The 128,138-nt window shown below is 33.8% G+C and overlaps 8 protein-coding genes and 1 long non-coding RNA gene across 20 annotated transcripts; 4 read left to right on the top strand and 5 right to left on the bottom strand.

Annotated features, from left to right (window-relative positions):
* Window positions 1-394: 394 nt before the first annotated feature.
* On the bottom strand, window positions 395-7,100 carry LOC106063542 (sperm flagellar protein 1-like). 2 transcript variants are annotated; one of them, XM_056003904.1, is made up of 7 exons: window positions 6,961-7,063; window positions 6,176-6,374; window positions 5,551-5,730; window positions 4,342-4,453; window positions 3,995-4,188; window positions 3,431-3,582; window positions 395-2,646 (listed from the first exon to the last, which is right to left on the bottom strand). In XM_056003904.1, the coding sequence occupies exons 3-7, from the start codon at window positions 5,666-5,668 to the stop codon at window positions 2,542-2,544; spliced, it is 681 nt and encodes a 226-aa protein (XP_055859879.1). In that variant the 5' UTR covers window positions 5,669-5,730; window positions 6,176-6,374; window positions 6,961-7,063; the 3' UTR covers window positions 395-2,541. The 2 variants fall into 2 exon arrangements, with proteins under 2 accessions (XP_055859879.1, XP_055859874.1); XM_056003899.1 differs by lacking the exon at window positions 6,176-6,374 and having other exon boundaries at window positions 6,961-7,100.
* A 35-nt stretch (window positions 7,101-7,135) lies between these two features.
* Window positions 7,136-18,019, top strand: LOC106063541 (ikaros family zinc finger protein-like). Of its 4 annotated transcripts, none has more exons than XM_013221937.2 (4): window positions 7,136-7,238; window positions 10,049-10,096; window positions 11,474-12,445; window positions 12,682-18,019. In XM_013221937.2, the coding sequence occupies exons 3-4, from the start codon at window positions 11,485-11,487 to the stop codon at window positions 14,070-14,072; spliced, it is 2,352 nt and encodes a 783-aa protein (XP_013077391.2). In that variant the 5' UTR covers window positions 7,136-7,238; window positions 10,049-10,096; window positions 11,474-11,484; the 3' UTR covers window positions 14,073-18,019. The 4 variants fall into 4 exon arrangements, with proteins under 4 accessions (XP_013077391.2, XP_013077389.2, XP_055859859.1 ...); XM_013221935.2 differs by having other exon boundaries at window positions 12,679-18,019; XM_056003877.1 differs by lacking the exon at window positions 7,136-7,238 and adding an exon at window positions 8,531-8,574 and having other exon boundaries at window positions 12,679-18,019.
* Window positions 18,020-20,988: 2,969 nt separating this feature from the next.
* On the top strand, window positions 20,989-34,078 carry LOC129921656 (uncharacterized). Of its 2 annotated transcripts, none has more exons than XM_056003856.1 (3): window positions 20,989-21,321; window positions 21,982-22,767; window positions 33,329-34,078. In XM_056003856.1, exons 2-3 carry the CDS (start codon window positions 22,003-22,005, stop codon window positions 33,581-33,583), a joined length of 1,020 nt encoding a protein of 339 aa, XP_055859831.1. In that variant the 5' UTR covers window positions 20,989-21,321; window positions 21,982-22,002; the 3' UTR covers window positions 33,584-34,078. The 2 variants fall into 2 exon arrangements, with proteins under 2 accessions (XP_055859831.1, XP_055859824.1); XM_056003849.1 differs by having other exon boundaries at window positions 20,989-21,326.
* On the bottom strand, window positions 28,169-32,641 carry LOC129921661 (uncharacterized). Of its 2 annotated transcripts, XR_008773617.1 has the most exons (5): window positions 31,811-32,641; window positions 31,260-31,490; window positions 29,933-30,039; window positions 29,513-29,581; window positions 28,169-29,150 (listed from the first exon to the last, which is right to left on the bottom strand). It is a non-coding gene; the product is annotated as an uncharacterized LOC129921661 (long non-coding RNA). The 2 variants fall into 2 exon arrangements; XR_008773613.1 differs by lacking the exon at window positions 31,811-32,641 and having other exon boundaries at window positions 31,260-31,653.
* A 5,517-nt stretch (window positions 34,079-39,595) lies between the features above and the next one.
* LOC106072128 (uracil-DNA glycosylase-like) lies at window positions 39,596-54,789 on the bottom strand. Of its 3 annotated transcripts, XM_056003828.1 has the most exons (9): window positions 54,568-54,787; window positions 50,307-50,423; window positions 47,250-47,456; window positions 43,489-43,584; window positions 43,296-43,350; window positions 42,633-42,675; window positions 42,151-42,239; window positions 40,665-40,843; window positions 39,598-40,110 (listed from the first exon to the last, which is right to left on the bottom strand). In XM_056003828.1, the coding sequence occupies exons 1-9, from the start codon at window positions 54,577-54,579 to the stop codon at window positions 39,961-39,963; spliced, it is 948 nt and encodes a 315-aa protein (XP_055859803.1). In that variant the 5' UTR covers window positions 54,580-54,787; the 3' UTR covers window positions 39,598-39,960. The 3 variants fall into 3 exon arrangements, with proteins under 3 accessions (XP_055859812.1, XP_055859803.1, XP_055859793.1); XM_056003837.1 differs by lacking the exon at window positions 50,307-50,423 and having other exon boundaries at window positions 39,596-40,110; window positions 54,568-54,789; XM_056003818.1 differs by lacking the exon at window positions 54,568-54,787 and having other exon boundaries at window positions 39,599-40,110; window positions 50,307-50,577.
* A 3,260-nt stretch (window positions 54,790-58,049) lies between these two features.
* LOC106072129 (E3 ubiquitin-protein ligase RNF103-like) lies at window positions 58,050-71,356 on the bottom strand. 2 transcript variants are annotated; one of them, XM_056003800.1, is made up of 5 exons: window positions 71,209-71,356; window positions 65,586-65,878; window positions 65,114-65,208; window positions 64,855-65,009; window positions 58,050-64,676 (listed from the first exon to the last, which is right to left on the bottom strand). In XM_056003800.1, the coding sequence occupies exons 2-5, from the start codon at window positions 65,818-65,820 to the stop codon at window positions 62,894-62,896; spliced, it is 2,268 nt and encodes a 755-aa protein (XP_055859775.1). In that variant the 5' UTR covers window positions 65,821-65,878; window positions 71,209-71,356; the 3' UTR covers window positions 58,050-62,893. The 2 variants fall into 2 exon arrangements, with proteins under 2 accessions (XP_055859775.1, XP_013087873.2); XM_013232419.2 differs by lacking the exon at window positions 71,209-71,356 and adding an exon at window positions 71,048-71,082.
* A 323-nt stretch (window positions 71,357-71,679) lies between these two features.
* LOC106072130 (lysM and putative peptidoglycan-binding domain-containing protein 3-like) lies at window positions 71,680-76,828 on the top strand. Its single transcript, XM_013232420.2, has 2 exons — window positions 71,680-72,194; window positions 75,009-76,828. Exons 1-2 carry the CDS (start codon window positions 71,829-71,831, stop codon window positions 75,585-75,587), a joined length of 945 nt encoding a protein of 314 aa, XP_013087874.2. The 5' UTR covers window positions 71,680-71,828; the 3' UTR covers window positions 75,588-76,828.
* Window positions 76,829-79,618: 2,790 nt separating this feature from the next.
* LOC106072131 (DNA-directed RNA polymerase III subunit RPC7-like) lies at window positions 79,619-89,960 on the bottom strand. The gene is made up of 6 exons (XM_013232421.2): window positions 89,830-89,960; window positions 88,973-89,115; window positions 87,381-87,576; window positions 86,331-86,455; window positions 86,069-86,209; window positions 79,619-79,809 (listed from the first exon to the last, which is right to left on the bottom strand). Exons 2-6 carry the CDS (start codon window positions 89,084-89,086, stop codon window positions 79,723-79,725), a joined length of 663 nt encoding a protein of 220 aa, XP_013087875.2. The 5' UTR covers window positions 89,087-89,115; window positions 89,830-89,960; the 3' UTR covers window positions 79,619-79,722.
* A 3,379-nt stretch (window positions 89,961-93,339) lies between these two features.
* Window positions 93,340-110,674, top strand: LOC106057912 (ATP-dependent Clp protease ATP-binding subunit clpX-like, mitochondrial). 3 transcript variants are annotated; one of them, XM_013215262.2, is made up of 12 exons: window positions 93,340-93,470; window positions 101,996-102,091; window positions 102,626-102,907; window positions 103,140-103,279; window positions 103,650-103,848; window positions 105,310-105,438; window positions 106,472-106,636; window positions 107,175-107,428; window positions 107,655-107,786; window positions 107,935-108,102; window positions 108,442-108,534; window positions 108,759-110,674. In XM_013215262.2, the coding sequence occupies exons 2-12, from the start codon at window positions 102,034-102,036 to the stop codon at window positions 108,948-108,950; spliced, it is 1,812 nt and encodes a 603-aa protein (XP_013070716.1). In that variant the 5' UTR covers window positions 93,340-93,470; window positions 101,996-102,033; the 3' UTR covers window positions 108,951-110,674. The 3 variants fall into 3 exon arrangements, with proteins under 3 accessions (XP_013070716.1, XP_055859733.1, XP_055859741.1); XM_056003758.1 differs by having other exon boundaries at window positions 93,341-93,470; window positions 105,265-105,438; XM_056003766.1 differs by lacking the exon at window positions 93,340-93,470 and adding an exon at window positions 93,624-93,666 and having other exon boundaries at window positions 105,265-105,438.
* The last annotated feature ends 17,464 nt before the right edge of the window (window positions 110,675-128,138 follow it).

The following is a 128,138-nucleotide window of genomic DNA, read 5'->3' as shown; positions in this document are numbered from 1 at the left end:
GTTTGCAAATGTCTTTCTGCAAGTCCCAGGGGGAAAAGTTGGCAAGAGAAAAGCTGTGAAGACGAGATCAAAAGAATTGACGAGCCTGACAATGAGTCTTCAACTAGGGCAGAAAAACAAGCGTCTGGTCCAAGGGGCAGGTGATTGACGTTATCAGTCATTGTAGAATAATTCTTTTTTCACCAACAAAATTCATTCTCTAAGAAATATGTCTAAGAGTTGACAAAATAAATTCATGCCAAACCATTGATATCTGAACAGTAGAAGATTGTCTGAAAAAATTCTTTGTAGTTTACATTTACTGCCTGAATTAGGTAAATAGGGAAAACAACAACAGAAATGAACCTTTATTGCAACAAACAACAACAAAATCACAAACAATTTTTTAAATTAAAAAAAAATATAAATTTTATTTAATTCAAAAATATAAAGTATAAACCAATGATCAGAAAATTTTTCATCACAGTAAAAATGAAGATATAAACATGATTATAAATTGCAAATATAGCTAATATATAATGACTAGCTCTAGATATAGGAGAGGGTATAATAACAGTACAATAACAATTAATAAGATCATTTTTTTTTGCCTGATTGCTTAAAAGTCTTCAAGAATTTTAAAATGGTAAAATAATTAATTAAAAAACAAAACAACTAATTTGCCTGTAGGTAGCTGATCAACACTCCGGTGTTTAAAAGTAAGTCAAAGCAAAACAACATAGAAAATGTCAGCATCCCTGACTAGGACAAATATGCACAATAATACAACTCTAGCAGCTGCTCCAAGCTGATGAAAGTTAATATGATGACAGTAAGACGTAAAAAAACAACAACTTTAAAGCACTTTTAAAAACAAATAAAAAAAAGTAAGTAAAAGCTGTTTAGATTGTCCAGAAAAAATAAAAGCTTATAGTCATGTCAAGAAATTGTTTCTTCATCTCTTTGTACCAAGTGTTAATTTTTTTTTTTTTCAACTTAACAAATTAAATGAAGTTTAGAGACATTTTCAAACAGGACTGGTGATGTAAAGTTTATGAGGCAGATAATGTAAAGTACACAAGACTGGTGATGTAAAGTTTATGAAGCAGATAATATAAAGTACACAAGACTGGTGATGTAAAGTTTATGAGGCAGATAATGTAAAGTACACAAGACTGGTGATGTAAAGTTTATGAAGCAGATAATGTAAAGTACACAAGACTGGTGATGTAAAGTTTATGAGGCAGATAATGTAAAGTACACAAGACTGGTGATGTAAAGTTTATGAAGCAGATAATGTAAAGTACACAAGACTGGTGATGTAAAGTTTATGAGGCAGATAATGTAAAGTACACAAGACTGGTGATGTAAAGTTTATGAGGCAGATAATGTAAAGTACACAAGACTGGTGATGTAAAGTTTATGAAGCAGATAATGTAAAGTACACAAGACTGGTGATGTAAAGTTTATGAAGCAGATAATGTAAAGTACACAAGACTGGTGATGTAAAGTTTATGAGGCAGATAATGTAAAGTACACAAGACTGGTGATGTAAAGTTTATGAAGCAGATAATGTAAAGTACACAAGACTGGTGATGTAAAGTTTATGAAGCAGATAATGTAAAGTACACAAGACTGGTGATGTAAAGTTTAAGAAGCAGATAATGTAAAGTACACAAGACTGGTGATGTAAAGTTTATGAAGCAGATAATGTAAAGTACACAAGACTGGTGATGTAAAGTTTATGAAGCAGATAATGTAAAGTACACAAGACTGGTGATGTAAAGTTTGTGAGGCAGATAATGTAAAGTACACAAGACTGGTGATGTAAAGTTCACCATGTTCACAAAAAGATTACAAATTATTATAATTTTTTTTAAAATAGTATCACAGCTTGAACATTTTGGCAATAACCAAATACTCTTTGCCTTATAAAAAAATCATCAATACTCTACATTAATTTAGAATGTCATTCAACCACAATTTAAACAAAAGTGGCTAATTATAAAGTAAAAGAGAAATGATTGAATTGTGCATTTCCTTCTGCTACAGCATCAAGTGATCTATAAAGTATTATATAAGTGACTATTACCCATGACCATTGCCTGGACAAAGAACATTTACAATATTTCTTCATGACAAAGGTCTAGATGAAGGCCATTTATAATATATAAGGGGATGGGGACGGAATCACATTGTCAAGCCATCATGGATGCCAAGACAAATATTTTTATATGCTATAGTTTTTCAAATGCAAATTATTATTTATAACCAATAATATTTACTTAATTTAACTTAACAATAAATTTCATAAATAAAATAGACTAGTCATTATAAATACAACAAGTATATTACATCAAAGCTTGATAACAATTTTGGCAATGTGATTTAAAACTGATCAACTTACAGTAAAATTACATTAATTTGTTTCATTCATTATATCTTGAGATAGGCTCAATTGGTATTTACAATTATATTGATTAGCTTCAATCTTACTGTACAGATATTTCTAGATGCACACAAAATATTACCCCTGTAATACTTTTTAAAACCCAAAATGCATCAAAACTTAGCATTACTTTCTTCAAGTTGTTTTTCAAGTTGTTGTATTTTTGTATCTTTCAGCTGTAAAAGTTGTTCCATTTTATTTATCTTCAGAGTTAAAATCTGTTGGGACAAAAGGTACTCATAAATTTACATAGAAGTTTTTAGTGCAATTTCAAAAAAAAAATTTATGTTTTAAATGCATCCAATAGGTTGCAATAAACGATTCCAGAGCAAAGACGAGTGCTAATAACACAACTAGCCACTCCAAAAAATAAAATTAAAAAAATCCAGTATGCAAATAAAATAATGTATCTAAAATATTACATTTATTTTTTTTCTTCACATCAACATTTTATACTTCCATATAAAGTGGTGGATAGAGTGGCAAAACAGTTACAGTTACTTTAAGCTCTAGTTTTTGTCACACAAATTAAATTTATTGACATTTTAAAGTTTACTTTTTTATAACCTGAATTTTGAATTAAGAATATTTTTTTTTTATAAATCTTTAGTCACATTCCAGACAAGTCAGCAATGTCGAGTCATGAAAACTACCCCATGGATAAAAAATGTGTTTATAATGTTGTACCTTATGCTTACAACGAGGGTATGATAAAAATGTAAGCTAATGTATAAAAAGGGAACAGTAAGACATATTTCTGAAATGGATATTTCTAGGGGAAGTGGGTGTGTATGCTATGGGATGGAATGATAAATGCCAAGAATAAATTCTGAGACCATGGCAATGAATCATGCCCGTTGGTTTCAGCACTGGCAACACAGCCAGTTGTTTTTTCATCCTTTATTTGGAGGAAAGAACAAAGCAATACTTAATGAAACTCTCTTAGAATTACATCACCACCTAGACCAGCAGCCAGTGAAAGTTGGTATGAAATCTAGCTACCTGCATTGTTTCATCTTTGGCTCTACATTCCATTATTTTCTCATTTAACATTGCCCTTGGCACGTTGTCACTAACTGGTGCATTTACTGGGGAATGCGCAAGAGACTTCTGATTTGTCAATGTATTGGCTTCATCATATCGCAAATCTTGTGCTACAAGTAGAAAGAAATGTTTTAATTTTTTTACAATCCTTTAAATGTATCAAGACACTATTATTATAAATGTAAATAGTACACTACATTAGCCTAGCTTAAGAACAAGGAATAAATTCAAAAGTAATGTAGGTGAGATAATCTTATACCAAAATAGTGTGCTGGAAGGAAATATACAAGAAATTAAATGGGAGACAACAGCAGCAGCATATAAAGTGTTTGGAACTTTTTTACAACCTATTTAGCAAGATTGTGGCCAAACACATTTTCCAGCTAATTGCACCTTTTATTCAGTGTGCAAGATTTATTTATTATATTACATTATTATACAATATTATTTTAATGTGTTTTGTTTACTAAAGAAACTTATAAAACAAAAGTTGATAATATGTGATTTTAACAGAGGTCATACCTGTATTTAAAATAACTTCTATACTTTTGGCTGCATTATTTCTAGCTTTGAACTTGGCTCCATATTTTTCAATATACTTATCTATCTGGTATCGTAAAACTATAAGCACCTTCTCTATGACATTTTGTTTGCAATTAGCCAAAGAACGTATGGTTTCTTCTGAGAGATCTATACCCAGATGTTGCAGTACTTTCCTAAATTTAAACAAATGTAGAGATACGATTAAGCTTAAATATTATTACAAGAATACAAATGTCTTCAAATCTATTTAACATTCAACATAAAAGTTTTTTAAAGATTTGAAAATAAAATAGTTGTAGATATTAATTAGGCCTGTTATTTATTACCTATTTAACAAAAACCAGTTTTCCATTTTATGCTTTGGACCAACAGCAGAATGGTAATTATTCACATCAACCAGGAATGGGAAGTAATGCTTGATTATTTCTGCAACCAATACTAGAAACACAAAGAGATCAAAAAGATTAAAATTAGTTCAGTTTAGAAAGAAAAAAAAAATTTAAAATATATATAATACCTGTGCCACTCTAGGGTTAAAACCTCTAATTTAAAGGTAATTTCAGATGAAAGAATATACCTTAAAAATAATTATATTAAAATATCAATTTAATGTAAAAACACTGCTTGAGGCCCATCGGTTGTAGGCTTCCAGACAGCCTGCCTTATAATGACTAACCCACCACACACAAACAATAGACACACTACTTTTAAAATGAATTGTCTCGTCCCAAAAAAACACTTTGGCCCTTGTATATTCATCGCATATTTTGTTTTGCATCCTCCAATAAAAAAATCTCATTCCCAACCACAAACTTTTAGGCCACCCCACTTTTCTTTTTTTTTTGCATACAAATAAATAGTATGCACTCAATACTATAGTTTATATCCCTTGGGAGTGTAGTCAGTGTATCAGGTAGAACAAATTAAGACATTAGACATGGTATAAATCTAGCGTGTCAGACATTTACAGAACTAAAACAAACCTGGAAACCTCCTCACATCTCTAACAAGACTAAAATAAATATTTTCAACTCTAATGTCAAGTATGTTTCTGAAACATGGAGAACAACTGAAGCAACAACTAAAAAAGTACAGACCTTCATCAACAGATGTTTGAGAAATATCCTAAAAATACACTGGTACGACAAAATAGAAAACACACCAAACTGTGGGAGATGAGTGGACAGAAAAATATAGAGGTGCAGATCTTAGAGAGAAAGTGGAGATTGATTGGTCAAACCCTTAGAAAAGATACCAACAACAAAGCTATGCAGGCCTTAGAGTGGAACCCCCTGGGCACAAGACATAGAGGAAGATAAAAAAGAATGTGGCAACGCATGTGTACTAGATGAAGCCTAGACAACAGGAAAGAGCTGGGAAGCCATTAAAAAACTAGCAAGAGACCGTGGAGAATGGTGTGTTTTGACTGAGGCCCTGTGTTGCATGAGGAACGCAAAAGAAAGGACTCAATACTGTTATTAAATTTATGAATGACATAAATTTAGTATCACATCAATCTTAACTAGAAGATTTACCTGCATCAGAAAAATCTTTCCAAATGTTATTCTTTGGTCTGCTAAGAGGAATGCTATCAACCCATTGATAAAGATTTTCAAGTTCTATAGCATCATAATAATTTTCCATGCTTAACATTTGAACAAGATCAGGCTGATGTTAAAAACTGTTCATTGAATTTCAGATACGATAGAATATACCTTAAAAAAAAATTATATTAAAATATCAATTTATTGGAAAAAAAAATAAAAATAAAACTAATTTAAAATCTATTATTAAAAATATATTAATTTTAAAAATATTAAAATAATATGCCAAATTAAAAATAATTACTATTGCTAAACCTATTCAGATAATTATAAAAATCAATTTGAATATTGATAAAAAATAAATGGTGTACATCTGCTATAATAAACCAGTGTTCAAGTTTATGCAGCCTATTTTGTATAATGAATGATATAGTATTACAAGCTAAATTATATGATATATATCTGTATTATTATGTGTATTTTTTTAAGGGGAAATTTTTTTTTTTTTTTTAATTAGCTTGAAGTCAGACTGTCACTAATTTCTATCATTATATGAGGGTGCTTGTCTTTTGAAAAACTTTTAGAAATGCAGCCAAAGGACCCATTGTTGTTCAACCTGTATTAGGGTCCATTGTTATCATCATGTTATGCTCAACTTGGGTATTATACTGTGCACTCATTGACAAGATGGGTACATGGGTGATCCAGTGTTACTTCTCAGTCTGGAAGCTCGGGATCAGCCACTGTGGGTGATTTAATGTTGCAGGCAACAGTACACAACCCAGTCACAGATACAGAGAGCAGATGTGTCAAATCTAATGGCATATAATAATAATGATATATATATACATAGTTAACATAGATCTAGAATCTAGACATATACTGATATATATAATAGATCTACTATTTTATCTAGATCTTTTCTAGTGACAATCTATCTAGATCTAGTCATAAACGAGACTATTATAATATAGACTCAGAGTAATATTAAATATAGTCTAGATCTACTATCATAGTATCATGATTTAGATTATAATATGATCTAGAATTCTAGATGTGTAGATTTAGATTTTAAGAGTCTATGATGATAATGATAATGTCATATTATATTTAATTATATAAATATGATTCTAGATATCTATCTACTATCTAGAATCTATATCATATATAGTTGTTTAGTACAGTTTAGTTTTTTTTTAGTTTAGTAGTACTATCATTTGTGACTTTGGTTCTGTGATATTTCAATTATTTGTCAGTGATTTATTATTTATAATAATTTATATGATATTTTGGGAATTTTATTTCATTTGTGGTATGGGCACTATCATGTGACTATGGGTAGATCTAGATTATTAATTATTAGACTAATTAGAGTATTAGACTATACATTATTATACATACATGAAAATATATTCTAAAATGTAGATCTAGCTAGTTCAACTTTTAGACCCTTTTCAGAGCCTTTCCTCTGACTGAGCTCGTCTAAGACTCTTAGTCTAAATGGTCTAAGTGCTTCTCTTCTACACTACTTGCTTCCCTTTTACTAATCTTTTGTTCCGGAGACAATACAACGGTATTTGCAAACAAGATGGCGACTTGTACTCAAATATTTCTATTTTGTGTTAATCAATCTTCAATTTTTGACACCTTACATGTGATGGATTTCTAAAATATTCATAGTATGTATATTTTAGTGTATAATTCATTTTATTAACAAAATATGTATAGAATATTATCGGTATATAACCATTTCCACCTATTTTTCAAACCCGCGTAACCCACCGCGTTTCGTCATTAACTCATTTGTCTTGAGTTTTCAAGTTTTGTAGCACAGCAGTTCATTCCCCTCAAAAAAAGAAAAAAAATGTTATAAACTCTTAATTTCAATTCTTCAGAATTTAGACTCTAGATCTATATCTAATTTTTAATTTTAAAAAAAGATTATGAAATTTAGAATCTAGTACGATAAATTAAGATCTAGAATCTTGATCTTGATTTAGAATTTAGATTCTAGTCAAGCTACATTTTTGAATTATTGATTATGTCTATGTATATTACTATATATTATAATTATATATAAATATATATATTATATATATATAGGTCTAGATCTATACTCTATTGTCTAGATATTATTATATATATATATGACTATTTTTTATATGTAGATCTATAAAATATCTTGACAAGTCACTAGTGTAGTACTGTAGTGACTAGTGTGTGTAAAAAGTTAAACCCTTCTCCTCCCCAAATCAATGTCTTAGCGTAACTAAGCTACCAACTACTCTGTACTCTGTCTCAAACTATATTTGGTCTAGATTCTAGATCTGTCTAGATTTACATTCATTTTCTAGATCCTTTTTTTTAAATTGCTTATTTTATTAAATTTAATTATTTTTTAGTTCAGTCACTCAAGCAGTGACATCAGTGTAATTAGACCAGATCTAGAATAATCTAGATAGTAGAATAGACCTACAGTTTTAGATGTAGTTTGTTTTTTGAGTCTGTCAGCTGTGTTGTCTACCCCTTCGATTCTAGACTAGACTGAGTTTTATAAGTTCTTTAAATTAGATATTCATCTTGCGAGTAGTGAAAGTGTAGAACCTTTACTCCTTAGTTTAGTAGCACTTAAGGACTTAAGCTATAATGCTATCTGACTAAAATTGACTAAATGTAAACCTTTGACCATACCATTTAAATTTACATAATTTCTAGTAAGTATTACATTTAAACTAGATCAAGATCAAATCTAGATATATTATTCTAGATATTTTTATTGAAATGTTATATTTTTGTATCTATAGATAGATTTTTTTTTTTTTAATTCTTAATTAAGGGATTTTTTTTATAAATATAGTTCAATAGGGATGTTATTAGACCATACCTATACACACAGTTTTTTTTTTTATTTTCACTTCTATGATAGAACTAGATCTAGTACCTGTTTAATAATTAACTTTTTTTTTCTAGTTGAAATATTGGATACTAAGTGAAGAGTTATTAATAGCACAAATGGTAAATTAAGAATATTTTATCTTTTAGACCTCATATTGCCATTATCATCATCATCATCTTGCCTTTGCTTCCTTATGGAACATAGGGCCCTCAGTAAAAACATGCCAGACAAAAGGTGCACCCCCCTCCCCAGGACATAGGGGTTGTGTGATAGGTTAACAACCTGTCCAAAAAAAAATAAAAATACTGTAACAGAAACCATATAGCATATTGCCATTATAGATGCACTTTTTTTTTTTTTAACTTAATTTTTAGCGACCCCAAAAGGGGAAAAGACGCTATTTAGTTTTGTGTGGAATGTCCGTCCCGTTTAGATCTCAGAAACTAGAAAAGATAGTGAAAAATCCGACATCATAATATTTTAGACCATTCAAAGTTCTGATGCAACGGCTACTTTTTTCTTTTCTGAAAGTGAAAAATCTAATTTTTTAAATCACTTATATTATAAATGCAAGCAGATTTTTCATAAAAATACATCACTTTTACAACTATTCACTATTGATAGTAATAAACATTTGAGTCTCTTTAGTCTAGGGGAGATCACTATTTACCATATTTTTAACTCATTTATGCAAATGGTTTTAGATTTTTTGTCAAGAAATATTTTTTTTTACAACTGTATTGCTAAGTTAAATAAGTTCTGTCATACTAACTACACATTTACACACAAAAAATGTTTCCTTTTTTTTTAAAGAGAGAAAATCTATTTAGTATGCATATAAGTTGGACATAATTTAAAACAACAATTAATAAGTAGTTTTTCATATTACTGCCTGAAGTTCAGTGCGCTCTACTAAATGAATTTTTTTTTGTGTTTTTTTTTTTTACTGAAATATTTTTTTTCTTGAGGATTTGAATAAGAGATTGACCCTTTAAAAAACAATTAGATATTCATTATATATATAAGACATTAGTTAGGCCAGGTTCACATCTAACTTCAAATTCACTTTCACCTATCCTTTGGTCTGATGGACCGCTGGGGCATCACACAAGATCTGTCAGGCTTCTTTCTCCATTCTTCTCTGTCATTTTTAATAGAATTTCATTCTGATGTTCTTTCTGAAAATATTGAAATCTGCCTGGGTGGACCACTTTTGGGGCCGATTTTGAGTTTGTGTTTCCACACAAACTGTCTTTGTAACCTTGTTTTTACATAATTCTTATCTTCTCTTTGATAATAATAATAAGTATTTTGTTTTAAATATAAGTATAAAAGGCCAACAAGTATTTTAAATATATAAATAAAGCTAAATGGATATATATATATAATATATATTATATATATACACATTAATATTAATTAATTAAGTTTTTCATTTCATTACTAGAGGCTACTGCAGCTCCACAGATTGCTTCTCTCTAGTTTCATAGATTGCAAATATTTTAGTAGAAAAAAAAATGAATTTTTAAAACTTTTATTTCAGTTTTAAAAGTGTTTCGAAGCATGTTTGACATGTCAATTTTTTTTCCTCAGCCAAAAATATTAATAACAAGGGAAGACTTGATAATTTATTAGCAAAAAGTAAGAAATATTTTTATTTCTTTTTTTTTACCCCAGATTTACTGCTTTTTTAATTTTTTTTTTTATTTTTAAAGTATAACATTTATTTTAAATTATTGAAAAATATCTGCCATTTGTGTTTTTTTTTATTATTGATACATTTCACAGCTTTTTAATTATTTTTTTTACATGTTTATATTTTTTCAAAATGATGAATATCTCTCTCTATATAATTCTCTTCATGGCTCAAGAGTTTGGACACCACGTAAAGGAAAGATCGCTCTTTTATTTCTACAAGTCATACTAGAGTTATCTTACGGGGAAAAAAAAGAGGGGGGGGGAGAACAAGTTGTATTCACCCATCACAAAATAGCAGGGCTGGACTTAACCATTGTAACCAAGAAGTCATGTAAAGATCACTCTTTTATTTATTTCTACCCCACATATTTTTATCGACGAACAGGGTGGGGGGGAGGGGTAGAAAACAAGTAATCTACTCTGTATTCACCCATCACTAAATAGCAGCGCCGGACTCAACCGTTGTGGGGCCCTATGCCTTAAAAATAAATTCGTCTTTGCATTTTATTCATTCTTTTCTATGTACAGAACTACTTTACGAGCCTTGCATGTAGCTAAGTCATACACAGTATATCATAAAATTTTTATTTCCTACATAGATCACGCTCAATAGCAAGAATTACCAAATGTTTCAATCTATCTACGAGAATTGTTGACCTCAAGTAAATCTTCAATAGTTTGAGGCGCGAGAGGCTTCTTTCACCAGATTACACAATTACGCAATAATTAATGCATAATGCTGTTTTTTTTAAATCGCGCTTAGGATTGGAGTTTTCCATACTGAATGACACCCCAAAATGACCATTTTTGTCTATATATTTCAGGAGATTTATATGTTCTTTCTGGAGATTTCCAGGACTTTTTCGTATATTTTGCAATTCAGTAGATTTCCAGGGGCTCTTGGTAAATCAGGAGGCTGCAGGAAATCTGTTATAAGTTATAAACTGGTTTAATTTAATATTTTATACACCTAGAATCAGCGCGAGTCCTATGAAAGTGTGGGGCCCACTGCGGTCGCATAGGTTGCAGTGGCTTAAAGCCAGCTCTGCAAAATAGCGGCGTATGCTAGGCCGCCGGTCGACTAGTAATATATAAGACCGGTATATGTTCATTTTTGTTTACATAATCAGCTGTCATGTTCTTTTCAGTACATAATATACATGTAAGAGACCAGAGCCAATATCAAAAGAGACGCTTCTCATCATAGAAGAATATTTATTGTATCCATTTTTTTTATTTTTTTTTAGTTTTTTACACTATTTCATAGAATATTGTGAATAAATAAAACCATTAACCATTTATTTGTATTTTTTTTTATAGAAACCTTTTTAATGATGGCAGAGGATTCTCAGTCACCCCAAGAGATATCATCATTGCCAGATTCTATCTCTGACCAAGTTGATGTTGTTGAGTCTGTTGTTAGTACAGCACCAACTTCCACTGAGTTGACTTCAGTGACTGTTGAAGAACTTGTGCCCACCACCCAAGCCACATCAACTAAAGCAGAGTCCTCAGCATATGTAAGACCAAATGGACGACTGTCATTAACGAAAGACGCAGAGAGAAATGCTGTGCCTGCATGCACCATAGCCCCTATTATGTCAAGAGGAAGTGACTTTCTCTTATCAGGGTCATCAGCATCTGCTTTTCGTCCATTTGTTACTCAGACTTCAACACGAGAGATCACCAGCTCATCATCCCATAATCAAAATCCACTGACATCAACACCAGTTTCTAGAAGAGCTGAACGGCTGACATTACCTGGGGCTTCCACCTTTATGTCTTTCAACAGAACCACTCCTACGCCCTCACCTCATCGGCAACTATTATTAGGAGACTCGGCCAATAACAATGAAGAAAATGAAGATGGACGAACTACAGCATCAGCTCCTCCTTGCACACCTGCCCCAGAGCCTCATTTACAGCCGCAGTCACCATTCAGAAACAATCGGCAAATTAAAAAAATTGATCTCTTAGCCATGTCAAGGTCTCGCCAGTCAGACAGGGCAGAAAATGCTAGACGTGATGGGAGACTTGCCCCTAGCCCTAGAAAGAAAGATGAAGTTTTAAGGAACAGTGGATTTACTTTTCCTGCTAGCAGAGTTTATGAAGCACAGTCCAGTCTGCGTTTAAGTATGCAAAACAGCAGGTTAACAGGAGCTGATTCAGGTTTATCACCTGAAAGGCTCACCACAGGAACCTTAAGTACTTCTTCACCAAATATTGATGTTGTGAGTGTTGATGACCAGCCAGATCCCACAAAATGCATGTTTAGCATTCAGTTTAGCCCAGGTAATACAAATACTATTACATTTGTGTGTTCTTCACTTTTAGACTTTATTAAAAAAAATAATTCATTAGCTTTAAAAATATTTATGAGTTTTGTCCCCTTTTTTTAAAAATTAAATTTAACATTATTTTAATATCATTGGTTTTTTTTTGTGTTTTTTTTTAATTATGATATTTAGATTTTTATAATACATTTTTGCTATAGTTAAAAAAAAAATTAAAATATTATCTTTCAGCAGAACAAGTTTTGAAGTGCAGCATTTGTGGCTTTTTTACTAGTAATCAAAGAATTTACAGACGACATAGAAGGCTACACACTCGACAGTATCAGCCAAATCTGATTCATTGCAACCTCTGTGACTTTTCCACAACTCAAATTCGCAAGATGAGAGAACACACAATATCTAGCCATCATTTATCTCACCCTCAGTCTCTGGCCAGCTCAAGTCAGGCTTTCAATCCCCCAGCGATGTTAGAGTCTAATCACAGACCTTCATTACAGAGTCAAATTTTCATGGGCAATGGGAGTATGTTTCATCCAGTCACCAACAGGCCAGTGAATATTGCAATTGGTGCTGCTTCAGCCACCGCTATCTCTAGTGCTTCAACACTCGCCCTCCCTACTTACATTACTCCTTCTCAAGAACCTCAAATACATGTCAATACACAGGCTGGACTGCAGCACCCACCAAGAGGAAGTGCAATGCTAGGGAATTACGCTCCATCCAGTGGACAAGAGATGACTAATTATATGCACTCAGTCATATCCAACCTCATGTCTCCACACACTGACCCAAACAACTCGGTTTCATCATCAGATTTGTACTTAATGGCAGCAAGAAACTTTCCACAAGAATCTCATACAGCCTTACCATCTACTAGTGTTCCAGTTTCGGAGGCGTCTTACAATTTTAGGAGGTTCTGGAATAATAACAGTAACTCTTTTGGAAATAATCAAAATACATCAGCATCTTCTTTTGTTAAGGTCAAGTCAGAACCTAGGGCGGCACCCATCAATCAGATGTCCAGAACAGTACCAGATTTACCATCAAGTACACAGAAAGATAGGCAAGTGAGAAGTCCTCGCAGACAGTCAGACAACATTGATAGTGAATCTGGTATGGACATGAGCAGTGATGATCATGCATGCTCTCCACAGCCAGGAGGTTTTGGATCTCGAAGTGATGCACGAGTCAGTACTGATACACTTCAGACAAGTAGTACTGCCCAGGCTGATGATCCTCCAGTGTCCTCCCAATGTTCTGTTCCTTTTATCAAGATAGAATTCCCTCCACATAGAGAGGCATGCAACTATTTAAATTGCAACACCCGCATGCGAACTGACCGCGAGGTCCAGTGCGAAATCATCTCAGCATCCAATAGTCACTGCAGACCAGGTGGGCGCACTCAATCTGAGACAGTGAGCAGTGCTGGTGGTTCTGCTGTAATGGAGACTAGGTGCTACTTTTGTGGTGTAACATTTGATGACGAGGTACTTTATTCTATTCACATAGGCTGTCACAGCCACACTGACCCCTTTATGTGCAATGTCTGTGGCAAGCAATGTCACAACAAGTATGGCTTCTACTCACACATTATGCGAGGACACCAGTCTAGGCCCAATACCTAATTTGATTTCAAGTATTTCATTGTCTAGGCGCACCCTTGTTAGACTACAGTGTGTGCATGTGTGTGTTTAGTGAATCTTGGACTCATTGTAATCTTTCTATCAGACATGAACAAGTTATCAGGGTAATCTTTTAATGTACATACAAAATATGTCTCCTTCTGTCTCATGTGACACTGGATGCATTAAAACAAAGACCACTTAGCATATTAACATTTGGAACCAGACTCCTTAACTTTATAAACATACATCAATACCAAAAAGTTTTTTTTTTTAGTTAACCATGGAAGATTCTAGCACTGGACTCAAATAAAAAAAGCTCAACATGTATACGAGGGTTGTTGCCAGTGATTTAAATATTAAATTAGGTGTTAATCTTCATTAAAGTAATTATCACTGCTAGCTTTAATTAAGGCAAAAGTCTGATTGCAGCTATAAGCATTGATATTGTTATAGCCACCAAAGGAATTCAGATGTAAAGTAACATTGTTTGCTCATCCTATATTTCACAATATATATTACGCTGCTACTGTATTTGTTTTCTTCCTTAATAATGACTCAAACATATCCCAATCAACTAACACTGAAGCAAGCCATTCATTTTGATGCAGGTGAACTATTAAAAATGTTGCAGTTACTATGTTTTTTTTTTAAACTAATACTACTGTGTAAATTTTAGTATACAGCTATGTTCGAATGTGCCATGTTGACCTGTAGCTATTTGTATATATATATATATATATATAATATTTACATTTCAATACTTTCTGTCTATGAGTTGTTTTGAATAAGCCTTTTTTTTTAAACAATATGTACCGTATGAAATTAAACTTTTACCTTTGTTACTTTTAAATTACAATTTCAATATTGCTCAATAATAAAGATGTAAAAGAATAACAGTTTTTAAAAATAGATATCATTTCTAATAATGAGAACTTCGGATTTTCTTATTCAGCCATAAACACTTAAAATATTAAGTTGTTGAAATTCTCTCCTCCCCCTAATGTAGAGAAAGCAAGGCATTAAATTCAAACATTAATTCAGACCTTTTATGAATTATATTCATGTAAACACTTTTAGACTGTCCTGTATTCAGTTGTGCAAGTATTAGATAGTTAGAACCATGCTTAAATTATAAGAAGATGATGAATTTTCAAACACTTTCTTTGACAGAAGGGAAGTTTTTTTATGGTTTGAAAAAAAAATGTCTTAAATGACTTCAGACTAATTCTCAGTATTCAGACTTTGTTATATAGTATAACATAAATGTCCCAGCTCTGCTAAATGCTTTGAAAATCTTGTCAGCTTTTCATAAAACATTATTATACTCCACTTGATATATTTTTTATGGTGTCACTTCATTCTATGTAAATTATTATTTATTAATAATATACATACATTTGGCTAAAATTTTAAAGAAATTATAATATTCAGTTGTATACAAGATTCTGTGCAAAAGTGACAATTGTCATTTTAAATGTAAATATATATAAATATCTGATTGTTGTTCTTTTTATCTGATATTTGCACTTTTCAAATCTTCAAAATTATTTTATTTTTTTATACATGTACAGATTTTTTAAAAAATGTTTGTTGTATAAATTGCAGTTGAATTGTTGTGCATAATTATTAAATTCAATCCTTTGTTAACTACTTGGTCATTTTTTTCTTTTTAATTTTTAATTGACTGCTGCTTGTTTTTTTTTTTTTTTAGCTATGTTTAGCTTTTTTTAAAGGTGCTAAATCTGTGATCATCAAACTGCATCCCTGACATTTTGTACCAGACCAGTTTTCTTGACCATCATCCTTTTCCCTTTAATCTTTAGAGATTATTTTCTATTAGGCTTCAGACATTTTGTTTTCTAGGTGTTAACATTTTTTTCTAGTCAGGTTCTTGTATGTTCAAAGTTTTTAAAGATCTCATTAACAACAAAATTAAAGTAGGATTGCTTTGAATGTTCAAAGTTTTTGCTAGTCAATAATTTTGAAACGTCTGACTTTGACTACACTATCAAGTTTTCTTTTAAATGTTGCATTTCTTGAACAATCTTCTCTATGTGGTTTATCTAAGTTGTCATGTGTTTTTCTATTCAGCATTATTGAAGTAGAACTGCAAGGTGGGTTATGCTGAACTTTGATTATTTAAGCAATGCTCTGTAATATCTGTGAGTAAAGTGTTATTGCACTTTGATTTTATTGTTGTTTTTTTCTTATAGCAGTAACATAGTCCAATTCTGAAAAAAAATGTTTTTTTTTTTATTATTATTTTTAATTGCAGAACTACAGTTGTAACCTCTTTTTTTTTCTTATGTATGTGTATAAAAACTTGCTTCAAGTTTTTTTTAAAGATCTAAGATATTTATTATTTAATAGCCAGCTTTAAGTAGACTTTTGCTTGTGTTTTGTAGTTAACTGACAAAATTATATATATATATATATACAGTGCTTTTTTTTTTTTTTTGTGACGGTATGGTACGCACTGACACCTTTTTCAAAGTGGGGAAAAAATTATTACTTTTCTTGCATTTTAACGTTTAATTATTAATTTATTAGTAGTTAAAAGTTAGGCATCACTGAGTACCGGCACCTATTTTTTTTTTTTTTTTTTTTTTTTTTTTTTTTTTTTACAAAAAAAGCACTGTTTATATATATATATATATGTTTGTATATGTGAAATAGTGGCAACGATGCTTAACACATTAACAAGTCTTTAATTGACATTATCAATTTGTTAAATTTGTTACATTTCAGAAAAAAATGTTTGGGGTTTTGTGTGTGTGTGTGTAAAGTTGCAGACACCTACATATAATATGTGAATATTTTCTTTGTTTTTATTTAGTACACTTTTTTTTTTTTTAAGTAAATGTTTCATCTAAACTTTAATAATCTTATCAATTTGACTGTGAAACAATTGATAGCTAGATAAAAAGGTTAAAATTGTTTTACTTTACAGAACAATTTTTTTTTTTTTTTAAACTGAATCAAAATCTAAGAGGCTGTCAGCTGAAGAATGAATCTTGCTAATAGTTTGATATTCCTACTCCCTATCTCCTGAATGTCAGTTTTACCTTTGTATTGAACAGCTGTATAGTACTAACCATGACACATGTACTTACAAGTACATCTACATTTTATTATCTAATATATTTTATCTACCAATCCTATACCTCTGTGTATCTTTTTAAACTTATTTCTCTTTGTTGAACTGAACAACTTTTCCTTTAATGTCGATCACGATTGAGAAAAAGGATAAAACTGGAATTGTCTGTGTTCTAAGGGTCTACTATAGATGGGGAGGTAATGTGTGGTTGACCAACATAGTGTTTACAGCTCATTTTCTTATTCTTAAAACTGATAGTATAACATTAAGCTCTTTAAGAACTCCCTGTCCATTCTGCTGCTTACACTGTCTCGTCTCATGCTCACAAATAATAAAAAGATATTGAAGGCTACAACAGTTTTTATTTCAATATTTTTTATTGGGAGCTTTTCCAGACTGAGTACCAGTATGCTGAGAAATTAGCAGAAGTGGCTATCATTTATTGTAGAAGGTTCCACTTTGTACATTTAGATAGTTTTAAGGTGAAATGATTTTTTTTGTATTGCTTCATTCATGACAGAAGTTTTACATTTAATGTTGATAGCTTTCCTCTATTCCAGGTTATTGGTCTCTATGTAAGACTTATACAGACACTCGCTTTAGTATAATGAGTTTAGAGAAACCACTTTAATTAGCTCATACTCTTTATTAGTTGTGTCTGTCTGAACCTTGTTTTTTTTATTTAGTGTACGATACATTTTTTTGTTTCTGTAATGTCAACAGTAAAAACTCAGAAAGTAGTTTGTTAATACAAAGTGTTCATTCTTTTAAGTTGTTCAAAGGGAGGGAAGTGAAATGTTAGCATAATTTATTTTTTTTCTTTGGTAGAATAAACAGTGTAACAAACTTGTTCCAAGAGTTGTTGTTCTTGTGTGTTCTGTTTGTGTACGTTGTAGTCTTCTTTATGAGTTCTTCATGACAGTCCAATTCACGTGTTATTTCATATTGCCATTGTTATCAACTTGCAAATTCTTCAATGGCAAAACCTTAATACGGATGTCTAAAACGGCTCTAACGATATTTCAAAACCTTAGACAGTTTATATATATATATATATCTTAAGGAAAAAATTAATAGCTAATTGGCTACATGGGGAAAGCTCAGTATTGACCGTTACTATTTGATTTGGTCAGGAGGTTCAATCTCTACACACGCAAACGTCATTGGGTATTCTACGATGTTTTCATTAAAGAGTTGACAAATAGCGGTACGTGACGTTTTGGCACGAGATATTCTGACTATAATTTAAGAAAAACCTAGCTTTTATAATATAGTTTATTTCACTAAAGTATATTATTGTATGTAGAGTAGTATGATTTCAACCCCATCCACCTCATTGTTTTTGATAAAGGTTTTGACTATTTCATGAATATATAATAAGTCAGATTCCTACCTGAGACCAGGGTAATGACAAGCTTCCCTTTCCCCCCACCCTAAATTATATCCGAATTCTGAAAATAAATATGTTCCACTTAATAAACATGGACAAGCCAACACAAACATAAATTTAATAAATAATATATCAACACATATAAATAGGTATAATGTGAAATATGAAACTACGGATGGCTGTCTGGTCGTGTGGTATTGTCTCGTGATTTGTGGTCTCGAAAGTCCCGGGTTCAAACCCTTCCCGCCGCAATCCCCCGCCATCCTGTGGGAGGTTTGTTTGGATGTTATAAATTTAAATCTAAAAAGTAGGAAAAGTAAGAGTACTACCATGATATTAATCTGCTTCCTCCAGCCCCATAAGCTGTACGTGAGGTGTGCACAGGATTACATTCGTCAGTTTTCTCTCCCTTTTTTTGTTGAATGTAGGCCTACAAGAAATTAAATAATTTATTTTCGTTTCCACTAAAAAATTGCATCAATTTTTTCTTTCATTGTTTTCTTTTGATTTAGGCAATATTAAAACCCACATTCACGTTATAATGTGGTTTAACAATAATTACAAAGCAAAATTAAAGACCAAAATAATGGATAAAAACTATCTCTTGTTCTATACATAAATAATACTGTTGTAACTCTAGGTTAGGCACTCAACGAATAGGCATGCAACTCAACACAGTGTAACAGGAAATAAATACAGGTGTTTATTCACTAGGACAAACACATAGCATCCTTCAGCTTCCTCAGAGTCTTTCTACTAATTTACCAGTCCTTTAGACAGCAACCCGAATGTGGACCAACGACAGCCTTCCCCGCTTCGCTCCAGGTCCCTTCTACAACCTTCAGGCAGCACCAAAAGCTGGCTTCTTAGTTTCCAAACATTCAGACTCTTCACAATCCCTGATGCAATGTTATTATCTCCGTTCTAGTCTCTTCCTGTTTACGTTCACTAGTGCGCTAGTGCGCACCTCAAGCACTGGTGCAAGGCAGGGTTACAACAATACGTTAGACACAAACACACATGCACAACATAGACACATATCGTTCTTCTGTAAAGGAATAGTACAATTAATATAAGCAATGTGTCCAAAACATTTCGCGCCAAAAACGATCATCGTGCCAAAACGGCTGCGCTAAAACGTCCTGCTTCGGACAATAGACGTTCAGGTTTTTGTCTTCTAAGTCTGGATCACACACGTGTGACATGTTCTCTAGGCTGATGGCCTTTGGATGCGTGCTACGCTCGTTGAATTGTCTTCTTGATTGGTTTACTTGTATACTTTTTATTTATTTATTTATAGTTGCTTCTTCATCCTTAATATACCAACAAAGTAAAAAAAAAAATAATAATGGTGATTAAAAAAAAAAACCTATACAACCTGATTTGAAAAGAACAGAAAACTTTGCCGATGTGAGCCCTTGTCATTTTGGTTCTTTGTTGAGGGCCTCCAAAATATCCAGCTTCTATAAAGGTTGATTTGTGTTCGAAAAAAAAAAGGAGAACATTGTTCTATTAAAATAAACACTTGTGTTTTGCTTGCAAGTAACCCAATATAAACATTTCATACTGGAAATTTTGTTGGTTTGTGATAAAAAAACAACAACTTAATGTTAGAGGCAATATGGAAAAAGAAAACAAACAAAATTTTAAAATACTTTAAAAAACAACCAAGCTTGAAAAAGAAAAAAAAACACTAATAGTTTCTTTTTTTTTTTTTTTTGCCAGCTTTTTTTTTTTTCTTTCGACTCTATCCTAGGAAGGAAAAAAAAAGGTCGGGCCTATTTAATAGTTTTGAGAAGGACAAGGAAGACAAGTGGAAGAACAGACAGACAAAAGAAAATTAAAAGCAGCTTTTTGCTATTAACAAAAAACCAGACATTCAACTTTGTATTTGGGCCTTTCATTCAAGTCTTTTATTTTCTCAATCTTTGCCTCCTACTCGGTAACTGGAGTAGTCGTGAACTTGTGTGTATCCTCTGCCCTAGAGATCGCGAGCTCTGCAAGGGGGACAGTACTTGACTTGAAATGTGCAGGTATGCCGAAGAACAATAAAATGTTTAGATTCAGAAAATTAAGGCCTATAATCGTGCTAATTAAGAATACAAATACTTGCGTGGGGGGGGGGGGGGGGGTGCGAAATACTAAAACGCAATCCATTGAAAGAATCAATACAATGATCGAATCAGGTCTTATTATTTTCTTTATCATCATTATTATTATTCTTTTGGCATATCAAGGGAAAGAAGCTACAAAAAAAAAAAATCATTATACAAGTAGACCAATTAAGAAGACAATTTAACTAGCGTAGCACACATCCAACGACCATCCGACCTAGATAGCAGGCTACACGTGTAAACAAGCAATTCACACACACTTATCACCCAGTGTTCGCCCAAGCAGTTCCACAAAATCAATACGTTTCTCTACTGGCGACCTCTGTGAGTACTTCGACTCGGATAACAGACGACACTCAGATTTGTTTCCCGAGATGATTATTGCACGTCCAATCGTCCATCATTTAATTCAGATAATATCACTGTACATTAAAGTATTGATCCTGAACAGTATTCCCCTTTAAATTTTCTTTTGAGAAATTGCATAGAGCTTAAAAAAAAAAAAAAAACATTTTTATCGATAGTACGGCTGGTTGTAAATTGGAGTATGCATCGTTGGCTAAAGTCGATACCGGTACAGTGTATAGACTAGATCTTGGTCTAGATTTTGACGTCTTGAAATCGGCACTGGAAAAGAAAAGAAACAAAGTAAGGTAAGATTTTAATTAGGTTACTTATTGATACAATGTCCATGGTAGAATAAGATTAAATAGTTTTCATTTCTATGAACATTAATGTGAATGAATTGTGTGAATTCATTAATCTATGAACATTATGAGCCTATTAAGTTTAATTAAAGATTTACTGTGCAGAGGCGTGCATGTCTTCATTAGTATGGCGGGCTTGTGTGTATGAGGCTGGAGAGTTAGCTAGACTTGATCATCTGACATTCAAATAAGATATTTCTTGTTTAGTGCTATTATTAGGCCTATCTATTAGGCCCTATATATAAGCTTAAATATTTTTAAAAACTTTTTTTCCCTTAAGTGTTGATTGTCTAGTAATAAAATAAAAAATTAATCTGTGTGTATGTGGGCGGGGGTACGCAAAAATACCTTTAAAAAAAAGATTTAAAAAATGCCCTAAAACTGAAGAATTTCCACCAAAATAAGAACACAAGACACTCAGAGGAAAAATACCCACATCTCTTACAGAAACTGCATTTTAGCCCAATCTTAAATGTAATATTAAGTGACTTTCGTGCTGCTATTGTAGTTGGCAAACTCTGTAGTGTGTGTTTACTCCTTACCTCCCTTACCATATTCCTTCGCAAATATTTTACGTAGATTATATATCTATATTTCACAGTGACAGAAATTTGGAACACAAATGGCTAGAAGTTCCGCTACTCTTACGATCCAGGATTGTCTCACATGTTTCATCTGTGGGAACATTTTCCGGAAGCCACGGATCCTTCAATGTGGGCACACATTCTGCGGCGAATGTCTAGGCAAACTGAAGAATGACCTTTTGAGAGACGGTACTCTATCTAAATGTGATTTGGTTTCAGACGTATATGCAGACAGTACTGATACAGTCGACGTGTCTTTGAGCAGCTCTTACTATGCAGACACTGCCAGCAATTCTTTAACAAACCAAGATACTGGCTCTAATTGTTATAGACCTCTCTCGTCCAGCAGAAACCAGAGCCGAGCAATGGCCGAAGCTACGAACGGGATTCCCCGAAGCAACACTTTCGTCCGAGAAAAACAGCCAAGCTGTTCAGAGCAGAGCCACTCGAGGAACAGTGCCCCTGCCAACATTGGCTCCGCTTACAATAATGTGTGTTCAAAGTGCGGTACCGCTTCACCAGCGACTCTACCCCGTTCGAGAAAGTCGTCACAAAGTCCGTCCCCAACTCTCAAGCCCAAAGACACCCAAGCATCACCTCGATGGAACACAAGTCCCAAAAGATCGACAGAGTCCGTGTGCTCTTTTGAACAAAAGCACGGAAAGGAAATGGAGTTGTTCGTCTGCCCGATTCCTGAGTGTAACTATGCGCTGAGAGTCATGAATTTGGCCAGATGGTCGCCCAAAAATATCATTGTTGCGGATATTTCTTCAGTCTGGAGAAAGTTACAAGAGAATAGAAAGGTAAAATTTGGGTGAAATTCTTATATTTGTATTAAATATTTATATGAATTAGGCTGTTAAGTCGAGATCTGTGGGCATGTAAGACCTGGCCATGTTTTTTTTTTTACTGGAAACAAAATGTGAATCGCTAAATCAGGTTTTAGTTACTTTTCAAAGCCATGTAGTATATCTACTCTATAAGTATGACGCAGTTAAAAAGTTTCGCATTTTTATTTTAGCGAATAACAGAACGGTTTCATATTAGGCTTAATAGGTCTACAAGGGATCCATCATTCCATCATATTGAATATAATTGATACCGGTTAATCGGATTACATCGGAACCCGCACGTTTTGTTGTTTGTTTGTACAATTTTTTTACGTTTCAAATGTTCCTTCCGAGTTGAAGATAATCTACATCCTAGCCCAAACCTCCCACAAGACGACGGGGGTTGGCAGCGGGAACAGGTTATGATCGCGAGACCATCGAGACAACCGAAATACAGTCCAGCGCGCTAACTGCATGACCAGGCAGTCATCCAGCTGGTTCGATTATAAACATGCCCTATATTGGCCTACAAGACGGGGCGTGCTATAGTTAATGTAACCTATAAAATGTTAATTAATTCCTTATTGTGCGATATATTCTTATGCGTTCTTTTGAAGGATTGCAATCAAACAAAATCACCACAAACATAGGCCTACAGCACAGCCTTTCGATTGCTTTTATTTTACTCCTGCAAGAAAGACATCAACACAGAGGAATCCTCACTTTCCTGGTGTGTGTTTCTCTGCAATTCGAGCAAATATTGCATCTTCTTAATCTTAATATTTCATCGTTGTATTGTAGCTCGGTGTTGATGGACACAATTCTTCGTAATTCCGACTTTTTAAGCTTCCTTTTCTAATTCGCACTTACGTTCTTTTTTTGGTGCGTTAAAAATAAATTTCGGTCCAAATAAGCGAACAACATTAAACCATGGAACTATACTAATGGAACACCAGCTTCGAGTTTTTTACAAAGACAAAGAGAGTCGAAGTGCCGTCGCGCATCTTTTTTCGCGCACCATACCAATTTGAAAAATCGATGAGGATGCCAAAGAAGAAATTTACTCCGAGAGCCACTTGGATTGACCTTCATTGAGAGTAAAACTTCCCCACACTATATTTTATTAGATCTGTAAAAACTTTATCCATTTTCTGACTATCTGATAAAATAGATACAATTTCCCTGAATAAGAGATCGTCACAAAAGTTATTTTTTTCGATCACCCTATAAAATGCCACTTATTTTCCAAAAAATAGAATCTAAATTCCGAAAATACAATCTTTCAGTGTTTCTGTGTTTGGTTTATTTACACTAAATCTGGATGAAGACCTGTCTACCGTTCCGCTAAATGCGTATTTGTTACGATATACTAAATTGCACGAAATAAAAATAGGAGGCCTAATTCAGTTTTGACACTCCAAGCTACGCATTTCTAATCGTTTTTTTTTTAATTATCGAAAGGACTAGGCTATAGGCATACACGTCTCGTGGGAAACAAAGAAAAAGTTAATCTTGATAATATTGTAGCCTAAATAAAATGACAAAAAAAAAAAAAAAAAAAAAAACAACTATAGCCTAATCTAAAATGAAATAGATCTAGAGCTAGATTTTCTTGGACGAATGATATAAAATAAGTATAAATAATAAGTCATATGAATCTGATAGATCTAAAACAAATACTGATAGAGTCATTCATTAATTAATTATTAGAATTACTTGACTACCAACTGGGTATTTTTATTGCCAAAATACAATGTATTTTATGTGCATTTATTAAAAACAACAACCAAAAATTAAGCGTTTGACGCAACTAGATCTAATATTAGTAATATATAGATTCTACTTCTAGATCCAGAAAGCTACTTCTCTAATTCAGTTTTCTAGTTTAATTCTAGTTAGATCTAGATGTCTAGACCACTAGATCTAAATCTAGCCAGGGTTTTGGTAATAGGCGATATTATGCCGCCCACGCCTGATCCGGTTCTTTCTGTGGTCCTACCGTAGACCATAGGCTCATAAACCTACCCTCCAAAGCTGTACCATCGCAAATTAATATTAAGCCGAAAAAAAAAATTTAGTTTTTACGGTTCCTTATTATTGCTGTAATAGAGGCAACGCCATATTGTTATGATGTTCTGGAGAGGAAGTAAATAAAAAAATGTCACTGAACTATATATCGTTTGGAGCCCTATATTATAGTTTAGGATTAGGTTAAGTAGGATCAAAATAAAAGGTTTACTGCTAGGTTTAGGGTTAGTTTAGAATAAGAATTAGGTAATAGAATTAGGGTTAGGTTTAGAATTAGGTTTAGGGTTAGTATTTAGGTTTAGGTTTAGTACTAGGTTTAGGGAATTAAGTTTAGGGTTAGGTTTAGTATTTAGGTTTAGGGATAGGGTTAGTGCTAGGTTTAGGGTTAGGTTTAGTATTTAGGTTTAGGGTTAGTGCTAGGTTTAGGGTTAGGTTTAGTGCTAGGTTTAGGGTTAGATTTAAGGTTAGGGTTAGGCTTCACTAAACGTATTCTAAACCGAACCCTAATCCTAAAACTAACCCTAATTCTAAACCTAACCCAAACCCCTAACCCTAAACCTAGCAGTAAAACTAACCCTAATTCTAAACCTAATCTTAAACCTAGCACTAAACCTAACCCTAAACCTAATTCTAACCCTAACCCTAATTCTAACCCTAACCCTAATTCTAACCCTAATTCTAAACCTAATAATCCTAATCCTAAACCTAACCCTAAACCTAATTCTAACCCTAACCCTAATTCTAAACCTAATCCTAACCCTAAACCTAATTCTAACCCTAATTCTAAACCTAATCCTAAACCTAACCCTAAACCTAATTCCAACCCTAACCCTAAAGCTAGCACTAAATCTAAATTTTGATCATACTAAATTCCATCAAAATAATATATAGTTCAGTGATACTTGATCTTAGTTTATTGTTTTTTAAACTTCTGGGATGGAGAGTTACATCCTCTTAAGAACGTAGTAAACAAAATGGCGTATTTTTCATTACAACAATGATAAAAGAACTTGAAAACTAAATATTTTTTTTTCGGCTTAATATTAATTTGCGATGATACAGCTTTGGAGGGTAGGTTTAGGAGCTTATTGTCTACAGTAAGACCACAGAAAGAACCGGATCAGGCGTGGGCGGCATAATATCGCCTATTACCAGGGTTTTTGTCATGGAATAGATTTATAAAACTTCAGCCACCTACTGATCACGATATGACAGATAGGCCTACTCTCTCTACTACTAGACTCTAGATTTATATAGTACAAGTAGTTGAAGTAGATCACTACATTTAACTAGATGATTACTAGATCACAGTAAAATTCAATGTGTACTTCCGACTTTAGCTCAACAAACAAGTCTACTCCAAAGTATAGATCTACTAGTAAAGTCACAAAGTGTAAAGGATCATTATATATTCACATAAAAAAAATTATAGGCCTAAAATGAATCGAATAATCAGTCACTAATTTGAATAATCAGTAATCTAAATTGTTTTTTGTTTTTTTTTAAATGGCAAATGTTATTGATGACTTCTGACTTGTAAACCAGTTGCAGAGATTCTAGTTTTTATTTTGATGACATGTTACGATATATCAATGATATTTAGATAAACCTAGTGGAACAGACAGAAGGACCATTTAATATAAGGCAAAGAAGTAAGATGTTTATAATCCATCAAACTATGATCAAACTCACAGAGGACTTGTGTCATTTGTGACGGCATTTCATGCATTTACAGAAGCTACAAACTATTCTACAAAAATGATAGGCTTGTCTTTGATTCCGAAGACTTATGAGGAATGCTATGTTTCCAGTGGCTACTCAGCCCCAGCTGTGACCTACATATTATGCCACACTGAGCACAGGCATAACCATTGTCCACCTGTGGTAGAATCAGTTGTTTTTTTTCTTTTTGCCGTCTACCCTCGGCAATTAATTTTCATTGGTGTATACCACACCTTTGTAAGTGACCTCCAGCTGTCTCGCTCTGAAGCTGTATGCAACCAAGTGCTCTCTTATTCTATATCAGTTAAAGCAAGTTGGCGCCTAAGCTTGTCTTTAAAGCATTTCTGTGGTACCTCTTTATGTGCATATGACATGTTAGGCAAATAGGTTTCGGAATATATAGGTGTTTAAAATGAAACTCCAAACATCTGGACTTCCAGTAACCAAGAAAATAAGCTTAGGATTCAAAGAGACGACACTGGCATTTCAGCTAAGACAATCAGTAAAATTAATAGCAACTTTAATTGCAGTCCACCAAACAAGATAAAAAGAAACAAGTGTGGCTTCAATAGCATTGATGATATTTAGTTTACTTTTATCTCATTTACTAGTATTACTATTTCATTGACTAAGGTTTTTTATTGTCAAATATGCATAAGTACATGTACTAGTTCCTGCAATTTGATGAAAAATAATAATTAAATTGTGTGTAGTCTATATAGAAATGTTTATAAGAGATGACAGCTTAGCTTAATTTACTTAATTTCAAAACTATGATTTTGTGTTCTGACTCTACTCTAAATAAATTATATTTTATTTTAAGAATGCAAAGTTGGAAATTCTGTTCTGATGAAAAAAAATTATTAAAATAAAGTAGATGTTTATGGTTTCTTTGTATTTATTTTTAAATTATTTATTCATTAAAAATTAATTGTTCATTAACATTTACTTGAAGTAAAGATCAAAAACACCAATTCATGCAGATCACAGCCCATCACTTAAATGTATTTACTGTCAATTCTACACACTATTCATTTCAAAATGTTGCTTTAAATTGTTATATGACACAATCAAAGTACTGGTACCTCACATTGATGTAGGCCTAAAGCACCTGAAATAATGACAAATTTTCATTCAATAACTTGTACTGTCATTTATTATCAGACGTGTTAAAACTAATGACCTGTATCATCATCATTGGCCTCCTTCAGTCGTAGAAATAGAAAGACTAAGGTTTCATCTCAGAGCACACTTCCTCGTGTGGTTGGGGAGCCCTATTTCGGAGAGACACTCCTGTCCACAGATAGCGCAGGTTAAGGTGGCTTTTGCTTAGGTGGTAGGAAGGAGCTGGCAGTTTTTCGGATTGTACGTTTTTCTTCCTGAGCTGAGACCTATGTACTTTCACTGGCCATAGCTTTCTTGGTCACTGTCTCTCCATCTGTTGCGGTCTAAAGCTATGTCTTCCCAATTGTCAGTATTGATGTTCACTGATTTGAGGTCACGTTTTATTACATCTATGTAATGGAAGTGGGGGCGACCAGTTTTTCTTGTGTCAGTAGTGTGTTAAAACTAATGACCTGTGTATATAATTTATTAAGCAGGAGCATCAACAAATCTTGAACAATAATTGTCTACAGAAAAACTTTATTCTTATCCAAACAATATACATTTACAATGTATTTAAGCAGGTTAATTTATATTTATACAAATCTATATGGCCTAAAGATTATAGATAGCATATTTTGATGTGTGAATACCAAGTTACATTATTACATGAAAATAGTGTACTCATTTTTAAAATATTCTGGGTAATAAAAATAAAAAACTAATGATACAATAAAATTGAAGCATTAGTCAAAAAAAGAAAAATTTCACTCAAGATCTATGTGAACTCTGCTTGAAAATTAATTAATTAATTTTGAAATTAATTTAAAAAAAAATTATGGTTCTTTAGTCAATGGAATGATAGCAGCAATTATTCAACAATTTCATGATTATCCATTCATTTCAATATACTTATAACTGAAAAATAATTCATAAGGTTTAGATACAACCATTTGAAATAATGATTATAATTTTTTTCTTAATTTGCTTAATTCAAATCTAATATAAACAAGATTTCCTCTGTCAAGAAACTTATGAGGGAACAACATGCATGTTCTTCTCAGTAAGTTTTGCAAAGGGAATTAAAAATATTTAATTGATGTTGCTTTTTTTTTTGCCAACATTTTAAACCTTTGCACCAGGTTTTAGTTTTAAGGAGAATGCACCATATTTTATGTTTACTTTTGTTAGATTCTTATTTTAATTTTAAAAAAGTAAAATTTCCCTTACCACTCATCCACTGCACTCCCTCTTGTTTTAATGCGGCTCAGATTAATAGTTTTCAAGTACAATATCAAACAGATTTAAAGAAATACTAAATCCAAACCTGTTGGCTGAATGACAGGATATACATAAATATGTATACAGCTTACAGTATAATATATATATCTTAAATTAAAATTGGTCCAAGACTTTTATTTTGCAACATGATGGGATTTTCCTTTCTGGTGGTGCTATGCAGGAGTCCAAGAATCTCATCTTTTCTCATAACAGAAAGTTATCTAGTTATAAAAATAAATAAAAGGATTTAAAAAAAAATTAAAAAATATGTGTGACATATGTGTTGACCATGCTAAACATATATATGTTATTAATTATAGTTATATAATTTTGCCATTCTAAAAATAGTCTGTACCTAAAAGGAGCTACTGCGTTAATGTGTAGACATGGCCCTGACCTTAATAGTTATGAATTATTACTATAGGTGAAGGCAGATGTTCAGTTAATTTGATGCACATTGAACTAATCTAAAAGCAACTATAACATATATTATGATTTACATTTTCATGGAAAACTAGTTTTTCAAAAATACAAGTACTTCAGCTTATGAGAAAAGTACATGGGAAAAATTGCAGTACCTTACCTTTAAGAGGTGCAACCAATCATTGACTTTTCAGGAATGCATGCCTTTTTCTTGCATTTCCAAACATAACTGTAATTATACAATTAGGCATATTGGTTAATTTCTTTTGAAAACATTAAAATTAAAAAATAATATTATTAAATTGAAAACATTGTTGTATCAAACATACAAACTATCAGACAATTTTGCCTAATTTCATCTAACAGTTTATTGTAAAGGAATGGCCTGCACAACAGCCAAGGTATATTAGGCATTCATGAAAGATGAATGTGCTAAAGAGTGTTATAAATAAAAAAAAAAAACTAGAGAAAAATGTTAAATTCCATCCCAGATAATTGGATGTTGCTTGACCATGAAAATCACACAATTCATAAAACATCTATTAGATAACTAAAATAAAAATTGTATAGTAGTACTTACATTAAATATTGAATGGATGCCCAGAGAGTAGAAATAGTATAAGTATGATCCTTGAACCATTCTGGGACATCATCAGAACTGGTTGCCATGGTTCTACTTGTTAATAACTGAAACATTACAAACATTTTTTTTTATTTATAATTTATTACAGACTAGAATAGAAATGTTGCCAGGAAAAATACCAATGGTTAGAATACACCTGATGCTACTTTTGTAGCCTTATTACTGGTTAAAATGCACCAAAACTTCATTAATTAAATCTGATAAGAAACATATATGTATCACACAAGTCCAAGTTTATCAGAGTGTCATAGCAAATAATTAACTAGATATGTGAGTTTTAAATTATAGCACTGAATTTCAGGGGATAGATCCAACTTGACACCACATCATTTATTATTTCATGAACTCATGGGTCTGGGTATGGCATGGAATGGAAACTATTATTTAATATATATGGGGTGTAGGCAAGGCATGGATTATAAATTGTCTTGTATAGATTAGATTGGGTAAAACTGCCAATCGAAGGTAACTTTTACTGATAGATCTGGATCAATTATAAATTTATGGGATCTAGGCCTGCATAAATTGTATCTTTTATTTATATATTTTATGTACATATATAACTAGTCTAGAATCTATAATTATATCTTAATAATAATTTTTGTAGATGTCATATAATATCTAACATATTAAGTATAGATCAGTAGATTTAGAATTTTAGCTATAGTGGAATATTTTTATATCCTAATCTGAACTGGATCTATATATCTAGAATTTAGATCAGTAGATTTAGTATTTTAGGTAGTAAAAACTTTTATATATTCTAAATCTAAACTGGATCTAGATCTAATTAATCGAGAAGCTTAGATATAGAAGACTAGTTGTAAAGATTTGACTACACTATGGCTAATGCACTAGCTTAGTAGGCCTACTAGATAGATCAAGAGACATAGTACTAATAGACTCGTCTTGCCTCGTTGGGCCTCTCAAATCAGCTACAGACTTTAGAGACAATTTAGGAAGGTGAATATCAATCCAATTCAAAGATCTACAATCTACATGTTAGAGTCTAACTAGAGATGCTAGATCTAGACAATCTAGTCTAGAAGGCTTATCAATAAAAAATAAAATCAATCATTTCTAAAGTTTGTAAAATTATATGTAGATCTAATCTATCTATTTATAATATAATAAAAATCTATGTCTACTTTTTAAATATTTAAAATGATATGGCTGATGATATTAATTATTTTGAGACATTGACATACTGTCACATACAAAGTAACAAAATAATTAGATCTTATACTAACTCATAGACTCATACCATATTGTATTAAACCTTCGAGTTTACGTTCCACTATCTTGACTTGACTATATTGACTAAATAAAGGGCACTATGATTATAGATGTAGATTATTATCTATGATGATGATGTTTATCAACTGGTAGATCTGTAAGTAGTATCGTCACTTTAAGTATAATCAGTATAACCACTGCATTCGTTTCATTCACTGTCTGTATCAATAATCGTGTGAATGTGATGTGAAAGTGAAGTCTAGATTTAGATAGAATTGATAGATTATAGATCTACTATTAAAAAGTATTAACTATACTTAATACTAACTATAGTGTCTATACTATAGTATAGCCAGTATGACTCGTATGAGTATACTCATATACTGTAAAAGTGTATAATAGTAAGTATAAGTATAGCTATAGACAGACTAGATTCTAGACTAGACTAGATCTATAAATATTCATATTGACAATTATTGATCTCATGTATGGTCTAGATCTAGATAAAATAGAGTGGATCTCATGTCTGTCTATATTAGATCTATTGATTTTTTTTTAAAACGTTAAATAAATCTAGACCTTAGTCTTTAACTTTAGTCTAGGTGTTGTAGATCTATATTATTCTAGATATTATACAAGAGATCTAGAATCTAGATCAATATAAGTTCGGTTTTTTAAAAATTCGCATTCAAAATTTTAAATACCCAGATTTAAGTATTTATATACCCATATTGGTAGGTCCGAGTTAATCATTTATTAGATCTATTAAAGCATGTCTATATACAAGATTATTATTTTAAAAATATATTATTATATAAAAGATATAGTTATGAATATTTACTTTAAAAAATTAAACAAAATGAATTTTTTCACTTTTGCCAATTAACACTCTGGCTAGCAAAAAGGATGACTCCTCAAAACTGTGAAAAGACGATAACTGCATGAGTTGGTTTGGAATTGTATTTTGTAAGATTAATTTTCAAAACATATCCTTCATGAGAGAGAACGAAAAAAGGTTGTCAAAAAAAAAAAAAAAGCTGGCTGGACTACGCAAATAATGGACCAGCCTCTCTCTCTTGATATCTTGTTAAGAACATTGGTGACCGGGAAAAGTGGATGGTTTTGTTGCGCGGGACAGATGATAAAAATGACATGTACATAAAAAAAATTCCAGATTTTGTGTAAAATACCCAAATGAGGAAGTACTGGAAACACCTATTTTAACGAAGTGGCCTTAAAAAAAAATCTTTTGTGACGATCCATTATTCAGGGAAATTGTATCTATTTTATCAGATAGTCAGAAAATGGATAAAGTTTTTACAGATCTAATAAAATATAGTGTGGGGAAGTTTTACTCTCAATGAAGGTCAATCCAAGTGACTCTCGGAGTAAATTTCTTCTTTGGCATCCTCATCGATTTTTCAAATTGGTATGTTGCGCGAAAATGATGCGCGACGGCACTCTGATCATAAAATCTCGAAGCTGGTGTTCCATTAGTATAGTTCCATGATTAAACCATATTTAAACCATGATGATTAAACCATGTTTAAACCATTAGTATAGTTCCATGATTAAACCATTTAAAAGTATATAATGTAAACTCGGTCTAAATAAACTGCTGGTTTGATAAATAGTGTCCGATTAACCGGATTCAACATACTTTAAAACCCAACTTTAAGTCTGTGGTGATACGCAGCGATAACATTAGGCTACCGAAAAAAAGAGGCAACAATGAGGTGCGCCCTTGTGTGTAGAACAAACAAAATGAGGGCTTACAACGAAATTAGTTAAGGAAGAGGAAAAACAAAACAACAACAAAAATAACGAAGGTAACGCAGTTAATGTTTTTACACAAACTCATCTGCTGCTCCCGTGGTTCCGCTGTTTGGAAGTAATTAAAGTAACGAGTTAGGTTTTGATATTTTAAGCACTATGAATATATAAGGTTTAAGTTAAATTATGTGCTCTTTTTAAACAGATTTGATATATCATTCTTTATTTATTATAGTAATTACTGTGAATATAAGGATCAAACTCAGTGTTGCAGGTGGGAATTACTTTCTAGATTGAACCAAACATCTGTTTCTATTTTAACAGGATGTCAGCACACAAACAGACATAAGTAACGAGAAATCACTTTTGGTTACCATTCCACGGTCCTTGGTCGACAGCCAACCACTTGTGCCACTGGGGCAGAGACGGCGCCACTCATCCTTGATGGACATGGCCATGCAGAGTACAGCAAGTCTGGAGGGAGTAAGTCGAGGCTACCTGCCCAGTGGCAGCGCTACATGGCGATCCTATGCAGCCATGTTAGGCATGAATATATTGCATCAAATAGTTCAGCTTTAAAATATATTCGCCTAATTGTTTTCTGCTTTGTAACGTTTCGTTTCGAAATAGTGTTAAACAACTATAATAAAAAATACTGCTAGATTACATTACGATATTCCTTCAGTTATCACTGAGTCTGTTGGGCCGCTGGATTTGTGGATCGTCTTTCTCCATTCCTCTCTGTACTTTTGATAGAAACTCTTTCAATGGCTGGCCCGGCCATTCTTTTATGTTGTCTTCCCATCGCTTTCAGGGCAATTCAGGGTCTGCCTTTTCTTCTTTTTCCGGGTACTGTTTCGTGAAGGGAGGTTTTTATGAGTCCCGAGGACCTTGTGATATGGCCATAGAGTTTTTCTTTGGGTTTTTCGACAGTAGTTAGCAGATCATCGTGGGGTCCTATTGTTAATCCTGTCTCTAATCTCTTCGATTGGGATGCGGTCTTTGTATGTGATACCTAGGATATTTCTGTAGCATCTCAATTCCATTGCCTGGATCATCTTCTCTAGTTCTGCAGTTTCTTACATTCTCAAACATACAAGAATGTGGCCAATGACGACAGTTTGATTTTAGTGTTGAGGGCTTTGTCTTTCTATATTGATTTGAGTTTTGCGAGTGCTGCTGTAGACTGTACAATTCACGTCCAATACTGATGTCCCACCTGTACAATTCACATCCAATACTGATGTCCCACCTGTACAATTCACATCCAATACTGATGTCCCTTTTAAAACTTTAAAGCCCTGGTGGCCATTGGTCATGATTTGTGGGTTTTTTTTTTTTTTTTTTTGGCATTGATTTGCATACCGTATGCTGCGGAAGTCTCGTCGATGCGCATCACTAAGTCAGCTACTGTCACTGCCAGACCATCAATGTCGTCCACAAAGCGGAAGTTAGTCATTCTTCTTCCTCCAATGCTTACAGAACCTCCATAGCATCTACTATTATCCTTTCAAACAAAATATTGAAAAGTGTTGGTGAAAGAAGCCGGTCTTGTTTCACCCCAACTGTGGTTTTAAACCAGTCCACAATGTTGTTGTTGAAGCACACCACACAAGTGGCCTGCTTGTAGAGGTACTGAATCACTTTTTTAAATATATTTTTTTTTATTCACATTGTAGCCTACTTGTCATTTGTTAATATTAATATATACAAAATTTAGATCGTTAATATTAGACAGAACGAGTCCCATGAAATGGCATTTATATGTGCATATCACTTTAAAAACCAAATTCCATCGTCCATTACACGTTCCACTAAGCCAATTCTCCTTTATAAAGCAAACAAGGAAAATGTTTTTAGTGCTTGTGTTTGTTTAACAACAGTAGCAGCTATAACAGGCAAAAAATCATCTGTATAGGTCTGTGAGAGCTATATAAGGGGAGATTATCCACCAAGAGAGGCAATGACTTTTTTAAAATAGTAAATATATTATTTCTCATTGCACTGGGTTCTTCTTCGTCCTCAAGAAATTTAAGGGTTTTGATAACCAGCCCAATATACCTTAGTAGATGAACTGCGCAGTGGTTTCCATAATAGGACGTTATTATATACAGTTCGGGCCTCTTGATAAAGTAAGCCTATGCATCATTCTCTGGTCATGTTTAGCTAGTTTCAATTATCACGTTTTATTAACACAAATTTTTAAAGAAAGATATACACTTAAATCTAGTAGCCTATCCTGTAGAAACAAAAGTAGGCCTACTATTTAAAAAAAAAACCTGCTTAACAGGACAACTATTAAAGATTAGGCCGAAATCGGCACTAATAATTAGCCTATTTATTGTTCTTGTACAAAGCATTCCTTTCCTTTGATAATCTGGGTCTCATTCTTGCAGCTCATTATAATGTTTACGTTTATTTTAAAGATCGATATTTAATAGTAATAGCGTCAAAAACTATCTTTGATAGGGGGGAGGGAATGCAGTGGGATTAAAAACCAGATGGCTCAATTGATTTGTTGATAATAATTAATATGCTCTATGTAGTTTTGGTTAATCATAGTTAAACAGTAATGTCCAACAGCTGTTTGTATTTTTTTAAGAGCAAAAGTTAAATTTAGAACTATGAAAAACATAGTGATTACGATCATGGATCTAAAAAAGATTGATACCTCCCCTCACCAATATTTCTTCTATCTTTATTCTCTTGCCAAATCGTTTGGCAGGCACATTGTCATAGTAGCTCAGTACAGATATGTTGTTGGCAAGGATTTTTCAAGCAATCCTTTTTGATGCGCTGAAAGGTGGTGACATAACAGAGGTGCCTCACGGAAACGACCAGCTTAGGCGCCATTTTGCTTTAACTGACATGATCATCATCAAACTCAATTTGAGTGAGGGCTCGAGAGACTCAAGTCCTCTCTTGTAAAAGCTTTATCTGACATATGTGAGCAGGTCAGGCAGGCGCGAGTGGGAGGACCTATTCTTACTGCTCAACATTAAAATTTACCAACAGTAGGCAGATGTTTGCACTACTGGGTGGGCTCAATCTGTGCACTCGGTATGGTGACCAAGGGACTAGAGTCACCTAAGTAACCAGACAACTAACTATACTAACTTAACTAAATGAAAACAAGATAACAAACTTTAGTTTACGATAAATAAAACAAAAAGAAACTTTATTTACATACAAAAATAAATCAATAATAAAATATAATATATACACTAACTTGACTAATCACTACTACTGAACCCATCAACTAACTAAAACCCTCTAAATCTACACCACTACAAACACTAACAAACTAACCAAACCAACTATCTAACTAAATCACTACAACTACTACCCTAGACCTAGATCTACACAAACACACTACAATAAACTAGTCTAGATCTACAATATCCTACTACTACAATCAACCCATAACACTAACACTAAAACAAGAACACCTTAGTCTTAGTGCCTTACTATTAACATTCACTAAGTACAGAAACATACTATAACTAAGGCAACACTACACTAGTCACTACAGAAACAAAATAACACTAGCTTCCCTAGATCTAGAATTAGAATAGATCTACAGAAACAATAACAAAACTTTAAAACTAGATCTATCAATAGCCGAAACAAAATAACACTAGATTCCCTAGATCTACAACAGCAGTTATAAGCAGCAGTTAAAACAGCAGTTACATTCAGCAGTTACATTCAGCAGTTAAAACAGCAGTGTAATTGCAGCAGCTAAAAGCAGTTTAAAACAGCAGTAATAATAGCAGGCCGTCCCAGGTACAGAATAAAAATATAATTAGACGACAGACCACAAAGATCTTCAGCTGTCACACAGACAGATATGGTACTGACCACTGGTCAAATGTACACTCAACTGTTTTAAGACAGCATGTAGTACATCCCTTTTATACTATCCCGCACTAACCTATATAAATATGCGGAAGTACAATTATAAAAGCTGATACTAACCTATAAAAATAAAATATATAAAAATAGCTCTAACCTATACAACAAAAATACATTTAAAAAATAGCTAAAATTGCATATAAAACTAGCTCTGGGAGCGCAAGCTCACACATAGAAGAGAGCAATTGGTTGCATGCGGCTTCAGAACAAGATAGACGGAGATCACTTACCAAGGCGGTGGGATACACATTTGAGGCCAAAAAGTAAATCCGCCGCTGTTGACAGATGTAGATGGCGAAAAGAAAAACTAAATGGACCACCGGCGGATAATAGTTAAGTCAGCGCTGGATGTGTATCCTTGTGAAATACCTGTGATGAGCCTATCTGTCTTTTAGTTAATTGATGCCTGTCTGATTCTGATAGATTACTCTGGAGATGTCTTCTGGGTTTTCTTGTGCTGGTGTATTTCAATGAAATTAACCAACAAGAAAATAGACTTATACGATTTTAACAGGCGAAGAGATAAGTCCTCAACACCGTTGAACAATTCATATGAAGGTTGAATCCAACAAAAGGCCACAGTCTCTGTGGATCCAATACGTCTTACCCTCATGAAATCCTATCACCAACTGTCTCCAAGTAGTCTCTAACCCAACTCAGTCATGACGTCACTAGTCGCGTTCAAAGTGCGCCCATTATGGATTATGGTGCGTCTCTATATAAAGTAATACTAACTAAGAGTCTAACATTCGCACTCCTCATTAATCTTTGGACTCGAAGACAAGCCTTATTAGTCTTTTAATCTTTATAATTTGCCCGTGGAAACTTTTTTTGTCTTGTTCAGTCAATATTTCTTATACAGTGAATAAAATAGATTTTAAAAATCATAAAAAATTCAACTTGTATACAAATGGCTGACCTTAGTCAATATCAAGAGCGATCTTTCAAATTGTACACACTCATTTATACTAATTAGCAAATAGACTAAATCAGTGGCGTAGCTACCACTCTTGAGGGAGCATGTGCTTCGAACTAAGCTTTGTTCCAGATCGAATATATACATGTCTCCACAAATACAAAATGAATTTATTACAATATTGGGGGATCACGCTAAAAAAACCAAATCATACAGCAAGTAAAACAAGCCAAATATTTCTATTTCTCTATTATTTTTGATAGTACACATGACATCTCAAAGCTGGATCAAATTTCCCAAATTTTACGGTATGTTGTCATGGAGAATGACGGGGTGCAGGTTCGAGAGTCTTTTGTTGACTTCATCGACACAAAGGACACGCATGCTGCTGGAATCGCTGAGATGATTCTAGAGAAATTGCGTTTGGATGGCTTAGACATAATGGACTGCAGGGGTTAAGGCTATGATAATGCTGCGGTCATGAAAGAATTAACAATATTTGATTAATGAATAGGCCTACATATTATTTTGAAAAAAAAGAAAGGTTTTGCAATTTTATTAATTAGTTAGTTGTTTTGTGTTTTTTTTTTTTGGGGGGGGGGGGGGGGGGCATCAAGATGAGGTACCGCACCAGGCATCATATACTCTAGCTACGCCACTGAGACTAAACTAATTAGCAAAGGTGAATGACATTAACAAGCGAAATAATAGAGGTAATTACTTCACAATTAAATAGATCAGTGTTCCTCAACTCAAGATAACCTGTTCTCTCTTCTTACTCGTGTATCATCTCTTAATGAGCAGAGTGGCCTGCAAGGTTAAACACATTTGGAAAGTAGGCTTAGAGTCTTATAGGAAGAAACCCTTTTTTCACATTCCACTCTCACAATGTTGAATTTGTAAAGTGAAACAAATGTTAATATAAAATTGTACTGTGATCTTTCACTTGTGTATTTACAGACTATCTATATAATTTTGTGAGTGTATAACAAAATTAGAGTTTCATTTTATCTTCTTTTAGAACAACGTGTCCAGTTTTTTGTATAATGCTGAATTAGAATTGGCAAATTAAACCTATTCCTTTGTATATTTATAATGGATGTGAGTGTTTTTATCTCACGTTGCTGATGATACATGATATTACTATGATTTATCTACAACTCATCCACTGTACTGAAAACACTTTTCCAAATTAGCATATTAGCCGATCACTTCAATGTACTTTGTATGGTTGGGGAAAAAATTGTCAAGTGTGATTTTATGGTAAAGTTATGGGGCTTCAGCCAATTGTATGTGTTTACATGCCATGAAACACACCATACATGCTCTAAAAGGTTATTAGAATAACAACTAATTTGTCCACACTGCAGAAGGTGAGAGAGTGGGAATGGGTAGCAAGCTCAAAAAGCACTGAAGTGGCCAGTGAGTACCTCTTAGGATTGAGTCAAGAAGTATATATATATATATATATATATATATATATATATATATATATAGATAGATAGATATAGATATATAGATAGATATATTATAAATTTGGCACACAGTTTATAGATAATTTTATAAGCAAACACAAATAAATAAATGAGAGTCATTTGTCTAATCTAAATTGTTGGTTGTTGAAGGCTGCTTAAAAAAAAAACTTTTTCTTCCAAACACAAAAGGTACATAAATTAACTGAATCATCAAGAATTTGTATAAAAATTTTAGTAAAACAGTAAAAAAAAAAAAAAAAAAAGTTTTCATATTTTATCTACAGACATTATTTATTTCTACAGTAAAAAAAATAATAAATACAAAGAAAAATAAAATGTCCTAATTAGACATTTGTCTTGTAAAAATTTATATAAAAAATACAGCATAAAATAAATACACAATAGACATTATATTAACATTAAAAAAACTAATCTGGCTGCCTGGTCATAAAGTATGCAATTCAGACTGTCATTAGAATGGTTCTGTTTGAACCTTGCCCTCTTCCATCCAAGAGATGGTTTAGGCTTGGACATAATTATGTTCTTAGCATTAGAAAATTAAAAAAAAAAAGTGTACCTAATTTAAAATAAAATAATTTTTAGACTAGTATACATATTTACAACAACGAAATAAAATAATAAAATTGTTCTCAATGAGCAGGCAATGATGTCCAATTGATTTCTATTTTGCCATCTTTTTTTAAAAGTTCATTGCATGTGGAGAAATGTTTACATCCAATGAAACCTTTGTGGGCTGACAATGGTGATGGATGGACTGCTGTCAAGATATGATGCTTTTTCTATAAAAATAAATCGAGCCAATTAAATAATAATCTGAAGAAATTCATAATAGCAGAAAAATGTATACCTGTACATCTAATAAAAAAAAACAACAACACTTTTTTAAAAGACAAGTTGATAGAAATATTCTGATCAAACTGCTATTAGTATTACATATGTATTTCAGAGTAGGAAGGTTGTTCAGTTAAATATGTAAAATTAAAATAAAGCAAATGAGAGGTTAATTACACTAAATCAAATTTTGACCATGACATCTATAGAGGATAGATGGTCAGCAGAATTTTAGAGTTGATTGCTATTGATAAAACAAACAGAAATAATAGTAGTTTACTTATAAAATGTGTTAAACATAATGTATGAAAACTAATGGAAGTAAATTTTGAACAAGCAGGTCTCAAATCTTAAAAGATATTTTATGTATTGAAGCATGTGGTTTGCCCTCCAAGAAATTTAATTTCTTCTGAAAGAGCAGTTAAATCAACTTAAAGTTCTATAACGCTAGAATTTGTAAACGCAGTAAGAAAAAAATTTGTGTACTACATTCTATGCTTACCTTGTCAATTCTGGAGCCTTTCTTTTGAGCATAGGCTCCCCAGAGCATAAAAACTACACCTTTCAGATTTGAATTGAGCCAATTTATAACAGCATCTGTGAATTGCTCCCATCCTTTCCCTGCATGAGAGTTGGGCTGTTTTTCTTTGACTGTCAAACAAGCATTAAGCAAGAGCACACCTACATTGAAACAAAGACTAGATTTTTCTAAGGCTTTTGACAAATAGATGCTATCCTACTAGATTTTTCTAAGGCTTTTGACAAAGTTCACCACCATAGTTTGCTTAAAAAATTAAAATATTTCGGCATTAATGGTCCACTGCATCAGTGGATTAAAGATTTTCTGATAGGGAGAGAACAAACTGTAATAATAAATGGCTCTAAATCAACACCGATAACAGTAAACTCAGGTGTACCTCAAGGGTCCACTATTTTTAATTTACATAAATGATTTACCAAATTGCATTAGTTCAGGAACAAAAGTCAGATTATTTGCAGACGATTGCATAATATATAGAACAATAAAAACAACACAAGACACAGATATTTTACAAAGAGAATTAGATGAATTACAGAAATGGGAATCAAATTGAAGCATGTCTTTTCACCCAGAAAAATGTCAGTTGTTAAGAGTAACAAAAAAACTAAAACAAATTAATTCCACTTATCTTATTCATGGCAAACCAGTAACACAGACTAAAAATGCAAAATACCTAGGTGTTATAATAAATGAAAAACTGTCATGGAATCCACATATTGATGAAACTACAAAAAAATCAAACAAAGCATTAGGATTTATTAAAAGAAATTTCTATAAATCAAATAAGAACATAAAACTAAAATGTTATTTAACCTTGGTTAGGCCAATAATAGAATATGCATCCTCCGTTTGGGACCCCTCAACTCAAGAAAACATTAAGAAACTGGAACAGACACAAAATAGAGCAGTGAGATTCATAACAAACGAATATTCACATTTGACTAGAGTAACACCTTTAGTAAAATCACTAAATTTAGAAAGCCTTCAGGACAGAAGGCTCAAAAGTAAAGTAGCAATCATACATAAAACACTGAACCATAATCTTCAAATACAAAATTTAATAAAATACTCTGAAAGACACAAAGATAAAGGCACATTCCTCATCCCATATGCTAGGACAAATTTGTACAAATACTCCTTCTTCCCTAGTGCTATTAGAGCATGGAATGGGTTGCCTGAGCTAGCCAGGAAAACCAGTGACTTGGCAGAATTTAAGTCATTGGTTAATATGCATGACTAAATACATGACGCGTAGGACGTAATCATCTTCTTTTTTGAAGTAACGTCTGTATTATATAAGATAAGATAAGAAGATAAGAAAACAAATGAGAACAGATTGAGAAGATAGGAAAGAACTGGGAGAATTTCAAACTTATAATAAATAATTCCATCATCTTATGTTTGAAAAAATGTCTGCTTTTTAACAGAGACATTGTAAAGTTTATACCTTGTCGAGCCCAGCCTATCAAGTTTCCATGACCAGGATGCTTAAAGCCATCAATGCTGCCTTCAAGCTCTTTAAAAATGTTTTCTAGGCTGTAAAAGAAAAAAATGTTAATCCAAGTCCAATATGTTTGCATAATAGAACTGTAACAATATGTAATGGGTATATTTAAAATTGGTTCAAAATGAAGATTTTTATATAATTTTAACAATGTCTCAATGAGCAGCAGTAAATGTTCATATGAAATCTTAAGTGTTGCTAGTTAGTTGCCTATTTGTTGTTTAATAGGCTTAGGTTTTAAGTCAAAGTGTACAAGTATTTATTCCATATTGAAATTATTTTGTGCTAAAAACTAAGAGCTTAGAAAATTGGATTCAGCAGTGCTAAAAAGTGCACAAAAATGATCATAGATCTTTTAAAAAACAAAGCACATCAACACCTCCCTTTATTTTGTATATTTGTTTTTGTTTTAGAAAGAAAATTACCTGGGAGGCGGTTTTACACCTGGTAATACACTAAAACATAGACCTGCAACAAACAAAAATATTATTTAACAAATAAGACCAGGCAAATTAATCTAAACAATGTAACTCTATTAAAATCTGGATCACCAAGTATAAACACTAATATAAGCAATACTATAAAGCCACTAATAACTAATGGCTTTCATTTAACTGAAAACACATAAAAAAATAATGAATAGCAAATAAATGTGGAGCACTATTGGTAGCTCATTAGTTTTATGTCATCTTGGTTACCTAAACAAAAGACTAGATTTTGAAAATTGACCTTTTGCTAATGTGGATGCTATCTCAACATGATGTGCACAGAGCATTTGTTGTTTTCATTATTACAACACCCACAGAACATAATCAGATTTCAGAAAGTAAGTTCATGATCTTAATACTTTAAAAATTTTTTTATAGAAGACCCTTAGTAGTCTGATGGTTACCAGAGTGGTGTCAGATTATCAAAAACATCAGATTACCTAAGGTTACCTGTACATCAAAGAATTTAGCCAAATATGTTAATAAGATATTCTTAGACTACCATGGTATAAAATAAACAGTAGATTAAAAAGACACATTTATTGATCTAAAAAGAGCTGATAACTAAGTTACATAAATGTCATATTTAAAACAGTTTACCATGCGCTTGTCCTTGTCCATGGTAAGGATCCTGCCCAATTATAACAACTTTCACCTTGATTAAAAAAAAAAGGCATTAAAAATCCCCTTTGTAGAACTATTTTGTATTGTATTAAAATAATCATAAATAGTTTTGGTTTGAAGAAAGCAATAAGGAATTGAAGGAGCACTGACAGAAATATTTTCTACATACTGAAGAGATAGCACATGTAGTTGTCCATGTAAAAACTTGATCAGCAGGAGGAAATATTGTAGACTTCTTTCTTTCATCACCAATGAATTGACTTAGCTGAAATGTATTGTTTTAAATGTATATGTATAAATACAAAAAGATGACAGGCATAAATATCACATTAACTGAACAGTAGTTTCTCTGAATAAAATGATTCATCAGAATGAAATTTTATTTACTTGAACAGAAGAATTTTTAAACAAGAACCACAATTATTACTTTCTCTCTTATCTCATCTGTCCCTTGACTTTTGCCTGCTGCAGGGGTGCTGTTACAGATTGCATAACCGAATCTCTCCACTTAGCAGGGTATCAAGAGAGAGGCGGGTCCATTCTTTTATGTTATTCAGCCAACTTTTCTTTGGACAACCCTTTCTTCATTCTCCCTCCACTGTTCCTTGAAGATTACTTTACTGACTTAAATAATTCTTCTTCTCTCCCTTTATATATATACTAGTCGACCAGCGGCGAAGCTATTTTGCAAGGCCCGCCTTAGGCCACTGCAACCTATGCGACCGCAGTGGGCCCTGCACTTTCATAGGACCTGCACTTTTTCTAGGAGTATAAGTTTTTAAATTAAACCATTTTATAACTTATAACAGATTTCCTGCGGTCTCCTGTCAATTTACCAGGAGCTCCTAGAAATCTCCTGAAATTGTAAAATATACAAAAAAGTCCTGGAAATATCCAGAAATTATTAAAATCTTTAGAAAACTCATACAAATCTCCTGAAATATATAGACAAAAATTGTCATTTTGGGGGTGTCATTGAATATGGAAAACAACAATTCTACGCGCGATTAAAAAAACGGCATTATTCCGTAATTTCGGAAACTGGTGAAAGAAGCTTCGCGCGCCTCAAGCTAATGAAGAATTACTTGAGGTCAACAAATCTTGTAGACAGACTGAAAATTTTAGTAATTCTTGCTATTGAGTGTGATCTATGTAGGAAATAGAATTTTTATGATAAACTGTATGACTTCGCTACAGGCAAGCCTCGTAAAGTAATTCTGTACGTAGTAAAGAATGAATAAAATGCAAAGATGAATGTATTTTCTAATATAAACTTTTAATTTTCACTTATAATCCATATCCCTACCCAAACTTGGCCCCACGATATCCGTTTGGCATAGGGCACCACAATGGTTGAGTCTGGCCCTGGTATTTAGTAACGGGTGAATACAGAGTAGATTACTTGTTCCCCCCCCCCTTTTTTTTCACCATTAAAACTACACGGGGTAGAAATAAAAAAGAGTGATCTTTCCATGACTTCTTGGTCACAACAGTCAAGTCCGGCCCTGCTATTTTGTGACGTGTGAATACTACTTGTTCTTTCCCCTCTTTTTTTCGTAGGGTAACTCTAGTCCGACTTGCTGAAATAAAAGAGTGATCTTTCCTTTACTTCTTGTCCAAACTCTTGAGCCATGAAGAGAATTATACATAATGTCACGTACACTGTATCTATATTTAGCCGCCCAAGGTTACCAGCCAGAACTTCAGTTAGCTCGGGGAATTCCATCACGCAACAAACGTATGTTTTGGAGTGAATGTGTTTGGTTAGAAATATTATTTATCGTACTTTGAGCTGCATTTATTGGTTGGCCTTGCAGTGTAGAGATGTTAGTCACGTGATTATGCTCTAAAGCCCGGGGAAGATTGTAGATTGCGCCAGTGTCGTGCAGAACATGTTAGAGTTAACATGTATGAGAGTCTAGTGTTAGAACTCAATTATATTATTGTGTAGATCATTGATTCAAGTACATTTAATCATTGTAATTATTTGTGAATAGCTTTTCCAAGTTTTGAATTAAAGTAATTGTTTTAGACGAAGAGAAGTTTCTTCATTGAATATAATAATATACTGTTGTAACTCTCTAAGGCAGGCACTCAACGAAAGACAGGTTGACAAGAGTAAACGATGTATTTATTTTATGATAAATGCAAATGAAGCATTGACAAATGGTACGGGTAATAGTAACTAGTTAGACTTGGACTTCTGCTATAAAGTCACAGGGAGTAATATGTCTAAGTTCTAAGAGTCCTACTTTATACCAGAACACAGAACAGACCACCGACACACTTCCCAGTGTCGCTCCAGGTCTCCCAAACAGTTTCCTAGTAACACACAGGACAGCACTCAGCACCAGACTGTTCAGACTCCCATGACTTCTAGCCGGCTTCCCAACAGTCCTTCTTGTTTACGTTCACTAGTGCGCACCTCAAGCACTGGTGCAAGGCTGGGTTACAACAATACTTAGATCAACTTAGCGATTAGCAACTTCTAGATGATCCTCTTATCAACTGGCAACTTCTAGATGATCATCCTATCAACTGGATCTAGCTACTTCTAAATGATCATCTTATTAAAAGACGATTTAAAGATCCTCAGCAATTACGATCATTGATTGTGCTTCAACGTGACATCTTGACATCAAGTTTGATCGTAACATCTAGCACTATTGATGATCGTAACACATAAAGATATATCATATCAATGTTTCTGCTGCAAGAAGCCTTTCTACAAGTGTCATAATTTTTAGACTGATCTCTTAAAGTTTTTTTTTGCCCACAATAAAACTTCTATGCTTGCTTTGCTACAAGCTGAAGATGTAAAAGATTTATAGGAGCACTGATTTTTTAAAATATTTTTTTTACCCAGTTATTTTTTACCATGTACTTGGAATAATTTTAGTAGTAGTTTTTAAGTACTAATAACCCTTCAGATTTTGATTACACAAAATGGAACATGCTATGTTTTATGCAATATATTTAATGCGATTAAATCTTTAGTATGCACTATACCCATATAGCAAACATAAAAAAAGAACTACTTTGTTCATTGAAAAATAAATTTGCCAAGTTTTTTTGAAAGGTTCTACAACATCATATAGATACTCAGCATGCAACGCTTAACAAAAAAATGTTTTTACTAAATAATTTCAGTTGACATTATAAGATTTTATCCAGTGTGATATGACATGTTCATTTGATAGACTGCACTTGAACAAACTCATCATAAATATCTAACGCTTCATTGGGACTGCATGCATATTAATTAATTAATTAATAGCAATGTCTTCAATTCCGAAGATTAAGGATGCATGCAGTGATTCACATGACTATGCAGATCCTGTTGCGACATGCATATTTTGCAGATAAAAGCTGTTGTCCACTGGCGGTCTATTTTCTTTCCGTCATCTGCACCTGTCTTCAATAATGGCTTTTCTTTGAGTCTCAAATGTTTGTCCCACAGCCTTTGAGAGAGCTTTACAACTGTCTCTTTCAGAGGCCATCTACTGCCAGCTTCTTTCCTCTATGCCAGTGAGGGCGAAATGGCGCCGGAGTTGATCTTTATAGCACTTCTGGTCTTCCTATGTTGTTCTCTGAAATTAGAGCAACACTTGCAGAATTGTAATCATCATTTTTGTCATAGCATTGAAGCAAGTTGTGGATGAATAATTAGTTGACCCGCTTTGCATGTCCACTAAGCAGCACTTGTAATTTCTTTTTCTTATTCATGCTCTTTGGTCCGACTGAATGGAATTTTCATCAAAATAAGCGAACATTACATGTACATATTATTAGGTTTTCTTTTAAATTTCGGTCTAAATAAGGAGCTGGTCTGATTATCCGTATTATACATCTATAATTATAGTAAAAGTTTAACCTTTTTTTTTAAACTAAAAAACAAATGAAGACAAAAAAAAAATTTATTACACTTACTTTTATAAAGTATTCTTTAGAAAACTCAGACTCTAGTGCAGTGTACCAAGAAGGACCTATGTTAACAACAAGACCATTTGTTTTACTGCCTAATAATTTTATTTTGGCATGAATTTTATTTTGTGCAACTTTTTCTTTGAGATCGTCACTCAGTTCCTGACCTAACTCTTGCTCCACTTTGTATTTCTTTGAAGGCTGCTCATCTTTCTGCAAATTTGATAAAGGTTTGTTTTAATAATTTAAACAAACTCAATCATGATCTAGTTTTCTTATGTTGTTGTCAGGATTCTCGTAAATTATTATTTTTTTTTATTAATGGAGCCTAGCAACCCACTGAACATTAGATAAGTAATTAGATCTAGATCTAGTCAAAAAAGGATTAAAGGGAAACTCCGATAGTTTTTCAAATTTTAGTTATTGACATATTTAAATTCTGCGTAAAAAGTTGTAATAGTAAACATTATATCATTTTTTATTTAAATGCTCGGAAAATTTTATATTTAATAAATTAGACAGAAAATTCTCCACGCCCCCCAAAAAACGGGATTCTGCGAGATGTTTTTAGTTTTTAAAAACGTGACGTCACGAAGGTGCTGGCTAAATATAGATCTAGACCTAAACTCTCTAGTCTAGATCTAGACCTATCGGATCGCATTTATTGTTACGCTTCACAGCTAGATCTAGTCTCCACGTTGATTTATAATCGGTCATTGTTTATAAACCTCTATTTCTACTTAAAGAAAATTAAATATTGTTCTTCAGCTAATTGTTGCAGTAGTTCCAATCACAAAGATAAAATCAGCAAGTATGCTGATACAGAAATTAGTGTCTCTTACTCTTTTCATTTGTTTCCAAGAGATGAAGTTTTAAAGGGAAAATTTATTCGCCTGAAGAGCAAATATTTTACAAAGGCATTAGCTAATTCCTGTTTGTGCTCAAACCATTTTGAGAGAAGCTGTTTCAGCAACTTCATTGCTGTGGAAATGGGATTTAAAAAAAAAATTGAAGTTAATACCAGGTGCAGTACCAACAATACATTGGATTTCCAGGCCAAAGAATTCAATTAATGATACTACTGAGACATTTTAAACAACTGAAGTTCATAAATATAAATGAAATCAGATTTGTGAGCTAGAAATTTACTACGAATACTAGATCTACTATTAAATTTCTTATTTAATAAGTAGATCTATCGTCTACGAAACTCAATTCCAACTTTTTAACTTTTGACCTTGGGGGTGTGTCTCGCCGGCTGAGCCAGCGTCAAGCTCTCTCATCACTTTTTCCATGTCAACCAATGTTAGGTCGAAACAGCACAAAAAAATCATAATTTTATTACGGTCAAACATACAGTCATAATTTATACACCATTAGAAATTTCTTATAAAGTATTTTAATGATGTAATAACGAAAATTTTTTTTTATCAAAGATAATTTCTTTTTCGCCTCCCTATCAATGAGTATCAATAGGATTTGAGTGCACCGTCGTGACGTCACACAGAAATTCAGTGAAAATCTGACTGTTTTGGATGCGCAGAAAAATTATGTCACAAAAACATCAATTACTAAGTTATTCTTGCAAATAAAAAAAAAAGAATAATATATTCATTATCTATAAATCAAAACACATATTATATCAAAAATTGTCAAAACCATCGGAGTTACCCTTTAAGTTAAATACTTCCATACATGTTAAACATGGACCAACTAATGTTTACATTTTTAACAAGAGAATTAGATTTAGATCTATTAAAATTTTAAATCTATATTTATATATATAGATCTAGATCTATAGGCTAATTTATAAACTACTGCAGTGTTTCCCAAACTTTTTCCTTAACGGAACACTTTGCACATTCTAAGTATTTAGTGAACACTTTGCTTATTTTTTAGAGAGATTGATTCACTTGGTGGCCTACGAATTGATAATTCCAGGAGTGAGTAGTTCGTAGAACATCTAGATTCAGGCCTCGCAGAACATTAGGGTTCCACAGAACACAGTTTGATGAGTTTGGTAAAAACTGCAGTGTCTGCACTAAAGTGTCTAAATATAATATCTAGATCTAAATAAGCTAACATTACATTATATATATATATATATAATATATTTATATAGATCTAGATCTATTAGATTTAGATCATCATCATATGAACAGCTAGACTAGCTGCCAGACTAAGGACTTAGACTAGACTTGGATGTAGGAACTGGATTGAGAAATTAATCTTCTACTTTACTGACTTTAGTATTTAATTTAAAATAAGTCTAGTATTTAATAATCATAATGGTAGGCTCTATAAATTAATATATATCTATATAATTATTATATTTATATATATACTCTAAATAATATTATAAAATTATATCTCTAATATATAGAATAGATCTATATATAATTATATATATATATATAATAAATATATATATATATAATAAATATATATATATAAAATATATAAATAATCTAAATAATTATAATAATAATATATTTAATAATTATATTTTAAAATAAATTTATTGATTCTAGAATCTAGATTTTGTTAGGATTGATTATACTTATAGTTATACTTAGTGTCTAGAATGACTTAGATCTAAGTCTTAAGTAGTAGATCTATAGTAAGTAGTAATAATTATAATCTAGAATCACTAGATTCACTAGATAATAGATTCTAGATCTAGAAGAATATCTGAATATAACAATATTTACAACATCGTTTCACCATGCAGGGCATGCATAAATAAAAAAATTATGATAAATGGCATAATAAATTTAAAATTATGTTATGATATAGATATTAAAAATAGACTAGACTAGTCACTAGACTTAGACTCTGACTAGTGACTATAGAGATTAGAGTTAGACTAGATCTAGTTAGAGTTAATCATCCAATGCCCAGGGGAGGGGCCAGGGGTATCATCTCATTTCTATCAGATGATCTATATTAATATAGTCGTTTAGTGACTGAATCTGAAGGAGGCCAGACGGCATTCTATATTATAGATCTAGATTCTATAATATATAACTTTGTACTCCGAATACTCTGAACTCAGTTACTCACAGTGTCTGATACAGCTGTTCCTTTACGACGTCGAACTTCGAGTCCGACGTCATCCGTTTCACTTTCAGGCTTCAAATTTGTATTTGCACATTTAGACTTAGACCTAGCTTTGGGAGACTGAAAAAATGTAGAGATTTTAGTCTGCGACATATTATTATGAAGCAATGAAAAAATAGATCTAGAGAGATAGATTGATTTACTAGATATAGAGTTTTGATTAAATAAATTTATCAGTCTAGATGAGGCATTCATAATCCCGCCGTTCAGGGCTAAAAATAGATTTAATGTAGTTGGCCAGTAAAAAATCTGATTCGAAATATATCGTGTTTTAGTTTTTTTATTATTATTATTACTGGAGAAAGACATTAACAACAGGGTAGCCAAAGCAATGGGCACCATGGGCGTAGCCAGGGGGGGTTCTTGAGGTTCAAACCCCCCCCCGAAATGAAATCCCCCCCGCAAGGGGGGGAACGGAATTAAGTGACTGATATTTGCTTTCATTTTGTTTATTTTAGGTTAGATTTAAAATTTAATACTAAATCATCACTTACCACAGATCAGCCGAGGCAGTTTGGAGTTAAAAACCCTCTACCAGGGGGTTTTGAGTTTAAATCCCCCTACCAGGGGGTTTTGAGATTTAAAAAACACCTATCAGGGGGGTTTGAGATACAAATCCCTATACCAGGGGGCTTTGAGTTTAAAACCCCCTACAGGGGGTTTTGAATTTTAAACCCCCTACCAGAGATTTTTGCAGTTAAATCCCCCTCTTCTATAAAACAAAACAAAAAAAATGCAAACAACAATCCCCAAATTCCAACAGCACAGTTGAGGAAGATTTTGATTTTAAAATCCCCTCCAAAATTTACGATAAACCCCATCTTCAATATAAAAAAAGCAAATTACACACTCAAAATTCTATGAGCGTAGCCAAAGGGGTTTTGAGTTTAAACCCCCCTCCCCTCCAGTTGGGGTTTGAAGCTAAAAAAAAAAAAGCAAATTACACACTATAAAATCTATGAGCGTAGTCAAAGGGGTTTTGAGTTTAAATCCCCCTTCTCCAGATGGCTTTTTCTTTAAAGTTTAAAACCCCTCCAGATGGTTTTGAGTTTAAAATTCCCCTACAGAGCGTTTAGAGTTGAAAACCTCTCTCTTCAATATTATTTTAAAGCAAACTACAGTCACCAAATTCTATGATCGTAGCTAAATGGGGTTTTGAATTAAAAACAAAACAAAAAACTCCAGAGATTTCTTAGTTTAAAACCCCTCAACAGATGATTTGACGAGAAAACTTTCTTTTTCGATATAAAATCTAAAGCGAAATACAGGCATGTAATTCCAAGAGCGTAGTCAAGAAAGGTTACACATTTCTACCAGTGGCTTGGGCTCCATTAATAAAGTGTGAATAGTCTTCTGCCGAAATTGAAAATCATTAAATGTGTCTCAACAAAGATGACTAAGACAGATTTTAGGAGTCAGTCATATATGATATAGAGATCGGGTCTAAATCAAAGAAATCCTATGCCGAACTGGGAGTCAAATCTTTAGTAAGGTTGTGACAGAGCGTCGCATGAGGTTTTGCGGGACATGTTCTCACACAAAATGAATTACGCAAAATAAGAGTTGCGGAAACAGCTTGCCGGAAAATGAGCCGAACGGCGCGAGAGGGTCTAAGTCAGTAAGAATAGCACATTAGGTTTTTGAAATAAAACTTTTTAATAGCAAGGTAATGCACTGTAGATACCTCAGAATATGCATTTTGTTGGCTTTCAATACCAGAAATAGTGCTCGGCGGCAGGGCTTCGCCCCGCGCTGGGGGAGCGATGCGAACTCCCCCAGACCCCCTTGCTAGCAAGGGCGGGGAGTCTACAATAAACTATTTTTTTCCGCGGGGGGGGGGGGGGAAGTCAGGGGGGAATCCCCCCCCCCCCCAACCCTCCCCGAAAAAAAATCCTGGCTACGCCCATGATGGGCACCATGTCACGATTACAGAAAAGAGTGTGGGACAACATATTGCTGACTAACAATACTAAAGCTTTAGTCTACCGGACCTGTGTAATAAGCACTTTGCTTTGCGGAAGTGAAACATGGTCAACCTACTCACGGCAGGAAAAAAAGCAGAATATATGTCTCCCACCTTCGATGCCTAAGGAGGATCTTTAAAATAAGGTGGCAAGATAAAATAACCAATGAGGAAGTGCTACGAAGAGCAGGGTGCCAGGACATCCACCAGGTCAGATGCCTTAGCTGTCTTGGCCATGTTCGTATAATGCCAGTAGGTTGACTTCCACAAGGCATTCTGTATGGCGATCTAACAGAAGGCAGGAGAGCCGCTGGTCGCCCACTTTTACGGTGTACGGATGTATGCAAACGCGAAATGAAGCTATTCAAAATCGACACTAGGAGCTGGGGAAAAGTGGCACTGGATAGATCCACATGGAGAGAGAGCATAAAGGAAGGGTCTCGGATTGCAGATGCCATAGACAACAGCAGCAGAAAGAAGGGTGAAAATAAAAATGCAACGGCGCCTGGTGATTACATATGCCCAGCCTGTGACCGCAACTATGTATCAAGGATTGGCCTCTTTAGCTACACAAGAAGTTGCAAAGGGAAAAGATCATCTCTCGAGATGTATCGTCCATCGTGGTTCGATGATGACCACTTTGTCATCCAGGGGGCTAAGGGCTTTGCACTAGGGTTTTATGCCTCCTCATGTGGCTGGTGAGACCTATGTGAGTCCGGAATGTTCGGCTGCACATTGGGCAGGTTATTCCAGCTGGAGCTAGTGTCATTGGCCTTGCTTTTCTTCTCTGGCGTTTTTCTTCCGCCAGCGTTGTTCTCTTTTCGTCAGCAACCTGTGCGCCAGTTTTCACAGAGCGACGCCATGATGTTCTATCATGTGCCTCTGTCTCCAAGGTGGCTGGGTCTATGCTGAACACCTTCAGAAAAGCTTTGAGGGTGTCCCTGAAGCGTTTTCTTAGACCACCTTGCAAGCGCTTTCCTTCGCTTGACCATACAAGAGTCGTTTAGGAATACGGCGGTCTTCCATTCTGAAGACGTGTCCTGCCCATCGCGGCTGGGACTGCATCAGGATTGTGTGGATGCTTTGCAGACCCGCTCTTCGAAAGACTTCAGTATCTGGTATTTTGTCTTGCCATTTTTCTTAGACATGTCATGTGGAAGTGGTTCTGTTTCTTTGCATGTTTTCTGTACACTGTTCATGTGTTTCTGAGCCATAGAGCAATGCAGGGAATATGACAGTTCGATAGATCCCTAGCTTTTTATTTGTGGTGATACCTAGTCTGCCATAGGATGCACTGGCCTTGGCGATACGCGGGTCGATTTCATTATCGATCTTTCCATTTCTGGATATGTGAATCTGTCCACTGCGTTTATATCATGTCCATTTATCTTGATGCTTGGATCCGAGTAGGCGGAGTTCTTCTCCTTAGAATGAAAAAGTTGTTTGTTTTTAGCGGCCCCCGTAAGGGGAAAAGACGCTATTAGTTTTGTGTGAAATGTCTGTCCGTCCGTCTGTCCCGTTTAGATCTCGTAAACTAGAAAAGATAGTGGAAATCCGACTTCATAGTATTTTTGACCATTCAAAGTTCTGATGCAACGGCTACTTTTTTCGTGGAACACCTATTCAGGCCTCGCGGAACACTATATAATAGGGTTCCGTGAAACACAGTTTGTGAAACACTGATCAAGAATATTGTTAGTTTCTTAGGTAAACGTGATGGCTTCAGCTGGAATTACCGCACTCGACTCAAATGTTTCTTTGTAGGCATTCAAAATAAATGAATAAATAAATAGACTAACATTTTGTGCACGTCATATGTAAGTATAAACTCCAAGAATTTTTAAAATATACAAGAATATTTTTCGATTATTGATTGTGCAAAGTACACTATGGAGACCCCTTGTAATTATGAAACTTTTCAAGAAGTAACTATAGAACGAGAAATGATAAACAACTGGTCATAACCATCAGATTTATAAAGTTCCCCAGTAAGAATTGATTTAATTAATTTTTTATAGATAGGCCTATATAAACCTATTACTTGTTAGTTTCTTAGATAAACGTGATGGACGGACAGACATAGACGCCACAAAATAGCAGCTTTTCCCCTTTCGGGGGCCACTAATAAAATCAACATTAAGATTGTTTTTAAGGTTAGGCTACTAATATGCTTAATAAAAAGTTTCATTTGTGAAAGATTGAACTGCTTTAAAAAAATAAATAAATAAACCCACTACTTACTGGATTCGACATTTCTTACATAATTTATAATTAACCAATATTCCCTATGGTATCACTCTAAGTCAAACTTGACTAAAATACCAGAATATTTTAAAGGCTATAAATTGAATCATTGATGTAGGCCTAGGCACGTACCGGTTGCATTGGCTTAAATTACTATTATATGGTAGTTTCATTGAATATATACATAAAGTCTATCTTTTGTGTGTGGTTATATATGCCTTATATTTATATAGATCTAGGCCTACATTTGAGATAAGTTTAGACTATAGTCACTACTAGTAGGTCGACACTGATCAGATTATTTATTATTGGTTTGAGAAATGCTGTCGTATTCGAGCCAAATTATAAACAGGCCAAAGTACAGCCACAATTTAATCGATCAAAATATTTTCAGGCAGCGTGTCGCTAGGCAAGGTAAGTGTCACCCGGTGCGGTAACGTAGCTTATCTTATAAAATATAGATGTTACTTCAAAAAAGAAGATGATTATAACACGTCCTTCGGGTATTCATAGGTCAATATATTCATGCATGTTAATCAATGAATTAAATTCTGCCAAGTCATTGGTCTTCATGGCTGACTCAGGCAACCCATTCCATTTCTAAAAGCACTATAGGAAGAAGAAGTATCTATATATATATATAATTCTCTTCATGGCTCAAGAGTTTGGACTAGAAGTAAAGGAAAGATCATTCTTTTATTTCTGCAAGTCAGACTAGAGTTACCCTACGAAAAAAAAAAGAGGGAGGGGAGAGAACAAGTAGTATTCACCCGTTACAAAATATATATAGCAGTGACTGACTTCACCGTTGTGACCAAGAAGTCATAGAAAGATCATTCTTTTTTTTTTTAATTTCTACCCCACGTAGTTTTAGCGGCGAAAAAAGAGGGGAGAAGAACAAGTAATCTACTCTGTATTCAACCGTCACTAAATAGCAGGGCCGGACTTAACCAATGTGGGGCCCTATACGAAACGGATTTCACGGGGCCAAGTTTGGGTAGGGATACGGATAATAAGAGTTTGCATTTGAAAATAAACTCGTCTTTGCATTTTATTCATTCTTTACTACGTACAGAATTACTTTAAGAGCCTTGCGTGTAGCTAAGTCATACATTATATCTTGAAAATTCTATTTCCTACATAGATCATGCTCAGTAGCAAGAATTACCAAAATTTTCAATCTATCTACGAGAATTGTTGACCTCAAGTAATTCTTCATTAGTTTGAGGTGCGAGAAGCTTCTTTCATCAGATTCTACAATTACGGGTATTATATAATGACATTCTTTTTTCGCGCGTAGGCTTCCATAATGAATGACACCGCAAAATGCCATTTTTTGTCTATATGTTTCAGGAGATTTGTATGAGTTTTCTAAAGATTTTAATAATTTCCGGAGATTTCCAGGACATTTTTTTAAATTTTACAATTGAGAAGAGCCATTTATTTCTCAATACCTTTTTTTTGAGGCAGCACTTTGTTAATTGAACATTTAGTCTGAACTTCGATCGCTTGTGTGATAACAAAATCTCAATCAGCCCAGTCGGTAGGCCTACATCTGCCAAACAAAAAAGTAAATCAGAAAGACTGTTTCTGTGATTTTACCTTTTTTTTTCAGAGCGACAACAAAGAGATTCAACAGTTGTATCAGTGTTTCTCAACCTTTTACACGTGACTACCCCCCCCCCCCCCATAAAAATACATGCGTTCTCTCCATATATTGTAGCCAATCAGTGTGGATATGGGCTTCCTCGATAGAGTCAAGTGTTTTTCTACATTCTGAGCTTTGGGAAAAAAATTCACTTCAGTGTCATTGTTACGTACAGATGAGACTTTAAATGATACAATAACAGACTCATGTATGGTAGATTATGATGACTTTAATCTTGAGTTACAATTAATAATGTGTTAATAATAACTTTGATTACATTCCTTCATTTTCGGATTCCATCTTCTCTACTCTTTCAACACACATTCGCACCATTCCACATACACACTATGCTGCGCACGTAACAGTTACCCGTTGCGGTCCGCATCTTCTAGAGTGGCAGCGGGCAGAGCCCGGGACCATCGAGACGACCGTCCAGTGCGAATATCACACCCACCATGCAGCCATTCAATATTCTTGAGATATAGTAATACCTGGTATAACCAAATTAGGCATGAAATTATTTTTGATTCATGGTGAGCCATTAGGCCTATACCATAGAGGCATAGTAGATAGGCCTAGTAAGTCTACCTCTATTGTAGTAGGTCAAGATGAATTCTTGAATGGAAGGCCAAGCATCAAGTCTTAATTATCTACCAGTGGGTCAGCTAGTGGTTAATATGTTTGAATCATATCATTAATAACTATCATTAATTTAATAGGCTAAGTTTTGGATATTCCTTCAGAAATTAGGATTTTATTTACGGCCTAGCCAAAACCTCATGAAGAGCGGTAATAAGAGGTCGGCAGGGAACTACGGCCGTCATTGACAAGGATTGAATTTGATACCATCATGTCGACAGCTTGAAGTCATTGTCTATGTCAGTTGGATTTAGTTCAGTTGTGTAGGCGATAATAGGCACCTCTATTTCAATAGATTTAATGTGGAGTTATTGTCTACCCCCCAAAAAAAAGGAAAAAAAGACACCAACAAACACATACATAAAAAAACCCCACAATAACTTCAAAATGAACAATGCGCAGAACAAATCAGAAATACAAATTCCGAACACTAGAATTAATCATCCAATTTCACAATTATAAATAATTGAAAATCACAAAATTATGTTTGTTAAGCCCAACTAGTAGGCCTAATTTTACTTACCGGTAATTTAATCAACTGTCCCAGACAAGGTCTAATAGATAACGCCCATTACATAATGCTTACCTCTTTTAGTAGGCCCAACAACAAAACAAAAATATAATCGAAACTTTTAGATTATTTACCTTACCTCATAAATGCATAACACTTGCCGAGTTCCATTTCGATAGGTCTAGGAAGCCATAAGCCCTACTATACCTTTATGGTGACAGGCCACGAGCAAGATTTGAGACTATGCAGGCCCTAACTCACATAGAATTTGATGATGATGATAATAATCTTGGTGTCACTGCCTTAGTTCATATGATGCATATCTTTTGGAGGGATGAACTTTCAGTGTGCTGGTATAGGAAATTACAACATGACAAGAGGACCTTCAATTTACTGCACCATAAAGAATTATGTTTCTTTATGTCTCACTCTCCACTATAGCATGAGTCACTGAAGCCCAAAGTATAAGTCCACGCTAGATTTCTACGTTGCTGTCTAGTTGTCATCTGACTGACCACTTGACTGTTGCTTTCACAAGATGGACACCTGTCTACAATATAAAGGCCTACTATATAGTTGAGCCCCTCTGTCCTCACCAGTGACATTATTAAAGGGGAAAGATGGAATGTGTTCTTTATCTTCAAACAAAATTATGCATGAAAAAATTATCAAAAATATATATGAATTATTATATATTTATTTTCTTCCCAGCAAATTGAAAAATCATGCTAACTATACTTCACAAGTAAAGAACACAAGTTCAAAGGAAACTGTTGCAAAGAAATAACAAAAGAAGACAATTGAGTAAATCATTATTATAAAAAAAAAACATTATTTAGGGTAGGGCTAATGAACCCCCCCCCCCCCCCTAAATGAATTCCTCTTTTTAAAGATTTTCTATTTCTCAGGTCTACTTTTTACTAGTGTAATATGTAATAAACAAAAATCATTGAGTATATAAAATTTGATGTGACAAGAACTTTTAGATTGCGTTATATATAAATAAAATAAATACCAAAACAAAAACAAACAAAAAACAGAGCAGTTTTTTAACTGTGATGGATGTCTATTAAAAAAATGTATTTAATTATATTTTTATCTAATGACAAAGGGAAACTTCTTGTAAGCCTAGGTTACAAACACAAAAATAAATCACAAAGAAATGTTTATTTTAATATAAAATATGTACAAACTCTATATCAAATTAAAAAAAAAAAGAAGAAAGCAAAATTTAAAATGAAAGAAACATATTATTTTCATAATTAATCAAATTAAGAAATGTCACTGTTTTTATTTTGGATTTCATGTGCAATTTGACTTTCAAATGTACAGAACAGCTAACATAAAATTAAACAACAACAAAAACAAATCCCAAAGATAAGTATGAAAGTACATTCTAAAAAGTTTTTTTTTAATGTACTTATTACATGGCATATAACTTCTCTTTAAAATATCGCACTCATCAACAAGGTCTTATTAGTGTGTGAAAGAGGAAGGGATAGATCACACAGTTACTAAGATTGAGGCCTGTGTTGTTAATGTGTGAAAGAAGAAGGGATAGATCAGACAGTTACTAAGATTGAGTCCTGTGTTGTTAATGTGTGAAAGAGGAAGAGATAGATCAGACAGTTACTAAGATTGAGGCCTGTGTTGTTAATGTGTGAAAGAAGAAGGGATAGATCAGACAGTTACTAAGATTGAGTCCTGTGTTGTTAATGTGTGAAAGAGGAAGAGATAGATCAGACAGTTACTAAGATTGAGGCCTGTGTTGTTAATGTGTGAAAGAAGAAGGGATAGATCAGACAGTTACTAAGATTGAGTCCTGTGTTGTTAATGTGTGAAAGAGGAAGAGATAGATCAGACAGTTACTAAGATTGAGGCCTGTGTTGTTAATGTGTGAAAGAAGAAGGGATAGATCAGACAGTTACTAAGATTGAGGCCAGTGTTGTTAATGTGTGAAAGAGGAAGATCACACAATTTCTAAAGGGATACATCACACAGCTACTAAGATTGAGGCCCGTTTTTTTTTTCTCCATGAAGTGTTACTTTACAGTTCAAATTATTCCTTAATGAGGCCTCTCATGATCAAGTCTAAGAACAACTTCCGCACAAAATGAATTTGACAATATAGATATTTATTTTTTGACCTTCAAAATGAGTTCCCAAAACTCAAAATTTAAATAATCTATTTTTTGGATCCCAGTAACTTTATGTAAAATAAATGTAAGTATATAAAGTATGTTCCAAATAGAATTTCTCCATAGTGGAAAGTTTCTAATAGTTTCTTTTTTTTCCCCAGAATATAGCATTGACAAGTATTTTATTTTAAATGACATACATTTTAAATTATGACATTCTTGTCCATAAAGAAATGGTATAAATTTGGACCAGGGAACAATATTTAGGGAAGAATGGTTGGAGGAAGGGAGAGGATCTTAAACAAAGTTACAAAGATTATTTAATTACAATGAGATTATTATCAAAGCTCTAAACTAGACTTGGATTGAACTGATTACAGATGCTTGATTATTTTGTTCTTTTAAAGGTTCTTTGATATACACTGTACATAAATATATATATATACACATGTATGTACGTATCCATACACTAATCTTTAGATAATAAAATGAGTAGTTTATTCAAGGGATACTATTCTGTTTTCATAAATCTCCTATTTAAATTTCTCTTCCAATTTTAGAATCACTGTGTCCAAAATGTTCATATTTTTAGATCTTGTATTTCTTTAAGTAATAGCATACATATAGATCTATATATTGTTTTGTTTTGAACGAACATATATATGAAAAGATAGATTCTGTATCTGGATGGAAAATAAGTTAAGAAAGAATAGTATATTTCTTTTAGGCGAACTTATCAAAATGTAAACTAGTTTGGATTTATTTCTAATTAAATCACCATACAAATGTGTCTCTGAAATAAATAAATGATAATTATAGCCTAACAAGCCAATGTGGGTGGCTTTGTTTTTTTTTAAAGGGAGTGAGCAGCTACAGAAAGTTACTTTTCTTCCTTTTTTTTTTTTTTTTTTTTTGAAATGATCAACTTTGGTAGTTTATTGTCTGAAGAGATTAAACTGAAAAGTATATTTTTCATTTAAAAGTTAATATTACATATGAAAATATGGATTACATTTTCTATGTGAAGACATGTAAATTTTTATTTATTTGTTTTATGTCAAATTAAAGCTTTAATTATATTCCTGCAAACAGAATATTGAAATAGTACAGACCATTTCATAACCTTCCTGATAGAGGATGTTTGTACATATGAACTTTTAACTGGTACCCCACAAATCTCACTGAATATTACAACTGAAAAAAATTATTATACTTATTAAATTTTTGAACACAGAGAAAAGATCTCACATCACAGGTTTTGAAACAAAATCAGATCATAAATCATCCTATATAATAAGCTGATTTAAAAAAAATTTTTAAAAATTGTAATTCCTACTTCATATTTTCTATTGATGGAATCAGATTTAGTTTAAAATACGAATTGTTAAAGTAAATGTTTGTAGTCTCAGAATTTGATTAAAATATTTAAGTAATCTAAACCAACTGAAAATGTATGTATACACAAATGGCTTGAATGCAATTAAAAACTAATGCCAAAAAAATGTTGGTGTAAAAAGGCACAGATTTTAATAAAATGTCTATAAAAAAAATGTACAAAAACAATTTTGAACAGCAACAAAGTTTTCAGTAGAAATGTGTATTCTACTCCTGCTGTAGGTTGCTAAAACTTGTACAATTTACTTGAGAAGTAACATTTTTTAGTCTGTTCTTCTTTAAATTATCTTGTGTTAAGAAGTAACGTCTATAATTTTTAAGATAATAGATCAATATACAATGTAGTTTTAAACACAAATGTTTAACAAGAAATATTTTAAATTGATGTTTTTCTTTTAAACATTAGAAATAAATATTTAGATAAAATTTTTATAGATTTGCGTTCAGTCTACTTATGTTCTATGAATAAAGAAACATTATGTTTCTAGTATTTGTATAGCAATATTAGTTCTATGTTCATAATGTAACAAAACTGAAAATATTAGTAATGTTTATATAAAATTACATTAATATTTATTTATATATATTTTTCTAACTGCTTTTTATTATAAAAAAAAAAAATATTTTTTTATTTTAAATAAATTTTTAACTTTAAAATAAAATACGAAATTAGTTAGGATAAACAATCTTGTATTTTACATTAATAGTAAGTTAGATGAAAACTTTTAAATCTGAAAACGTTAATAAAAAACACACAAATATTTCTAAATAAAATAAATTAAACAAACCAAATCTCTTAAAGCATTAATACAAGACAAATCCCAGAAAGAAAAAAAACTTAAGAAGGAATATAATTAAAATACTGATTTAAAATAACAATACATGCAAATAAATGGGCCTAAATTTAACTGTAGGACGTAATCATCTTCTTTTTTGAAGTAACGTCTATATCTTATAATTTAAGATGCAAGTAGAAACTGCTTAAGATACAAATTCTTTATTTCTTAAAGCAACCTACTAATGTTTGGCATTTAAAAAAAAAGATAATTTAACAAGCTTACTTAGGACACCAAAATATTGCTTCATTTATCACAATAATGGAAATACAGTTTTACTGTTCACAACATACCAAATTCGAGCTTTCAATCTACAGCCACGAAGATTGTTACAAAAATTTTATCAACCTCGATTTTCATAATTATATAATTATAAATAAGAGCCATTGCTCTGTAAGCAGATCATTTCCCCTTTTAAACTATTGATTGACTAGAAGCTCATTGTTTAGCAGGGGTAACTTATCTAGAATAAAGGTTATGGTGGTAGAGCAGTGTTGTATGGTCTAGAATACAATTCAAAACTTTAATCCTGGAAGGATACTACTTTAATACTACTTGAGTCTCCCCAGTTCAAAAAATTGCTTGGAAATAGTTGAGAAAAGACAACCTAACATTGTGAATGCCTCTTAAATTTAATGTTCCATTTGAGACTATACTGTCTATATAGTTATAAATTTATAAAATGGTTAATGTTTCATGTCCAAACCAATCTACTTTACTCAACAGATGTCACGTACCCATGAAGGCAAGGCATCTTTCAGAAATGCTATGAAATACTTAGTAAAAAAAAAAATCAACTCTGTTATCCACTAAGACTTAAAACTCCAATTTTTTGTCTTAATGGCTAGTGCTTTAATTAGGGATCAATGTATATATTGGCAACATTTTAAATTATGCTCATCACTTCATTTTCCACTAACACTTTACAGTTTTAAAATAAAAACTTTAATTTTGGTGTCCTTACTTAAAACATTCATTGAAGTCACAATTTTTTAAAATGTCTTTTATTGCTAAGATACTCACAAAAGATACAAATTAAGAAAAAAAAACAACACAACTATTTTCTATAATTTGAGTAGCTAAAGGTGGGTGGGGGAAGGTGTTAGTTTTTCTTTTAATTAACTATGATTAATTATGGTCCTTACAGCACAAAGAGTCAAGATTGATTTTGAGCTGTGTTTTGTGCAACTTTATATGAAGGCCAACGGCACATTGGACAAAAATGCTTGTCTCTGTTTAACCATCTGATAATGCAAGTTTCATGGAAGACATGTCCACACGGCAGACCACAAAGGCTAATTTGAGGTGCAAAATCATCCAAGCAAATGACACACTGGTACGTTTCCAGGTAGCCTGCAGGAAATCCACTGTTACAGGGGGATGAAGTTGAGACGTTAGCTTCAGATGTTTGGCTCCAATGGTTCAATGCCAATACTGCAGAGTCTGTAGTTTTGTTATCCAAACAATGGGACGGACTGGGCAATGAGAGGGATTCAGCTAAAGATGTAACAGCGCAGGAGCAGGCTACAAAAACTTTAGATTGTTCTTCAGGTCTTTGATCTGTTTGAGGGATGGGGATGCTTTGTAGAGAAGAATAAGATTCTGAGCTGTTAGGGCTATTTACAGTTTGAAGTCCTTTCATGCACAGATTCTCAGGCTGATGTCCATTATCACATAGAAACGAAGAATTTTTCCTGGAAGAATGTTTATTTTTTTGACACTGACAGTGTAAGCTTACAGTACTGCTATGTGCTGATATTGTAGAGCAAGCAGCAAAGTCCATGGATGATGATGAAAGTGTTATTTCATTCATTGCTTGTTCTATTTTGCCAATGTTCTCTTGCAACTGTTCTGAGATGGGTTTTGGAGAAAAGGGCCAGGTGGGAAGATATTTGATGTACTCCGGTGACACTGATGGTTGTAACCATAGAGATGGCTGTGAAAGTTGAGAGCCAAATATTTCAAGACCTCCCAGAAAATCTGAGCCACCTATCCTCATGGGTTCGAAGAAATCGTTGGGCCTGAGATAAGTCAAAGTTCTCATTTGTGCAAAATTAAACCAATCTTCTTCCTGCTCTTCCCTCCTGTATTTCTTACATACAAGTGTAATAATAACAGAATAGATGAGGAAAAATGAGTAGATGTAAATAGGATTATTCACTAGGAAAATATAGTCACTTCTTAAAATTGTCCCCATCCAAGACATGCAGAAAATTCTAAATACTTTCAGAGCTAACTGTGGCATCCTGTCTAAAAATGGCATCTGGAATATTCCAATTATTGGTAACCATAACATTATAACAATGATATTATATTTCACCATGCACCATAAAAGTTTGCGAACTCTTTTGAAAGCACCACAATTGCTGATAAACAGTTCAAACCATGACATGATGTTAGCCATACAAAAACTCAAAATGAAAATGTCATTTAGACAAGGGTAAAGGAATTTTAAAACTATTTCCATACTTTCAAATGAATAACGTTCATTGGGCTGGTTGCCATAAACATAAACATTTTCTTGAGAATAAATTTTATATGCTGGAAAGGTCAGAATATGATCCTCACTCAAAACATCCTTCCATTGTAGAATTTTGTTGGAGGAATCCATAAAGACAACTCCAAATTTCACACGTCCTGGAAATTTAACACTAAGTGCAGAAAAGAACATTGGTATATTTTGGTGCTTAGTAAACAAAACTGCCCGAATTTCGGATTCGATCTGATTTTTAGAGAAGGATTTCCACTCCTGATGGTATTCAAGTGGATTTTCTATTTGTGAGACTTTTTCATTCAATTTTTCATGAACCCAATGCAGCACTGCTGTTTCCTTGACCGATCCGGAGTAATTGTACATTGCGACATTGGCTTTCTTTTCAAACTGACTTGGCAAAGCAAGCAATAAAAATGGTGATTTCCAGCCTTTACTGTAACAATATCTGTAAATTGAGAATTCACAACATTGTGTATTTTTGTTTCAAATGATTTTAATGTTAGTTAAGAATAGTAGAGTTGCAAAAGATCTATCCACAATTCAAGTTAACAATGTAATAAAAGTAAATAATAAAAAAAAAGTAAATTTAATATTTTCATAACTATATTCAAAACAAAGCTTACTTGTAATCAAGAGAACAATCTAATATTCCTGTCCGAACACCAAATCTAGATACTTTCCCTCGAATGGCTTTCCACCTATCATAGCTGAGAATTCGCTGATGGCCACTATAGGACAGTATTTGTACTAACCATACACTGTCTTTAGCGTCCTCTACCTTGAAGTACAAAACAATTTACTATAATACTGGTAATAAAAGGATTTTAGAATATTTTAAACAACACTTTCTTAAGCCTGTAAATATTGACAGCAGTTTCTTACTTGCTCTATGAAATGTGCTCCAGACGTGAAGTTTGTATCAGCTGACTGATCATTTTCTTCCAAGGCTATTTCAGCTTCTTCTGCTGTAACCTCTCCTAAAAAATGCATTAATTCCAATCAAATATAAATACATTTATAATAATAAAACAAAAAAATAAAGCAAATAAGTTGGGCTGCTCTATATGAAAAGCAGAATTAAAATATAACATTTCCAGTGAACATTCATTTAAAAAAGAGTGAGACCAATTTTAAACTACAGTCAATCTTTTAAAACATAGTCGCATCCTGATAATCTCACCAGTTGATTATTAGGACCAAAACAGTAGCATTAAAATAAACCAGATTCGACTGTATGGGTATTTTTATAGATTAAAAGTTTTTCTTTCTGTATATGTATGTATAGCTTCCCCCTATTTGATATATTACCCTAAAAGAAAGGTTGTTCATGCAGCTTCAAACTAAATTTACTTACCTGTACTATCAACCAGTCTTCCAAGTTCTGACTTTTCTATGACACCTTCATAACTGACTCCTCTCTGTTCAAGCAAGGCTTTCAGCTTGGATACAGAAAGCACCATAGGGTCAAGAAGCTGTCTGGAGAAGCTGGCCCCATAGCCAATTTCACACCAATAAATAGCATCAAGCATCCGGGATATAATAAACAGCAGGAAAATGTACAAGAGGAGCAAACACAGTTTTAGCCACATGTTTTTTTTTCTTGATTTGTCACAGAGGAATACGTTTTGAATTCATCAGTGATGGAACCTGATAGTGTGTACCAGAGATAAATATTTTTTTCATGTTTAAATCTACAAACTTTCAAATGTGCTTTATAATTTAATGTAAATTTTGAGAAATGATTAGTTTGTAATGTTATACTACAAATACAACAGTTTTTTAATTACATGCTATTGTTTTACAGGTGGAATTGTAGAACTAGAAAGTAGAATCTACTGTCTAAACTAATTTTAGTAATTGCTAATAGTATTTTAGTACTACATCTATAATACTAGTATATATATATAAATTTAATAACTAAAATAGTCACAATCTAAACCTTGCCTAGAAATTAGTTACAACTAGTACTAAGTAGTGGTAGTAGAATATGGTTCCTGGTCATTTCATCTGCTGGTCATTTCATCCTCTAATCCATCAAATAATAATTGCAAAAAGTATGAAATTAACAATATTTCATATTTATTTTTATTTACATAACAAATAGGATTACTCATTAATTAATAAGAATAGAATATAATGTAAACATAATATATATATATATATATATATATATATATATATATATATATATATATATATATATATATATATATATATATATATAAACCGTCTATCGTTGTTCGGTGATGACCACTTTGTCATCCAGGGGGCTGAGGGCTTTGCACTGGGGTTTTATGCCTCCTCATGTGGCTGGTGAGACCTATGTGAGCCCGGAATGTTCAGCCGCATACTGGGCAGGTTATTCCAGCTGGAGCTAGTGTCGTTTGCCTTGCTTTTCTTCTCTGGCGTTTTTCTTCTGCCAGCATTGTTCTTTTTTCCTCAGCGCCAGTTTTCACAGCGCGATGCCATGATGCTCTGTCATGTGCCTCTGTCTCCCAGGTGCCTGGGTGTATGCTGAACGCCTTCAGAGAAGCTTGAGGGTGTCCCTGAAGCGCTTTCTTTGACCCCTTGTGAGCGCTTTCCTTCGCTTAGTTGGCCATACAAGAGTCTTTTAGGGATGCTGTGGTCTTCCATTCTGCAGACGTGACCTGCCCATTGCAGCTAGGACTGCATCAGGATTGTATGGATGCTTTGCAGACACGCTCTTCAAAGGACTTCGGTATCTGGTATTTTGTCTTGCCATTTGACATTCAGTATTTTTCTCAGACATGTCATGTGGAAGTGGTTAAGTTTCTTTGCATGTTTTCTGTACACTGTCCATGTTTCTGAGGCATAGAGCAATGTAGGGAGGATGATGGCTCTATATAAACATTTAACATCTATAGATATAAGTAATGTAATCGTTTTCATCGCTCAAAAGATTTTCCTTACTTCCACCACACCTTGGCCTTTAATCATCACGCAATATGTGCAGGATAATATTTACATTCCTACAACAAACAATATAAAAATACTAACTCTGCATTACATTATATCTACTTATTTACACACACACACATATATAGTAGATTCTTATACCTGAACACCGACTTACGGGAACTAGGTCAAATTTTTATTTTATTTTTTTATTTGGTGACGGTTTAACTTACAAAAAAACTGAAAGCAGATTCTTATTCTGCAACTAAAGGACTATAAAAATAGCTGTATTCCTTTGTATTACCACTCATAGTCAAGATTTTATTTTAAAATAAAGTGGGTCACTTCATGCTCCTATATTGAACGCAGTTTTTGGGCTTTCTCCTCAATTGGACAGTGAGCACCGTCATTGTACACCACTATGTAATTGCTAATAAATTATATCTGTGTTACTTAATTTTTTTTAGATTGTATTAAAAGAAGTAGATTCACTTTTGCAATATGTATTTATAGTCTATTTCCTCATATACTCTCTCTGTCTCTCTCTCTCTCTAACTCTATAATATTATAGAATATAGATCTATATAGAATATATATATATATATATATATATATCGTTTATAGTTTATTATTTATATACCTATGTAATCTATGTGTAGAAACAGACAGAAATAAATCTTTATAGATTATATATCGATAAATTAATTATTATAATTTAATAAATAAGATATTTTCAACTAGGCTACATTGGCTACATGTATTTCCTCTGTCTTTCTTTTAATTGCCATCCAAGGACCCTCTTCTTGTTTTCATAAGTTGGATGTTCGTTTTGTGACACATTAACACCCCCCTCCCTCCCATAGATGCTTATAATTCTTTTCATGACTCTCTCCCGCTTCCCTCCACTGCCTGTTGGATAGTTTGTGACACTACAAGCTGAGTGTATACTTCTCCTCACTGCCAGCTCATCTGGAGTGATCACCTGCAGTGGGCATGGTCTCTGGCTTCAAATTAGCAGCCCGCACTTTTTCTTTCATTCATAAATTATATATTATAGACATCTCGATCTAGGTCAAGCTTATTCATTGAAAAAAATCATAGATTTATTAATCCTAATAATATTTCTTATTACGATTTTGCTGTGTCCAATGAAGGAGAATGAGCTGAATTCATTATTATTCGTTGTACACCCCCTTATTAAATTTTATTTAACAGCTAACGGTATAAATGTGATTGGAATGTCTTTCTAAAGATGTTTGGAAGCTTATTTTGATATGCCCATCAGCCTACGATCAAACAGGCTCATAATATAGCCTTCATCCCTTATATGGGTATGAATTGCCGGGGGAGGTTAAAACAACAGCTTTACATACATGGTTACCGAGAATCTAAAAAACTGCCATCTGCTTTGGAAAAACGGAACAAAATTACCGGAACTTATCTAAAATTGGACATGCGCAGTCCCGAAACGTTGATTTTTGCTCCAAACATAAAAACAAATGAATTACAAACAAAAAAAGCGACCCGTTCATTGAAGGAGAATTTGATGGGGTGTCCAAAATATAAGAAGCTACTATATATATAATTTCATTTCTCAACAAGTATAAAGAGTAGGGGAAACACTATAATAACATATACATAATATCAAAAATTATAATTTAGAAATATTTATATATATATTAGAGTTTAGATGAAATGAGTGCTTAAAGGCAAAACCTTAACAACACAATTATACAACATCTAAGAAAAAATATTTAATTGGGGTTGAAATGACCTGGAATGAAGTGACTAAAGATGATATTACCGGGTATGAAATTACCAGTCACAATTTTTATTAGATCTAGATCTATATAATAATCTAGTATTAGAATTACTTTTACAACTTGTTTGCATTTATTCAATTTAAGATGTCTAGATAGAGCCAAGGAGTAGGACTAGAAATTAGTAGACTAGTCACAAAGAAATAATCTAGAATCTAGATTTTTATTATATATCTAGATTCTAGGACTATATTATAATAGACTTTTCTATATAAAGCATAAAGATATAGATTATAGATCTAAAAATCTAAGACTAAGTATCTTACAATCATTCTAAAACTAAATAATATGTTACACCACTTTTAGATTGTCTAGCATATATATTTATATATATATATAATTTATTATTTGAATTTGACTCTGTCTCTAGTTGTCTAGTCACAATATTTTAGAATAATAAATAGATCTAGTCATAAGTCATAGAGTGTATAATTATATATTATAGACCTATATATACTATAATATACAGTAATATACTAATATTAATTTATTATTAAAGGGAAACTCTGATGGTTTTGACAATTTTTTATATAATATGTGTTATGATTAACAGATAATGAATATTATATATGATTCTTTTTTTTTTTATTTGAAATAATAACTTAGTAATTGATGTTTTTCTGACGACGTAATTTTCCTGCGCATCCAAAACAGTCAGACTTACACCGGGTTTCTATGTGATGTCACAAATACGTATTAATTTAATCTATTGACTTATTGTATAACGGGAGACCATACAGCAAAGTTTACATTCTCGTAAAAGAAATATATCTTCGTCTTTGCAGTTTGATCTAGGATCTTGTAAGCAAAGAAAAAAATGCATATTAAAAGTAATAATAATAATAATCTTTATTATCCGTAAGGAAATTTGTCTTACAATTTGTGCATTACACCAAACAAAAAACATTATAACTATAAGAAACCAAAGTGTACATTCACACCAGACTCACTCATAATTTCCATGTGACAAAGTTTATACCAGATTGTTCTTATTTAATGATTTGATTACATGCTTGACTAACCACGGCAGTGTGTATTTTCACGCCAGACCACTCAACACACAACAAACACTATCGCTTGGTTGTCTTGTCATGACCGACTACACGTAGTCTTGAATAGCCTTACACTGACCAGTTTGTTCGAATCAGTCAGACACACGATCTATTTACTTCTTGGGACAGGAAGAGGCTTAGATGAAAATGTTACTTTTTTTCTCGAGTTGGTTATCCTAATGCTTTTAGATCTATCTATACATGTATATATATATATTTACATATACAAAATATATATAACTGTATCATAGCTCTGGACTAGGCCGTCACTAAGCCTAACAGCTACACTGTAAGAATGAAGCGATACGATTGGTTAAATCTAGTTTCTCTTTCAGTATTGTTGAGGGAAGTGACGCTTGACATAGCTAAAAACAAAATCTCAAAGAACCCCGTTTTTTTTTTTAGATGTCAAGAATTTACTGACTAATTTATTAAATATAAATGTTTCTAAGCATTTAAATAAAAAATGGTAAAATGTTTACTATATAGATTACAACTTTTTACGCAGAATTTAAATATGTCAATAACTCAAATTTGAAAAACCATCTGAGCTTCCCTTTAAATATTATAAACATTTAGATCTATCTAGACCATAGTTATTAGATTTTAGATTTAGACTCTATTATCATTTCATAAATTCTTTTATTTTAGTCTAGTCAAATCTACTATCTAGATGTAGCTAGTGATTAGTCTAGTCACTAGTGACTTAGTCTAGACTCTTAGACTCTAGTCGTAGATAGATCTAGAATCTAGATATCTTAGGCTTAGGACATCTAGATCTAGATCTTAATTAATCTAAAATCAAAGTATATTTATATATATTAATTATTATTAATATTAGTCAGTTACTCAGTAACTTAATTAGTAAGTAATTTAAAGTAATTACTAGGTCTACTAGGTAACTAGTATTTACTAGTAATAGTAACTAGTAATACTACTAGATAATCTAGTATTAGATATATATTAAATAATATATAGATCTACATAAATTACATTTTTTTATTAATCATTATTTATCGTACCCGTACCTTATAATTACGCATCTATTCTAGATCTATATAGATCTAATTCTAATCTAGATTGACTAGAACTAGTTACTTACTGTCTTACTAGATCTATGACTCTATACTCTATGTCTATAGTAAATCTATAAAAAAAAATCTCTAGTAGATCTAGATCTATAGATTACCGATCTATAATAATCTAGATCTAGCGACTCTAGTCTAAAATAAATAGTCTAGATTAGATCTAGATCAACCATAGCCAGTGTTTATTATTATAGAGTCTAGACTAAACTACATCTAACTTTTTTAACTCTACTCAGCTATTACGACGGATGTGACAACTTAACAAAACACTGAACTATATTTGTTAGCTTCTATTGCAATAATAGGATTAGAATAGCCTTTTCGATAGTAAACTAAGACATGGAAACTGTTACAAATGCTTCATCCTACCGGGAAATGCCACGAACTCTCATAGGAAATATTTAATTTTTTAATATAATCAATCTGTATATAAATCTAGATACTATTTTGACAAGTTTAAATTGTACACACTAATAAAAAGACATATTATATAGATAGGTAACACTGCATTAAAAATAAGCAAACAATTCTAAGCCACCTTTTTTTTTTCATAAAGAGTTAATAGAATAGTCTCCCTTTTTGTTTTTGATGGCTTTGACGTGGATATTTTGTTTTATAAACAAATAGATGTAGACTTAAAGTGTAGAGTCTAACAGTGGGGTTGTTATAAAATGATTTATGCACGTTTTATAACTTAATTTTACTTCAGAATAAAGGAGCTATGGCTGGGTATGTTCGAGGTCTACCTAATCCCATAAACGATAAAAGACAAATGAGCTCCTGCTCCTATGTTTCTTTGGATCAAAACAAGAAGTCCAGGAATAAAAATGTCAAAAGTCAAGATGGTCTGGGTCAGGGATACAAGAATGGTACCAAGTTAAAAAATATTAAAGCAGCAAGAGTTTATGTTTTTGGGGACTCAAACATTAATGATGATGATGATGAAAATGTTGAATTTGAAATGAGGTCACGTCATAAAAAGGGATTAAACATTGTTGCAGATAAAGAAAGAGCACCAGAGTATTTTGAAAAAGAAATTTCTGAAGGAGAAACATTACAAGCTATTGCCTTAAAATATGCATGTCAGGTAATATTAGATATAGTATAATATATCTTTGTGAAAAAAGTTTTATAAGTTGTTAAATTGCTATTACTATTAACTTGTGGTATACATAATACTGTATAGCAATAGCTTAGGGCCCCCAAGAAATATTTATCTGGATTTATAAAGAGCCACATATAGTAGCTTCTTATATTAGGCACAGCTCATCAAAATCTCCTTTAAGAAACACGTCGCTTTTTTTGTTTATAATTAATTTGTTTTTATGTTTGGAGCTAAAAACGATGTTTCGGGACAGTGCATGTCCAATTTTAGATAAGTTCCTGTATTTTTGTTCCGCTTTTCCAAAGCAGATGGCAGTTTTTTAGATTCTCGGTAACCAAGTATGTAAAGCTATTGTTTAAACCTCCCCCGGCAATTCATACCCATATAAGGGATGAAGGCTATATTATGAGCCTGTTTGATCGTAGGCTGGTGGATCTATCAAATTAAGCTTCCAAACATCTTTAGAAAGACATTCCAATCACATTCATACTGTTAGCTGTTAAATAAAATTAAAAAAGGAGGTGTTTCAATGAATAATAATGAATTAAACACATTCTCCTATAGTGCACAAGGCAAAATCGTAATAAGAAATATTATTGGGATTAATAAATCTATGATTTTTTTCAATAAATAAATGTGACCTAGATCGAGAAATCTAGAATATATAATTTATGAATAAAAGAAAAAGTGCGGGCTGCTAATTTGAAGCCAGAGACCATGCCCACTGCAGGTGATCACCACAGGCGAGCGCTGGTGGTGAGGAGAGGTATACACTAGGCGTGTAGTGTCACAACCTATCATACAGGCAGTGGAGGGAAGGGGGAGAGAGTCATGAAAAGAATTATAAGCATCTATGGGAGGGAGGGGATGTAACAAAACGAACATCCAAATTATGAAAAGAAGAGGGTCCTTGGATGGGAATTAAAAGAAAGAGACAGAGAATACATGTAGCCTAGTTGAAAATATCATGTTTGTTCAATTATAATAATTAATTTATAGATCTATAATTATATAGATTTATTTCTGTTTCTACACATAGATTATATAGGTAGGCATATATATATAATATATCTAGAGAGAGAGAGAGAGGCAATATACTATAAATACATATTGCAGAAGTGAATCTACTTCTTTTAATACAATCTAAATAATTTTTAATTAACACAGATATAATTTATAAGCAATAACATAGTGGTGTTTCTTAACGGTGCTCGATGTGTGCTGAAGGAGAAAGCACAAAAACTGCGTTTATTATAGGAGCATGAAGTGACTTGATTTATTTTAAAATAAAATCTTGACTATGGGTGGTAATTCAAAGAAACACAGCTATTTTTATAGTCCTTTAGTTGCAGAATAAGAATCTGCTTTCAGTTTTTTTGTAAGTTAAACCGTCACCAAATAAAAAAATAAAATAAAAATTTGACCTAGTTCCCGAATACGGTGTGCCTAATATAAGAATCTACTATATATCTCAAATAACTTCTAAGGGCCATTTCAAGTCTAAATATGCAGCTATGCCACTGGTTTTTGGTCTCTTACTGGATTGTAAAGTACAACTAAAGTCAACTTCATCCTTAATGTTAATATTAATAGTTAGTACAGTAGGTCTGAAATGTAGAACAAATTTAAGCTTCTAAACTATTCATATTACAATTTAAAAAAAAAAGAAAAGGATTAACAATTATATATAAATGTTATATTTGAAGAACTGACAATTAAATTTGAAACCTATTGTGTATTTTCAAACAATTTCAGCAAGACTCTCAAAACAGCCATACAAATAATTAAAAAGTAATTATTTCAAATTAATATATGATGATTTTGTCCATTATTATCATTTATATATTTGTTAACATAATGTAGAACTTAGTTAAGTCCATTTACTAACATTCAAAGAAAAAACTAAATTCAAAATTAACACTATATATAATATACGGTAATGTGCAGTTTATCACATATAAAGAACTTTTTTGTTTAACCCCATTCCAATGTTGTTGTTAACAACCAAGAAGAATGCTAAATCAAATACTACATAGTTGTGAATTATTTTTTGCATCGCTTAAAAATTGCTTTTAAAATTATTTTATAGATTTATTTCTTGCAAACAAACTATTACATTGATATTTTCCCAGCACACAATACTACATTAGGTCTGACCATTTTAGTTTTTTCATAGATAAATCTGAACAACTGGTTCTGCTAAGTTACCTTTTGTACTGTAAAGTTACCCTTTCAGACCTTGTGATCTATAGGGCAGATGATGTAAAGTTCATCTGTTTTTGTGGCCCACGGTTAACAATTGTGTCAGCATTAATGACCAACCCCCTTTATTTCCCCTATTTAAGGTCAGGTACCCATTAGAGCTGGGTGGACTCAGAGGTCCCCAAAGATCTCATAATTAAAAATACCAGTCTTCACCAGGATTCGAACCCAGGACCCTGGTTTGGAAGCCAAGTGCTTTACCACTCAGTTACTGCACTTCTTTTTGTACTGTACATGCTTGTAAAATGTTTTACATGTTTTGGATGTTTCTTCAGCGTCGAAGATAGTCTACCTCCTAGCCAAAACCTCCCGCATGATGATGGGGGATGGCAGCGGGCAGGGTATGAACCTGGGACCATCAAGACAACCAAACTACAGTCCAGTGTGCATATCACACAACCAGGCAGCCATACCATAAAAGCACTTAATATTTCACAGATTTAGAAAAAAAAATGTGAAAAGTTTAAATATAATACAAATACTAAGAAGCACATCATAATTTACCTTGTGAATAACTTTTTAATTTTTATTAAGGTTTCAGAAATAAAAAGAATTAACAACTTAATACAAGATCAGGAGTTCTATGGTCTTAAAGTCATCAAGGTACCAATGACGCAATATGGCATCCTCTCTGAGCAGTTTGGTAATAGAAGCCAAATTGTAAGGCAAGATAGACATTCCACGAGCCATGTAGAGAGTTCCTCTGATTATGATGACATGTATGGCAGGCAGTATGAGGAATCAGATTCTCAACATGATTTCAGTGATCCTGATACACAGATACACATTTTAAGGACATTAAGTATCAGAGATAACTTTGCAGCTCATGACAAGGAAGCTCAGAAATTCTTACAGAAAATGGATGAGGATTTAAAAAAGTTTAAACAAAACTCAAGACAACATAAAGAATCTTTAACAGAGGTTATTTCAGTACTCACAAATAAAAGTATTCATCCTTTGGCATCTAGTTTGCCCTCTAAAAGACACAATGGAGCTGATTGTGGTATATCCTGGTGGTCAGTACTTATAGCTTTAATAGTAATAGCAATATTAGTTCCTTTGTTGGCTCTTATCTATTACTTTTATTTCCATGAATCCAAACATTCAGGCTAAAGATATATTCTAAAATTATATACAATGTTCATAAATGATGCAATTATTGAATTCAGCTTGCTATTTTGTAGACTGGACAATTTTTTTTTAGATAACATGTCCTGAGAAATTGATTTCTCTCTTAAAACTCAACATTTTCCAAAGCCATCCTATGGAATCATTCTCTGAAAACTTCACCACAACTTCTTGAAATCAAAAACACTACACACTCTTTGACTCCAGCTCTTCAGGGTTAAAAATCGCAGCAATACTAAAGCTTTGCATCTCAAACTCTGCTAGCTGCTCCAGAGTTACGGAGACTCTTTCAGGTTAAAAAAAATTAAATTAATTTCTGATTATTGTAGAGACCACCTACTTAAAATCCCATGAATCTATACCTGTGTCTGTATTAATGAGGATCATTGATGGTGTATTTTAAAGATTCTTATAAAATAAATTCTTTGGTATATGAAATTTAACCTATATAAAGAATCTCTACTGGTAATATAAGTTGAAGATATTCGTTTGTATATAATATATCTATTTAAAATGCTACTGCTTTCATGTGAATCTACTGGCAACATAGGTTGAAACAAGTATGGTACTATTGTCTTTATTGAGATATTTATCTGTATATATATATATATATATATATATATATATATATCAGGGTTAGTAGCACTTTTCCATGACAAAATTTTAGGAGATTTTAGGAGGTTTTTTAAGGATGAAATGTATGATGTGTGTGTGTGTGTTTCCTATCCGTTTGTGTGATACACAGTAAAACCTACACAAAACTAAGCATTTATCAAATCAATTATTGTTATTTGATTTTAAAATAAATATCTTGCCAATATGCCACAGAAACAATGTTATCAGCTGTGGTATGTCCACAGAAAATGTAATGAAAGTTATCTTTTAATCAAGTAACAACTTGACTGTCATCCCAAAACCTCAAACAACCATTTTTTTTTTCAAAGATGTATTTAAAAACATTACAAATGTTTGCTTTTCCATTTTTTAAAATAAGAAACATTCTTAGAGATGCTATCATAATGTGTATTCTCTGTAATGGAAATGTACATTATTAGTTCCTATGTGTATCTTATAGATACTAGAGTCATGGTGTGCATTTGAGGTAATGTTTTATTCTTTTATTAGCTAACTTAAATCCTTCTCATAAACAGAGCCAGTAATATATAGGGCAATATAGGTCTATTTGAATGTTTAGTTGACATTTGCTTACTAAAAAATGGCTTTTGGATGGGGGGGGGGGGGGGATTAGACCTATTCGCGTTTTTTTATTCCTAGCAGAATCTTTTTCAACCATATAGTTTCCCTGGCTTTTACGAGTGAAATAATTTTTACGGACTTTTCACAGCTGCATGCGAAATATTTTCGTTAAATCTACAGTGGATCTAGACTCTTGATCTAAGTCACTAAAATGCTCGGATTTTTTCAAGGCTGTGAGAGAATTATCTTCACTGAATTTACAGTAGATCTAGACTCTAGATTAAAGTCGAGAAAATTCGCGGACTTTTCACTGCTGTGTGAATATTATCTTCACTATATTTACAGAAGATCTAGACTCTAAAGCTAAGTCACTAAATTTCGCGGACTTTTCACGGCTGTGTGAGAATTAACTTCACTAGATTCTAGTGATTTTGAGTAAATCTAGAGTCTAGATATAAGTCACTAAAATTCGAGGACTTTTCGCGGCTGTGTGAATTATCTTCACTGAATATACCCTAGATCTAGAGTCTAGATCTAAGTCACTAAAATTTACGGACTTTTCGCGGCAGTAGGCTATGCGAATTATCTTCACTGGATATACCGTAGATCTAGAGTCTAGATCTAAGTCACTAAATTTGCGGGCTTTTCACTTCTTTGTGCTAATTATCTTCACTAGACTCTTTAGCGTAAATCTAGAATCTAGCGTATTTCTAGAGTAATCTAGACATTAGATGTATCGAGATCATTAAATTGACTAAAATTCACTGATTTTTCATGTTAGGTGCGAATTATCTTCACTAGATCTAACTTAGATCTAAATCTAAATACTATTACTAGATACTAGCTAGATCTAGAAGATTTACCGACTTTCCACGCAAAGTCATTCTTACACTTACAAAAAGATTTTAGGTGAGGGAGGGCCCGGAGGGGTGTAGCCTACAAATTAGTCTGGTAATTGCTCTAATTATAGACAATAGTCACTACAGACTAGATCTAACGCGTCTTTAGTGGTAACAATAAATAGAAACAAACATTTCTACGCTGACTTCAGAAAAATACTGCCAGGTGAAATGCTTGCTTGAACTAAGGCCATCTTCAATCACGAGATCGCGCTTCACAAGTGGGTGAAAGGCGGTGTAGAAGCGTCACTGCTCAGCTCATTAACACAGCCAGCCCGCAAGGGGATGCGATCAGAATGCCTATTGTTACGCTGTTTTTTTTTCCCCCGCATTTTTAGCAAGAAATAAGCAAAATTATATTTTAAAAAAAATATTGGGTAAAAATTTTAGGAGAGTGGACAAAATTTTAGGAGACTTTCAGCAATTTTTAGGAGAATTTTAGGATACTTTTCATTTTTTAGGAGATTTTAGGAGTTTTTAGGAGCGCTACGAACCCTGATATATATAATATATATATATATATAATATATATATACATATTTCAAATGCTACTGAAATGAATTTTTTTCAGATTTATTAAATTACCATTTTATTTTCTGTAATTAAAGTTGTTTATAAACAACATGTTGCTATGGTGCATGTTATCTAAAGAGGTGCTTTATTGAGAAACTGGTACAAATGCTGTACAAATGTCCATTAATGTTTTGTTACTTGTCTTGAATAATGTATCTTTTTTGAATACCAATATTGTGACTTATATTCACTGGTATCTGAAAGCCATTTTAAGTTGTATGCTTAATGATTAATTGAACCAGGGTCTTTCACTTTGTTTTTCAATGAACATTAGAATTTAGTTAAAGGTAGACAAATTATATTAAAAAATTTATGATTATATTTTTTTTCATTTAGGAATTTAGCTCATCAGTAATTTTGTGAAACAAATAAAGCTGTAAGGATTAGATATTTTTGTATATAAATATTTTTAATTTAGAAGCATTATTTGACTATGATAATTTAAAAAAATCACGGGCAATGTTTTTTAAAAACTAAATTGCATTGAAAATATTTGTATGAATGAAAAAATTCACTATAATATGATTGATGCTAGAAATTATAAAACCTACAAAATAAATTAGAAAATATGGTTCTGATTATGATGTTTACTATAAAATATCTTGAAAAAAATTGTTCTAAGCAATTCATTTTGAAACAGTTCATTTTTCAACATTAAAATAATTTTCTTTACATAAACTTTCTTGGAAAAGGAATACCGGTACCATGTTGGTTTTTTTCTTATAAAGAGGTATTTTGGATTTCAACTTTGGGCAATATTTTTGCTGATTCATATATATAAATTAACACTTTTGTACTCTGTATATCCCACCATAATTCAATATTGAAACAATAATTTATTTACTAATTAATGGAAAAAAATGTCACTATTTAATTTAAAAAAAAATTGAATTGGTTTCATATTTATTTTAAGGTTTATACAATGAGAATATTTTTTCATTCAACTCAAAAATATTGCCTGCAATTCACAATAATTTTTTTCTTATTGGCTTTTTTTTTTTTCCAAGGGTTTTGACGAAGTTAAATTGAGGTTGGACTGTATCAAAACGTTCATTCTCTGTTTTGATGCCTTATTAAGACTGGTGATGTGATTTGATTTTGCATGAAAACAAATGTTTTGTTATATTGTTGATGACTTACAACACATTTGTTATATTGTTATACCTACTAAAATTATTTTTTTAAATATTACTTTGTTTAATGGAAAAAGAATTGTGAATATGACCTAAGTGTAAATATATTTAACATGTACATTGGACATAAAGAAAATGATAAGGATAATTGCCTTCTTTATATTATTAATCATAAATTAGATTAAAAGTACTAATTTGACAATAATTCAAAATATTCTTTTATACATTTTTTTTTATTAATCATGAAACATTTATATGTACACAATTACTGTTTAATCAAAAGCATCTGAATAACAACATTGATACACTTTTCTAACATCAATATGTTGGCCCCTCATCATCATCTTCATCATCATCACCATATTCTTCACCATTGTCAAAATAGTCCAGGTTATAATCTGTTTCCTGAAAAATAAAATGTATTGGGAATACAAATGTCATAAGCTAATAGTTGTGAACAAGTGGCAATGATTAAGGTTATAAATGACAAAGTTGCCCATGCATTTTTGTTTGCAATTGTTGCATAGTAAAAATCATATCCAAGTTTCAGACCTTGTCATCTATAGGGCAGATGATGTAAAGATCATTTGTTTCCCAGTCTTCTGAGAGTCAAACCTGACCTCTCAATACAGAAGTTAAATGCTATACCACTTAGCTACCACACCTTCCAATGTTCCTCTACCAGCTCTAAAACCACAAGACTTTTTAAAAGAACTTCATCTACTATAGATTGATCACTAGGTCCACTGATAGCAAGGTAAAGCCATGGTAGCAGGGGTGCCACCCATGAGACCAAGTAAACCCTGAAACCAGAATTTCCAAATTTTACAAAACCTGAAATCATAAACCCCAAACTTTACCAACCCTGAAACGTACCGCATATACAATTTAAGCACCAAAATTTTACTAAAAATGAACAATATTAAATTACTACCTAGATCTATATCATAATATGCCCCCCATGTTTTAAATATGTAATTAGTAAGCCTATCATTATAATAAATAGAGTTTGTGTGTATTTATTGTTAAAGCTTGTAATACAAGTTAAGAGGATTTAGTACAATTTTATATTAACAATGTTTGTACCCCCACCCCCCCTTCCCAACCAAACACACAGTTATCATTGATTCTAGTTCTGATCTAAAAACAATGTAAATATCCTAAATCTAGATCCTACTTCTATAATACTCTAGACATAGGGTCATAGGCTAAGGCTCTATGTCTATATGGAACCTATACAAATATTAAAATATAAAACACGGAAATAAATATATAGATCTATAATTTCTCACTCTTGAATTTTTTTTTCTTTCTATTTCTAGATCTAGGACTAGCCGCTAGGTATGCGAGTAGATCTAGACTATTCTAATGTATACTAAATACAAGACTTTACAGTCTAGGTCAGATCTAGATTGATCATAGAAATAGATCTAGACTCTCAAGCCGATTCGAGGCGCGTTCCGTAGATCTAGATATTCTCTATAGATCTAGATCTAGAATGTTTACACTTTTTTGTCACTTAAAAAAACAAAAAACTGTACCGGTAAATAAAGCTTAGTGCGCATGCAAAGTGAAAGTCTCGCGAATCGCGAGATATGAGACTGGTCAATTTTGTTTAAAAATGGCGGCCCGTGCGATCGGAACTAACAAACTAAAATTAACGGGGGAAAATGACCAGAAATTTCGAAAATATCAAAATCAACTAAAAACCTGGATTTTTACAAAATTGTAGAAGGCAAACCTGGAGGGGGAAAATATCGGACCCCTCAAAACCCGGATTTCCGGGTTATTCCGGAAAAGTGGCACCCCTGCAGGGTAGTTTGAGCAATATGACGTCACCTTAATTAATTTTTTTTTACTGGCATATTACAAAGGTTATGGAAAATATTTGTATCAGCATAAGAATAATGTAAAGAAGAGTGTTAGCTTTTTGGATTGCACTCTATTTGCCCACAATAAACAGGAGATTTAGCTCACTATCATGGAATTCCTGTTTGCTTTAAACTAAATCATTAACCTAATTTTTTTTAAAAGTCATGCTCCAGAAATCTCCCAATGGAATTTACTAAGCCCCACAAATTACTGTCAATGTCCACTCTCTAATATGGTTGATCATTTTGCTAGCTGGACAGCATTAGTCTCCAATGACACATCACAGTCAAGATAAATAGATAACCATTTGGCTGCAGTTAGCAACACTTTTGACTGCATTCAAGCAAAAAATCTGGCAGAATACATCTCCTAGTAAGAAGAGAGCAGGTGAAAAAAATTATTAAGAAGGGATGGGACAGGCCTATACTGAATTGTACGAGACATTCATGACAGTAGAGCATTTACATTTAAATGGATTGTCATAAGATCGTCCTGTTTTCAGCACAATATCTTTTAGCAGGCCTGTTTTATTCAAGCAAAAGTATGTATTTCATGCTTCAGAAGTGCTCAATGTGACCACTACCAGTGTCACAGACAACATCAAACAAATTATGAATCTTCTCCACCTGCTTTTCTGAAACATGTGCTCTTCCAGGACTCATTCCTTTACAAAGGCATCCAGTCTCTTTAAACTGTCCAGCCCACCGTCGGATGCTTGCTCGATGGGGTGGATCAATACATAATTCTGTGATTTTGATTTTTGGCACATCGGCACAATTTAGGCCATGTCGTGCCCGCAAAACCACTAACAGCTGTTTGGGAAAGCGCCTGTTTGCCACACACAGTTATAGACCCCTAGCAGGACTGCCAATGAGGGTTCGGAAAGGTGCTTGAGGAACTGGTAATGGATTTGGTCTTCTCCAGGCGCTGTGTCATGTGACTTGTCCAGCGATTCCCTCAGTTCCTCAAGCGAGAACGGTTTGTTGTAGTCTTCATTGTTCTCTGACCTGAAATCAATGGGGTGTCTTTCCTCCCTGGTTTTGACTTTTTGGAACTCTGGCGTGTAGTGTGCAGTGGATGATTTTTCTGCTATTGAGGATGCAAGATAGTCAGCTATTTCTCTGGGGGACGTGACAGTTCATCCTTGGTTTTTCAAATGCCCTATTGCATTTGATTCTTTCCCTTTGATTCGCCTTACTGCCTTCCAAACCGCTCTAGCAGAAGTTTTGGCATCCAGACTGCCGACAAAACTTCTCCAGGAATTCCTTTAGGCTGACCGTATGGTTTGTCTAGCCTTTGCTCTAGCTATCCTGAATAGCTTTAGGTTTTCCTGGGAAGGATTCTTTATAAATGCAGCCAGTCATTTTTTCCTATCGCCAATAGCACTTTTGCAAGCTGTATCAAACCATGGTTTGCTAGGCCGTTTTAGATTTGCAGAGGTTAGGGGTACAACTTTCCTGGCTATATTTAGTAGCTTGCTAGCAAAGGTATCAGCTGGGTTCTGTTCATCGAGGATATTTTCTGTGATATCCTCGGAGCATCTTTTTTGGAATTGTTCCCAATCGGCCTTATTCAGTTTCCACCGCTGAGGTCGTCCCAATGAAGGGAGATTGTTAGAAATGATGATTGGGAAGTGATCACTTCCCCGTAGATCATTGCTAACTGACCATTTAAAGTCGTCCAGAAGTCCGGGGACGCATACGGTGAGGTCAATGCATGTGAGTGATCCAGTTCCTGGGTGCAAGTAGGTCGGTGATGCATCATTAAGTATGCATAAATCATGTTGGAGGAAGATATCCTCCAGCATACGACCTCTTGTGTCGGTATTGTTGGATCCCCACATCGTGTTATGGGCATTGAAATCCCCAAGGATTAAATAAGGCCGGGGGAGTTGTTTCAATAGGTCCTCCATGTCTGTTGGGTTTAATGGAGCGCCTGGTGGTAGATACAGGCTGCAGAAAGTGATAACCTTGTGAAGGGTTATCCTAGCTGCTACGGCCTGTAGTGTGGTCTGTAGTTCTACCCTCTCATGGGGGATGCTATCCTTCACAAGGATACAGACTCCACCCGATGCTCTCTCTGCATCCTCAACATTCTTGCTGTAAGCACGGTAGCTTTGGAAGCTGATGCTATCTTTCAGAAATGTTTCCTGTAAGCAGACAGCTACAGGAGTCTCAGAGTCCATCAGTAGCTGCATTTCCTCGTAATTGGCCTTGAGGCCTCTACAATTCCACTGTAAAATTCTGGAATCCATGGCTTATTCTAGATGACCTACTTGGAGCTATTTGGCCTTGGGAGGCCCCGGAGGGGTTTCCCTTTATTCCAGTGACCTTGGTATTTTTATTCTTGGGTTTGGATGGAGAGGAGGACAACCCCGTTTTGGGGGAAGTCTTTCTCTCTGGAGAGGGGAGATCCCTCTGGTTAGAACCGAGGTTATTTTCTCCTCTCTCACCTCGGGCATCCTCTCCGCTTTGATTTCTCCCCTTAGGGTTAGGGTTTAGCCCCTAACCCTCCCTTAGGGAGTTGGTCAACCTCTAATTCGGTAGAGGTTGGGGTGTCTGGCTGGGTTCTCTGAGGAGAACCTGTGTCAGACATAATGTCTCCGAGTTCTCCTGGAGTATTGGTTTTGACATGCTGCTCAGTCTCCATGCTCTCATCAGCGAGCACAGAGAACCTGTTCTTTAGCATGACAACAGGGCTTTCTTGTTTCTTCAGAGGTGTGTTCTTTGGAGGTGTTTTCTTCTGAGTTGGAGGAGGAAGAGGGGGTGGTGGGGTCAGTATGTTCGTCTGTGTGGCTATGGATCTTCCTATCTTAGCAACAGCCTGGGCGTAGGTCTTTGTCAAGCCGAATTGGCCCTTGGGTAGGGACAATACAGCCGATTTCGCCTGGCTGAAGGTACATCCATTTCTTGCCTTGTACTCCTGCACGGCAACCTTTTGTTTCCACACAGGGCAGTCCTTGGAGTAGGCTTAGTGGCCAGCATGACAGTTTGGGCATTTGAACTGGGCTGTGCAGCATTGTCCTCATGACCCTCTCCAGCACATCTGGCACACACAGTGTTCCTCTTGCAGACTGCCGCACTGTGTCCATAACCCTGGCACTTGAAGCACCTCATGGGGTTAGGTATGTAGGGCCTCACTGGAACTCATAGGCATCCTGCCTTCACATACTCTGGCGGTGTCCTAGTTCCGAATGTGAGGATAATAGTGGCGGTTTTGACCTCGTCACCATCCCTGCGCCTGGTAATGCGACGGGCATGGGTGACTCCTTCAATGCCCTCCACTATTTCCTTCTCGGAACATTCCAGTAGTTCCCTAGAGCTGATTAAACCTCTGCTGGTGTTCAGACTCTTGTGTGGCATGACTTCCACTTGGAGATCACAGAGTCTTCTGCATCTTAAAAGCCCATCAGAGTGTGTCTTGCCATCTACTTCTACAAGAAGTTCCATTGATTTGTGTAGCTTAGACACACTCTTGGGCTCTCCCACTACTGACTTGAGTCCCTTATAGATAAGGAAAGGGCTCAGCTTCGTCAGGCTTTTCCCTTCCTCTGTGCACCTGACCACCAAAAATGATGGCCAGGTAGTACAGCTTTTTGTAGCCTCCTCCTTTTTAGCCTCAATACGAAGTCTCTTGCCCAGACTTAAATCTGGGGCAAGTAGTTTATTGGTTTTTTTTTATCCATATATATTTTCTTGTTACTTCGGCACCTGTGTTCCCCACCCACCATCGAGTCTAACAAGGGGACGGGCCATTCGGATGTCCAGAATGAGCCCGCCAGGGCTACACAGGTGCTATATTCAGTCAGCTGCTGCATCGGTCCGATGCAGCAGCTCCCTGATTGACGCTCCAGCCACCGCCCTCCAGCATAGGTCGACGACCTATGCTGGTAGCTCGGCATGACCAGCCGGATGACCCAGAGCGGGCCATCTGGGCCTCAGGTCTAGGGGAACTTGGAGCCAAAGTATTGTGTTGTTGTGGTTTATCCTCAGATAGCCATCACTCAAACACCAGGATCTCTTTATCCCCCCTTACCCGTCGCAGTCCACTGGTCTAAGACGTAGTGAGAATTTAAAGTTAAGGAGACAGTGTGATGATCAATGAAGGCAGACTTAGGAAAAGAGGAGGCAGACACAATAATAGAAAAGAAGAAGGGCACTTTTGAGCTCCAAAAGTGCTAAGGAAAGAGGAGCGCAGTTTAACGTCATGTATCGGGATGCCCTAATTCTGTTCTAAAAGCATGCTGCACTGGGACAATGACATTTTTTTTTTCGCAAACTCAAGCACATAAAACACATTCTGATGAGGAGTCGCCATTTTAAAGGTAAATAAGTGATTTTCCTACAAAGACAAAATGAAATAGTCAAGTTAAAATGACACCCAGTTAAACAAGGCTAACTCCTATATTAAATGACCACTAATTCTGTCCATTACAAGGCTTTCAAAATGATGACTTTGGTGCATTCTTTTTGAAAAACCTTGTTTATCATATTGAGATCTAAGTAGCTAAACACAATTTCTTGGATCCAAAGCGAGGGCCTTATTATTATAAAAGAGCTTGGTACACAAACAGTTAGTTCATCTCTGTGACTCTTGCATTTGTTAAAACACACACAATCATTTAGCAGCTCCAGTATAATGAAAATTATTATTTACATATAAATTTGAGTGAAAAAGCTTATTAAATTTTTTTTGTTAAACACAAGTTATTTTCTTGTGAATGAAATTTTATCTTCGTTGAGAATCTTTGCAAAATTGTGAATAAAAAAAAAGTACAAGAAAAACAAATTACCTCTTCAACATCTTCATCATCTACTTCTTCCTCCTCCTCTTCTTCTCCCTCTTCTTTTTCTTTCTTCTTATCTTCTTCATCCCCATCATGTCCTTCAACCTCTTCCATGTTTACTGACTTTGCATCTGTATCTTCTAATTTCTGAACAATTGCAACAATGTTTTTAAAAATTAAACAAAAATGTGTATTCATATTTTTTAAAACTTCAGTAGGATTTCAATAAAATTCATTTCACAACTTATACACTGTTAGACATAAATACCTCCAATAATTTAGAAACATCCTCAACTTGAGCTACTTTAGCTTTTTTAATGTTAGGTTTTACAAAATGTACTGCTCTCTTCCGCTTGACTTTCTCTTTCAGTTCACTAGGAAATCTTGTCCAATCTTTACAAAGAAAAACCTTATTTTAAATATTGGTAATTTTGAATTATTATACAAAGCATTAGAAACATTTTAAATTTATTTTTTGTTTGCTGATAAGTATGCTAATAAAAAACAGTTTCATGATTTATTTTTATTATTTGTAGCAATATTAAAAAGACTATGAGCAACTGAATGCACAAATTATTTTAATATTCTTTCAAAAGGATATGTTTACATAAGGCATTAAAACAAACTCTTTTAAGTTATTAAATATTTGTATAGAAAAAAACAACAACATAGATAATAGAAGAAAGCCTTGTAATAGTACTTCCAGAAGACGGTGGCTAAATCAGCTGTAACAAAACTTGTAGATGATGGAGTGCTTTTGTAGTTATGTAGCCTCTGATGTTTCCCTAATCTTCAGAATGAATACAAGGCTTTCTTTACTTTTAGATGTCCAAAGTTAATTTGTTAAAAATAAATTGCTTTAAAAATATGGGTTTATTTTTTTTTAGGCTTTATATTGCTGTATTTGTAAGTTATTTATATGAAAGATCTGGTATTATTATTTTCTTTTTCTAAATTATCTGCCAAACTCAAGAGCAATGATTGGATGATATGCAGCTGAGTTGATTCCAAAACATGCTCATTTGAACATTTATATGGACATAGTTATAAATGCACTGACATAGTAAAACTGTGAATCACACTCTATTGTGCCTATATATTACATTCGCTACAGACAAAAGCTGTGAAGCAAGGCCTGAGATTGTTAAGATTTAACCAAACATAAAGAAAGGATTCATTGTTTTATATCACAAGATTTGAAAGTATCCTTATAATTAACAAAGAAAGTAACAATTTAGACAAACATTTATGAAATATAACATTTGAAATAAATAATTTGATTTCTTTTTCCTACAATAAAAGTGTCTATTTGAACTACCTGGCATCCAATTAGTAGAAGAATCATTCAGGCCTAATTGATACTTGTCAGAATAGCGCACTATGTCTTTCACTTTGTTTGGTTCTTTGATGAAATATGGAGACTTGTGAAATGATTCTCTTAGCTCTTGTTTAAGGTTAAGGATGTAGTTATAGTCATCAGTAGTAACCAAAGGTACTGGTTTGAACAACAATGGCTGAAAAGAAAAGTTATCAGTAGTAAGTAATTAAAAGTGAACTTCTAGTAAGAATAAGAATATTTATAAATAAATACATTGAATGCATTGCTTAACTTTTAAAAAAAATAATTTTTAAATTACAACTACAACATTGTTAGGTAACAAAAGGACAGAAAATGACACTAAGTCGATAAATTAGTGCTTGTCATTGACTTTTCCAACAACATATGGAGCAGAGAAAATCAATCATTGCAATGTGCAATATATAGAACAACAAGGTCTATAAATTATGTGTACACAACATTTCCACAATTCTAGTAGCTTATTGTCATTTCATATATTGGTAAGTGTCACGTATCATTGTCAATATTTTTATTAATAATACATTTAATTATTTCAAATTGACTTAGGTCGTTGTTAATGGTCGCTGGTTTTCCCAGTGAGTTGTTTTTTTTATAAATTTAAAAAAAAAAATGGGGGGGGGGGGGGGGCTTGACATATCTTAAATGAAAAGTGAAAAATAAGCAAAATATTTTAAATTGGTTCTTTGGTCTAAGGTGCCATATATCTTTATACTGCAAGTTTCTTCCCTTTTCTATATAAAACAAAAACAAAAAAAAGTAAAGTTCCCCTTTCAAGCAGATGATGTAAAGGTCACCTGTTTTTGTGGCCTACGGTTAATGAGGGTGTCATGTAGTCAGCACAACGACCAACCACCAATACTTTTCCCCAACTAATGTCAGGTACTCATTAGAGCTGGGTGGACTTAGAGGCACACAAAGATCCCGAAATTGAAAATCGCATGATTTGAACCCCGGTTCGGAAGCCAAGCGATTTACTGCTCAACCACCACGCCTCCAAAACAAATATTTAATTATCATTAATTGTGTAACTGTTTTTTTTTCTAAATTTATTTATTGTCAGCGACAGAATAATCATGCAAAATTTCAGCTTTCTACATTTTAGTATTGTTTTTTAATATACCGGAAAGTGTTTTTTATATTTTTTTAAAGTAGGATTTGATTTTTTTTATTTTTACAAGGACCTTGGGCAACTGATACATGTAGGTCAATGGATTTTTGTAGAATAGAAATCATGTGTGAAAATAGTGATTAAGACTTAACAATCCTACACAAAGTTTTTTTTTATAAGTGATTAATATAGTCTTTGAAATTTACTATATATTCCATAGAAAAAACAAAATTAATTACAACTAATTGATAAATTAACTGGTAAATTTTTCAACTCGTTCATGTTTTGTCAGGGGCAGTGAATAATTGTGTGATGTTTCAACTTGATTGGAGAATGGGAGAAATAGTGTGTACAAAATTAAATACCGGAAAGAGTGACTTGATATATGTTATGTAAAGAAGACTAATCTATTTAGGAATCACAAGAATCAAAGAATACTCACTGGATACAAGGGAGGAGGTTGAGCAACTGTAGGCAAAATTTCACCTCGACCCAAGCCAAGAGCCTCCAAATTAATAGAGGCTCCCCTACCACGTCCTCTTCCTCTGCCACTCATTTTTTTTTTAATTTACAAAATATCCATTTCTTAAAAAGAAAAATAGCAAAATAATGTTTATAAAATGTGTTAATTTATGATAAATTAAGATCTTAAACACACAATTACTTTGTATTATAAGAAACGCCTAACTACTGGTGAAACTAGGGCATGTCATGAAATGTCTACAACCAAGCTATTAGAGATCTAGACAATGGATTAACGTAAACGGAGTGATTTAACATCGATTCCGAGACGGGTGAGATGAGGGTCTATCTTATCCACTTTTCTCTTTCTGCTAGCCATCAACTATGTCATGGGAAAAAAAATGAATTACGGTACACTACATTCAGTATCCCATGGCAAGAACCAACTGTAACTGTAGCTGAACTAGTGACAGAGGTCGGTGTAGCGGCCATAGCCATTTGTGTGATCAGCTGACACATTTGACACAAGCCTGTGTACTCTGAAAGTTTGAGTGACTGATGTAAACACTTTCCATATATAGATCTACTGTTAAAGTTAAATGGTCATGATCTAAAAAAGTACTGTTTTCAAGAAACCAAGTCAGTCCAGGACAGTTGAGGTCCAGATGAGTTCAGACGAGACCAATATTCCAGTAGTCTAAGAGCAGTAGTGTAACATTTTAAACATACAATACAAGAAATCTAGAAATCTTGATATATCATATATAGATATAATGATAATCTATTTAATCTAGATCTAATATTATAATTATATTAGATTTATAAATAATAATTTACCAGTAACAATGACACTGACTGCTGACAGTATTACTCTTGTCTTGTCTTTATTATTAATTAGAGTAGTTTTTTAATCTTGACATTACATGAATTCGGACGCTCACTGTTTTTGTGGTCATTAAATCTTTATTTTTTATATTTATTGACTGCTGTCAATCAAAACAAGAACGGAGCAGTACAAAAACTCGTTCGTACCTCACTCGGTCAGACTCTATCACCGCCACTCATTGATCAGGGAACATGAAATGCACCAAGATACCTGTGTGTAGTCGCTGAATGAACTCTTTATGTTGTCTGTTGTATTTATGTGTATTTTTCTGTTGTGTTGTCTTTATATGAGAAACGAGTTCTTGTAATCACAACAAATTTCCGTAAGGATCAATAAAGCAGTCTTAGTCTTAATATGAAAATAGCATGCTGTATAATGTGTGTCCATTTTCCAATGATTCTGACCCAGTTTCCTTCAATTTAGTTGTCTTTTTATGTAAGTCAGGTTGTTATTTTTCCTTTGTTACCAGGATGACTTTACCTCTTCCTAGGGTTAAGACTATATTTTTGGTTGGCTAAGTTTGAGCTAATGAGCCCGGCAATATTTATTCTGTTTTTGGAGCTGATTTATTTGATTCATAAGCCAAATTGTTTGATTCCATAAAAAAAAATAATTAATAGGGTGTTTAATATAAATTAAGATTTTCTTAACAAAATTTATTTCAAACAGCCAGTTTTGGACTTCAATGTTAAAAATCTTATATTATAATTGTTTTTTTATTTTTTGTTTTTTTTAGAGAATAAATCAGCAAATGTTTGGAGTGAGCTTGATAATTTGAAAACATCTTAATGATTTCATGTGAGGGGCTATGCCTGGGGATCTTAAAATGTAGTTAATATTAATATAGAATTAAAATCTGAGTTTATTGATGCCAAAATATATCTAGACTGTCTGAACTAAATTATATGGTGTCTGGAATCAAATAATGTGTGTCAAATTTGTCTGAATTAAATGAAAACACATGGCCTCTTTGACCTTAAATATAAAAACAAATATAGGTTAGGTGTACAAATATAAGTAGTCATCCTTATTCTCCTTAAATTTAAAAACTAAAGAAGATATTAATACTTCATTTTCTTTTCTATTTCAAACCATTACCAAATAATGCGCTGTCAAAGTAAAACTTTGAAATTTTGGCCTATAGGTGTCAGAATAGATAAACTACTCTAGTATCTATAGAGTTAGACTGTCACTATGTATAGATCTAGTCTATACTGAAGTATAGTCTAGATAGTATAGACAGTATAGTGACTATAATCTAGATTTGTATATATATTAAACGTATTATAGATCTATCATCTATCATCATCCTTGCGAACGCGGGTATGGACAGTATAGAGGGACTTCTTATAGTCCGGCAGTTACGCTGGGTAGGGCACGTATCCTGTATGGGAGACAAACGTATGCAAAAGGCAGTCTTTTTTGGTGAGCTAAAAGGTGGTCGACGTAACAGAGGTGCCCCACGGAAACGCTTCAAAGACCAGCTTAGGTGTCAACTTTCCTTGGCTGAAATAGAAGAGAGCACCTGGTTGCATGCGGCCTCAGAACGCCAGAACGAGACAGCTGGAGGTCACTCACGAAGGCAGAGGGATACACATTTGAGACCTAAAGAAAATCCACTGCCGAGGACAAACGCAGACGGCGAAAAGAAAATCTAAATCGACCACCTGCGGACAATGGCTATGCTTGCCCTGGATGTGGCAAAATATGTAGGTCACAGCTGGGGCTGCGCAGCCAAGGGCAAGGGAAATACTGCACTCCTCACTAATCTTCGGACTCGGACAAGCCTTATTATTATTATCATCTAGTCTAATATGATTATCTATTATTTTATTTATATTTATAATATATATTATATATATATATTATTATATTATAATTTAACTATAAAATCTAAATTTAATCTTGATCTACTAACGAGTAACGTGGATGTCTAATCTACTTACTTACTTAAGGCTAGCATTTAACAGCATTCTAAATTCTAGAATAATCTAGCTAGATGTATCATCATCATGAATTATTGAATGATCAATTATATTTATAAATAAAATATTTGAATATTTGTGTACATTTGGCAGTGATTTAATCATTTATTTTATCATAATGAATGATTATTGATAATGATTTACATAATTGTCATATGATAATGATAATGTCACACTCACTAAAGTAATGTAATGTCTAAATCACTCAAATGTGACTTATCGACTTATGATTATCTAGTCTAGATTTAAAACAAGATAGATCTAGTCTACATCTACAGCCTAAGTCGCCTAAGTCTAATAATGACTCTAATTCAAATAAGATCTTAATAAGTGTGGAAAAGCAATGAAACGCTCTACATCTAGAATGTATGTACACATAGAGATTTCGGTCTAGATCTAGATTAGTGCTTAGAAAAGAAAAAAAAACCCAGACTGTAAGAAATAAGACACAGAAAATACAGAGATTGTTATTTTAGCTAGCAGAACTTATAGCCACCACACTTTATCTTATTGTAAATAGTATTATTCTGTGTAGATTATTGTAGATCTAACGACCGCATTCCAAAGGCAATTTTCTTTGGCGAGCTTAAAGGATGGCAGCGTAGCAAGGTGCCCCAGATAAATTCAGACGCTATTTCGCTCTGGCATAAAGGAAAGTAGCTGGCAGCCATAGATGGCTTCTGAAAGAGACAGTTGGAGAGCTCTCACAAAAGCTGCGGGACACACTTGAGACCCAAAGAAAATCCTTTATTGAAGACAGCTTAGGTGTAAAAAACGGCGGACAATTGCTTTGTGTGCAAGAGAGGATGGAAAATATGCAGGTCGCAACTGGGTTTGCGTAGTCATGTGAAACAACACTCATCCTAATTATTCAAAATCGAATACATTACCATTGATTATTTATATTTTTAAATAATAATAATTTATTTAAAAAAAAAACAACCTCCCCCCAAAAAAAGTCTAAAGCCCCCCCCCCCCCAAAAGGCAGAGTCCACAAAAGAGGGGGAAAAGAGGCTGCCAGATGCCCGTCATGATTTCTAGGATGCACGCAGATCGACAACTGATGTCTCAAGCGAAAACAGAGGTATTCTTTCCAAAAAAAAAAAAAAATGTTGATAAATGCCATAGCAAGAAAATAAAATCTAATGTGTGTAGTGTAGGGGTGTAATACTGTCAATTCTGTGAACCTCTGAACAGGATCGTGTTGGACAGGCTTAAATTCTTTTCTTTTTTTACTATATTGTACAGCCTTTAAAATGTAATATAAGCTGATGTACGAGTCCTAAAATTGGTGTGAAGTTAGCTGTACAACAAGATTTGAATGAGTCCTTGGCCGGCGGATTTTTAGCAATTCGACTCAGGAAAGAAAACATCTTTTCCTTTGAGGTGTTCATTTCTAAGAACCCGCAATGCTTGCATGAGCGTAACTCCGTATGGAGATCTCGGGTCAAGAAAATGTTAGATTTTACACGAAATTGCAATTTACCCAGATCTAGTTTAAAAGCTGGATTACATTCTAGCAGTCAAAGACGTCAAAGTTTACCTTGAACCGGAAATAAACATTGTAAACAAAATTTCTCCCAAGACTTCTTCAGTACTTGCTATGTGTATGTGACATAATCGTAAATCTAGAGATCTAGATGATAGTAGATCTATGAATAGATATATTTTCCAGAAATTATCAAAGCCTCTAGACTCTATAAGTCTTTAAGATCTATATATAGATCTAGTCTATATAGATCTATGAATATTCTATGATAATTTATCTAGTCTAGAATCTAACTGCTAACTAAATTTTGTTTGGTAATTTCATTTTTTTAAAATTTAGATTACAACTTACTTACAAGTCATTATTTGACAATGGTTCGACATAGAAAAGAAAATGAAGTATCAAAATCTTCTTTAGTTTAAATTTAAGGAGAATAAGGATGACTACTTATATTTGTACCCCTAACCTATATTTGTTATTATATTTAAGGCATTTGATCATTTGATTTAAGGTCAAAGAGGCAGTGTGTTTTCATTTAATTCGGACAAATTTGACCCACATTATTTGTTTCCGGACACCAGTTAATTTATTTCGGACAGTCTCTATATTTAGGCATCAATAAACTCAGATTTTAATTCTTTATTAAGATTAACTAAATTTTAAGAACCCCAGGCATAGCCCCTCACATGAAATGATTAAGATGTTTTGGATTTATGCATAAATACGAACACAAAAACTCCTGTCAACAGCCCATGCCACCCATGGCATTGACACGACAGAGACCAGAGAAGAGCTAAGACTAAGACTATCTTATCTAGAATTTAGAGATCCAGATTATTGAATCTAGAATCTAGATAATTATAAATGATTATATGATTATAATGATTATAGTAGATTAAATGCTACATTTTACTAAATTTTAGATCTAGTTCTTGTCTAGTAGTGTAGTGATACTGACATTAATGACTTAATTGATTAACTGACATAAATAAAAGAAAAATATTCTAGTCATCTAGTCTAGACTACATCTGACACTTAGATCTAGATCTTGTAACTTAGTCTCTAGACTGGACAAAAGACATAAAGTAGTGGTAGTAGATTACTAGGTAACTGCTGTATTTGCATTGTAAGTTTTGTCATTTGATATTTAAGTAAAAATGACAACTTTCAACATATCTAGGAAGTACAATTGATTTAAAAAATAACCTACTAACAGAAATAAAGGAAAGAATAGCAGAAGGCAACAGAACATTTTATAGCACCCATCATTTACTTAAAAGAGAAAAACAATATCAAGGAAAACCAAGAAAATAATATACAAACCCATAAAGACCAGCAGCAATGTATGCAAGTGAGACCTGGACACTGACAAAGACAACTGAAAATATACTAAATACTTGTGAACGAAAAGTTTTTAGGAAAATATATGGTTCTATACAGGATGAAACAGGGTGGAGAACACGCACTAACCATGAGATTTATCAATTGTATGAAGACCCACCAATAGTGACTGAAATAAAAAAGAAGTGACTACGTTGGGCAGGTCACCTTGAAAGAATGTCAGATAACAGAGGAGCGAAAATTGTATACAGGCAAAAACCGAAAGACAGGCAACCCAAAGGCATACCCTGAATGCGATGAATTGATGATGTGGAGGCAGATCTGCAACAGCTTGGGGTTAGGGCATGGAGATGAAAGGCCCAGGAGAGATCTGAATAGAAGGATGTGTTTAAGGGGGTCAACGGGTCAAAAATAATCATTTTTCATTAAAATAATCGATTTTTCAAAAGTTGCATATTATGTTAGAATAATATCTAATAAATGATATAGTTTAGCTAAAATCACTAAAATAAAGGTATTTTAATGTAAAAAATGAGTTAGAAAGGGGTAGGGGTAAGCTAATTTTGCTCTAAATGTTGAAAAAATCGCCGTTTTACGATGCCGATTACCGCGTAGCCCGCCATAAAAGTGGGTCATGTTTGGTGTCTTTGAAAAGCCTACGGTCAGCTCTACAAGTCCATTTCAATGACTCATTCATCTAAAAATAACCTTAGCCTTGAAACTAGTTCAAACTAGACCACTACACGTGTCTCTATTCAAATCCGATTGGATCATGATGTGTATTTATGAAATAAACGATTTTGATTGGTTCCTTCCGGCCATGTGGTTCCGATGTTTACAGCAACAACGATGGCGTCCGTGAATCGATAGAAGACCCTTTTGGATATTGTATGCTATCTTTGCCATTATTATTTATGGTAAGTACGTTTCCTAATATTTTTTATAGATCTAGATATAGTTATAGCATTATCATAAAAACATAGATCTAGGGGTCGGACAAGCACATATTCAGTGTTTAGGTCGTACTAGATCTAGTTTTAGTTACTACACTTTGACTTGTTACTTGTTCAAGTTGTTGGGCTTGGCCTTGGGGCTAGGCCAGGCTAGTCTAAGGCTAAGGCTATCCTATTTAGCTACTAGATCTAGAAGATAGATCTAGATTCATATTCTAGATGCCTTAGTATTTGGATTGATCTAGTTCTTTAAAATAGATTTAGAAACTTGATTTCGTTTTAGATCTATATAGGTCTATCTCTATCATCTATCTTGTCTACTTTAGTCTAGATCTAGATCTCCATTTCATGAGCAGTAAGATCGTATCCACTGCAGAAGAGAAGATTAGATTCTAGAATAGATATTAGATCTAGATCTATATATCTAATATAGTCTAGATCTAGTTGTTGCTTTTTCTAATTCTAGATCTAAAATAACTTTGATCTCAAGAATAAATAGTCTGAGTAGTGAATAAATGAATTATGAGTGAGTCCTGCTAGTGTAGATTTATTTACTAGATTTCTAGATCTAAATTTTACTGGACTACAATGGCATACATACAATAACTTTTTCCTTTTTTTTCCAGTCTCCTGACTACCATTAGAAGTAATGATCTACCTAATCTGTTACAAGGATATAGACATTAGATCTACACACATTGGGAATTGTAGGTAAGAAAAAAAAGTTTTGTCCATTCATTTTTTTCTATCATTCTTTTTAGTTCTTGATTATATAGAGTAAATAACACTAATGCTATGTTTATCATTTGAATATTTTCATAATAGGCTATTTAATTTATATTTTCCTTTTCTTTATATCAACAGATCAAAATAACACATGCAGTGTACACTGACCCTTCCTCTTGTTGGAAGAAAACGTCACCACATATACTAGTACCTCGTCAACCATCTACCCTGTCTGAAAGCTGCCTAAATACTGCAGTATGACAGAAGTACTTCATAATCAAACACCACATCTCATGCTGCTTATCACATATATAGCAACAATTTACACTTTATAGACCTTGATCTATATCATGCTAACAACCTGTGATTCTTTTCTCGTTGGATGCTGTCGTTGACCACCACCTCCAGCTACAAAGACTCTTACATCATTATAAAGTTCTGCCTATTTCATTACAAGATTCATCATCAAGCACTGCATGGTTCCTGGTGAACCAATTTATCATCAGCTACTGTTTCAACATAAATAAGGACCAGAGTTTTTCTGTCGTTGTAGCTGTACACCTGCAATGAGCTTCAGTCTCGCCATGTCACATTATATCAGCATTTCTTACCATCCATAACATTTATACTGCACAGCATACATATGTGCATTATCAGCTCAATGGCTATATATAAAAAGCCATATCATATTACAATGAAGGACTATCTACTATAAAGGCACTGCACCCTACAATTATTCAGCCACCTAAAATATACAAGTTGTATTTATTTTCAAATACTGGTGCCATTCTATTTACTGGATTTATTATTGTGTGTACTCTTATCAAACCTCTAGTATGAGTACAAATAACATTAGGTGCTTATAAAAAAATGCAGGCCCGAAACCTGAGAAAGACTAGATTCCAAATTATTTGAACTGGTATAGGTAATTTTTTTTTTTTTAACTTTGAAAAACTTCTTGTGTAAACCACAACCATATTCATATTAATTATATTTTAACTATTTATTTACTTATTATTTGCATGTATTTATAATTAAGGGATACTTTATCTTGATTTTTAGTTGTTTTGGGGCTTACATTAATGTCTGAAAAGTAAAAATTGGACTTATAATGTCTTCGGGTGAATTTTTTTTTTTTTTGCGCCGGGGGGGGGGGGGGGGGGGGGGTAGTGTGGGGAAGCTATCTAAAATAAAATTTAACAATATTTTAATAAATTCTGTGTTTGCTTCTATTCCTAAATGTTACATGAGCTAAATAAAACATCTTTTTGAACAATATACATACATATCTTGTTTTTCTCACTCATTGAAACTTTAATTTTGATTTTTCTCAAAATGTCTATTTTACATGGGTATGTGATCTTAAGAATCACTTTTCTCAAAAACTATCAGTTCAATTATAATAATATTTGATATACATGTTTAAATATGGTCTTAGCACAGGATGACAATAGAAAATGTCATAAAATGTTTACAGGAAAAGAGTAAAGGACATTTTAATTGGTTACAATGGCTGAAAACGCTGTCCGCAGAAGAGGGTAAAATTAAAAAATTTAAAAAAAAAAATCTATATACATTTTTCACAATGTCTCATTGTCATCCTGTAAGGAGATAGGGTGTCTATCAATATACCAAATTTCAGACCTGTAGCTTTAATGGTTATTTCAGAAACACATTCTTAGAAATGACATGATTTGACCCCTTGACCCCCCCCCCCCCCTTATGATGAAAAACAGTTGAATTTCATTAAAAAAATATTTTTTAAAGGCATATTATGTGTTCCTATGGTCAAATACATCATTTGAATACATTAAAAAGCCTAAAATGTTAAAAACAAAAAAAAAAGTTTTCAAGGTAGATGACCCCCTTAAGCAGGAAAGAGCCCTCCATGGGCTGTAGCACCACTGGGATGGATGGATGGAAAAATGATATTTTTACCAATCTCTAAAAGATTCAATTAAGTGACTTTGTTTCACCTTTTTAGTGGAACCTCTCTTATTTTTGTTTCACAAAAGACTTAACAAGAAAATTGATTTAAAAGGTTCTTTTGAAGAAGTCTACAGCCTTTTTTTGACCAAGTAGACAAATTTCTCACCAGTAAATTACCATCATTCTATTAATGTCTTTTGCTTGAACAGAATAGTCCTGCTACAAAACCTCTTGCTAAACATTAGTATGATCTTACGATGACAAATCCATTACAAACTTGCATGCTTCTCCTAATGTCTCAGATTAGTTTTTGCACATCCTGCCCCCTCTTAGTTTAATTTAATTTGACCTGCAATCTTCTTACAAAAAGAAATAGTGCATTGTAGGCTCATAGAGAATGAGTTTCTGACGCTTAGAATTGAAGGTAAATGCTTATTTTTAGTGAAGAAAATGTTTGTTCACTAAATCTTGTGGACCCAAACGCAAAATTTTTGGCAGCTCAGTTGTTTTTTTTAAATGCTTCTTAGGAAAGTAGTCATAAAATACAGCAGAACATTCAGATACACTTCATTGCAAATGAGCTATTGCCCAGGTTTCTTTCTCAGTATATTGTCCATGTCAAATGCAAACTTGAAGTCAACTTTTGAGCTTCATTAATAATGTTAGAAAGTCACAAATAATTCCATCTTTAGTAACATTCCTCTTTTTTTTCTTTGAAATCTCTAAATGTATTATCTAGGCTCCACCAGCCTTATCTTCAAGCTGTTCTTTGAACTTTCAGTGGTTAAATCCCCTGACTTGTTTTTTTTTTTTATCACACTGACAAGTGGGCCTTAATATTTGAATCTTTACATACATTTTATAAATGGATGATAGATTGGAAAGATAAGATAAAATAGTCAGGAAAAACTTCATTTATTTATTTATTTTATTATTCATGAAATATTAATAGATCAATATTTTTTCCAAGTCAGAGTGTTCTGTCAGTTAACTTGCTATTATTTAACAAAAACCTTTTTTTTTTTTTTATTAGAGACCTTAGTTATCAACTATAACTAAATGAGGGCTTTTTGTTGTGCCTTTAAGTAATTTTTGATGAGGTTAAAATGATTATATAATTCTATCTGATAAATACAGTTAAATGATGTTCCTAGTAAATCTTTGCTTTTATTCAATGTAAAATCAAATTTCCACTTACAGACCTTGCAATCTATAGGGCAGATAATTTTAAGGTCATCTGTTTCTTTGGCCAACAGGGTGTCATTTGGCCAGCACAATGACCAACCGTCTTTTCTTTCTCCAACTAAAGTCCGCTACCCATTAGAGTTGGGCGCCCTGAAAATCCAGAATTCAAAATCCCAGCCTTCACCAAGATTCTAACCCAAGACCCCAGGTTTAGAAGCCAAGCGCTTAACCATTCTGCCATCGCACCCAATTTTATTCAATGTAAGAGAGGATAAAAAATTTCTTGCTTGCACCATGACGTTAGTACACTAGTTTGTCACACATTTTGACAATACAACTGCATACAGTTCAGTTCTCAGAGGTTAAGAAATGCTGTCAAATATTTTCTGTTCTGGATACAATTATTTGTGGCGTCTTACAAATATTCCTTGATTAACTAGCCACCACTAAGAGGATTATTCCATTGTACTACACCACTAAGAGGATTATTCCATTGTACTACACCACTAAGAGGATTATTCCATTGTACTACACCACTAAGAGGATTATTCCATTGTTCTACACCACTAAGAGGATTATTCCATTGTACTACACCACTAAGAGGATTATTCCATTGTACTACACCACTAAGAGGATTATTCCATTGTACTATCTCCTTCTGGGACACCACAAACTTGCTTTGGCTTCAGGATCTTGCATTAAATAGTTTTTGCTGCATGTTACATTTTTTAACCAACTTTTTTTTTTTTCTCTTATTACCTTGAGTAACTATGTTTGGTTTGGTTGTGTCTTTTAAAATTGTACTCTTTAAAGATTGTTACAGACTCACAGCAAAACAAACAGTAATTCGCAATGTAATGTTATTGCACCATTAGGAATTTGGCAAAAAAAATTATTTGTTTCATGACAAGGAAAAGTTTTAACTTAGAAATAATCTTGTTTGACATTCCCTATTAGTGTTGACTATCTTATTTTGTTGGCCTTTTGCCTATGTTATTTGATATGGTCATTTGAGTTTTACCTCCATTTGATTTATCTGCATACGACATGGCATGGAAACTCCTAATAGTAATCATCATTAAAAACTAGACGTTTGATCTCAGATTCCCTTTTTTTAAAACTCATTATTCATATTTAAAGCTAGGTCTGTTTGGTTGAGCTGAAACAATTTTGCTGCTGGATTTTTTTTTTGTAGGAAAAAAAAAGGAATTATTGTTACTATGCCTAAAATACATTGACTTCTGGCTTCTCTGGTTTCAAATTAAATACTCCATATAAAATTTCAGATCAATATCAAGAATTTCTATAGAGCCAAAGTAACATTGACATAAGATAGCAAACCATAGTTGGCTTAGAAAAGTGGCTCACCTCAGTTCTTGAGTATAGACCAAGACTTGCTGGACAGAGTGTTACTAGATGGAGAATATATCTTCTAGTCATTTCTAATCTAGACTCTAAATTTTATGCAGTATTTAGAGTATGAAGATGATTTGATTACCTTATATTTCTATATGGTATTCAATGTTAGTCAACAATCACAAAGAGGAGTGGCTCAACCAATGGGCATCAGGAAACACAGGCAGAGCCATGTACAGAGAAATGACTACGCCTAACAAACTGGACAGTATTAACTTCCTCCCCCGCAAAGAACAATCTACAATCTTCCAACTAAGAACAGGACACACACCACTATTAAATTACCACCTGAACAAAATAAACTCCACACAACTACCCCTTTGCAGACACTGCACCCACCCCTCTGAAACCGTAAACCATATCCTCTTTGAATGCCCCTCCCTAATCCACCTTAGGCAGACCCTACTTCCACTACAGCCCAACATAACCAACACCCTGTACGGCAGTGCTGAACAACTGAAGAAAACAGCACACTTTTTTTCCTTGGCACAGTCTGCAAAAGAGCTCACAGCTTAGCAGCAATAAAGCTGGCTAGAAGAAGAAGAAGATATGGTATTCTGTAGAAAAAAAAAAGAATGTCCTTTGCTAAAATGTCTAAATAGAAATTTAGTTAAATGACTAAAAATAGTAATTTAAAAAGTGCAATAGTACAATTACAAACAACATAATTTCAATATTCTATTAGTACTAAATATCTTTAGCTGTAGAGAGTTATGTGCCAGATCTTGTTAGTAATTAAAATGAAATGCTTGTTGGTCACAGAGAGCATTAGCTACTTAGGTATCGAACAAATAATTAGTAGCACAACTATCAAGGGCACACTTTATAGAACATTTGAAGCTAGTTAGAGCTTAGGGGCAGTCATTTACTGGTACCAATAATCCATCTGCTTACAAACGGAACAAAAAATTGAAAAAGTGACCAAAAAAAGTACAAGAATACATTGTAACTTGCTGTAGCCTAATGTGATAAAAAACTATATGATGATCAGCTATCTTATTATGTCTAGGCATAATTATGTGATTATTGGATGTCTTATTATATATATATATCTACATTTATACTGTGTTCTCACTTATCAATTCTGTTTCAGGAGTAACAGTTGGTTTTAATCTATTCAATTGTTTAAACATGTCTAATGCAGCACGTTATGGAAGAATAGTATTTAGGCATGTAAAAAGTCATTCAAGTGAGTGTTCAAAGTTTAAACTTTGTTTTGAGAAGTTTCTTTTAATCTAACAATTTTTACAGACTATACTAGAGTTATTAGTATTGTGTATATATGTGTTTAACTAAGGGTCATTGTCAAGTGTGTGTGTTTGTGCAAATGAAAATTGTTTGTTATTCCAGCTAAAAATCTTATTATTATTTAACAGGTCTTATCTTATTTATTTTACTACAATATTGGAAATGTTTTTATATTAACAATTGTTACTTACCTAATTAGGAAGATCATGACCTAACCAATCCTTGGCATAACACACCACCTCCTGTAAAAGTCTCTTTTATTTATATAACATAACATAACAGACTCATCTTAGTAACACTTGCTTTTGAAGAACTGAGTCTTATCAATATTTTAATAACATTTACTTTGGTTTTTATCTTTTGCTTTAAAGTGAACGATGTTCAGTACAAAGTAACATGCACAATATTTTAAGGTCTTCAGTAGTTTGGACAGGAAAAAGACTAAAATTACTCTAATTCCCTTTCTTTGTGCTAGGAAGTGGTGTTCTTTTTCTTCGGCCTAAACCCACCTATTGCAGAGACTCACAACACCCTTCAATATCAGCATTTGTGCTGTGTCGTTTATCGTCCAGTACAACTACCTCTGGCAGCTCAGGCAGTGGAGGAGATGAGGTGACAGAAGATAAAAAGCCAAAAAGCACTAGCACAACAAGCAATGGGAAAGGAGGTGATAAGGGCAAAGGAGGCAAAAAGGGATCTTCTCAGCTCTGCTGCCCAAAATGTGGTGACCCTTGCACCCATGTGGAAACTTTTGTTTGTAAGTTTAAGTGTACTGTTCAATATATCTCTCATTTCTCACTGCAGTTTTTTGTTTGTTTTTACTGGCCAATCCCTATTTATTGTTTAGGATGATAAGGATTTAATTTTGATATACAATTTTTAAGACTTAATTTTTATATTCATACCATAGTTTACTTTTTATCTGTAGAATATATTTGTCACAGATATGGTAGGCTATGTTCATCTAATCCAATTTTTGTTTTCATCAGCCTCTACACGTTTCGTCAAATGTGAAAAATGCCATCACTTTTTCGTAGTTTTGTCAGAAACAGATTCAAAGAAAAGTTTTAAGGAGTACAGAGAAGAGAAGATAAATCAAAGGAAAAAGTCACCACCACCTCCTAAAAAGGTTCATTATTTTGTTGGTCACATGAAGAAGAATTAATTATTATTAAATTATTATATGATGTTATTTAACAGTCTAAGTAATTTCTTTTTTTGTTTATTGGTCCACAATAATAATCTTAAAAAAAGAGATGATTCACTCACTGACCAAGGGTACTAGAATTAATTTTAAACCATTTTTTTATTCTGCTAATAAACTTAATTTTGTTTGTGTGATGAACCTTTTTATTTTGACATAACTAAAATAAAAATATTTATAAAAAAAAAATATTCAATTTTTTCCCCCAGATTGGTCTATTATTATAAACATACCTGTATTTATAAATTACCTGATCCTTCACTTATGTATTTTTTCATTTCTTGTTTTGGTCCAGATATTCGAGTTCTTGGATCGCTATGTTGTTGGACAGGACCATGCTAAAAAAGTTCTATCTGTGGCTGTCTATAACCATTACAAAAGAATTTATCATAACTTGCCCCAAAGTGGCACTAATGGCAACCAAAAGCAGAGTGATTCCTCCATGTCCCAGTCAGGCCAGCACTATCCTCACACTTTCTCACCAAGAAGTGCAGGTAAACCTTTTTGTTTGATTCTTAAGATCAAATTCTATACATTTCTGTTTTACAATGCTAGTAGAATGTAGACTTTAATAATCCTATGAGTGCAAGGTCTGAAAAGGGTACTTTTTTTTTACTTAATGTATTAATACATACAACAAAAGCTGCTTACATGAGCCAGATCCTGTTGAACTAAAATGAAAAATTATTTTATTAGCTTTATTAGTTGCTTAAATGGAATGAAATTTTATTGCATTGCACCAAGCATGGGGATTGAAAGGGAAATGTTTTTGGAAATATGGACATATAAGGTGAAAATTGTAAACAACTTTTATTCATTGACATGGAGCTTTTGTGCCAGAATGGTTTGCTGCCATTGACACTGGAGAGTGTGAAACTTTGCACCGCCATTTTATTGAATAGGGACTTTTAGACACTATCATTTTTATCTATATAATGTTTCAGGATGTAATTTTTCAAGAAAACTGTATAACACACAAGTTCTTTATATGTTAACTAGGATTAATTAGCCCCACCCCCTTTTTTTTTTTTAAACATAATAATGCTATAACTGCATGCTATGAGTTAACACTGGAAGACTGCAATGATGCTGCCAGCATCCAGTCTCTCGAGCCGAAATGATGCTACCAGTTTACTCCTTTTTATTTTCTAATCCACATTTTTAATCATTAATGAATGGTTTATGGAAGCGCTAGAGCGGCCATTTTAAAAGTTTTTTCCTTCTGAAACATTGTGGATCTAAGCTTTATTTTTTTTATTCTAAATATTATTTAGCGTGATTAGTGACTTATTCATTTGTTTGCATCATGGCTGACAAGCTTTCTTGTTCTTCGTCTGGCTCTAGGCCTCCTTTACATTTTACTGCTGATCAGGCTCTAAATATCTTTTTAGATATGATTAATAGGGACATGAGTGACTTAGAAAGTTGTCCTGGAAGCTCTGAAAGTGATTTTCAGCTGTCAGATTCAAGCAAGTCTGATAGTGAAATAGATATACATTTAGTGAAATAGATATACATTTAGACACCTCTTTATCTAGTAAATGAAAGGGGTGTCACCCCAGCCAGGCCCTAGTAGAAAGCCTAAAAGGATCACTAAATGTTTAAATATTTATCAAGTTTGACAGTGTTATGTTTTTAATGTTCAAATAGCCATACCAGGCATTGATATTAAAACTTTTGTGTGCAAATAGTAGAATTTTACTTTTAGTAATTTGTGTGTTTAGATTGTCTAGAAATAGAGCTTGATTCATTTATGAATTTCTGAAATCAGATTTAAAAAAAACCAACATGATAAAATATAAAAGATTGAAAGTAATAAAAAAACAACAACTTCTTTTCATTTAGTATTAATGTTATTTTAAAATCTCTCAATCACTAGACTATACAACTCCACCTAATGTTATTTTTAGACCTACTTCAGTCTGCTGTAACAGGACCCCTTGGTCCATCTTTAGGTGGCCAGCAAACACAGTCTCCAATGACTGGGGAAGAAGTGACCAAGAAATCAGATATATTAGATTCTGGTGTACATGAACTGCAGTTGGAGAAAAGTAACATCCTAATGCTTGGCCCAACAGGATCAGGTGAGTTTCAACACAAATACTACTTGCTGTAATGTAGATTTTTTTTTTTCCTACAGGGATATCCTAATGTGCAGCATGCCTACACCTCTAGAAGTTTTAAATGCCACAATCGAAGATAGGGTCAGAACCAAAGTAACTCTTACATATAGGCCCTTGCTTGATTATTCACTTTTTATTACTTTTCATGGATCATCGATGCTTTCCTAATTGGTTCTAATGAGAAAAGTAAATTAACTTTAAAATTTTGTTGTTTTCAAAATTTGTCTCTTGCTAATGTGTATTTTTTACAACAGGTGTTTATAACGACTACCATAAAAATCAAAGTTGGTTTTAAATTTAAAAAAAAAAAAGTAATATAAAATACATAAAAAAAACAACGAATTCCTACTTTATGTTGAAATAAAATTGTTCTGATCTGATTGAATTGGTTCTGATCTGATCTGATAGGAAAGATTTGGCCAACATTCACATTTTATCATGGCACTCTATCAATTCATTGCCAATTTAGGGAATTTCCAGACTTCCAACTTTTTCCTTCCACCCATGAAGAGACTGCAAAATTATAGTAATTGAATAATTTACTCTCTCATATTTGTAAAATTTTATTTATTAACTGCATTAACTATTTTCTTTAGTAAACATTTTTAATAACATTAATGTTAGTCTTTGAAAACCTCATTGTTCCTTCCATAAGTACATAGAGAACTCAAAATAGATATTGTATTTCAAAGGGACTTATGTTACACAATATATTGTCTCTGTTGATTTGTCACATTGTTTTTAACATTCTGAACTAGAAATTGTTTTAACAATTTTTTAAATCATTTTTTTATTTTTATCCTGAAATTTTTATGTTCTGTTCGTGCATAATAGTTATACTTTACTCAATAATAGTTGCAATAATATTATCTCAAATTCTTTTTTATATGTATAGTAAGATAATGCAAGATCTATTTTGTATGTATTTTGTTTTACAAAACAAAGATAGTGGTAAAAAAAAAAAGAATTCTACTCTAGCAACACTTCATTGCAGGCAAAACACTTTTAGCTCAGACCTTGGCTCGATGTCTTGATGTTCCCTTTGCTATTTGTGACTGTACCACTTTGACCCAGGCTGGCTATGTAGGTGAAGATATAGAGAGTGTTATAGCTAAACTTCTTCAGGATGCCAACTACAATATAGAAAAAGCACAGCAAGGTATTCCTTTGACTTATGTCCTTTTAACTATTCTTTACTTGGTTCTGTTGTTGCTATTATCAAAAATGTCATTCACTTGTATTCTTCTCAATAAATCATCAGTATACTCAGGAATATCTTCAGATCCTGAATAAAAGCCAGATCTTGAAATCAAGACTCATGATTCAGCTGCCAAGACTTCTTGACACAATCTCTCACCCTTCTCTGTAACTTGTTCTAATTCTTGAATAACCCTATGTACACCCCTTCCCTCTTAGCATTCTAGGCTAAAACTTAAAAATACAATACATTCAACTCTTCTTTAAACAAGCTACTTGTACACAGTTATTAAACTCTTGCGCATTCTTTGCTATGTAAACCCTCTTCCAATGTTCATGTTTAAGTCTGAACAAAAAGTTCAACTCATACACATACTATGCTATTCCCCCTCCTTTTTTTCCCTTGTTCAGTACTAGATCTATATTTGAACAAAAATTGCTTAGAACTTGCTCTAAAAATTCTACCATTGCTTACTTGATGAAACTCTAATGTTTTTCAGGTATAGTATTTCTAGATGAAGTAGATAAAATTGGGTCAGTGCCTGGCATACACCAGCTGAGAGATGTGGGGGGTGAAGGTGTTCAACAAGGAATGCTTAAAATGCTTGAAGGAACTATAGTGAATGTCCCTGAAAGAAACTCTCGCAAGCTTCGAGGAGAAACAGTGCAAGTGGATACAACTAACATCCTTTTTGTGGCGTCTGGTGCATTTAATGGTCTTGATCGTATCATTAGCAGAAGGAAAAACGAAAAGGTAAATACATCTCTGATGTGAAATTATGAAAATATGTTTTATATTTTTTATTCAATTGTTTTATAAAGTTTAATTTCTTTATTGCTGTCTTTAATTTTTTTTTTTTTTTTTTTTTTTTTACAATACTACATACTGAATGTGCTAACTCCTTGGTGTTGATTTCTAAGTCTTAACAAGTTTTCTTTAATTGCTGGCCATTCATGAAAAATACTTTTTTTCCAAATAGTATTTAGGTTTTGGAACTCAAAGGTCAACAAATGAAGGCCGCAGAGCAGCTTCAGAAGCTGATGTCAAAAGCCAAAGTGAAAGTTCCAATGCTGCTCTGGACAATGAGGAAAGAGATGCATTGTTGAAACAAGTGAGAATCTTACAATATTTTTCCCTGAGGCAACTATGGCTGCTCTTACAATGCAATGATTTGTATTGAAAAAGTTTTTAGTTTCATCATTTAAATTTTTTACAATAGATTTATTGTTTGTTTGTTTTTTTCCATTAATTTCATCTAGGTGGAAGCAAGAGACATGATTGAGTTTGGTATGATACCAGAGTTTGTTGGCCGTTTGCCAGTTGTTGTACCATTCCACAGTCTAACAGAAGATATGTTGATGAGAATTCTGATTGAGCCTAGAAATGCCTTAGTTCCTCAGTACCAAGCACTTTTTAGCATGGACAAAGTAAGTTACTGTTTAATGGGAACTAAAAAATCAACCCCCCCCCCCCCCCCAAAGTTAATAAAAATGGATAACTCTTTATAAAACTATAATCCAGATAAAAAGACAATGGCTACCCAGCTTTCTCTCTGTCTTTCTGATACTACTCCCGTTTTTACATGATCCACTTTAAGAAACCATTCACATCATGGTAGGGTGAAGCTTATACCTTACATCATAGGCAATGAGAAACAAACTTGTATGGCATTCACAACATATACATAGTGTACATAAACTGTAATGTACATACATCATATTATGTGAAATGTTCCACAACCATAAAGGGTCTTTAATGTATTTTAGATTCACTTGGATGTCAAAGATGATGCTAAAAGAGCTATTGCACATTTGGCACTGGAGAGGAAAACTGGAGCTCGAGGCTTGAGGGCAATTATGGTGAGTACATGCATTGAATGACAGTTAGCATCCTTGATTTCATTCAAAAGTCAATTAAGAATGTGACTTATCTTTTAATTCCACTTGCAGAAGTCTTAGTCATTACACTTTTAATTTCATTCATACTGTAAAAAAGGATGTGAGTTATACTTCACCTGCGCAAGTTCTAAAATATTATTTTTGTGTTAAATATTTTATATCTTTTAAAATTCTGTTTTCCCCAGGAAAGTATTTTGCTGGACGCCATGTTTGAAGTTCCTGGCTCAGATATTACAACTGTGATAATCAATGAGAAGGTAGTGAAGGGCGAGGAGTCGGCAGTTTACATCAGGTCACCTCATCTCAATAATGATGATAGAGACACAGATGACCACACCTGTGAGGATGAAGAGGAAATGAAAATGAGGCAGTTGTAATCAGGTCAAGCTGTTTTATATGTCAAACAGAGACGAGGTTTCTCTCACGAAGCAGATACTTGACACTTTACAAACTGAAGAAATATATTTCATGAAGAATTTTTTAAATAGAAAAAAAACAACACTAATAACATTTTATTGTTTTATAGTCATTCACATTCTTTGTAAACAATTAGAAAACATTGACAACAAATGACAGGAAATAGTGCATGGTAAATATAATTGATCATTTGTAAGTTTATAAAGAATGATTTCATTATTTTGGTGGCTCATCTTTTTAACTGTATGATATCTTTTCAACATTGAGCCTCAATGGCTTCAGTTTTTCAGTCTTCAAAGTTTTAATTCTCCTAATTCAAAAGTATTAACAAGGTTAGTAAAACAGTGAAATATCTTGTATTGGATTACAACTTAAAACTTTAAAATAGTAAACAATAGATCTCTGCATAGCATCATTTTTTGTCTTTTATTTTTTTTCATTGATATCAGTTTTATAATAAAAAAAAAATTCAACAAGAAAATATTTTAATACAAAATTTATATTGAGCTCATTCCCCACCCCCCACCCCTAAACATTACTCCATTGTTATATTTTTATAATTTTCTAGTATTTCTAAGCAACATTTAATACAGCACTTCTCAAGACTTCAATTCTTAGTGCCCTAGTCTCGAATCACTGAGATTTGTCGTTATAGTAATTTGTCCCTCACTATTTGTTTCTTCTAACAAAAAAAAAAACTGTTTTAATGCTTACTGATTTTATGTTTTTTATTTTTACTCACTCATGTTTTTAGTCATTACCTGTGTTATTTTAATTTATTCCAACTTTCATCTCTCTTGGGATCGCTGTGGGGTTACTTTTCTGACACTCTTTTTTTTTCTTCAGATATTTAAAGCTTATTTTATTTCTACTATATGTATTCCTTAAACCCTTAATAGTTTTTTGTTATAATGTCTGAAATTCACGTTCAGTTCTAACCTTTTTTAAATGATGTTAACATTATGTAGATGTCTCATACAAATACTAAAGTATTCACTCAATGCTTGTATTTCTGAGATACACCTTGTGGATTAATAGAATTGATTGGTCAGTGTTTCCCAAACTGTGTTCCGCAGAACCCTAGTGTTCCATGAGGTCTGAATAGGTCTGAGTGAACTAGTAGACTATCATGTCAGTTAATCTCTCTAAAAAAATAAGCAAAATGTTTCGTTATATAGTCAGAATGTGCGAAGTGTTCCATTAAAGAAAAAGTTTGGGAAACACTGGGTTAGGTAAATCTAGGATGTATCCTTTCAATAAAAAAGTTACTATGACTTGTGGTCTAAAGGAATGTTTGGGTAAATATATTCAATATCCTTCCACTAAAAAAGGTGTACTTTACTTTTGAAGGTCTGAAGTAGTTAGGATCCCAGTTTTTATTTAACCAGTGTTCTTGTTTCAGTCTCTACAAAGATGTCTTAGTTCATTATGTTTTGTTTTGTTCTATACCATTTGTGTTACTTCAGAAATGTTCCGTTTAAAATGATTAAATGTGGTTTAATATTTTATGATATTCTATTCAGGCAAGGAGAATGATAAGCCTAAATGGCTAATTGTACAATATTTTTTTCATGAATTAATCATCAGTTTACTTTGAACTGCTGTCATTTTGCTGCAGACTGCAAACAACCCTTGTATACGTTATGTATTGTAAATGTCTCTAATAAACAAACAAATATCTCAATCTAATTTTTGGGTTTTAAGTTTTTAATAATGAAAAAAAACATGCATCTGGTGATAATTTGGTGGGGAAAAACTTATGAATTAGAAAATTGTATTTCTTGCATAAATATTCACTTAAATAATAAACTCAACATCCCCATCTTAATTAGCAGAAAATAAATTTTATTCAAATTTGCATAAGCTTAATTGAATATTGGATCATGACTTTGTGTGTTTGTGTTTATAGTTCTCAATAATTTGGATATCTCATTTAGCAAAAGGAAAAGTTCCTCTTTCAGACCTTGCGTTCTATAGGGCTGATGATGTAAAGGCCAATGGTTTATGAGGGTATGCACAATGACCAACGGCCTTTACTTTTCCCAAATAATTTCAGTTACCCATTAGAGCTGGGTGGACTTAGAGGCGCCTTAAAGATCCAAGGATTCAAACCGGGGACTACCGGTTCGAGCCTAGTGCTGTACCATCCAGCCACCACGACTCCTTTTCATTTAGAACTACACAGAGAACTACTCTTATTTACTAAGATATTACGCTTCATATAATAACTCAGGAACTTTAGGTCAGAAGCACACAATCAATCAATCAGTATATCAAAGTGCCATTCTGGCAAATATACAGGTCACAAATGGGCACATCAAGAAGCCATGGAATCAAGGACATCGCCTTATATCACTCTGTCTATAATGACAGTTTCAATTTAATTCCCATTTCTGTAAATCTTCTAATTCTCTTTGTAAAAAATATCTATATCTTGTGTTGTTTTTATTGTTCTACATATTAAGTAATCATCTGCAAATAATCTCGAACTAATGCAATTTGGTCGGTAATTTATGTAAATAATAAAGTATAGCGGACCTAAGATTGTTCCTTGAGGTACACCTGAGTTTACTGTTATTGGCAGTCCTTTTTTTTTGTGACGGTACGCACTGGTACGGCATATCGGTACCTTTTTCAATGTGGGAATTTTTTTTTTACTTTTCTTCTACTGTATTATGAATGGATATTTTTTGTAAACATTATTTCATGTTTCAAAGATCGTAGTCTAAAAAAAAAGCATCACACAAATTTTAAGACAATGTAAAGTTAAACCGGCATGCTGGTACTCACGACTGACCCAAGAATGCCAAAGATCTAGCGCAAACTCTTCACAAACTCTCTTTGTAATCGTGTTATAAATAAAATTTAGGACACTGATCGACGACAGCCCTTTAAAAAATAGCTCCATTGGAAGTAATAAATGATAGATATAGACTAGTATCTATGAGAATGATGGGAAAACTATACAACTTGATGCCTCAATAGCCATTATTTCATCCCGCCATTAGTGATCCGCTGACATCATCTAGACCAGCATGTTGTTCATTTCCACAAAATTGGGAAGGGAATGGGGGGGGGGGGCCTTAGCGAACCAGTTTAAGATAGAATACTAGTAGAAAGAGAAACTAAAGATTTAAGCCTACACCACCAGAGAAATTACTACGTTATTAAGGAAAGTAGAAAGTTGAAGAAAAAAAAAGAATGGGTTTCATATTTAAAGTTGATGGTTATCAATATCCGGAGTTAAAATTTGATGGTTATCAATATCCGGAGTTTCCATTTCTCTGACTTCTGGACGTAAACGGAAGTCAGTTGAGTCAGTTCAATGGAACAATGCAGTCAACTTGAAGTTACAAGATGCCTTCACGCCCAAAGGAAGACAAATGCACTCAACTTGAAGTTACAAGATGCCTTCACGCCCAAAGGAAGACAAATGCAGTCAACTTGAAGTTACAAGATGCCTTCACGCCCAAAGGAAGACAAATGCAGTCAACTTGAAGTTACAAGATGCCTTCACGCCCAAAGGAAGACACATGCAGTCAACTTGAAGTTACAAGATGCCTTCACGCCCAAAGGAAGACAAATGCAGTCAACTTGAAGTTACAAGATGCCTTCACGCCCAAAGGAAGACAAATGCAGTCAACTTGAAGTTACAAGATGCCTTCACGCCCAAAGGAAGACAAATGCAGTCAACTTGAAGTTACAAGATGCCTTCACGCCCAAAGGAAGACAAATGCAGTCAACTTGAAGTTACAAGATGCCTTCACGCCCAAAGGAAGACAAATGCAGTCAACTTGAAGTTACAAGATGCCTTCACGCCCAAAGGAAGACAAATGCAGTCAACTTGAAGTTACAAGATGCCTTCACGCCCAAAGGAAGACAAATGCAGTCAACTTGAAGTTACAAGATGCCTTCACGCCCAAAGGAAGACAAATGCAGTCAACTTGAAGTTACAAGATGCCTTCACGCCCAAAGGAAGACAAATGCAGTCAACTTGAAGTTACAAGATGCCTTCACGCCCAAAGGAAGACAAATGCAGTCAACTTGAAGTTACAAGATGCCTTCACGCCCAAAGGAAGACAAATGCAGTCAACTTGAAGTTACAAGATGCCTTCACGCCCAAAGGAAGACAAATGCAGTCAACTTGAAGTTACAAGATGCCTTCACGCCCAAAGGAAGACAAATGCAGTCAACACTTGAAGTTACAAGATGCCTTCACACCCAAAGGAAGACAAATGCAGTCAACACTTGAAGTTACAAGATGCCTTCACGCCCAAAGGAAGACAAATGCAGTCAACACTTGAAGTTACAAGATGCCTTCACGCCCAAAGGAAGACAAATGCAGTAAACACTTGAAGTTACAAGATGCCTTTACGCCCAAAGGAAGACAAATGCAGTCAACACTTGAAGTTACAAGATGCCTTCAGGCCCAAAGGAAGACAAATGCAGTCACTTTGAAGTTACAAGATGCCTTCAGGCCCAACAAAGTACACTTTCAAAACAAGGTCCCTTATATTCGTCACATTTTAATGCACTACTTTCTCTCATTAAAAACTTGGTCCCTGGTGCTGATGTTTATGCATTTATGTTTAATATGTATGTCATAGGCGTAGCCAGGATTTTTTTCGGGGGGGGGGGATTTTTTTCTCTCTCTCCCCCCCCCGACCCCCCCCCCCCCGGCGAATTTTTTTTATATGTATTTAATTGTGTGTGTGTGTACATAATCTTTATTGCATTCTGACCCTTCATTCTTTCGGAAGACGTTTATTGTGCCCTAGAATAGGTTCTTCCATGAGTTAGTGGAAAAATTGTAGATTCCCCGCCAATACTAGCAAGGGGGTCTGGGGGAGCGCTAGGAGCTAGAGCTAGAGCCCCGCCGCCAAGCACTATTTCTGATATTGAAAGCCAACAAAATGCATATTCTAAGGTAGCTACAGCACATTTTCCTGCTATTAAAAAGTTTTATTTCAAAAACCTAATGTGCTATTCTTACTGACTTAGACCCTCCCGCGCCGTTCGGAGCATTTGACGTCAAGCTGTTTCCATAAAAAACTGTCACTGGTAATGTCTGAAGCCTCTTCCTACCTGCCATGAGGACCTCAATGAATGAGTGGCGTCAAGTTGTACTAGGATTTCATTGCAACTCTTCGTATGCGTAATTCATTTTGTCGGATAACACGTCCCGCAAACCTCACGCGTCGCTCTCTCACAATCTTACTAAATGGTCGACTCCCAGTTCGGCATAGGATTTCCTTGATTTAAACCAGATCTCTATAACTGACTCCTAAAATCTGTCTTAGCCATCTTTGTTGAGCCACATATATTGTTTTTCAATTTCGGCAGATGACTATTCACTGCAGTTTATTAAGGGAGCCCTGCCACTGGTATAAATGTGTAACCTCTCTTGAATACGCTCTTGGAATTAAGTGACTGTAGTTTGCTTTAGATTTTATATCGAAAAGAGAAGTTTTATCGTCAAAATCATCTGTTGGGGGTTTTCCACCTCAAAATGCTCTGTAGGGGGATCTTAAACTCAAAACCATCTGGAGGGGTTTTAAACTTAAAAAAAAAAACGCCATCTGTAGAAGAGGGGTTTAAACTCAAAACCCCCGATTGGACTGGCTACGCTCAAATAATTTTAGTGTGTAATTTGCTTTTTTTGTTATTGAAGAGGTATTTTTTAGCATCAAACCACTCTGAATGGGGGTTTAAACTCAAAACCCCCTTGGCAACGCTCATAGCATTTTGAGTGCGTAATTTGCTTTTTTTCTTACACTGAAGATGTATTTTTTTAGTCTCAACCCCCCCCCCCTGGCGGGGGGTTTAAACTCAAAACCCCTTTGGCTACGCTCATAGATTTTAGAGTGAGTAGTTTGCTTTTATTTATATTGAAGAGGTATTTTTTAGCTTCAAACTCCATTGGAGGGGATTTTAAACTCAAAACCCCTTTGACTACACTCATAAGATTTTGAGTGTATAATTTGCTTTGTTTTTTTATTATTAAAGAGGTATTTTTTTTTTGTAATGAAATGATAACGACTAGAATACCAATAATATGGCTTTATTCGACAAAATTAGACTACAGTAAACAGTGCATGAAACCAGCACGTCTAGCATACCACTGATGCAGTCTAATCACACACACACACTGGACATGAAACACAACAATGGCCATGACCTTCAGACACGCTGGACGCACGCAGAAAATCAACTCAGTTACACTACAATCACCCCGCCTAAAAGTTATAGAAACATAAACATGTAAATAATAGTGAAGAACAGCGATATAAGAGGCCTTAGTATCCCTACAGAATACTTACAGAGTTACTCTATTGAAAAGCATTGTATAACTATAAACAAACACGTTATACACTATAAAATTATCAGTCCCTTATGCATACAAATATTAAGACCAGTTGTCTTGAATAATAATGTAATAAGTAATACAATACAAAAAGTCTAACTAGAAAAGCTATACACTATAAAATGATCAGTTCAAAGTGTGTCATATTAAGCCTACAATTACTGAGTTAGAACTTGTGATATGGAAAAATAATTAAATAAATGTTAGACCTTATAATTAGGTCTGCTTGTTCTTGGTCTTAGGTTATATCTACCAGGACCAATACTGCCGTCGCTTGGAGTTGGTGACATCGGCGGCTCTCGAACAGGAGACTCAGCCCCTGCATTTACTTCTTCTTGATGTCCATTTTCCCCCGGTTGTACATGTGTGTTAGGAGCAACCATTGGTTCCATAGTCACCTGGTCAGTAGGCACCTGCATCTGTGTTATAGGGTTTGTCTCCGGCTCAAAGTCTTCATGTTCCATATGTTGATACACCTCTGATTCTCCCTCTCTTGGAACGGGGGCCAAAAGTCGCAATGACACTGTTTCTTCTCTTCCATCAGGAAGTCTTACAATGGCATACTGTGGGTTGCATGTAATTAAGTCCATAGCTATTGTACCATCGTCATATTTTGATGCACGGACTCCCTTTTTTAACAACACTTTTCCTGGTTGAGCTAACCATGTCGGGAGTGATTTGCCGAAGGTGGACCTGCGATAGAACTTGAATATTCTCTCGTGAGGTGTCTCGTTTGTAGCGGTACAGAGCAGAGAACGAAGAGAGTGCAGGGCTTGGTTTAACGCCTGCTCCCATTTGGAAACCGGGAGTCCTTGAGTTTTTAAGGCCAGAATTATAGCTTTCCATAATGACCCGTTTAGCCTTTCTACTTGAGAGTTCCCTCTGGGATTATAAGGGGTCGTCCTGCTTGTGGCCACCCCTCTCTCGTGTAAAAATTCCTGCACCTCTCTTGACATGAATGAGGTACCTCTATCAGAGTGTACATAGTCAGGCTTTCCGAATAGTCCAAATAAATTATCTAGACATCTGATTACTGTTGAAGCCGACATATCAGAACAGGCGTATGCAAACGGGAATCTTGAAAATTCGTCAACTATAGTTAGCAGGTATGTGTTCCGAGATGTAGAAGGGAGAGGTCCTTTGAAGTCCATACTTAGTCTCTGGAAAGGTTGCATCGCCTTAATTAGAGCTCCATTAGAATTACTGAAATATCTGGGTTTTACTTCGGCACAGATTCTGCACTGGTTGACAACCAGCCTAACATCTTCACAAGAGAAAGGTAAGTTTTTCGCTCGCACTAAATGCCATAGTCTTGTTACTCCCGGATGACACAGAGTCATGGAGCAGTTTCAATTCATTTCGACTCATAGCTGACACACACCCGTTTCTAGAAAACGTATCAGCCGCTACATTGTGTTTGCCTGGTCTATACAAGACATCGTAGTGGAAACAGCTCAGTTCCAGTCTCCACCTTTGAATTTTCTCATTCTTTATTTTCCCTTTGCTCTGTTTGTCATACATGAAGGCCACAGAGCGTTGATCCGTGACAAGGGTAAAGCGATTTCCTACTAAGTAAAGATACCTTAAAGATTCTACAATGGCATAAGCTTCTTTTTCTATAGCTGAGTGCCGCCTTTCACTTTTCGAGAGTGTTCTTGAAAAGAACGCCACGGGGCGGCCATCCTGGTTGAGGGTGGCAGCTATTGCAACATCCGAAGCGTCTGTTTCAACCGTCAGAGGTCGAGTATAGTCGATGGTGAAGATGGCAGCTTTCTCCAGCTCCTGCTTTAATTCGTTAAGGGCTGTCTTTACTGTTTCTGAAAGAGGGAACGACGTGTTATTTGCCAAAACATTTATTTTGTTAGAAAAATTTGGGATCCACTGTGAGTAGTACGCCAACATGCCCACGATCCGTTTTTGTGAGCGCATATCATGAGGGGGAGGAAGGTTTCTTAAAGCCTGGAATCTTTCAGGGTCTGGCTTGAGAAGGCCTTTAGAAATTTCGTATCCCAATAGGCAAACTTTGTCAGTGGCTATCGTACTTTTGTCTTCATTAAATGTGATCCCATACTTTCTAGAAGCATCTAGAAATCTTTGCATATTCTCATCGTGCGACTTTTGATCATGACCACATACCGTTACATTGTCCACGTATGCAAAGGTGTTCTGCAACTTTTCATTCTCAATAATTTGATTTATTGTTCTCTGGAAGCATGCAACTCCGTTGGTAACACCGAAAGGGATGCGACAAAACTGGTAGAGTTTGCCACATGCCTCAAATGCAGTAAACGGTCTTTCCTCAGTCTTGATTGGTATTTGATGGTAGGCACTTTTGAGGTCTAGAGTACTAAAAACGGAATAGTTGGATATCCGTTCTACCAGTTCATCGACTCGGGGCATTGGGTATGCATCCAGTAAGGTGAAGCGATTTATTGTTTGACTGTAATCAATGACCATCCTTCTTTTATGTCTCTTGTTTGTTGTCACAAGCACCTGTGCTCTCCAGGGAGACTTTGAAGGTTCAATGATTTTGTCCGAGAGGAGTTTTCTAACTTCAGACTCAATAAATTTGTTATCACCTATTGAGTGCTTTCGGGACTTAGTAGCCACTGGTCTGCAGTCAGAAGTTAGATTACTGAATAGGCTCGGTGTTTCGACTCGTGCTGCTTTAAGACCACAGATGTGAAGAGGATTGCGTTTTCCTCCGTACGGTATGGTCAATTCCTTATGAAGACTTATAAAGTCTACACCAAGGATTACACCCGAGCACAATCCAGCAAGTAGAGAAAGTTTGACCTTTTTGTAGTGTTCTCCCTTGTACTGGACATCGGCAAATGTATGTCCTAATGTCTTTTTAGAAAGATGTGTAGTGGCCATGAATATTCTGTTTGTAGACGGACGTACTGGCCATTTATTTCTCTTGACGATGGCTTCTGATATGTAGCTTTCACAGCTGCCAGTGTCTATGAGAGCTTGCAACAGCAACCCGTTGACGTTCACTTGGGCCGTAGACTGTGTAAGCCCAGAGAAATGCGTTGATGACAAGGTACATGGAGTTATCACACTGGTCAGTGATATTTTGCTGTCAGCTTTGTTGGTTGTTGTTTTACTTGATTTACAAACAGTTTGGAAGTGTCCCTTTTTACCGCACTGATGACATAATGCATTTCGAGCAGGGCATTCAGTTCTAGAGTGTCTCCTCCTACCACAAAAGTAGCATAGCGACTTAATGGCATTTAATTCCTGGTCTTCATTAGAAATGTATGTTTCTAGATGGGAGCTAGTTGGTGTTTTCATTGCCCCACAGGAGATTTCGTTCGTGGAATTGTAAGCCTGAGCATGCGTTGTCGCTGTTTCTAACACTCTAGCTTCGTCAAAAGCGCTTTGTATAGTAAGAGATGTCTTTTCCAGTAACCGCTGTCTAATAGTGTTGGATGCCAGACCCGTTATGAAGGCGTCTCTAATGCAAATGTCTCTGTGCTGTTCAGCAGTTACTTCTTTAAAGTCACAGTCCCGGGCCAGGCTTCGCAACTTTAGCATAAAGGACTCTACCGTTTGGCCCGGCTGCTGTTTACATGTAGCAACCAAATGTCTAGCAAAAATGTCATTCTTTACCTTAATATAAGTAGTCTTGAGTGTGTCTATGGCCATCGAATAGGACGATACATCACTGATGAGCATATAAACCGTAGCAGATACGTGATTCTTCAACAACTTTAGTTTAAAGTCTTCGTTAATATCCTTGATGGACGAAAGAAAATTCTGAAATGTGTCATACCAGTGAGTCCATTTTTCTGAGGCCAGAGGAGCATTAGGATCAATGTCCAACTCTTTCGGTCTGAGTAATTTATCCATTGTAGATTAAGGAATCCAACACTAATCCAGATACATAATTTTGTCGAATAAATTGTAATGAAATGATAACGACTAGAATACCAATAATATGGCTTTATTCGACAAAATTAGACTACAGTAAACAGTACATGAAACCAGCACGTCTAGCATACCACTGATGCAGTCTAATCACACACACACACTGGACATGAAACACAACAATGGCCATGACCTTCAGACACGCTGGACCCACGCAGAAAATCAACTCAGTTACACTACAACCTTCAAACCCCGCTGAAGTGGGGTTTAAACTCAAAACTAAGTCAAAACCCATTTAGCTACGCTCATAACATTTTGAGTGCGTAATTAGTTTTTTTTTTATATTGAAGAGGGGGTTTATCGTAAATTTTGGAGGGGTTTTATAATCAAAACCTCCCTTAACTGTGCTCTTGGAATTAGGGGATTTTCGTTTGCATTTTTTTTTTGTTTTGTTTTATAGAAGAGGGGGAGTTAACTGCAAAAACCCCAAGTAGGGGGTTTAAAACTCAAAACCCCTGGTAGGGGTTTTTAAACTCGAACCCCCCTGGTAGGGGGTTTTAAACTCAAAACCCCCTGGTAGGGGGTTTTAAACTCAAAACCCCATTGGTTGTGCTGGGACAAGTGATGGTTTAGTATTAAAATCTCACCTAAAATAAACAAAATCAAAGCTGAAAATCATTCACTAAATTCCGATCCCCCCCCCCCCCCAGGGGGCAGGGATTTCATTTGGGCTACGCCCATGATGTATGTATCTTCAGTATTTTCAGCATGAATATAAAAAGCTACAAACTGCAAACTTCCAACAACCACAACCCTATCTCCGGCAATACAAAAAGAAAAGACGTTTACGTATCGAAAGTGTTGCCGATAGCCTAGTCTTGTTTTGTTGGGCTAAATGACGATATACAACTACAGAATACGAGATGATCTGACGAGATCTATTAATGTTATTATCATTACATTGTTATATTCGTGTGTATTTAATGAACTGACCACCATTAAGATACGGTTAAATGTGAGCCTAACCTAACTGATGTTATTTAATTATCTAATTGATGGTTTTGTATAGGGCCAATCTCTTATTCAAGACCTCAAAGAAGACACTGTTCCATTTGGATAAATGGGTAAATGCATTCTGTTAGTTTTGCTATTGCGTAACACGTGTTCAGTATGAAACGCTGCTTATTAAATATTCTTTTAAATTATATCCGACTTAAATACATACACCCTAAACGCATTTTTTTATCTTTTAAAACAAAAGTAAACACTTTATTTATGATGTAAATAGCTATAAATATTTTGTTATAAAATTATTTTAGAAAAAAAAAACGTTTGCGCAAATGCCATAAAAATAAACAGAAATATCATCTTCCTTATTAATATAGTCTACCTTAAAATTTATTTTACTATTAATAGTAAATAGTTGCAAAAAATATGCATTTTAAAGAAAAAAAACTGCTTGCATTTTATTTTAAAATGTAACGTTTCGCTCTCAGAAAAGAAAAAAAAAAACTTTGCAACAGAACTTTAAAAAAACCTTAAAATATCATGATATCGAATTTTCTACATCTTTTTTAGATGTTGTAATCTAAACAGGACGGACGGACAGACACAACGAATTGACTCACAAACAGACCACACAAAACTAATAGCATCTATTTTCCTTTCGTCTAAAAGTTTAATTTATGAAACATATCTGTAAACCTTAGTATGTAATACTAAAATGTTAAGTAGGTTATCATATTTCTCAGAAGAAGCACAATTTTCATCCTATATTGATCTAGTACTGTAATTATATAGTAAGAAGAGTCTGGGACTGGGTCAATGGAATGTCTGCTGCTCTGTCCAATGGGCCGCTACTGTGTATTCAGCGAAACTCTTTATCATAAGAACCAAAAAAAAAAAAAGACACCTTGAGGAGCTCTTACAAAAAGGTTGAATTTTGAATGCACGAACGTTATTTTTAATGAAGGAGATTGCCCCTAGAAATAATTTTACCATTTTTTTAGCGCTATTTCATGCTTTTAGCTTTCTCAATACGCTATTATCCTATTACTTATCGAATTGGTAAAGGGATATCTGGGTGAATTTTACTGTGATCGGTTTTTAAAAGCATTTACAAATAAAACAACAACAGCAGCAACAAAAAACCTGAATATGAACTAATGGCTCACGCCTCTTCAAGCGACATACTAACCACTCTGATAGTGAGGTGCTTATGACTAAAGAAGATTGTATAGTTAGGTATTGTTTATTTCAAACTTACTTTAAAGCGGCGACCTATAAAAGGGGACTAATTCAGCAGATACCACCACTTCAGTCAAGTACAATTTCTTTCCCTTTTTTCGAGATACCAAACAAAAATAATTAATCATCAATAATAATACTCATCAATAATCAATAATCATTGATTAATAATCAATAGTTAATTAACTAATTGGCTTTTATTTAATTGACTCTTGCATTGTTAGCTCAAAAATCTTTCTCTAGGACAAACTCCACTAGGATTTGTGTGTGTTGAAAGAAACGTTTGTTCATAAGTAGTAGGCTATTATAATGTAGTACCTAAAATAAATAAAACTGAAAACAAGCAAAAATCTGGCTAACACACCCCCCCCCCCCCACCCTTTCTTCTTATCCTTCTTTATCCATCATTTAGATCAAGTTTGATCAATGCAAAAGAGACCTTATACACTGACCTAGATCCTAGATCTGTAACATATATTTACTTCTGGACAAAACAAGTTTTTTTTTTTTTAAACACCATTTGCTAATTTAAGTCTTGTCAGTAAAAGATGGGATATTCAATAATTCAAACAAAAAGTAGAACACATATTTTTTAAAGTAACGACAAGAACAACATAAAAAAGTTTGTTTTTATTTTAAACAAAGCTTATATTAGTTGTATCAATTAGTCTACATCAGTCATGTAATTAAATTAAATTTGTAACAAAACTAATCTCTCTCTCTCTCTCTCTCTCTCTCTCTCTCTCTCTCTCTCTCTCTCTGTATATATATATATATATATATATATATATATATATATATATATATATATATATATATATATATAAACATTTCAAACGTTTCTCTCTACAAAGTATAAAGGGAACTAATTCAACTTAAACCTCCACATCAGTCAAGTATTATTTCTTTTTCTTGTTCGAGATACCAAAAAAAAAAATTAATTAATTACCAATAGTTAACTAACTAATTGTTGTTGTTTTTTTAAATCGATTATTGTTTTGTCAGGTAAAAGAAATAATTCTGGAAATTTTCAGCTTAATCCGAGATTGGGTGTCGGAAAAATAACGTTTACAAACATTTTACCAGACAAACAAAAAGAGTGAGTTAATAGAAGCTTTGTAACAAAAAAAAAAGGAGACAAGAGGAGCACGTCCAACGAATATGGGAAAGTGTTACAGTTTCTTTTCTTTAAAACATCAAATTGACTCAAACTAATACAGACAAGCGAATGACCTGTCTCGAAAGAACTAGGTCACTCACAGTCAATATTTCAAGCAATCTCTACCATATTATTTGTGTCTCCTCCCCCCATTTTTCATTTTCTTCCAATTATTGATGAGCTATGTTTTAACTTTGACCGCAGTTGAGCAAAGTAGGTCAAACCAACAGATATCGAGTGACAGACAGCGGTCTGTATTGTGTGTCCAATAATTTGCTTTTGAACCTATTACCATCATAACTAGGAGTTTTGGTCCATCTGACCCCGTGGTCACTTTTTGCTTTTGTACAACTGGTCATTTTGGGTTGATTTATTGAAGCAAGGCATGATCGATTGCTTCTGGCTTGTTGAGGAACATTTCGATCTTTGATTACTTTTTTTTTTCATTAAAACTTATTTGGCTGTGAGATGGAGGGGAGGGAGGGGGAAACAGAGAGTATGCCAGAGAGACAGACAAATATATCTATATCTATAGATAGATAGATAGACAGATTGATAGATAGATAGATAAATAGATAGACAGACAGATAGACAAATAGATAGATAGATAGATAGATAGATAGATAGATAGATAGATAGATAGATAGATAGATAGATAGATAGATAGATAGATAGATAGATAGATAGATAGATAGATAAATAGATAGATAGATAGATAGGCAGATGGCATAAATTGTATTTAGATCCCGTAATAAATATAATAATATATAAATGAACATTGTTAGACACTTAGACTAATAAATGAGAGATAAAGTAAAAATGTAATATTTTTACCCCTCCCCACTCCATCCACCCCCCCCCCCTCCACCCACTCCCCCCGCCCGAAATAAATCCTAGTTAAGCGAATTTATAAATCTACTAAGAGTTTAAAAAATTCTATTTTGGTGATACAGATCCAGACAAGGCATCATAAAAAAAAGCAATCTAGACTAGAATACTGGACCTAGATTATACAAGATATATGGTAGGCCTATAGAAGATTCTAGTTTGGTGCAGTTGCGTAGCTATGGTGGGGGGAGGAGAGGAGAGAATTTGAAAATCCCCCTGGGCCCCCCACTTGAGGGTAGCCCCAAAAGAAATATTAAATATCACGCAAAATGCAGGGGCCCCTAAAGTGGTCAAGCCCCCCGGGTCCCCAAACGATAGAAAATTCCTAGCTATGCCCCTGATAAGCCATTAGATCCAGACTTAGAAGACGTAGCCCCAAATGTTCCTGAAAGTCATTTTATTAATTTAACTCTTTAATGAAGACATATAAAGTGTCTAGACCCCCAGACCAAATTTAATTTTAAGAAGATTATATTTTAAAAATTATAACGCTCAAACCACAGGTTTCCTGTATGGCCAAGTAGCTGTATTCTTATTTACCTAAATTTATACATAAACGTCAAATTTCTAGGAAAATACTTTAAGCAATTCTCGAGAACTATGATCAGGTTTTTATTTATTTTTTTGACTCCATGTGAGCTGATAAGAGGAATAGTAAAAAAATAATTGCTTAATACAACACATGAAAATTCAACTTTAAAAAAATCTCTTAAGTTTGAAATTCTGTGCACTTTTGGTGATTACAACGCATGTCAAATTTTTTTTAAAATCTAATAATACTTTTTTCAAGGTTGTATGAAGTCGCAAATGAAAAAAAAATTAAGAGTATGTTAAAAAATGGATGTGAAGATATATATATATATATATATATATATATATATATATATATATATATATATATATATATATATATATATATATATATATATATATATATATATATATATATATATATATATATATCGTTTAGTAGCATTTATTGCCCTTATTTCGAAATCAAACAAAATGATTAATCACCAATTTTTTTTTTGTCTAGTCAGATTCAATGAATAATTGTGCAAATTTTAAACTTCATCCGAGAACGGGAAATGGGAGAAAAAACATGTTCACAATTTTTTACCATACAGACAGACAGACAGACAGAGAGAGTTGATATAAGCTTTTTAATAAATATGTCCTGCAATACCCAAACTCTAAAATAGTTCCTCATCAATACCCGCAGTAATTAAGGGTGACGACTTAAAAATAACTTAGAGTGTACGAAAATTGTATTGCATATATTATTTCCTACTATAAATAAAACATTGCGGACGTCATACACAGAAATGGCTTTGAGATTTAGTGACGTAAAAAAAACAACTGTTAACATAATACCCAGACACCTAAAGCAAAACTACAGAAACATAGGTCTCATTAGTAATGTATTTACAGACTGGGTTTGTTTGTTTTTTTGTTTATTTATTAAACAGATTAAAAACAGAATCATTTCCGGTGGCCACGTTATATTATTCCTTGTCATCCGAGTATCATTGAATACAACATATTAAACAATGTCATCTCACTTGCGCCATGCGTCTTAAAAGGAATGGTGTCAAATTAAGCGCGAGCTGTCAGCTTTCATCTGTGTCACTGACGACAATACAAAACATTCAATCCGTTGACAACAAAAATAGTTTGTTTTTTAAGTTGATCAATTGGTTTCTATTAATAGCCAAAGAAAAAAAAACAGAGGGGTTTAGGGGAGGGTGGGAAAAAGAGCTAGCGCGCTCTCGCTCACGTCTGCTGTTAGTGTAGTTCGAGAACTCACCCGAAGTTCCGTTATGATGGCTTCGTGACGCAGATAGCCCTAATTACTTCACTAGCAGGAATTATGAGCTTTTCTAGATTGCGTCTTAAATAGCCCAACCGATTGCTTAAAATAAACTTCCGTTGATTGAAAATATCGTGGCGACATGACGCTTCTTGAAATAGTGCATTGTGGGTCTACATTTCAACATGTAAAAATCTTTGAATCTGATTCTTGATTCCTAAAAAGTAAAACATAACTTTTTGTACAGCTACTGGTCTTCATAATAAGATAAGATTTGTTGATTGCGCATATGACAGTCACTCTTAGCAGTTCAAAGAATGCTAGTAGATTTTCAGTAATCAAATAGTCCGTCGACGTCAAATCGGTCCAAACAAAAGTTTAACTTTTAGCCAGAAGGCTGCTGCCTTTTTTTTTGTTATCCGAAAGAAAAATAATTGGGAATATAGAATGACTAGCATTACCCACCGGTGAGGTCCATTGATTTGTTTGTTTTGTCCATTAACATTCCCTTCTTTTTTTTTTTATTCCACTTTTATTAAACGGTATGAAATCCTTCCATTCTCCCACATAGTTCTCTGGTAGGACCCAACTCCCTTTTCTTTTATTTCCAATAAAACGGCCTGCATTTGATCTCTTCCCAAACATACCTTTGGATCGTAAACTCTAGCATCTGTTACGTTCAATTTTGGGGTCCACTTAAAACACTGGCGGATCCAGAACTTTGGAGTGGGGGGGGCGATTTTTTTCCAAACCCTAACCCTATGCATAAACGTGCGTACAGCATATATATATATAAATATATATATATATATATATATATATTCGATATATGAGAATAAAATAAGACTGTTTCTCAATCTTCGGCGAAAAAAAACTGAAAAAAAAAAAGTCTTTCTCTTGCAAGCTTGGGGGTCTGGGAGAGCGCTTTAAGCTTCTTCAGTGGGGTTCGGGGCGAAGCCCCGACGCCCAAAAGCGTTTTCTTGCATTTTTCTCTGCAGAAACGCATTCTTCTGACATCTACAGCTCATTATTTATCAGTGGGGTTCTGGGCGAAGCCCCGACGCCAAAAGCGTTTTCTTGCATTATTCACGGCTGAAACGCATTCTTCTGACATGTACAGCTCATTACCTATTAGTGGTGTTCGGGGCGAAGCCCCGACGCCCAAAAGCGTTTTCTTGCATTTTTCTCTGCAGAAACGCATTCTTCTGACATCTACAGCTCATTATTTATCAGTGGGGTTCTGGGCGAAGCCCCGACGCCAAAAGCGTTTTCTTGCATTATTCACGGCTGAAACGCATTCTTCTGACATGTACAGCTCATTACCTATTAGTGGTGTTCGGGGCGAAGCCCCGACGCCAAAAGCGTTGTCTTGCATTTTTCACTGCAGAAACGCATCCTCCTGACATCTACAGCTCATTATTTATCTGTGGGATTCGGGGCGAAGCCCCGACGCCAAAAGCGTTTTCTTGCATTTTTCACTGCAGAAACGCATCCTCCTGACATCTACAGCTCATTATTTATCAGTGGGATTCGGGGCGAAGCCCAGACGCCAAAAGCGTTTTCTTGCATTTTTTACGGCTGAAACGCTTTCTTTTGACATCTACAGCTCATTATGTATTAGTGGGGTTCGGTTCGCCCCGACTCCAAAAGCGTTTTCTTGCATTCTTCACTGCAGAAACGCATTCTCCTGACATCTACAGCTCATTACTTATCTGTGGGATTCGGGGCGAAGCCCCGACGCCAAAAGCGTTTTCTTGCATTTTTTACGGCTGAAACGCTTTCTTTTGACATCTACAGCTCATTATGTATTAGTGGGGTTCGGTTCGCCCCGACTCCAAAAGCGTTTTCTTGCATTCTTCACTGCAGAAACGCATTCTCCTGACATCTACAGCTTATTATTCATCAGTGAGGTTCGGGGCGAAGCCACGACGCTGAAAGCGTTTTCTGGCATTCTTCACTGCAGTAACGCATTCTCCTGACCTACAGCTCATTATTCATTCTATTATAAAGTGCCTTTTGAATAATGAGAAACATATTCTAATATGAATTTATAGTCACTTAATACAATGCAAATAAAACCGATTTGTTCTTTGAAAAGATTAGATACCCCACATATTTAGATTAAGGTTTTCAGGATCGCCGCCGAAAAAAAAATAATTCGATTAATAATATTCAATAAAATTCTAGCATAAATTGTGAGTTATAGTCCTAAATTTATTTAACTAGAAAAATATGAGATAGAGTAAAGGTTGGAAAAAGTCGACTAGGAAAAGATTATCTGGCTTTTGAACTCATCTCAACCGTGACTGTTATATTGAAAAATTTCTTTTGAATTATAACTTTTCCAAAGCAAAGTCTTTCTTAAAATAGTTATGATAAATTCATGTGAAACTACACAAACTCTGTCTGGAAAGGGGAAGGGCGGTAAAATGAAAACGATTAATCCTCGCTCCTTTTTATAATTTCTGCTAATGATTGCATTTTGCATTAAAGAATAGGGGTTGGGCGACTCGATAAAAGAATTTACTTTATAGCATATATAAATTATTAGTGACAGATTTTTTAAATTTTGTAATTTCTTACTATAATACAAAAATAAAAAGTATTGATTTGTCCGATGGGGGGAAGGGGATTGTATGTATCACACTTCCACCTGTTTATATTATATAGATATTCGACTAATTTTGTTCACATACTATGATTTCTCCATAAAAGTAGGACCGCCCCCCCCCCCCTCAAAGGGTTTAGATGGGAAGGGCAGTGGAGGTATTCGCTCTTCCCCTTCCAATCGGCCAACAGGTAAACGA

This window comes from Biomphalaria glabrata, chromosome 1 (genome assembly GCF_947242115.1).
Source record: "Biomphalaria glabrata chromosome 1, xgBioGlab47.1, whole genome shotgun sequence".
Classification (NCBI taxonomy): Eukaryota; Metazoa; Mollusca; class Gastropoda; family Planorbidae; genus Biomphalaria; species Biomphalaria glabrata.
Note: the sequence above shows the minus strand (reverse complement) of the source record. Positions and strands in the feature narration are given on the sequence as shown.

Bases quoted from the DNA above. Each gene is read 5' to 3' on its own strand.
- LOC106063542 (XM_056003899.1), bottom strand. From the start codon at position 5,668: ATGTTAAGCATGGAAAATTATTATGATGCTATAGAACTTGAAAATCTT. The intron at 4,189-4,341 runs GTAATAAATAAC...GTTTAAATTTAG, and splicing joins AACTGGTTTTTGTTAAATAG to GAAAGTACTGCAACATCTGG. The intron at 3,583-3,994 runs GTATGACCTCTG...TTCTACTTGTAG, and splicing joins AGAAGTTATTTTAAATACAG to CACAAGATTTGCGATATGAT.
- LOC106063541 (XM_013221935.2), top strand. From the start codon at position 11,485: ATGATGGCAGAGGATTCTCAGTCACCCCAAGAGATATCATCATTGCCA. The intron at 12,446-12,678 runs GTAATACAAATA...ATTATCTTTCAG, and splicing joins TAGCATTCAGTTTAGCCCAG to CAGAACAAGTTTTGAAGTGC.
- LOC129921656 (XM_056003856.1), top strand. From the start codon at position 22,003: ATGGCTAGAAGTTCCGCTACTCTTACGATCCAGGATTGTCTCACATGT. The intron at 22,768-33,328 runs GTAAAATTTGGG...CTATTTTAACAG, and splicing joins AGTTACAAGAGAATAGAAAG to GATGTCAGCACACAAACAGA.
- LOC106072128 (XM_056003818.1), bottom strand. From the start codon at position 50,558: ATGAATGCCTCATCTAGACTGATAAATTTATTTAATCAAAACTCTATA. The intron at 43,585-47,249 runs GTAAGTGTAATA...AATACATTTCAG, and splicing joins CTAAAGAATACTTTATAAAA to CTAAGTCAATTCATTGGTGA. The intron at 40,844-42,150 runs GTATAAACTTTA...GTTTCAATGTAG, and splicing joins GATAGGCTGGGCTCGACAAG to GTGTGCTCTTGCTTAATGCT.
- LOC106072129 (XM_056003800.1), bottom strand. From the start codon at position 65,820: ATGTGGCTAAAACTGTGTTTGCTCCTCTTGTACATTTTCCTGCTGTTT. The intron at 65,010-65,113 runs GTAAGAAACTGC...TTGTACTTCAAG, and splicing joins GAGCACATTTCATAGAGCAA to GTAGAGGACGCTAAAGACAG. The intron at 64,677-64,854 runs GTAAGCTTTGTT...CTCAATTTACAG, and splicing joins GATTGTTCTCTTGATTACAA to ATATTGTTACAGTAAAGGCT.
- LOC106072130 (XM_013232420.2), top strand. From the start codon at position 71,829: ATGGCTGGGTATGTTCGAGGTCTACCTAATCCCATAAACGATAAAAGA. The intron at 72,195-75,008 runs GTAATATTAGAT...ATTTTTATTAAG, and splicing joins CCTTAAAATATGCATGTCAG to GTTTCAGAAATAAAAAGAAT.
- LOC106072131 (XM_013232421.2), bottom strand. From the start codon at position 89,086: ATGAGTGGCAGAGGAAGAGGACGTGGTAGGGGAGCCTCTATTAATTTG. The intron at 86,210-86,330 runs GTATTTATGTCT...GCAATTGTTCAG, and splicing joins ATGTTTCTAAATTATTGGAG to AAATTAGAAGATACAGATGC. The intron at 79,810-86,068 runs GTAATTTGTTTT...TTTATTTTTCAG, and splicing joins ATGATGAAGATGTTGAAGAG to GAAACAGATTATAACCTGGA.
- LOC106057912 (XM_056003758.1), top strand. From the start codon at position 102,034: ATGTCTAATGCAGCACGTTATGGAAGAATAGTATTTAGGCATGTAAAA. The intron at 102,092-102,625 runs GTGAGTGTTCAA...TCTTTGTGCTAG, and splicing joins GCATGTAAAAAGTCATTCAA to GAAGTGGTGTTCTTTTTCTT. The intron at 108,103-108,441 runs GTAAGTTACTGT...AATGTATTTTAG, and splicing joins CACTTTTTAGCATGGACAAA to ATTCACTTGGATGTCAAAGA.